The 144,179-nt window shown below is 40.3% G+C and overlaps 4 protein-coding genes, 1 long non-coding RNA gene and 1 pseudogene across 14 annotated transcripts in view; 2 read left to right on the top strand and 4 right to left on the bottom strand.

Moving 5' to 3' along the window:
• The window catches only part of DCAF13 (DDB1 and CUL4 associated factor 13), a 25,061-nt gene extending 12,192 nt beyond the window's left edge, over nucleotides 1-12,869 (bottom strand). Inside the window, exons 1-6 of one of the 2 annotated variants that reach the window (XM_072774134.1) lie at nucleotides 12,570-12,869; nucleotides 8,999-9,198; nucleotides 8,309-8,416; nucleotides 5,804-5,893; nucleotides 4,170-4,325; nucleotides 1-33 (exon numbers count right to left, since the gene is read on the bottom strand). The exon at nucleotides 1-33 is cut by the window's left edge and continues 45 nt beyond it. In XM_072774134.1, coding sequence (XP_072630235.1) covers nucleotides 1-33; nucleotides 4,170-4,325; nucleotides 5,804-5,893; nucleotides 8,309-8,416; nucleotides 8,999-9,198; nucleotides 12,570-12,639 — 657 coding nt within the window. In that variant the 5' untranslated portion in view covers nucleotides 12,640-12,869. Of the gene's footprint in view, nucleotides 34-4,169; nucleotides 4,326-5,803; nucleotides 5,894-8,308; nucleotides 8,417-8,998; nucleotides 9,199-10,223; nucleotides 10,300-12,569 lie in introns of those variants that run through there. The other variant, XM_072774135.1, reaches the window with a different exon arrangement.
• Nucleotides 12,870-12,970: 101 nt separating this feature from the next.
• SLC25A32 (solute carrier family 25 member 32) lies at nucleotides 12,971-29,203 on the top strand. 2 transcript variants are annotated; one of them, XM_072774137.1, is made up of 7 exons: nucleotides 12,971-13,318; nucleotides 19,503-19,653; nucleotides 21,802-21,887; nucleotides 23,033-23,193; nucleotides 23,547-23,660; nucleotides 24,158-24,303; nucleotides 25,436-29,203. In XM_072774137.1, exons 1-7 carry the CDS (start codon nucleotides 13,162-13,164, stop codon nucleotides 25,569-25,571), a joined length of 951 nt encoding a protein of 316 aa, XP_072630238.1. In that variant the 5' UTR covers nucleotides 12,971-13,161; the 3' UTR covers nucleotides 25,572-29,203. The 2 variants fall into 2 exon arrangements, with proteins under 2 accessions (XP_072630238.1, XP_072630239.1); XM_072774138.1 differs by lacking the exon at nucleotides 12,971-13,318 and adding an exon at nucleotides 13,342-13,564.
• A 7,321-nt stretch (nucleotides 29,204-36,524) lies between these two features.
• CTHRC1 (collagen triple helix repeat containing 1) lies at nucleotides 36,525-47,214 on the bottom strand. The gene is made up of 4 exons (XM_072774139.1): nucleotides 47,024-47,214; nucleotides 42,336-42,557; nucleotides 40,161-40,377; nucleotides 36,525-37,060 (listed from the first exon to the last, which is right to left on the bottom strand). Exons 1-4 carry the CDS (start codon nucleotides 47,183-47,185, stop codon nucleotides 36,918-36,920), a joined length of 744 nt encoding a protein of 247 aa, XP_072630240.1. The 5' UTR covers nucleotides 47,186-47,214; the 3' UTR covers nucleotides 36,525-36,917.
• Nucleotides 47,215-75,293: 28,079 nt separating this feature from the next.
• Nucleotides 75,294-115,933, bottom strand: FZD6 (frizzled class receptor 6). Of its 7 annotated transcripts, none has more exons than XM_072774126.1 (7): nucleotides 115,765-115,933; nucleotides 114,546-114,881; nucleotides 85,651-85,847; nucleotides 81,066-82,083; nucleotides 79,608-79,756; nucleotides 78,006-78,434; nucleotides 75,294-76,770 (listed from the first exon to the last, which is right to left on the bottom strand). In XM_072774126.1, the coding sequence occupies exons 2-7, from the start codon at nucleotides 114,720-114,722 to the stop codon at nucleotides 76,602-76,604; spliced, it is 2,139 nt and encodes a 712-aa protein (XP_072630227.1). In that variant the 5' UTR covers nucleotides 114,723-114,881; nucleotides 115,765-115,933; the 3' UTR covers nucleotides 75,294-76,601. The 7 variants fall into 7 exon arrangements, with proteins under 7 accessions (XP_072630227.1, XP_072630232.1, XP_072630228.1 ...); XM_072774131.1 differs by having other exon boundaries at nucleotides 114,546-114,857; nucleotides 115,765-115,895; XM_072774127.1 differs by lacking the exon at nucleotides 115,765-115,933 and adding an exon at nucleotides 115,219-115,534.
• LOC140603664 (uncharacterized) lies at nucleotides 115,152-121,816 on the top strand. 2 transcript variants are annotated; one of them, XR_012006621.1, is made up of 2 exons: nucleotides 115,152-115,201; nucleotides 121,562-121,816. It is a non-coding gene; the product is annotated as an uncharacterized lncRNA (long non-coding RNA). The 2 variants fall into 2 exon arrangements; XR_012006622.1 differs by lacking the exon at nucleotides 115,152-115,201 and adding an exon at nucleotides 116,021-116,252.
• Nucleotides 121,817-141,452: 19,636 nt separating this feature from the next.
• Nucleotides 141,453-142,146, bottom strand: LOC140603353 (large ribosomal subunit protein uL6 pseudogene; annotated as a pseudogene).
• Nucleotides 142,147-144,179: the final 2,033 nt, after the last annotated feature.

Raw genomic sequence — 144,179 nt, 5'->3', positions numbered from 1 at the left:
TCTGTCAGAAGCACAACTTCCCAAGAGAAATGTCTAAAAATAACAATCACCAGTTAAAAGCCAGGCTTGGCAACAAACCATGTCCATTCAAAGAACGAATGATTCAATTATCCTTAATGTTTATGTTTAAGATACAAAGTTATAATATTAAAGTCCTTTTTTTTAAAAAAAAAAGATTTATTTTTTATTTTTATTTTTTTATTCATGAGAGACATAGAGAAAGAAGCAGAGACATAGGCAGAGGGAGAAGCAGGCTCCCTGTGGAAGCGTGATGTAGAACTCTATCCCAGGACCCCAGGATCATGACTTGAGCCACAGGTAGATGCTTAATCACTGAGCCACCCGAGCGTCCCTTAAAGTCTGTTTTTAAGAGAACAATGAATCAGTCATAATCTCAGCAACCCCAGTCAACTATTTGCATTGCTAAATGCCCACAAGTGTATTTTATTTTTATTTTTAAACTTTTTTTTGTTTTAAAGATTTTATTTATTTATTCATGAAGGACACAGAGAGAGAAAGGCACAGAGACAGGCTGAGAGAGAAGCAGGCTCCATGCAGGGAGCCTGATGCAGGACTCGATCCCGGGACCCCAGAATTACGCCCTAGGCCAAAGGCAGGCGCTAAACCCTGGCTGCCCCCCACAAGTGTATTTTACATGACAATGATGGAAGTGTTCAGATAATTGTGTTCTTATTTTTTTTTTTTTATGATAGTCACACAGAGAGAGAGAGAGAGAGAGAGAGAGGCAGAGACACAGGCAGAGGGAGAAACAGGCTCCATGCACCGGGAGCCCGATGTGGGATTTGATCCCGGGTCTCCAGGATCACGCCCTGGGCCAAAGGCAGGCGCCAAACCGCTGCGCCACCCAGGGATCCCGATAATTGTGTTCTTAAACCTATTCCCTATTTTTCAGTATTACCAATAACACTTCAATAAACATTTTCATAAATTCAACTCTTTTTCTTTTTAATATTTTATTTATTTATTCATGAGAGACACAGAGAGAGAGAGGCAGAGACACAGGCAGAGGGAGAAGCAGGCTCCATGCATGGAGCCCGACATGGGACTTGATCCTGGGTCTCCAGGATCACACCCTGGGCTGAAGGCAGCGCTAAAACGCTGAGCCACCCGGGCTGCCCAACTCTCTTTTTCTATGGATAAAATTTCAGTAGTGGATTACTGAGTCAAAAGTATGAACAATTTTATGGCTTTTGATATTTAGGAGTAATGGTTTTCCAAAGAGCTGAATCGATATACACTAGTGGAAATATGTCAATTTTACTGCAACTGGGAAGCATTAAGTTGTGGCATAAAGAGTTCTTATCGATATAGCAATATTTCCTACACATATAAACTATTGCTTTGTAGTAAACATTTCCTCATGTTCATTAACTCTGTATAAACTAAGCCTATTCTTTGCCCACCTTTTTAATTGCTGCATGTATAAACTAATCTTCAAAGTTACCATGAGATCATCATGTTAGATGGTATAACATCCTGGAACGTAAGCTTTACGCTCTCAGAGACCCAAGTTGATAAAAGGGGTAAAAGGTTAAGTCAAAGTAGCAGGGTATAAAATTGTTTGTATGGAACATGGGGTGCAGTAGTTTGATGGGAGTTGGCCCTGTGCTGCTAAGGCAAATGGCCAGAGAACATCCTTTCTGCCCCCAACATAAGTATTTAATTTACTTATAAGTCAGTTATAGTGTCCAAGAGGTTGATATTACTAACCCTTGGCTTCACATGAGAACAAGCCCTCTACCTACCAGCAGAGCCTGAGTTCCACCATGCCTCCTCACTCATGGTTCCTGACACACACAACTCCTGGCTTCGGCCTATCTCCTGCAAGTGCAGGAAGAAGAGTTCTCTACTACAGAGCTGTATGGCCAGCTAACTCCTACAGTCAGTGTGTACGCAGTTCAAATAAAACATCATAAAGCTAATGCTACATTCATGAGCTCTTCTCAGTCCTTTCCAAAACCTTGTTTAAATCACTTCCTCTGAGACTGTCCCCTAGTTAGTGACTCCTCTCAATATTTCTTGGTTTTTCATTATGCCACCGCAAGGTCTGACTAGATTCCATTTCTAAAAATAGACTTTAATCTGAGCAAAGCAAAAAATTCTACCTAGACTGAAAAGCCAATTTTTACACTACAAAATGTGGCGATGCTCAGCATAAAACTTTTGGCTTTATCAAAATTCTATGCTTCAATATTTTATCAGAAAATTAATTATTAATGATTAGAGGAGACAAATATACTCCATTTATTCACAGCAGCATGCCCTTCCCATTAAGTTTAATATAGGATAAGGGACACACACACCACTTGCTTTCACCACTCAGTTCATAAGGGTAATTAAAAAAAAAAAAACCCACACAGATGAATAAATATAATTGTTATACAGGCAGGTTTGAAAAACATGGTCACTAGGTCATCACTAATAACTAATTATGATTTTGGAGTTAACCATCAACTCTTCTCACAGAGGTGTTCACCAAAATAGAGAAGCAAGACACTGTTTATCCCTCAGAAAAGTAGATATCAATATCTCTCTGTTCTGTTTAATTTTTTAATAGTAATAACATCCTACTAAATTTGGATAGCATCTTTAAAAAATATTCACATAATTTATCATGTTTTACCTCATGACAAACCTACAAAAGTACACAGGAAGAGAAAATTACTCTCATTTTAAAAATAAAGATGCAAACACAGAGAACTGTGACTTGTATAAGGTCAATGCCAAGGTATACTGGCAGAAAGTACAGTTCCAGTTTAGCTCCACACCAAGTAGGACACAAAATGTTCCTACAAATTGCCTGTGTTTGTAGCCTGCTTCTGCCTACGGTCACCTTGGCCTGGCTCTGCAAAGCTGGCTTGCCCCCTCATGCCATATCTCACTTCTACAACCAAAAGGCGATGGAGGAGGGAGTGAGGAAGATACAGTACAGAGAGATACTCTAGATCAGGGGTCAGCAAACATTTTCTGTGAAGGACCAAAGAGTAAATATTTTAGACTTTGTGAGCCATTCTGCTATCATAGTACAAAGACAGCTACAAACAATATATCAACAAAAGGGCACGGCTGTGATCTCGTAAAAATTTATACGAACAGGCAATGGGCTCACAAACCACAATTTGCCACCTCCTGCTCTAAACTTGTAACCCCTCCCACAAGTGTGCAGGTGGTTATATGCTGGGGGTAGGAAGAGTGTCCTTGGACCATGTGACTTCTCAGTAGCACTACAACTACAAGGCCAAAGTCACATCAAACTATTACACCCCATGTTCCAATACTGCATGCAAACAATTTTATACCCTGCTACTTTGACTTATCCTTTTTGTCCCTTTTACCAGCTTAGGTCTCTGAGAGTATAAAACTTACATTCCAGGATATTCTCTTATACTATCTAACATGATAATCTATTGATAACTTTGAGGATTATACATGCAGCAATTTCCTTTTCTTCCTTCTGGAAAAAGCATCTCTACTGAGTCTTTTGGACAGTGAATTCACCTATTGTTATGTATTCAGAAATAGCTCAGGGAAAGGTCTTAAGTTCAAGGGCTAGCTTAGCCTTTAGGGCAGCCTCCTTTCCTAAATTCAGAATAAAGAGTTTAACCTCCAACTCTTCCCTTAGACCTGGAAGGTCTTAGAAATCACCATATCAGACTTCTGAGCAAAGAAAAATATAATTATCGTTATGCAGTATAGTAGCAAACATACATATTATAAATCATTATGCCTTTATCACTTACAAATAATTAGAGAAAACAATGCTCAATGCCTCTTCTGACCTTGAAGAGTTAAGAAATGAGTATTTTCCAAAAAATACCATGATGTACTCTATGGAACATGAGCATTGAAGGGATGAGTAAAACTGAAGTTTCACAGTACACTATTTGCTTGAATTCTACTCCTATGAGCACATGCACACACCTTCCTCTAATGGTGCATAACACTAGTATCTGGAACTAAACATGGGCAAATACAATGAGATCTGACCAAAGGTGTAACAACTCAGATATAATCTGGAAAACTAACCAGATGCCAAAAGCTCATTAACATTTAAATGAAATTCTTTATCATACGCTTAAAAGTTTCCTAAGCAGAGCTGAAATTATTAAATAAACAGTAAACAGAAGTATTTCAAAAAGCAGCATTACCTCAATTGGATTAAATTTAACACTACTTATACTGTCGAATCCCCAGGTCATTGAACATATAGGACTTGTTCTTTGCTCATCCCAAATGTCTACTTGCTGTCCACATGTGGCAAAAACAGCTTCTTTCCAGTGATGATCAATTCCTGTATACACTGTCTTTAAGAGCAAAAATGTTGTTATAAATGAGTCTATCATTAATATTTCAAATTTACATATGTTAAATATATTTATCCACACTCATTTTTTATTTATTCTTTTTAAAAAAAATATTTTAATTATTTATGCATGGGAGACACAGAGAGAGAGAGAGAGGCAGAGACACAGGCAGAGGGAGAAGCAGGCTCCATGCAGGGAGCCCAACGTGGGACTCGATCCCAGGTCTCCAGGATGAGGCTCTGGGCTAAAGGTGGCGCTAAACCGCTGAGCCACCCGGGGATCCCTCATTGGCTGTATTTAATTAAGTTTGAATACATCACTGAAGTAATTCCTAAATCATCACTGGGTATTGAAGGATCTTGCAACCAATTAATGAAATGCAAAGGTAAGGTCTAAAACACTTAGTTCCATATTTAACATATAAGGTACTGATTCCCAGGACAGAAACACAGAAACCAAAAACTGCATTAAAATTAAGAGGGAGAAATAAACCTGGCAATGGTGGATGCTAATACTGTTAAAATCAATAAAATCTGATACATTTGGTATTATCCACTTAAAAGATGTGATTGATCTATTCAAGGCCAGATTAAAATCTGTCTTTAACCATGTGGTAAAAAAATGTTTGCAAAGCAAATTAAAGGGAAATATTTAGCCAATAATTTCGGCTTTTAAGAGCATCTGCAGGCTTCCAATTATTTTCTATTCATGAAGGCAAGTCTGACAAATTTTTCCACAGCAAGAATTAATTCCTATTACCGCAGATACAGGGGTAAGATGAAATATTGCAGTAACATTTGGAGTTCCTAGAGAAAAGACATTGTTTTTAAAGATTTTATAAAACGTGGGTAGGATGTATGATCTTAAGCTATAACTAAACCATATCATCTGATTTGCAGAATAATGTTCTAAGAAATGTAAATGAGATTTATACAAAAAACATCATAATACCTCTTTATTCCTCAGGGGTCCTTTCAAGTAAGAAATTCTGAGTTTTGTGTAAGATCTATGATAATATATATATATTTGTAAAGATTTTACTTATTTATTTATTCATGTGAAACAGAGAGGGAGAGAGCAAGGCAGAGACAGAGGGTGAAATAGGCTCCCAGGACCCTGGGATCACGACCTGATCAGAAGGCGGATGCTTAACTGACTGAGCCATACAGGCTCTCCATCTATGATAATATAAATCAGAGAGAAGTTGAAGCATTATTTTTCTTATAGATTTCCTCCCATGGACTTGCCACAGGAAATGTTTCATTGCATCCTCCAGCTAAACACAGAAACTGAACCCAATACAATGAACACCATAGACCCCTTCAAATTCTTTAACTGCAAAAGACCTTAAATGCATTAAATATTGCTTAAAATAGGTCAATTACTGCAGCCTGAGGTCTCACTTCTTCTTCTTCTTCTTCTTTTTAAATTAAATTCTGGAAGAATTTTAACAAAGTATAGGTCAATTTATTTTGTACCTTTCCTAGTATTGTATGCAATGGTTCCTCCTCTTCTCCATAGCCTGGTCCATCCATTTTCCACTGCTTCACAGTTTTGTCATCACCAACCTCAAAACATTTATTATTAAAATGATAATGAACTGTTATAAACTATAAATCTGCTAACATATACATCAAACTATAAACTTCTCTAGTTTAAAAAATACACATCCCATATCCTCCTAGTACTGTGTTTATTGATGCATTTATGTCCCACCATGTTATAGTAAATATTTGTGACAAATACACCAAGTACATAAAATTTAAAGTAAGACAGTGTGAGTAGAGAAAAAGAAGAGTAGAAACAAAGTTAGGTTATAAATATGGCAAAAAATTGCATACTCTAGTAAGGATGGCATTTCAAATTAGGGAGAAAAATGGATAATAATAAAATGGTATTATGATACCAAGTTAGTCATTTAAAAAGTTTGAGCCAATTTGATACCTGACATAAATATAAAATTCTGTATAATTTTAAATGTAAAAAATTAAAGGGAAGTCATTTTTATAATCTTGGCATGGGTAAAGTCCTTCTTCACATTGATGTAAGACTCCAAAAACTATTAAATCAGTGGTTTTCAAATTGTGAAATGCAGACCTCTGAAGGATCCTGAGAATTTTTCAGGGATCCATGAAGTCAAAACTATTTTCATAATGTTGTAAAGACATCATTTGCCTTTTCACTTTGTTGACAGTTGCACAGATGGTGATAAGGCCATGGTGGGGAGGACTGTTGGGACTTGAGCCCAAATCAAGGCAAGGTAACAAACAGTGGTAATTTAGACTTAGGCACGTGGTAGATCCATTCAAGATATCGCTGAAATAAGGTGCAAAACAGAATGCACAATATAACTTAATTTGGGGCCAAAAACATGAAATAATCATAATCGGGGTGTGAACAATTGTGTATCTACACCAAACCACTAGTTTTAACTGAAAGTAGAAATACAGGATACATTAACTTTCTAGTTTTTTTACATTTATGTTATATATGATCTACATCCATTTTCTAAATAAAAATATTAACAAAGCTATATATTTATCTACGAGAGGAGTATAAATTCAGCTTTCCTTATAGCAAATTCAAAAATGAAACCCTTCTTGCAAAACAAGTCATAGTGCCCATGATATTAGAACAGGTAAGTAATTAGGAGAAAGGTTTTGGTATCAAGGTCAGACAGGAATTTTTTTTGTTGAGAATATTAACAGAATCCTTAAAAACATCCTTCTAATAGGAAAAAGGTATTTAACAGGGCTATATTTTATTAACAACCTGAATCTGAACTACTGGCAACATACCAAAAACTCAATTTTGGAAATCTATCACTGAGAGTTAGTAAGATGTAATTAGGTACCAAGATCTTTGCTAGCCTTGACCCAATGGAATTTTAGTATTTATAGAAGACAGGATAAATTGTCATTGAGAATGCCCACCCCAAAGACTGCTTTTTCTATCAAGTTTCTTATAGTGTCTGCAAACTCAAGACTGAATTCCCTTATAATTGACTAAGCTCTCCTACACAGTCTATTGAGTCAAGGCAGATCACCAGTCCAGAGAAAAGTTTAATATTTTGTAGAAATGAGAGACCAAGCAATATGTGCCTGGCCAGAATTGCTTATCTTAAAGCTGAGTAAGCTGAATAAAGATATGCTGGTGCCACAAACTGGGATATAGTAGATATTATGAAATTTAGGTAATAAAGATTTATCTTTTGCAACATTCTATATTGAACGTTTTTTGAAACTGAAATTCTGCCAACAAGTATTTTCATGTGTCTTATCCGAAGAAAAGTGAATACGAAATATTTTTCAGTCTTTATTCATTTTAAGCATTAAAAAAAAAAAAAAAAAAAAAACAGCCAGTAATCCTCTGGCTGGGATAGTAAACTAATTAATATATCCAAAAGAATAACCAGTTGAAAGTGTAGTTATCATCAGTCTGCTCCAAATTCCTCTCCAATTCCTTCTTCAACCTACTGGATACAGGATCATGAAGCCTGTATAAACCCCATTAGTGAAAAACACCTGAAATCTCTGCAAAGTAGCCTATTTTGGATTTTGACAGCAGAAGGAAATAAGGAGTTATTTTTTAATGGGCACAGAGTTTCAGTTTGGAAAGATGAAAAAGTGGTGATAGTCACAAAATAATGTGAAAGTACTTAATGCCATTGAAACATACACTTAAAAATCTTCCAGAGTAAACCAAACTACCTTTCTAGCCTTGCTTTGCATTAATCCACTTCTCAATGTCTTATAAAATATTAGTTTGATAACATGTTAAGCAATTATTTCTTTAAAAAAAATCAAGAACTATGAAGAAGACTGGAGTATATAAAGAAAACTAGGACTTTTCAAGGCTTTAAGAAGGTATTCAGGGTTGTGAAACTCTAAAAGGCTCTTGGAACAAATAAATGAATTCAGAAAACATTAGTTCAGCCTCATATAGGCTGGAAGGAGTTAATGACTTAATTGCATTATACTTACAGTAAAAAAAGAAGTCCCACAAAATCGAGTACATATTCCTCGTACAAAACCTTCATGTGCTTGTATTGTGCGGATACATTTTCGTTTAGTCAAATTCCAAATTCTAACCTATGATAAAGCATGTCAGGAAATTTTAGTAAAATATAAACATAAAATGTTCAGGCACAGGAGTACTACATTCCAAGAAAAATAAATTCACACTGAAAAAGCTATGAGTCACCCTACCAGACTGCTAAAAACAAAATCCTCTAGTTTAAAATACTGCAGTGCATATGGATAAGTATATCAACAAGCAGAAAATACAATCTGTTAAGTACTCTGTTGATTCTAGTTTAAAGTGTTTTAAAGCTTTCTTTTCTTGCCAGAGTGGAAATAAGTGTTGAATCATTAATAACATCCTTTGTGTGTGGGGGGGGGAGGGGGAATAAAAAAAACCCAACCTCACAAATACCTTTACTACTGTAAACAACATGCTTGAGCCTTCAGCTGCTACGTTTCTAATTTCTGAGGCTCAGATGAGAAACTACTGTAGTTTGTAATTCAAACAGAATTCATTCTTGAGAATTAATAGAAAACAGGACTTAGAAAAATGAAATCAAACAAATTAAAATCCACATAACACAAAACTAAAGAATACTTGTAACACAACTTTTTTTATTCTAAAATAGCAATGTTTAGAATGACACTTGCCTCTCCATCACATGCCCCAGAAAGGACAGTAGCCAGGCTCTTTGGATGCTTTGCCAAGCAATTGACTCCATCTCGGTGACCATCCAGGGAAGCAAGAAATGGTTTTGCAAATACCCGTTCCAGTTTGGTAGCATTTAAAGCTCTTACATACTCTCGTGGGACCTCAAAAGGATGTAAGGTAGGATCGTAGTTTCTTGGAACTGAAATAAAAATGACTTCTCTTAATGAAATAATTCATTTTTAGTATTTCTTGTTTTTCCCCAGCTTAATTATTCAATTGGTTATTTAATAGGCCTTTGTTATATGCCTAGCACTGAAAAATACAAAAGTATTGTTTACTCAGAAACCTGTCCAGGGACGCCTGGGTGGCTCAGCAGTTGAGCATCTGCCTTCGGCTCAGGGCATGATCCTGGGATCCGGGATCAAGTCTCACATCAGGCTCCTTGCCTGCTTCTCCCTCTGTCTCTGCCTCTCTCTCTCTCTCTCTCTCTCATGAAAAAAAATAAAATAAAATCTTAAAAAAAAAAAAAAAAAAGAAAAGAAAGAAACCGTTCCAAAACTTCCAGAAAAATCATGGAATGCATACATCTTGCAAAATCAGATCCTATACATAACCTTCGGCTTCTCCCTTTACATGTCTTACTACGTTCTTTAACTGGGTTGAAAAGCTTTCATAGGCAGGGCTTCCACTATATTCCTCACTTTACTCCTTAGGCCTAGCACAGTGCCTGATACAAAACAAATATGTATAACAAATGTTTGCCCAGCTGAACTCTAAGCTCTTTCTGGGGCAGGGAACACTCTCAATCTCCAGTGCTAATCACTGTACTGACAGGCATACAGTGTTGTGATTATGATTATAGTTACTATTTATTGAGCATTTCACACATTTGTTTGCTTATTTAAAAAACAGCTTACCATGTGCCAGACACTGTTCCAAATACTGAATATTAACTCATTTAATCTCCACAGCACCCTATGGGGTAAATTCTATTACTATTTCTCATTTTATAGATAGGGAAAATGAGGCACAGGAAGGTAACTTGCCTATAAAGTTATGAAGTCACAATTCAAACCAAAGCAGTCTGACTTCAGAATCCATGTTCTTCGCTATTATGCTATGCTGCCAAACATATTGGCTCAGTTAATAGTTGTGCTTAGAAATAATTCTAAGTCCACAGGTCTAAAAAACACTTAATACTTAAAAGCAAATGCATTTTTTTACCCACATCTTCACTTGCTGTCTTTTTTCTGTGACTCCCTGTTAATGGTACTATATCCAACATTCAATCAAAATTTATAAGGAAATAACACCTGAACAAGGATCAAAGAATCAAAAAAGGTAATAAATGCGGTGCCTGGATGGCTCAGTTGGTTAAACAGCTGACTCTTGATTTTGCCTCAGGTCTTGATCTTGGGGTCCTGGCACTGAATCCCACAATGTGCTCTGGGCTCAGAGGGGAGTCTGCTTGAGATTCTCTCTCTCTCTCAAATAAATAAATCTTAAAAAAAAAAAGATAACAAATGTCTACCTTGATTTATGTTTTACGGAGCTACCATACTTGTTTTTGATTTTGCTATTAAAACTTCCATCAGGGGCGCCTGGGTGACTTAGTCAGCTAAACATCTGCCTTTAGTGCAGGTCATGATCTAAGGGTCCTGGGATTGAGCCCTGTGGTGGGCTCCCTGCTCCACTGAGAGTCTGCTTCTCCCTCTCCCTCCGCCCCTCCCCCACTCATGTGCCACCCTGCACATACGGGCATTCTCTCTCTCAAAATCCTTTTAAAAAGACCATCAGAAATTGTTATTCTTATTTTTAAAGATTTTATTTATTAATTCATGAGAGACACAGAGAGAGAGAGGCACAGACACAGGCAGAGGGAGAAGCAGGCTCCATGCAGGGAGCCCAATGTGGGACTCCATCCCGGGACCTCAGGATCACGCCCTGAGCCGAAGGCAGATGCTCAACAGCTGAGCCACCCAGGCCTTCCAGAAAGTATAAAGAAATAGGAGGATATAGAAAATAAGATACTCCTTAACATCAGATGGCTAATAATTTCCTAACATGGAAGAGTGTACATCAGCCAGTCACTCATTCACTCCTTTGTTCAGATGTTTATAAAGCAACCACTTTATGTGCCAGGTGGGGTCTAGATACAGTGGATATAGAAATATGATTCTTCCCTTCTATGCAAGCTTAGTCTGATGGAAAAGACTGATAACCAAAATAATCATCATGAGACAACATGCTACTCTTGACGTTAGTACAAAAATGTGATCAGGGGATCCCTGGGTGGCTCACGGTTTAGCGCCTGCCTTCGGCCCAGGGTGTGATCCTGGAGACCCGGGACTGAGTCCCGCGTCGGGCTCCCTGCATGGAGCCTGCTTCTCCCTCTGCCTGTGTCTCTGCCTCTCTGTGTCTCTCATGAATAAGTAAATAAAATCTTTAAAAAAAAATGTGATCAAAGCACAGAAGAAGAGTGCTTTAAATGGGCTGGGGGATAACTACAGGGGATAAGTATGGAAAGATTATTGTTCAGAGGAAGGAGCTAAATTGAATAAGGGTGTGTGCCACAGAACATCTGAAACAGAGATGTCTAAAATGCACTCAGATCTCCAAGGGGAAAGGTAAGCTACTTGCAAGGAGTAGTGACTAGTGAAACTAGAGAGGAAGATGGGACCAGAGGTTCAAGGAGTAGGATGATGTCAAGTCCAAATGAGATAACCTAATTTGCATTTTAGAAACATTGCTATCTTGTTACTTAACCTGTAAACATCTTCAGAGACCACATATTTACCTCTCAGCGTTACTCACACAAACATGGATAACCTCCACTGCTCAAGCACAATACAGAAATATCCACGGAGCCTCGTCTTCTATCCCCCTTACTCAAACTCCGAAGACATGGCCTTTATTTTATGCTTTATCTTTATTCCCGCTTTAAGGCCTCTGTTATTCTCTTCAGACATGATTAGTCCCTTGTCATTTTGACATTATGAGCTATAAACGGTCATAGCAGTCAGGATGTTAATGGGGGAACAGACCAGTAAATAAGACCAATAAATAAGAGTTATTAATTTCATTTTAGCCATTTCCCCATCAGACTTCCTTCCCCACGAGACTTTAGAAAACTGATGACCTTAAGTTTCAACTTTTTCTCTTCCCACAGTTTGAAGTACGTAATTTTGAGAAGTCAAGTGGCCAAACGTTAGCGAGGTTTAAAGATGCCTAAATGTCAAATCCCTGAATTCACGCGCTTGGCTTCCAAGTTCCGCTTCTCAACAGCTGGAATCTAAGCAAAGGCGGAGAGCAGTGGCTGAAAGGGGGGAGGCAGAAGTATTCCAAATATAACCCGCTTTCCCACTTACCGCTAGGAAACAGCTCTTCAAAAAGGGCCTTGAAGAGAAGTCATCTGCTACCAGTCCCGCAACGTCCTTACCTGCACAAAGTCTGCCTTGGTTAAAGGAACAGGGAAAGAACGAGACCGGGGCACCAGCGTTCCCTCAGCCTTGCTCCGTGGAAGCCGGGGCCAGACCCCGGGCTGGCGGACTCCCTAATAACTTGTCTCACCTCGTTGTAAGTCCAGCTTGGTTTCGCGGACATAGTTGTCCGGGTTCCGGCTCAGCATCTTCACCTTCATTTTGGCTGCTGGGCGTCCCCGACTCCCCAAACTTTACCTCCGCGATCGGGCGCCCCCGCCACCGCAGGCACACGCCGCTTCCGCCTCTTCTGGACGACTTCCTGTCATGTGACTTCCGCGGTGTGGAAGTCGCCGCCTCTGCGGGACCGCGCCGCGCTCCGTAGTTCTGCCGACGAAGGTTGGCCCGAGGCGGTTCTCCAGCGGAGCGCTCGGGTCCGCCGCCCTCGGCCCGAAACGGCGGCAGCTGGGGGCGGGGCGGGGCGGGCGGGGCGGGGCCTCGGCGGAGGCCGGCGCCCCGCCTCTCTCGCGCTCTCCTCCGGCGTGACGTGCTGCCCTGCCCCTCTCACGCCCGCGCGGCGCCGCGGTCTCTCCGCTTGGTTACCGCGTCCTGGCGCTGGCCCCGGAAGTAGGGTCGCCCCGCACGGTTCCCGCTCCCGGGCGGCGACGGTCGCCACGGTGGCGGCCGCTGCATCTCGTACCGCCTCCGCGGCCCTGGGCGTGGTAGCAGCGGGCCCTGGGACTATGACGGGCCAGGGCCAGTCGGCGGCGTCAGGGTCGTCGGCGTGGAGCTCGATATTCCGCCACGTCCGGTACGAGAACCTGGTGGCGGGCGTGAGCGGCGGGGTGCTGTCCAACCTCGCGCTGCACCCGCTCGACCTCGTGAAGATCCGCTTCGCCGGTAAGAGCCCGCCCCGACCCGACGCCCCTGCCCCTTGCCGGTGCCGCGAACCGGGTCATCAAGACGCCGGAGGAGGCCTGGCTCTCCGCTCGCCTCGCATACTAGGAGGCGAGCGTTGAAGAAAATGCTGCTTATCCGGCCTCACCTGGAACTAGATTCGAGGAAGGGGGAGCCTGGGAAAGGGATCTGGCCGCCCTCGTCCCGGTTCCCCAAGATAGAGAAGAGGGATAGAGAAGGCTGAGAAAAGTTCGTATTGGCGTGGGATGCGGGGCTCAACGCTGGATTTGTAAAGGGAGAAGGGCATTGGCACCTTTTCGGGGTTAGCCGTCGCACGTGCTAATCATTCACCCTTGGAGGTACTTTGAGACTTAGGTAGCCACGTGCTTGGCAGCGGAGCTGAGGAAAAGTGCTTGGGGTAGGGGTAGGGCATAATCCTCAGCGGGTGGTCGGGAATAGGGGTGCGGTAGGATTCAGAGTGTGATACAGGGCCCTATGAAGGAATAGGGAGTATTTGGGTTCTAACCCAAATACTATTTTTTAGAATTTACGTTTATTAAGTGTAGTGAGTTAAGTGAAATTTACAAAGCACTTTAGAAGACGAATTCAACAGTAAATTCTGGAAAAGATAGTTTCAAAGAAGGTCTTGATAACTTTGCTGGGAAACTATTTTCTGGCATTCAGTTTTCCTTTTATATATATATATATATATATATATATATATATATATATATATATAAAGATTTTATTTATTTAATTGGCGGAGAGAGCCCAAGCAGGGGGAACAGCAGGAAGGGGGGTGAGGGGGAAGCAGTCTTCTTGGATGCGGGGCTCCTCTGGGATTATGACTCCACGGGAAGGCAGGGGCTTGACCAGCCGAGCCACCCAGGCGCCCCTGACATTTGGTTTTCTTGCTACCACGAGTTCTGCCTTGAGAGTTAGATCTGCAGAAGTGGTTCATCTTCAAGAGTCAGATTGATTCTACATACCTAATATATATCGTTCTCTAATATTTGTAGCCTGCTTGTATAGGATACAGAAGCTCCTAAACAAAGTTCTGTCCTCGAGGGACTTATGGTCTAATTGTAGACTTGAATATTAGTCACATAAAATCTAGACAACATAAAATCAAGGGCAAAATGGAATAAATCCAAATATCAAAATATGAGTAGAGATAGACTATCAAGAAAATTCTAGGTTGCTGATGGCTGTATGTATGTTTATCTGTAAGGTTCCATTAGATCTTGAGGTTCCCCAAAGAAGGACTGATATTTTGACAGCTGGAAGGAAGACAAGAAGCTATTCTATGGAAGAAAATCAGTGAAAACTATGTAGGATATACCTAGAAGAAAACCTAAAAAGGCATATAGTTTCCGTGGAGTTTGTGACACATGCACAAATAAAAAGTATGACAAGTAACATTGAACATTTACTAAGAGCAAGGCAATGAACTAAGAGTTTTACATGCATTATCTATCTCATTTACTACTCTGAACAACCCTGTGAATTTGTTATCTCCATCATACAAACGACAATAATAGAAGTTGACCAACTTGCTCTTGTCGCAATTTATAACAGCACAGATGTGGGATTTGAACCCAGGCAGTCTAATTCTGGAACCCTTTGGCTCTTAACCACTCATCATTCTAGGAATCCCTAGTATACAGTGGTTTGAACATGAAGAAAGGAATTTTGGATTTGGCTGCAGACACAGGCCTGTATGACTTGGTGCCTCTAATATTTTGTTTAGGAGAAGAGGTGACAGTTGAGATGATCATTGAGAAATAGTATTGGTTTGGTGACTTTAAGACAGTGCTGTGAAGCAGATTGTGCCTGAAGAAAGGAAATTTTTGGTTCCTGAGAAGGTTGGTAATCTTGATGAAATGGGGGAGAGTCTTAGGAGACCAGTGCAGCCAAAGTAATAGGTAAGATGTTTGAGACTGGATAGGAAGACAAAATTAAAAGATCTAGGAATCAAAGCAGGACTTAGTAATAAGAAAGTGTGGCTGTGAAATGGTGATAGAGGAAAATTTAGGAAGATAAATAACTGAAATCAAAATAGTTGGCCATCAGCATTAATGCTATAGTTTCTATGCCTTCATAAACCTTAGGCCCTAGTGATGAAGTTGTAATTATCTAGCGGCAGGGGTATTATTAGTCTTGGATGTACCATTAAACTAAACCTGGAATATTTCAGTGAGTTAGGTGCAAATTGGAACTCAGAAGTGTCCAGAATGGGAGAAAGATTAGAAATCACTTGTGAGAAATGACTGGAAGAACTAGTTTGACTTGAGGTGGATAGAGGGCAGGGACAGATAACTTAAGATACTTGAAGAACTGCCATGTGTGAAAGGGAGCTATCTTATTATGGGTTGATCTAAAGACCAGGTAGAGGCTGGATGGAAATGACAGGGAAGCAGATTGTGGCCTGTCCCAAGTGGTGGTGCTCAGAAATGAAACTGGGGCTATGTGGAAGTGGTTCAGGGCTGCATGACACAAGTTAGAAGATATTCCTGCATTGAATGGAAAGGTTGGTCAGATGAGGTGATTGTTGAGGACCCTTCTAACTTTAAGATACAATTTTAAATCATCCAAGAATGATGAGAGAGAGAGGCACCTGGCTGGCTCAGTTGGAGGAGCAGGTGACTCTTGATCTTGGGGCCATGAGACTGATGAGAGAGAGAGACCCTCAACAAAGAATGAGGTGTAAACAGTAATTTTCTAAAATAATCTGGAAGCCTCGTAATCTGTAACTTGAAGAACCAAAATGTAGACTCAAGTAACAAGAATAGCACATAGTCCAGTTTTGTGTATGTAGTGTAGTATTGCAAGACCCTGTAGTTTAAATAAACTAATACTTATTGAATGCTTGCTGTGTGCCATACATGATTTTAAGGACTGGGTATGTATTCATTCATTTAGTCCTTGGTAATTTTTAGAGTTAGGTTCTGGCTTTTTTTTTTCACATTTTGTGGATGAGATAACTCAGCCACAGAGTAATCAAGTAACTGACTCAGGGTCACGTAATTAAGTGTTGGAGTGAAGGGGGGCTGCAAAGGAAATTTAATAGCCAGAGAAGAAAGGGGAAAATGAAGAGAGTATGGTGTAAAATTAGCCCAAAGAAGAGTGTTTAGGGGCGTCTGGGTGCCTCAGTCAGGTAAGCGTCTGCCTTCAGCTCAGGCCATGATCCAGTCCGGGGTCCTGGGATCCAGCCCTACATTGGGCTGCCTGCTCAGTGGGGAACCTGCTTCTCCCTTTTCCTCTGCACCCCCCCCCCCTGCTTGTGCACTCTGTGTCAAATAAATAAAATTTTTCTTTTTTTTTTTATTTTTCTTTTTTTTTTTTTTAAGAGTGTTTAGGAAGTAGATAGTCTTAGGTGCTGCTAAATGGTTGGTGAGAAAGAGGGGATTCCCAGAGTGCACTGCAAGATCTTCAGAGCATTTGCAGTAATGGGTGGAGACTCCAATCACATTGCAGTGGATTGGAAGGGAGGGACACACTGCACACCATCACAGGCTTTTGCCCTACATTCTAGCCTAATTTCCTACCATCCCTTCCTCCATCAGCTATATGCTTTATACTAAATCCCTAATGTTCTCCCAAATGGGGCCCGACATTGTGACGTTTGCATGTTTTTTATACCAGCTGTTGTACTTGTCTAGAGACAGACCTTTCTTTCCTTTCCCAAAAGGCAAATTTCTTTCTTTTTTTTTAAAGATTTTATTTATTCATTCATGAAAGACACACAGAGAGAGGCAGAGACATAGGCAGAGGGAGAAGCAGGCTCCCTGCAGGGAGCCGGATGCGGGGATTTGATCCTGGGATGCTAGGATCACCAAAGGCAGACGCTCAACCACTGAGCCACCCAGGTGTCCCGCCAACCCAGGTGTCCCGCCAAAGACAAATTTCTAATCAATAGTCAAGGCTCTACCCTAGCATCTTCTCTGTCCCGTTCCCTGTTACTCTATTGCATCTCCCCATTTCCTTCTATGCAGAACATTTGTTTCTTTTGTAATCCTTTTAGCACTTCATTTACCATAGTGCTCATAACTTTGCAACATGATTGCTGGTGTTTTGTCTTGAAGATTATAGCTTTCTCAGGGTCAGGATTTGTGTCCTACTTATGTTTATAGTCTCCCTTTGCCTGGCAATGACAAGGAGTAAATAAATAGTTTTTAAATTTTTTTAATAAAATAATGTGTACAAATGAATATTTTTCAGATTTAAAGATTTGATCTTAACTATATAGTGTAGACAAGATTATAGTATAAGGGAAGTAGAGGGTATAGAATATTGTTGCCTGTTACTGAGATAATACTCTACTTCTATAATTAAGTGACTTGTCAAAACAATTTAAAAAAATCATTGGAAAAAAAAAATCATTGGTTCATACCCATGAAAAGTAAAGATGGTGTTTCTGTAGTTTTGTTTTTTACCTCGAGAGAAATTGTGTTGTGAGCTTACTATTGAAAGGAAAACCGAAGGGTATTTAGAAAAAATCTATTAGGAGAATAAAAGACTTGAAATTCAAGGGAAGCATCAGAAAGATTATGAAATACACAGCAAAATATTTCTTGAGAGCCAGTTCCTCTGTTACTTGCTTTTAAACTTGTTATGTTGTATAAACTCCACAATAACCTGTAAGGTAGGTGACATATATCCCCATTTTAAAATGAGAATGCTAAAGCTCAAAATCTATCTTACAGGTTGTTGACATTTATCCCCATTTTAAAATGAGGATGCTAAAGCTCAGAAAAGTTAAGATCATGTAGCTAATTAGGGAAATTAGATCTCAAACCCAGGTCTTCTGACAAAGCCTCACGTACTTTAATCTCATTTCCTGATTGTTAGGTTAATGATGAAAGACATTGACTTTTCTCCCTTTTCCTGGCAATGGTAAACAGTGATTTTTTTGCCAGGCTCCATTAGGTACAGTGAAGTAGTGACAAACGGGACAATGACCTGGACATGTGTTTATATGGCTAGAGGATTATAATTTGTGTACACTTTTCTAGAGGGCAGTTTCAGTGTGTATTATAACCTTTGACCCATACTAATCCCCATTCTAATAGTTAATTCTAAGAATATAGAAATTTGTATGTTGTACAGAATATTCTTTAGAGACTTTAATAATAGCAAAAAAGATGAGAACAACTTATCGACTAGGGGGATGATTGTACAAATGATGAGATCTATGAAAGGGAAACCATATTTTTAAAAATTGTTTGGAAGTCTACTTAACAAATAACAAGTCTATAATAAAGAGGAATTTTCACAATATACTTTTGAGTGAAGAAAAAAGCAGTATACAACACTATATGTAGTAAAATACCAATAAAAAAAAACTAGATTATAAATTTGACATTCTTTCATTCCATTTCCCTGTAAGAAATAAGGCACATTCAAAATAAGATAATTTGGGGCATGAGGAGATGCTTAAAAGGACTGATTACAAAGATAAGTGATTATAGCAAAACCACAAGGAAAATTGCAGTATTCTACTGCTAGAAGCAGTTTGGGCTGTTGCCACCTGCAGGGCCAGATGTCAAGACGTGAAGGTCATTAAGAGAGCGCCACCTTGAGAGGAGCTGGACTGTCCGTAGTAAAAAAAGTTCAGCTTGCCTGAGGCATCCCCATAGGAAGGCAGGTGAAAGTAAATACCTGCTTCCACTCTCTTCCATCCCTCCGACCTCTTGCCACACCTCCCCACTAGCCCAACTCAACTAGAAACTAGAAGACAAGGACAGGCTGCTAGGCAGAACACGGTAGAGAGGGATGGACAGTGGATCTGGAAAGGAAACACAGTATTCAGCAAATATATATTGAGAGCCTACAGTGTACAAAGCACTAAGAGGAGGGCAGCCCGGGTGGCTCAGTGGTTTAGCACCGCCTTTGGCCCAGGGCATGATCCTGGAGACCCGGGATCGAGTCCCGCGTTGGGCTGCCTGCATGGAGCCTGCTTCTCCCTCTGCCTGTGTCTCTGCCTCTCTCTCTCTCTCTCTCTGTCTCTCATGAATAAATAAATAAAATCTTAGAAAAAAAAGCACTAAGAGGAATAGAAATATTGCAGTGAAGTAGTAGTAGTTTCTGCCTTCCCAGAGTCTTAATATAATTATGTGGTGTCTATGTTTATATGTGATTCAGAGCTACAACATTCCTCTCACCTAATTTTGTGCCTTTACTGCAGTGAGTGACGGATTGGAACTGAGACCAAAATATAAAGGAATTCTGCATTGCTTAACTACCATTTGGAAACTTGATGGACTGCGGGGACTTTACCAAGGAGTAACCCCAAATGTGTGGGGTGCAGGTTTATCCTGGGGACTCTACTTTTTCTTGTGAGTAGATCTGGGAAATTTTACAGTATTATTTTAAAGGAGTTTTTAATTTTAGTGATTTTTACATTTCAGTTGATGAGGCAAGAGGAATCATTTAATCAGTTTCTATGAATAGGAAGGGTCAGAAAGAGTACTTTCATTCTCTATCAACTGTTATCAGAGGCATTTGGTCTGGAAGAAAGTTCTTAATAGGAAGAAAGTGAAAGGATGAGTTGGAGAAATGCTCTTACAGAAGCCACTTCTCTGAGGTGAATCCAGGAAGATGCCTTACTAAAATACTTCTAACTTGTAATGAAGTTGGAAAGCCAACAAGGACAGGTTCTGGAGTCCTCATAAGAACACACACCATGGGAGCTCCCTCTTGGGAACAATGAAAGGCAGTGCATGGCTAAAAGAGCTTGAGGCACATCCCTTCTTGCCTCTTATTTGACCTGCCCCATCATCTTCCTAGCTCATTTGTTTCCTTCCTCCCTCACCTGTGAGGTATCCTCACTGTGTGAAATAACTGCTATTGCATGTCCATTGAAGAAGCACAGAAAGCGCCTGTGACAGACTGTGCATGAGTGTGCATGAGCAAAGCACTGCCGTGGAGGAACATATGCTGCCCTGGTATTTGAAACTGAATTCAGGAATGGGGAGGCTTGTCCTTGTCTTAATAGATGGTGTTTTTAGAAGAACATCAACACCTGCTGTATTTGCCTTTTTCTCTTTTGTGAAAAGATTTCACTTTATCTCCCATAATTTTTTTTAAAGATTTTATTTATTTATTCATTCATGAGAAACAGAGAGAGAGGCAGAGACATAGGCAGAGGGAGAAGCAGGCTCCATGCAGGGAGCCTGACGTGGGATTCGACCCTGGGTCTCCAGGATCACGGCCTGGGCTGAAGGCGGCGCTAAACCGCTGAGCCACCCGGGCTGCCCTGTCTCCCATAATTTTATGGCAGTATCCAAACCACAGTCTTTTCTCATTTTTGGTGGGAGGTGGGGGACAGAGGGAGAGGGAGAATCTTAAACAGGTTCCACATGCAGTGCAGAGCCTGACTTGCAACATGGCGGCTCTATCTCATGACCCTGAGATCATGATCTGAGCCAAAACCAAGAATTAGACACTGAGCCACCCAGGCACCCCCAAACCACAATCTTCAAATATTTTTTAAGTGAATGCAAAACAAACTCAACCTTAATATTGTTAAAAAATGTATTTTTCCTCTTTTTAGTTCTAAGACCCACTTAGATTGGTGAAACTATAGGTATAAAGTTTATTCTATTACAGATTTTGAGTTGTGTAGGTTCTCTAAAGAGAATTTCTAAGAACATCCATATGAATGTAAGGTTTATGTGATGAGACTTTCTTGTAAAATAATAGTATTGGTAAAGTTTAGAAGGATTTATGTAGCTGAACTCTTCTTCCAAGAGGAAAATGGAAATTGGAGTTAGAGAAAATAGATTGATCCGACTCATCTGCTGAGAAACGTTGAGTAGCTGATTTTCTGCCAAATAAAGCTGAAACGTCAGTCTGCCACTCAAGTGTGGCTCAGTTTTTCCTGTCTTTCCCCACCACCCTTATTATAACCTTTGCTCATGCGCATCTGTTTCCTCACTGAAACTGTACCACCAGTGCCACCTCCCACACAAGCCTTCTGTGATCTCTGCCATAGCTTCTCAATCTCTTATGACACCATCTGTTTTGTTTTTATTAAGCTTACATGTGTGCTGCCCATGGTCCTTGTGAGTCTGCTGGGAAGGACCCACTGAGTGTTTTATCTAGCAGGATTGCCAAACACACTACTGAACATGGTGTTCAGCACTTCTTTGTTAGGGGCCCTCTTTTGTCCTTTTGCCTTGTCTGCCCAATTGCTGCACCACTGCTATAGCCCTCCCCCTCCCCGTTTTCCTGTTGTTTTTATTAACTGATTAAAATATTCTGCATATGTAGCGGTAGCCATATACATTTGGGGGGAGGGATGGTAAACTCTTACAGTAACCATTTCCAGCAAATCCATTTTTGAAATTTCCTGAGGTTGCTGTATGCATGGACTTTTACTTTTGGGGTACTGCTGTTAAGTCACGCACATTTTAAAACAGACTTTACTGCTTTATGACACCTATTCAAATATTTATCAAACTGTTTATGTTTAATTCTTTCAGTTACAATGCCATCAAATCATATAAGACAGAAGGAAGAACAGAACGTTTAGAGGCAACAGAATACCTCATCTCTGCTGCTGAAGCTGGTAAGGCAGTATGTGACATTTAAAATAGCAACTTCCAACTTGATTTTCACTTTTTTGTTTTTTGTTTCCTACCCCCCACCCCCCATTGAACAGTAGCGTTTATGGCAATAAGTATGCTTATGTAACCAGTTACCACATGGAACTTCTTAGAAAGCAACTATTATTATTGGTTACTCTGGACAGGTTTCAAGAATTTTAATTATCATGAAGTAAAATTTAGAAAAGTTATGAATTCCTGCTAGTTGAAGATGATTTGGTATGGTGTTTTCTTGAATTAAAGTGTAATTTTAGTTTTCACATTAGCTTAGTAGCCTTGTTTAATTGCCTCATGTATGTATAATATTCCAAAGAGAAAAGCAGAGCAGGACCCATAAATATTTATAACTCTTACTTTGACACTTTGTTTACTGATAGTTTTTGTCTTTAAAGAACCTGATCATTTTTGAATACCTAGCTGCTAGCACAGAGCTGAATTACAGTAGGACTTAACAAATGTTTGTTGAATAAAGGACTACTTCGGAAATTCAGCAAATGAGAAACTTAACCAGATTAAATTTTTTATATCTAAAATTATTATTCTCAAAAAATAAAATAAAATTATTTTCTGTAAAGAATATAAAATATTATTATGTAGTTCTTTAATTTTTGAGATGTATTGACTACTTTGAATGGATTTGAGAATTGGGGTAGATACATACATGCACAGGTAGAAATTATTGAGGTGTTGGATTCCTGATCCTTTTCCACTGATTTTCAACCCCTCTGGGCTATACTCTTTCCCACTCCTGAATATTTATGTCTCCTAATCAGAGTCAGCTTCCTAGGACTTCCATGTGTTCTCTACACCAAGCCTTATTGTTTAGGAGCCAGGACATCCTTGCTGTCCTCATGCCTCAAGGGAAGTGTTTCACATGTCCATCCCCCTTTTAATTTACCTGCCACTAACCAAGGGAGGAACTTTTTATGTCCACCAAAGACTGTGGCTACTTTTTAAACTAAGACTTCCTCAGAGACTATATCTCACTGTTGTAGGTACAGCCGCTGAGCAACCCCATAGTTTATATTAATGGACTGTTCTTAATCTGGATTGTCATAAGTGACAAAGTACCTATATGCTGAGTAATCTTATTTAAATTTGATTTTAGGAGCCATGACCCTCTGCATTACAAACCCATTATGGGTAACAAAAACTCGCCTTATGTTACAGTATAATGGTGTTGTTAACTCCTCACAACGACAATATAAAGGAATGTTTGATACACTTCTGAAAATATATAAGTATGAAGGTGTGCGTGGATTGTATAAGGTAATGAATTATCAATATATTTTGAATAACCATTGTAACTTCCCTTGGCTCTATTGTCTGAATTCTGAATGACCTGTAGTTGGTCCTAAAAAACCAGACTCAGGCAAGAAGCAAGTTTATGAAAACTGAAGTCCTGGTTTATAATATGGAAATTGTGCTTTAATCTGTGTATCCTCATTACCTTAAGGTACATCATCATGACACTGGTGGGTGTGAGAAGGCCTAAAATTTTGTAACTGTTTCTCTAAGTCACACATCGAGGTCACCCATTCCTTACTCCCCTCCCTGGAAACTGTGGTCCTTCAGGAATTGGCTTAGTTTTTTTTTTTTTTTTTTTAATTGTTCCCCTTTAGGGATTTATTCCTGGACTATTTGGAACATCACATGGTGCCCTTCAATTTATGGCGTATGAATTGTTGAAGTTGAAATACAACCAACATATCAACAGATTACCAGAAGCCCAGTTGGTAAGATGGTTCTTTAAAAAAAAAAAAAAAAAGGGGCAGCCCGGGTGGCTCAGCGGTTTAGCACCTGCCTTCGGCCCGGGGCGTGACCCTGGAGTCCCGGGATCAAGTCCCACATCGGGCTTCCTGGATGGAGCCTGCTTCTCCCTCTGCCTGTGTCTCTGCCTCTTTCTGTGTCTCTCCTGAATAAGTAGGTAAAATATCAAAAAAAAAAAAAAAAAAAAAGATATCATTTACATTTATGGGCATTTAATAGATGGAAATTTTGTCACATTTACTTTGGTAATGTTGCTATGATGATGACTGCCACTAATTTAATTTAGAGTTAAATATTTTATAGGCAAATGACGTATATGTTAAGAATAAAACCCCTTAATTGCACATAGCTTATGTTAATTTTTCACTTACAGCTCCACTTAAATGTTTTTCCTCTACAATGTTTACTTCTATAATTTTAAGGAAATCTTGTCTAAAGAAAAATGTTTGTGTTGTCATTTTAGAGCACAATTGAATATATATCTGTTGCAGCACTATCCAAAATATTTGCTGTAGCAGCAACGTACCCATATCAAGTTGTGAGAGCTCGTCTTCAGGATCAACACATGTTTTACGAGGGCGTATTGGATGTAATCACAAAGACATGGAGGTGAGAAAATGTGTTATACCAAAATGGCTCTTAGGAGGTACCTTCCATATCTCAAACTGTGCAGTTGCCATTAGTTGTATAGCAAAGGCCAGAATGCTGTGGTGAAAACATGGCTGGTGGCCCCTGCTTTTCCATTTCTCATTTACTACATATAGAACTACAGACTTAATCTCTGAGGCTTGATTCCTTCATTTATAAAATTAGAAAATCTAGGCTAACAAGGTTGTCATAAAAATCAAATGAGATTAGGGTGCCTGGGTGGCTCAGGCAGTTAAACATCTGACTCTTGGTTTTGGCTCAGGTCGTCATGATCCCCAGGTTGTGAGATCAAGCCCTGCATCAGGCGCTACACTGGGCGTGGAGCCTGCTTGCAGTTCTCTCTCTCTCCTTCTCTCCTACCCCCGCCACTTGCTCGTACTGTCTCAAAAAAAAACAAAAACAAAAAAACCTCTGTTTCAACAAATTAATATTCCAAAATTTAGGTGTCACAAGATAGTTGAATGGGATTGAATATACGAAGTCATAAAAACTCTAGTATAATTAAACTGCTACTTGCACAATCACTTGTTGCCATGTATGGAAGAGATGCTCCCTCTTCAACTACCTATAACTTACAGACTGTTATAGATAGACATCCTTAATTTCTCTGTAATTCTAAAAGGGTAAAGCAGAATGTTTAGGATGTTTACATTGAGTACAGTAATTATTTATTGTGAACCCAGGTGACAAGTTCCAAGGCCATATTCCCATTTTGGGCATTAAGGAAATAAAATTATTTTTGTGTGTGCTAGATTTAGTATCTTCTGGCATTTATGTAAGCTGTAAGATTTTTAATGCCTACATTAGATCAGTTCATGCTCCTATACGTTTGTACATTTAGAGACATTTGAAAGATGTCATCACAGCACTCTTCAGTTCTGGAGTGCCCCTGCCCTCTCTTCTCTAGTCAGTCACAGAAGGAATGTGAGCTCCTACAAATGGCTCGTAAACTACATTTCAGCATGTCAAAAACATGGATGCAAATCACAGGGAGGCTTGAATGCTGGTTCCATGCCCTATGCCAATTAAAACTTTTGTATCTTCAGGCTAGCTATGTAGGAAATTAAACATATATCTATTTTTCCCTCTAAAGGAAAGAAGGCATCGGTGGATTTTACAAAGGAATTGCTCCCAATTTGATTAGAGTGACACCAGCTTGCTGTATTACTTTTGTGGTATATGAGAACGTCTCACATTTTCTACTAGACCTTAGAGAAAAAAAAAAGTAAGCTAAAAGAAGTTAATTCCAATACATCTGCTTAAGCAGCAACTCTTCCTTTGTGTCTGAGATGTAAACATCAGAAGAAGACAGCGCAGCAACATGGCTCACAATGAAAATTGATCTACAATCATTAGTAGTCAGAGAACTGCTAAGAACTTGCAATGTTTTTCTGCTTTTTGCCTTCCCTGTATGTGTGGGACTTGGCTACCTCTGCCAGAAATGGCTCCCATCAACACAATAGTAAAACTGACATCAAGTGGAGAGTTTCACAAATTTCTGTACTTCACTCTTCAAGTAGGAGCTGATAACAGCATTTGCTAAATGGATTAGCTGAATATGCTGCTTTTTTCTAAACTCATTTGCCTGGATTGGGTTTAGAATCAGTCTCGTGCAAAATAGCAAGTAATGGCTTCTGAAAAGAATTTTATCATTGCTGTTTCAAGGATAAATTAAACTTTAAGGATTTTCTGGGCAAAGTGTTGCTTAAATCCAGACCATTTTTGAATTGGGAAATTTTGGTGAGAAAAAAGCCCTATATATAAATGTGCTTTAGTTTCAATTCAATTGGAATGTGCTCACTAGGGAAATTTGAAAAGTGATATGCTTCTCTTAATTTGAAAAGTAACTGATATTTGTTGTTATTCTGCAATTAATCTTTTCCCCTGGGGGCTCTTCCATAATTTAAAATATAATTGTGGATTCAGTGACTATTTTTTGACATAGATACTTAGTGTCTCTTAAACTTATAAAATCTGAATTGGGATCCAGCTGTATCAGTCTTGGTTAACATATTTGGCTACAATCACTAACTGGCTATAAATCAGTAATAGATCACTTCATACAAATACTGTAATGATTGGGATCTGTTAGTTGAGAAACTGGGGGGAAATGAGTAACTTCCTAAGTCAGCCATCAGATATATGGGTCCAGATCTCAAATAAATGATTAATATACATTGGTTGCTCATATTCAGATGGAATTCTATTAATGGACGTTATTGATTTTTACTTGAGTCATATAAATACCTATAAAAGACTGCCCCAAAAGGACATCAGAATTATATTTTTATTTATCATAAGCCTTTATGAATGCTGTTGCACTTCCATCTGTCTGTTGTAAATAAAAAACATTGTGGTTTTCAAAACCATTTTTAAATGGTTCTTTGAAAATAGGTCTATTTTTTATATTTTGCAAATGGCATTTTAAAAATATGAAACAAGTATCTAATTGTATTTAATTTGTTGTAACATGCACAGGAATACTTTATAAATTAAATGTGATGTATTTTTTCATACTTCTGGATTTACTATAATTCATATGAAATCCTGATGTTAGTCCCTATATGGAAGACTGGCTACAGCTGCTGTTTCGAGTTTTAGAGGTAGTGCCATTGTTTGAATGCCTCCTGTGTACCCCCAAATTAATAAAACATAATTCCTGTCTTCTAAGAGCATACAAACTTGCAGAATTAAATAAATAAGCATTAAAGAGTAACAGTTCTAGACTAACAGGCAAGCAGATTTCTACAAAGCTCTGTAAGAGTCCTGAGAAAAGAGAACTCATTCCACTAAGTCAACAACAAATTCTGATGAGCTCTTGCTCTGTGCCATCACTGAAGATAGAGCAGGAAATAAGCCAGACAACATTCCTGCCCTCGGGGGATTTTCATTTTAGTGGGAGTGACAGAAAACAAATTGTGCATAATACATTCTCAGATATTAAATGCTATAAATAGAACTAAAGCAGAATTGGAAATAGTGTTACTATCTTAGGATGCTTAGGATCAGGAAAGATCTCTTTGAAGAGGTAGTATTTGAAACATTTTGAAAGAAGTGAGGAACAAGCTGCAATGAGATAGAGGAAACACATTCTAGGCAGAGAATATGAAGTACAAAGGCACTGAGGCCGGAATTAATTTAGAGGAGATGGGTAAGGACAGAGTGGCCAGGGAGAGGAGGTTGGAGAAATAGCCCTTTAGTATGGTAGGAAAGAATGCAGGATTCACTTCAAATTTCAGCTTTCCTGTTTACTGCCTGGCCTCCAGCCAAATTTTCTCATATGTAAAATGTCTTAGATTTATTCCTTTGTGGATGAGGATGCTTGGACAAGTGATTATTGAGGGAGTGCTCTTAGGAGCATCTGTAACGGAGTTAAGAAAATGGGAAGAAGTTTTAGATGTTCACCTGCAGCCTGACCCTACAGGACACTCTGCAGTATGAATTGGACCACAGAGATTGTCCTGCCCTGAGGTGAGTGGCTGGGTTACTGTATTCTCACGTCAAGTGGTCACTGACCACCTGTTGTGGTTGGAAGGAGGGAAGGCTAGGTGGAGGTGACTGCTGTTAGCAGCTGGGTTATGGGTGTACCAGCCTTGTAAAAAGGGATTTGGTGGGTTACCAACAGCATCTGCAAATGAGGATATTAAAAGTATGTAGTTCATAAGACTGTTGATGAGATTAAATGGATCGATCCATCTAAAGTGCTTAGCACTGTCCCTGGGCCAGGTCTTACAGGCCATGGTCAGGGGTTTAGATTGCAGGAGAGATCATTCTAGTGATTGTATGAAGAAGCAGGATACAACAGGGTTACTAGTTAGGAAGCTTCCACAGATATCTAATCAAGAGCTGATGGTAGCATGGACCTGATTGATAGAGCTGGAGATGGTTTATAGCTTGGGGGGAACTAGAAGAGAGTTCATGGAAGGGAAACTTGAAGCTTGGCCTTGATGGTAGAGATTTCAAAGGGAACCATGAAAAAAAGCACAGGTGACATGTCTTGAACAATGTGTTGTCCATGTGGTAATGAAGAAATAGAAGAGAAGGCTGAAAGATTGGGACCAGAACATGAGAATGCTGAGTCTTACTAAATGTATTTGGGTTTTATTTGATGAGTAAAAGAGAAGTGAGAGTCATTAACAGAACCGAGAGACACGGTTACATCTTGGGGGTGGGTGACGGAAGCAGACCAATCAGATAAGGCGAGCAAACTCAAAGGGACGGGGTTATCAACTGTGTAAATATTTCAGTAAGATGAAGATGGATGTCACTGATAAGTTTAAGCAGATTCAAATTCTAGAGGCCAAAGACAGATTGCAAGCAGCTAAGCAGGTGGGGCAAACGACAAGTATTCATTTCAGTCTAGGCTCTTCTTGGATTTCAGCAGATAAAGGAAAGGCAGAGAGAGAACTTTAGCTTGAAAAAAAGTACTAGGATCTGGGAAGGGGTGCAAGTTGGGGAGGCTGTCCGAGGGAAAACCAGAACACGATTGTAAAAATGCTCAAAGATTAAGATCTAGGCCAAAACAAAACTTGCCGGAGCTTAGCCTCAGAACATATGTATGGTATAACGTGAACCAAAATGATGTTGAGTACCATGCCTTGTGAAAAGAAGGTTATTCTGTTTCAGTATGTGCTTTTGTCCCAAGGGAGTTTTAAAAAGCCATGTTGTTTAAAGGCCATACTAGAAAAGGATTAGTGACTAAAAAGTATGAGTCCAGGAGTCCTCAGAGTAAGGTCTCTCTTTTAAATATGGACAGGTTACTGAACAAAAAACCTCCAGACAGAGTATTATTACCACTTTAATAACAAGGCCTCTTTAGTGATTGTAAAATTACAGAAATAAAATACCTTGAAATGATTTATTTCACCTTTATTCCTTTCTAAACATGTATTATTTAACATGCAGGAGGTATGTGAAATTTTGGGTTACTTTGAGTGAAGTCTTCCAATTTCTTTCCAAGTGAGGGAATAAGAAATAGACTCTGGAAGTACTTACTCATAGTGAATACCCGTTACTGGCTGCTTGGCATCTATTTCTCTTCTGAGATTAGTAGCTGGAATTTCTTTTCAGAACCTCCCTCCTTCCTCCAGTCTCACACTTGTGGTTTAGATGGAATTGGCCTCACCTGCCCCAGAAGGGGGCCCTACTTAACAGAGCCGATGTAAATGTGCCATCTCTGTTAGTAATGAATGTTTGGAATTGACACAGTTGCCTAAGCTGACCCAGTCAGAGTGACTCTTAAAAAGACTTTTTTTTCTGTGTATCCTGATATAGATCCTCTCCTCGCTGTTTCACCAATTAGGATTTGTGTAATTCACAGAGCTCCTCAAAACCAACCTAAATCATGTTATATGAGATTCTGGATCAATTCTGACCCCCAGCTCTATGTACCTCTATAGTTTTCAATTGAGTGAACCAATAACTTTATTTTTTAATCCACTCTCAGTTGGATCTTTCTGTTACTCGATACAACTGAAAGCTTCCCCGATGACACAGAATCTGTGATACAGACCCTAAAGTCCATGTGTCATTTTCCTATCAACTGTCATGATGTTGAACTCTTGTTGGTTTGGAAATTGATGTTTACCTTTAGGAAAAAGGAGCACTTTGTGACCCTTCCGTATGTTGTATGGGTTCTTGAAAATGTTTTTACCTTTGCTGAAAAACATTAAGTTATTTAATATTTACCAAAAAATTAAAGAGCTTATTCAACTCACCATGAAAAGCATCAAAGAGAAAAACTGACCAGTACACTCAGAAAAATAACTAAAATCTGCTGTGGGAGAAGTGTTGGATAATTTGAAAGTTGTCCCCAAAATATTTTCTGACATCAAATATCACAAAATTGTGTGTTTATATTAAATTTCAGTTAGGTTGGGACGCCTGGGTGGCTCAGTGTTTGAGCATCTGCCTTTGGCTCAGGTGGTGATCCCGGAGTCCTGGGATCGAGTCCTGCATCCGGCTCCCTACAGGGAGCCTGCTTCTCCCTCTGCCTGTGTCTCTGCCTCTCTTTGTCTCTCATAAATAAATAGATAAAATATTTAAAATTAACTTCAGTATATGTTAATTGTGATGTTAGGCATGTTCTACTCAAGGCTAGCAAGTGATAAAACCAGTTTACACTCAACATGTCAAAAAGCACCAAGATGCTTTTTGTTAAGAGATTCACATTAACTTCTTTCTCACCCAGGCTTTAAACTATTTTATAAATAGGGGGGTGCTTAGGTGGCTCAGTCATTTGAACATCTGACTCTTGATTTCAGCCCAGGTCATGCTCTTAGGGTCCTGGGATTGAGCCAGTGGTAGGCTCCCAGCTTAGCGGGGAGTCTGCTTGTCTTCTTCTGTCCCTTCCCCTGTTAGCAAGCTCACTCTCTCTCAAATAAATAAATCCTTTAAAAAAAACCTAACTCATTAACTGACAAGTGAAGCATGAAATATTCTTCGTATAATAGTAAGGCTGAAATTATATCTGTGTAAAAGAGGGCTTCCTTCCAAGCCTCAGAGTCATACAGAAATACCCATCCAGCCACAGAGAGCACTGGACCAAGACTCTTGGAGCCTGTCCCTGTAAAACACAGCAAGGAGATATGGGACTGAACTCATGCTGTGAGCAGCTTGTTCCCAAAGAGAGAGAGAGAGCACCACTCACGCTCACTTCCTTGTCCAATCAACTAATCACACATCAATCTAAGTCCAACCAGGGCATAGAACGCACAGCAGATTTAACCAGGAGAAGATTAAGGAATTGCTAAGCTATGATAAATATATTACGCGAACTAAACAGTACCCTGAAGCTGAGAAAGAGTAGCCAAGGATGAATGAGCTTGGAAGAGTGTCCCCGTCTGGCATTCAGACCTCTTGGGACCATTGCAGATCACCGGATGATGAGAAAGGCTGCTGGGTTTCCTAGTCCAGAGTTGGTATAGAATTAGGTGAAAAACAGGAACAGATCCTTTAGGACACCAGCAAGCCAAAGCTAGTTGAGCAGCTTGCTGAGGATGATGGGACATTTTTGCAGTTGCAAAGGCAGGGTAGACTTGGCCCACACTGGAAAGGTGCAAGCAAGCCAAGACCTGTGGGTGGGCATACTGGGGAATCGGGTGCTCTAGACAGTAGAGGCCGGGACTATGTGGCATCCCTCTCCCCTGCAGAAAGAAACAGACCTCCCGGGCTGGAGCTGCAAGTTCTAGGTAAAGGACTGCATTTTGGGTGTGCAACTGGAGCACAGTACCACCAAATACACACACACACAGACACACACACACCACTGGTAGGAGCAAGAGAAACCACCCTGAAACCAGGAAGACCAGCTCCTTCTGCAATATCCCTCCAGTATTCTCTAGTTAATAGGCTATTCTAAAGGAGAAGTACTTAGAGTGCAGTTCATGACCACAGTGTAGGTACTGAAGAATGAATTTAGAGTTCAGAAACAAACTGATGAGTAGTTTAATTGACCATCTGGAGTACTTAGCTTCATTTGCAACCTTCTATGCACATTCCAGTTCCAGCACAACAAAGCAAAATAACATACATAATCTGTATGTTAGCCTAGTTTGATACAGCTATCCTGATAAGGAAAGTGCCTGCCCTTCACCCAAATGAGAAAACACAAAGCCCAACGGTCATTGAATCCATTGCTGGCTATATTAATTACTCCTCCAATTCAGTCATGGTCTCAGTATTTTGTTAACTAAAAACCTGTAAAGTTTACCTCCGCTAACTTTCATATAACATTAAAATGGGAAGGAGAGAAAGGAAGAAAAGGGTTACCATGTATAAACGGGCATATAACAAAATATCCAAGGCCACCAAGGTCCTGGTTTTCTGTCATTGTTCACAAGTTCATAGGTGATATCTACAGCTTCCCATTCCACATTTAACTACCCATTCCACATTTTCCTTGCCCACAGCCAAAACCCACAGTTCTGGGTTCTTTACCTGGTGAAGCAGATCCAAATCCTTCTTCCCAAAAGGTTGGGATCCTTAATCACTCTTCCTTCTCTGGTTCAAGTAGTTCTCCGTTCATCTTTGGCATGGAAGTACTAACAAGAACCTCAGAAATTTTTCTGGGTTCCAAACATGGTCTTCCTTGCTTCCATCATAGCAGCAACCAATTGCCCTTGGTAATTAGGATCCGTCAGTAAAACCAATAGATGAACCTCCTGTTTTTCACCTGTTGGTTCAGTGGTATAAAGAGTGCAAAATGGCCAGGGGGCAGTCTACAGTAGGTTGGCTTCTAACACAGATTCCATGATCCCTGCCTCCTGATGTAAATAATCTAGTTTTGTTTGAGCAATGTTGGGGCCTGTAAATAAGTTGGTTATCAATTCCATGATTATGTTATATGACAGATGGAATTTTGCAAGTGTAATTAAGGTCCCTTATCAGTTTGGCTATAATCCAAAAGGAGAGATTATCCTGAGTGAGCCCAACCTACCTAATCAGGTAAGCCTTACCTTTCTTTTTTCTTTGAAAGATCTTATTTACTTATTCATGAGAGACACAGAGAGAGGCAGAGACACAGGCAGAGGGAGAAGCAGGCCCCATGCAGGGAGGGCCCCATGCAGGGATGAAGACATGGGACTTCATCTTGGGTCTCCAGGATCACGCCCTGGGCTGAAGGCGGCACTAAACTGCTGAGCCACCCGGGCTGCCCTCAGGCAAGCCTTAAAAGCAGAAGAATTCTCTTGCTGGTCTGGAAAAAAAACAGCCATGTTGTAAGAGGAGGAGCCACATAACAAGCACCTGGGAGTGACCTCTGGGAGGTAAAAGCAGTCCTCAGCTGACAGCAAGAAAACAAGGTTTTGTTTGTTTGTTTAAGATTTTATTTACATATTCATGAGAAACACAGAGAGAAGAGAAAGAGAGAGAGAGGGAGGCAGAGAGACAGGCAGAGGAAGAAGCAGGCTCCATGCAGGGAGCCCGATGTGGGACTTGATCCCAGGTCTCCAGGATCACACCCTGGGCCAAAGGCGGTGCTAAACCACTGAGCCACCCAGCTGCTGGAAAAGAAGGTTTTTAACACAGCTGCTAGGAATTGTATTCTGCTAACAATCATATAAATTGAGAAGAAAATCCTGAATGTTAGATAATTGAGCCAATACTTTGATTTCAGCCTGGTGAAAACCTGAGCAGAAGACTCAACTAACCTGTACCTAGACCCTTGACCCATAGAAGCCATGAGATTAATAAATGTGTGTTGTCTTAATCTATTAAATTAGTTATGCAGTTTTCAGTAGAAAACGAATAGTCTCATATTCTAATTCAGTGGAACTATTTTTGTGTCTCCTGGTGGAAGCATTCCCCTCTTGGATACCAAGATCTCCAAACCAGCAGTTCAAAGTTGCCAGGATAAGAAGCAAAAAGTCTATAAATGAGTTATTAGGAATAATAGTAAGAGAAGCGACTCACTTCCACTGCTTGTATTCTGGCTACAAGAGAGGTAACAGCATATCATGCTTTCTGATCCAAGCACATACTACTCCCCATAGGACCAAACCCTGTTCTAGGATGTTGTCTACCAACTGGTGTAAGACCACATATGCGTCCCGAGTAAGCCATTTCACCTTTCACTTAGACCAGCCAGTCTCAGGTGATAGGGTATATTGCAAGACCAATTAAGTCCATAGGGTGAGCCCCATTGCTGCATTTCTCCGTTGTAAAATGAGGTTTCTGGATCTGAAGCACTGGTGAGTAGAATGCCAGGACACTGGATAAGGCATTGTGTGAGTCCGTGGATGGTAGTGCTGGCAGAAGTATTATGGGCATGGAGGGCAAATCTATATCCAGAATATATGTCTGTTTCCGTGAGAATGAATCTCTACCCCTCCATGGTAGAAGAGGTCCACTGCGTGTCTGGCTAGTCCTCTCAGGGAATGGTACCAATGTTACATACTCAAAGCTGGTCTCTATACTCAGCAGTAACTCTAGCCAGGCCAGCCTTTTAAGGGAAATCCCATGTTGTTGAACAGCCTCCTGTGCATTGTCACCATGGCCTCTTTGCTCATGGGTCCATTGAACTATCACTGGCGTGGCTGAGGAAAGAAGCTGACAGCAACAGTGTGTTATTTTGTTCATCTCAATTTTAAGAGCTGCCTTTGCAATGGATGTTCTTCGGTAGGCATTAATATGGAACACAAATATCTTCACATTCTGTGCCCATTCAAAGAGGTCTGAACTAATGTTCTCATCCCCACCCAAAATCTCAATTTTTACCCATCTTGGTTAACTTCTCAACATTATTTCATCTAGATTCCTTCTCACCCACTTTTCTTTTCCACATTATTCTGAAGCAAATTCCAGACATCATATCACTTTACTTTAAATATTGCAGTACCTCTAAAAGATAAGCATTATTTAAAAATAACCACACTATGGGGTGCCTGGCTGGCTCAGTCAGTGGACCATGTGACTCTTCATCTCAGGTTTGTGAATTTGAGCCCAATGTTGAGTGTAGAGATTACTTAAAAATAAAATCTTTATTTTTTTAAAAAGATTTTATTTATTTGAAATAGTGAGTGAGTGAGAGAGCATGAGCAGGGCATGAGGGGCAGAGGGAGAGGGAGAATCAAGCACCATGCTGAGCAGAGAGCCCTACATGGGGCTTGATCCTAGAATCCCAGGATTATGACCTGAGCTGAAAGCAGACACTTAACTGACTGAGCCACCCGGGTGTCCCTTGAAAATAAAATCTTCCCAAAAAAAGAGTTAAAAAAATAACAATACCATTATCAAAAACCTAAAAAATAAGTGATTATTTGATACTAAATATCCAGTTAATGTTCAAATGTCAACTATTTCAAGCATCCAAATAAAGTTCAAGTTCTTTTAATCCATGGTTTTTTCTTTTCTTGCAATTTATTTGTGGAAGAAACCAAGTTGTCTTTCAACTTTCCCAGTCTAGATTTGCTGATTATGATTCGTCCATGTCAATTAACATGTTCTTCTATCCCCTGTATTTCCTGAAATTTAAGGGTTATATCTGGAAGCTATATCAAATCCAAGTGTGATGGTTTCTTGACAAAAGTACTTCTTGGGTGGTGTTATGTACTTTTATTAAGACATACAGTCTACTCCCTCCCTGATGATTATTGCTAGATCTCTTAATTTGTGAGGGGTTGAAAATTTGATATTCTATCACTCTTCATTTGTTATCTATACCAATACACACTAAAAAACACATTTCTATAAGGAGAAATTTCCCTTCATCAACAATTTGGTCACCCAGAAATATGGTTCATATTGAGAAAGCAGAATAAATGCTTGTTTTTTTCTATTTACCAAGTTTCAAAGTAACAAGTTGGTTTGCTGGCATCCTCCAAGTTGACCAATGAATTTTATGTTAGTATCATTATGAATTCCTGCATTGAAACACATTTGATGTGTTGCAAACTGTTGCGGTTATTATTTTTATTGATGCTTACATTGTACCATCTTTGCCAGTGGGAAGCAATTCAAGTTGGCTCTTGGATCCTTTTCAGTTGTCTTTCATAGCTGCCTTGTTTTCCAGTATGCCAAGATGTTCCAGACTCCTACTGTACATTTCCTGCCCCAGAACTGAAATCACCCATTTCTTCAAGGAGGCTTAGTTCCTTTTAGGGGGAAATGGAATGTGGAGATCACAATCAGGATGTTACTCAACTGGTCATCATTTCTAGGTCATTGTTCACAAGCCCAAAACGAGGAGATTTTGTTGTTATTGTTTCACAGCCTTATTTAAGATAAAGTACTTCATACTGATACTTCCAATTCAAGTCCAGGATTCACTTAACTTTATCAGTCTGAGACCTGTACTTCCTTCATCCTGAATTCTTTCTGATCCCTTCAGCCAGAAGTAACGGAACACTCTTTCGATTATACCACCACTTCAACAACTGTCACGTCAATTAACATATGATCTTTGATTTATTGTTATTTTTGTATATATTGTATCCTCTCTACCAAATGGTAAGCAATTGAGGACAGAATTCACATCTTTTTATTCTTTAAGATAAAAATCCTAAACTGCTAATGTAATTCCTGACATGGAAATACCCCTTTTTCTTTATATTCCTCAAAGTATGGAACAAACAGTACTATACACTCACTAAAATTCAATATATGATTATTAAATGAACCCAACTTTTCAGATATGAAGTACTAGGAACTCTAATTTTAGTGGCAATTAGGTTAGCATACTGAGGTTGTTTGAAATTAAGTTTTATTTCACAGATATAAAACCGTTCCAAACATTTACAACTTGTACAAAGGCTGGTAGCCTTTATGTTTTAAAAGTCCTATCCTAAGAGAATAGGAAAAGTTCAAGACCACACAAAGACATTCCGAATTATAGGTTCAGGGAATGGGGAATACAAAGAAGGTGTTCTAATCAACTACAAAATCCTGAAATCATTTTTTTGACTGAAGGAAAATGAAAAATACTGGATTTTCAAACAGTGTGAAATCACACTTTGGTCTGAAACACATTTAGCTTTGTTTTTTATTCAGATGTATACATAAAAATTATATAAAATGCCACTACGATGAACCATTCAAAGGCTTAATAAAAAAGAGGTAGGGAATGAAAATGAAAGAATTTATTTTGGTAGTTCTTCAATAATGATGCGAGATACTGAATTCCATCCAGTAGAGGCGTCTCCCTTCGGATAATCGGAACAAGTCCCAACCCAGATAGCAACATCCACTAAGCCGGCTCCAATGCCTTCACAAAGTCCTTCCACTGCAGAAGAGAGATGAAAGTTACACCTTTCTTTAGAACAAAAAAACAAAAATCCTCATCTAAATTTTATGACTTAAGCAAGTTAGGTAACAAATCTATTTAATGCACAGTGAATTAAAAATCCTAATACTTACTAAGGACTTCATAAAGAGAAGTTCTCTTTTTCTTACCACAGAAATATTTTTAAAAAATGTATATTATCCATCCGATGATAAAAGCTGAACAGGCGGTTTTCTTACAGGTTTCAGCCATAAAACCTGAATCTGTTTAGTTACCCAAAGTTACTGTTTAGGTGACTGGAAAAAAAAAGCAATTTATTTGACTAAACAAAGGAAGCCCACACTTTTCAAAGCCAAGACTTTCTTTGATATGCAGATCTTTTTTTTTTAAAAAAAAAAAAAAGCTTTTCCAACACTTACCTATACACCTGATGGGTAGAAGAAAGGGCCTTTGTAACAGTAAAAGACGTTCTAGAATAATTATACCAGTCCTTCAATCTGGGAATCTCATTTTACACGGAATTTCCTCACAGTGAAAAAGAAACGACCTTGCTTTTCCTCTGTGTTCTTATGCTTTATAAATATACAACTTTTCTCAGGTTCTCTGGACATTCACCTACTAATATACAACTTGCATTCCATCTTACCAAGGTCCTTCTATAGTAATACTTTTTAAAATTCCCCTAATGGTCATTTTAACAGACAAAAAGATACATGTCTGTTTAAGGGTGCCAGATTCTTTCAGAAAATGAGTCCTGACCTATAAAGCAGTATAGGGATGCCATCATGTGACTGGTCAAGTTTCCCATTTGGTAGGTTGGTACATTCCAGCTGAGCCTCACAGACGTAGATCTGAAGCAATCTTCTTCAGAATCCAGGGACTTGACTATGGTTCAGGCCCCTTTCACACATGGGAGAATGAAGTAGTGTGGCCACAATCCCATAATCTAGGGCCATGCTGAGAGAAAATGCCCAGAAATACTCATGTTCTCCCAAGTTCTGCATATCCATGGTCTAGAAGCTTGTTCAACTCACACTACAGGACAGAAGACAAATTTGGGTCCTCAGTCTCACAGGAGAGTCAAATGGTCACTTCATGGTCATGAACCATATATAACCAATATAACGTTTTTTGAATGAATGAACATTTTTGCTATAATAATATAGTATCACAACTTATGAAGCACCTAAAACATGTGGGATGAGGGGTTTCTAGACCTGTTTTCCTCATAGACCCAGGTAACAAGGTGAAATTCAAATGTTTTTTGAACTCCCATGGGCATTGTCCGAGGCTTTAAGTCCTCTCGATGTGCTAAGTATGAGTGTGTCTCCTTTCTCTCAAGAAAGAGTATCAGTGTGCAAGGGAAAGTGATTTTATTACAGAAGTAACCTTCTACCACCTTACTACAAAAACTGTCATAATTAACAAATTACTTCTGACATTCCACCCAAGTGGTCATACCAAATGAGTCTCTACACCACGGGAAATGACAGGTTAAATAATTTATTAAGTATATACATGTATAGGTCACAGTTCCTGGGCTCATATTATATGATATTAGCACAAACACCTTAAAGGTAGGTAATACAATAGAAGGTAAGTTGCTTATACCAACTATATCTATCACACATACACCATATAGTATATGGTGTTCAGTATGTACCTATATATACCAAACATACATCACTTCCTGGTAGAATTTTCATTTTATGTCTAGGTTTACTTTACTAGAAAGACTGCTTCTTAGGTGGAAAACCTATCATCCTTTCCAGTACAAGTATCCCAGGACCTAGTGATCAAGCTTTTTAACCTGATCAAAGAGAGGGTTGGGGAGAGAAGAGGGAAGACAAGGAGTGGTTTCTGTCCTGAACACTGATTCTACTCTCCAGCACAACTCACTTGATTTCCCTGGACCTTCTCTATGCGCTGAGAGAGGGGGTTACAACATCTTTTTTGTATCTCAAGGATCCTCTGGGGATTTGAGGAAGAATGAAGAAGAGATGCTCTTGACTTCTCAGGAATAAATGTGCTATATTAGTTTTGGGGCTCAGTAATCTATCTGACTTGGATCCCCAAGCATGCTGAAATATAATTTCCTCTGGTTAACAGTGGAGGGATCTCTTCTCTTCTCTCTGCCATTTTTAAGTACGAGGTTAGTGAGAAATCCCTGCAAGAAATCAGGGAAACGAAGCTAGTGATATATATGTCTTGTGATTCTTCCAGCATAGATGATCATGGTGTGTTACCTGCTGTGACTCAAGAAGCCAAAATGGTTGGCAGCCAAGTACTGACAGTGGTGTCTCTGGGTGATGACATTAACTGATATCCCTTTTCCTTTTTTTTTTTTGGGGGGGGGGTAGACTTCCAAACTTTCTTTAATGAATCTTAGAGTGAAACAAACCAATAATTTATTTTCCACAGCTTAAGTGACCACTGGTTTAAATGTCTTTTCTCTTATACTAGAAACAGAGAATGCAACATAGAAATGTTCCCTTTTACAAATTCAGCAGACAATATCTATCCTTTTAAAGGACAAGGCAGAGAAATAATCTCCTTATCAATAATAGCTAGTGGATCTCAACCTTGGCTGAGCATTAGACTAACTAGAAGCAATTCTGAAATCCCACTGCCTTGGCTGTATCTAGACCCATTAAGTTCTACTCCCTGGAAAGGGGTACCCAGGTACGGGGATTTTTTTTAAGTTTCCTAGTTGAGCCTCATGTGTAGCCAGGGTTGAAAACCTGCTTTTTAAAAAAAAAGAAAAGAAAGAAAAGAAAACCTGCTCTATGGCATAATGGGCTGTTTTGCTGTTTCATCTAACTCAGTGATTTCCAACCTTGGGGATCTTTTAAAAAATATGGTCTTATCCCCAGAGATTCCGATTCATTTGGTCAGAGATGGGACCCTGGCATCTGCGTATTTTTTTAAAGATCCATCTCAGGGAATTCTGAAATGCAACCAGGATGAAGATTAAGATACTGAAAACTTGCTCTAGGTCTCTTTTTGTCACAGGCTGGTGAGCCAACATGATAGTGGGTTCAAAACCAACTTTTGGTCTCTAAAGACATAAGGCACATCCTGCAGTCATTGTTCTACATACCAGAAGAAGTGCGATGAATATTAATTGTTGAATTGAGTTCAGGGCTTCCTTGGTCCAAATAAATTATGGCTTCAATGGGAAGAGGTCCTGAACATTCAGCTCCATTGAACGTGAAATACCAACGCTGACAGCATGCATTTCTGCATTTTAACCGAAGTGAGCCACTGAACAAAACTCTCAGGGCACTGTTTGAGCGCATCTTGGTAAATGTACACTCCTATCACAAACACAGAAATAGGATTAGCTTTTCACTTTTCATTTAAAAGATGCTTTCAAGTTGTATTGTGAATTTTTTTAACTTTCCTTTTCTTCAAACTACATTTTAAAAAGCTTAACTTTTACAGAAGGAGAGAGATTCTCTGCAAGGTAGATAAGAGACTCTGATATTAGGAACGCTAAGAAAATCAAATTATGGCATTCTTGGAATTCTTCACACCATGGACTAATGGTATATTTTAGTTTTACTCAAAACAGCTAGTCTTCTTCAATCTTTTAAACCAAATCAATATCTCTATTTTTTTTTTCATTCCAAAAATATTTCCTGAGCCCTATGTACTGGATGCTACAGTTACAACAGTAAATGAAACAGAATCTCTGCCCTCATGGAACTTATATTCTAGACTAGCACTGTCTCTATATATTTATTCTTGACCCATTTCTTCATGAGCAACAGCAAACAGTACCAGGGGTAAAGCATAGGTGGAGGTTTTTGTCTTTACCTATATGAAACAATTAGAAGGCCCTAGTTTTTTTCTCTCATTTCTCTTGGCAAAACTTCTGTCTACTGGCTCACAGTCTACTATCTTTTACTTTCAGAAAGCTCTCAAACTCATTCTGACTGCTTCTAAAAGAAACCTAAAAACATAATAATTCAGTCCATAGGGATAGTTTTAGAGACAACTCAGCAACTTTTGATTAGCTATATAAATAAGTAACCAGTCTATCAATGTCAGATGTGTAAAGAATCAGGCAACATTCTAACAAAATGCTTTCTAAGAAATCACATATGAAAATAAAAATGGTCACAGTCATCAAAACTCTGGAAGCTCTATGGAAATCCTAGCACACAAAATTCAAACAAGACAGTCTCAAACATTTATATATATATTTAAAGATTTATTCATGAGACACATGGGAAGAGAAAGAGGCAGAGACACAGGCAGAGGGAGAAGCAGGCTCCATGTAGGGAGCCCGACATGGGACTCGATCCCGGGTCTCCAGGATCACGCCCCGGGCCGAAGGCAGGTGCCCAACCGCTGAGCCACCCGGGCATCCCTCAAATATTTTTATAGATAATTGAGCAGACAGTAAAGAGCTGAGATGAGGGCATCTCGGAGTTTTGTGAAAATAAAATCTCTTGTACTTGCATTTGCCTGGTGGTGGGAGTGCTTAATATCAAGGAATAACATTGAATAATGATAATATATACACAGAACCATGTACAAAGTTGGTTGTCAAAAAAAAAAAAAAAGAAAGAAAGAAGAAAGAAAGAAAAAGAAAGTGGCTTAGGAATAGCACCAGCTTCTTAAACTCTGTGCCATCCCAGTAGCCAGTTACTTTTGAAGTAAACACTCAAGTGACTGAACCATTAACCAAAATTTATTGCTAGACAGGCTCTTTTGAGGACTTTCTCCCCTTAAATGTTGCAGAAAAATTTTAAATGCTCACTGTAGTACAACTCTGGTCCATTCCACTTCTCTCAAACTTAGCATTTTTAAGCATGAACTTCTCACTTCGAGGCAATTCCTATCACATTGTTAGTTTCTTGGAAATTTCTTCCCATCCTTATGTTTAGAGCCATAGCAGAATTTCTTATACTAATTTAAATTTAAGTTCACTTTAGAACAAGATTGGAAAGTTGTTTACTGTCCAACACAGACACTTACACTCTCCCTTTTTATTTGCATTTTTAAAAAAGGAGTAAGTTATTTTAGATATTATTAGTGGTGATTTGTCTTAGAAATACCTTCTTAAAATTAACTCTGAAATATTATCTTTTTAATTCATTAATTCTAACTTAGCCACGGCATCCCTACTCCTTAATTTTGTAAAAAGTTTTCTAGCAAAAATAAAATAAAATCTTTTTTTTAAATAAAATAAAATCTTAAACTCACTCTCAACTATGAAAACTCTTAAGTTTTGCTTCAACTTTAAAATAATTCAAACTTTACTTACCGCAATTTTTCCAAGATCTATGCCATAATTGAGTGAACTCCATGAACACTGCTTGTAGTTAGGTGTCCAGGACTCTTCAAAACTTTCCCTCAAGCATTCCCCCTTTTCTCCTTTGAATCCATCTCGACCTGGGATCCCAGGGGTACCAGGAATGCCATTGGCCCCAGGGCTTCCATCTCTCCCAGGCACCCCTGCAGGTCCTTGTAAGCACATTCCATTATACTAGAGCAGAAAAAAGGAAAAGGGACAAACCCTCACCACTCAAGATTCAAAGACTCATTCTGATTAGAACTGCATTCTTTTTTAAAGATTTATCTTATTTATTTGAGAGCAGGGGGAGGGCAGAGAGAGGGGGAGACAAGCAGACTCCCTCCTAATTGTGGAGCCCAATGTGGGCATTCCATTGAGGTCAACAGGCTCAACCAGGGGCTTAATGAGGGGCTCGATCTTAGGACCCTAAGATCATGACCTGAGCCCAAACTAAGAGTTCATTGCTTAACCAGGTGAGCCACCCAGGGGCCCATAGAATTGTATTTATTTTGAGTCGTTGGAGTCAAGAATCTCTTCATACCCCTGGTTTATACTCTAGATGAGTTATTATAGAGAATTGATTTTTTTTTAGAGAATTGATTTTAAAGTTATTTCTAAAATATTGAGATTTCTTTCCATTCTTTTTATTGCAGACTGCACACACACACACACAGAAATCAAAGAAGACAAAAAATTTTCATTTGCCTGCTTTTTTCTGCTGCTTATTTAAAAGCATACATAATTTTTAAATTGCTATATTCCAGGGTGAACATAATTAGATATACTATTTTTTTCTTCTAACCCTATATGCTGTAAAGGACTGGGATTTCAGAATGATAATTTAAAAATTTTATGCCAGCATTGCACTATTTTGGGATACTTAGGTTATTTCTATTTTTTTCTATCATTAGTACTATTGTAATGAAAATTGTCATCCATATGGCTTTTTTCTTCTTTTGAGTCATTTCCCTCAGACATAGTCCTAGAAATACAATTATTTTAAAAATCTTGGTTGGGGATCCCTGGGTGGCTCAGTGGTTTAGCGCCTGCCTCTGGCCCACGGCGTGATCCTGGAGTCCCGGGATCAAGTCCCACATCAGGCTCCCTGCATGGAGCCTGCTTCTCCCTCTGCCTGTGTCTCTGCCTCTCTCTCTGTGTCTCTCATGAATAAATAAATAAAAATCTTAAAAAAATAAAAATAAAAATATTGGTTAATAATTATCTTATACCAGCAGTATCTTTGATTCAGATTGCACATCTCCTGCTTCTTTCTATTTTTATGTGAAGGAAGGGTCCCTAGGGTAAAATTTCTTTTTTTTTTTAAGATTTATTTATTTATTTATTTATTTATTTGTTTATTTATTTATGAGAGAGAGAGAGAGAGGCAAAGACACAGGAGGAGGGAGAAGCAGGCTCCATGCCGGGAGCCCGACGTAGGACTCGATCCCGGGACTCCAGGATCACGTCCTGGGCCAAAGGCAGGCGCTAAACTGCTGAGCCACTCAGGGATCCCCTAGGGTAAAATTTCTGACCTCCAACCTCACTTCTCAAGAGTGAGTGGCCTGCTGCAGGTGACCACTGGTCTTTCATAGTGTGGCAGTAATCTAGCAAACCTCTTAAGTGCCCGGATTCTGCCCCCCTACCCCCACCCCGCCCAGTTTGCTTGGTGGGTAGGCAGCAAGAATATCAGGCAGAAATTAAGAGTGTGGATTCTTGAGCCAGAGTCTCTGGATTTTAATCCTGGCTCCCCTGTTTATTAGCTATGCAAGATAGGGCAACTTACTCAACATTTCACTACTTGTCTCCTTCCCTGTAAAATAGGGCAAATAATAAAGATTCTTACCTTGTAGGGTTCATGTGAGACTTAACTGAGACAATGTATAAAAATGTGCTTAGAGCAGTGTGGGGCACACAGTAGACACTGCATATGTCAGCTATGATGATTCTTACTATTCCCCAAGACCATGTGAGGCAGTGACACTGGGCAAGTGTGTCCACTCCCTTGGGTGGACCTAGACCCGGGAAAGATAGCATTAGCAAACCTGCCAGCCAGCACACATAAGCCACATGCACCAATATAGCTGGGTAAGTGGTAAAGGTAATATTTTATCTCCATCTGTCTAATTCCCATGTCTCTTCTGGAATTGATCCATTTATTAGGACTCCCAAACCCCAAATGTAATCCACTTAAATTTTTACTTTAACTTTCCCTTATTTGTGTAAATTGTACTATCATTCTGTATAAAGATACTGTCCACTGAGAACAACAAAAAAAACCCCAAGATTCCTTATATATTAAAATAACTTCTGGAATTAGACATGTTCATATTATAAAGTCCAGTAATGCCACTGCCTAGGAAGGATCCTCATGTATATAGTGTTTCCCAATCAGTTTCTTCTCACATCACCAATCTCATCTTTGTTTTGATAAATGATCTTTGTCATGACTTTGGCCACTGCCATTTTCCTGATGTAAGAAAAGGCACTATTTATCTATTGCCAAAGAAATTGTAAGGAAAGTATTTTAACAAAAATTTTAAGATATACTGAAATATAAAATATTCTAAAACAGCTTGGTTTATTTTATACTTACTCTTAATAGCAGACACATGTAATATGTGAACATAGATTTCAAGTGGGAAGGGAAAAACAATAAGACTTCTTCTGATATTTTTTTTTTCACTATTATTCCTGTTGGGGCAAGATGCTACACAAAGTTTTATTTTCTTACATATCAGCTCTCAATCAGGGACAGTTTTGTCCTCTAGGGTACACTTAGCAAATGTCTGGAGGCATTTTTGGTTGTCACAAGCTGAGGGGAGAGGTTACTGCCAGCATCTCATGGGTATGGGTATAGGTGCTGCTAAACATCCTACAATGCACAGGACAGTTCCCATAACAAAAAATTATCTAGCCCCAAATGTCATAGTGCCGAGACTGAGAATTCTTATTCAGTTTTTTTATCTAAAGACTGCATTTCAGTGGCCATATAATTTTATTGAATTTGGGTCCATGGGTATTACATCTGTCTTCTTTCGCTTTAAAATGCTACCCCAGCATGCGCTTAGCGCTGGGCAGGGGTTCTAGAAAGGTCTGTAGAATGAACCCCCTGTTTCTTCCATTGGCCACCAGGGGGCAGAGCTCGCTGGAAGCTTGAAAGGAACGCTTTGAAAGAACCTGTACAAAGAAGGTGCTTTATAGAATCTGTTGAGACCTTCTCAATGACCGCATGAACATTTTTTTTTCCTCCAGCAAAACCAAATCCAATCTACAGGATGCACCTGAGCTTGGCAGCACACTAAGCTTTTCCAAGTTGGGCAAGAGTTGTGGGAAACCGCAGGTACTGTAAATCCATGGAGGAAAAGAAAAAATTGCTAGCTTTATGGAGAAAAGGGGTATTTTGTGTATCATAATTACAAATTCATAAAATGCAAACTGCACATGAACCACAGACATTTGGTGCAGTTTTAAATAATCTAGACACTTAAAATAGAACTGTAGCCCTAAATACATTGTCTGCTTTGTGGGGCAGAATTACATAGCACATCACCAAAAAGTGAGTGTGCAATGGCAGGAATTTTTTTCCAGAGCTTTTGAATCTGGCATAGAACTAGCTGCCAGGGAATTTGGTTTATTTGCTTAGTTTATAGTGGCAGCTTGACAAATTTGAAACCGTTTTTATCAAAACAATGCCCCCCCTTATGTACTGCAATGTCTGCAAACCATATTTGTCTGCAAGTAAGATTGATTTAAAGACTGAAATTTATTATGTGCAAGGAATATGGTAGCTGTGAAAGGACAGCTCTTGACACAGGGCGGAGGACTGCTCTGCCCTCCACTGGGTTTGTTGACTTTTGAAGGGTAAGAGCTTTAAGCAAAAAGACTTTCGCGTGGATTAGCCCCTCAGAAAGCACTTGGGCTATTTATTTGTTCTCCTGAAAACTGTCTTCCTCCTTAGCTCCACTGTGATGCTCTTGCTTGGTGGCCACAGGCTGAGGACCCAGGGTATCTGGGAGAGCTGACTGCCCGCCCGTCTGCCTAAACGGACAATGGAACGGGTCCTTCGAGGGTTGGTGCCGGGTCCCTTCACTTTTCCCTTCTGGCCTTAATCCCTCTGAACCATCCCTGTCCTGAGCTGTGGTCGTCCAACAAAGTAAATTGCAGCCCACACTTCCTAGGAGGATGACCCAACATGACTCAGAGTCTTCAAGTTACAAAGAGCTGGACGGATGCTTCCTGAGGGTTGTTATTCGCTCCCGCAGCAGACGTGGCCACCAGCGCCAACCCGGGACACGTCGCCGGGCTCTGGCCCGGGCCCAGGCCCACCCAGGACCGCATCGGCGAGGCCGGGTGTCCCAGCCGCTCCCAGGCCCACCCTCTCACCTCCCGGAGCTTCTCGGTCGACCCCCGCTGCCTCGGGAGCCCTCGGCATCCTCCTGGGGTGGGGGAGGCCCTCAGAGGCCAGAACTTACCGGGCGGCTCCCTGCATTTTGGGGCGTCGCGCCCCCGCCCCGCCACGGCCCCGCCGCTCGCACTCCCGGGCCCCACGGCGCACGCGGCCCCGGACCGAGCGGGGCACCCCGGGCCCGCGCACCCACCCACACTCGCGGCCGTGCCGACCGCCCCCACCCCGACAGCTGGAGCCCCGCCGGACTCACCAGGTCCACCACCTCCCTCTGCCGCAGCAGCGCCTTTTGCTTCCCCTTGGGGGTCTCGGAGGCGCTCGACGGCGCGCGCAGCTGCAGCAGCAGGAGCAGCAGGAGCAGCAGGAGGCCTTGGAGCCGCGGCGGGGAGGCGGCGGCGGGGCCCTGGGGGCGCATGGCGCGGGGCCCTGGGGGCGCGGGGGGCCCTGGGGGCGCGGGGCGCGGGGGGCGCGGGGGGCGCGGGGCGCGGGGGGCGCGGGGGGCGCGGGGCGGGCGAGCGGCCGCGGAGCCGCGACGCGGTCAGAGCCGGGCCCCGGCGCGCTGCGAGGCCGCCGCAGGCTGCACCAATGCCCCTTTCGCCGCGCGCCCGCCCCTCTGGACACCGGAGTTTCCATCCCGTAAGAGGCGGGACCCCCCCCCCCCCCGCCCGGGCCCACACTGGGCGGGCCGACAGCCGGGCCCGCCCTCGGGCGCCGCGGGGACCCTGGCGGAGAGCGGCCCGCGGAGGGGGAGGGGAGGGGAGGGGAGGGGGCCGGGGTGGCGGCCGCAGGAGGCCGCAGGAGGCCGCAGGTGGAGGCCGGGGCGGGGTGGGGGCTGGAGACAGCACCGCCCCTGAGCGGTGGGGGGCACGAGCCCCTCTGGGGGCCCAGGAGCGCTCGCAGGCCTCAGCGGGCCCTGCAGGCGAGCTCTTTTTCGGAGATGACCCTGGGGGGGGGAGGCGGGGGGAGGCACCCTAGGAACCCTGCAAGTTCTCCCAGGGGCCCATGACCCGAATGATTCAGAACCCATGCTTCATAGGCCAAAAAACCAGACTGTTAAATACAGAGAACAAACCGGTGGTTGCCGACGAGGAGGTGAGCGGGGGACGGGTGAGAGACGACGGCGACCCGGAGAGTCACAGTCACAGAAGGAGTCCGCGAGGTGCAAAGTACATCGTAGGGAACGCATCGGTCACACTATTGTAATAACGAAGTTGTATGGTGACAGATGGTGATTATCCTTATTGTCCTGAGCACTGATTCATGTACAGTTGTTGATTCACTATGTTGCGCACCTAAACTCATATAACATTGTATGTTAACTATACTTCAATAAACATTTTTAAAAATACACTAAAAATTTAAAAAGAACTGATGTTTCATAAGCCCCACGCTCACTAAGCATCAGGAGCCCTATGAAGTCTTTTATACAAACTCTCGGTCTTCTGGGCAATCCTCTGGGAATTGATACCTCCCCTGGTTGCCCCATTCACAGATGAGGAAACTGAGGTTCAGGGAGATTCAGCGACATTCAATGGTAGAAATTCACTGTTGAGTAGTCATTCTTGTCTTCTGACCAATATTATCTTTTTCTAACCTCCTCTGTCCCCCTCTGTCTGTTCTGGAAAAAAATGTCCTCTGGGGACCCAGGCCACTCACCAGGTAGGGTCCTTTTTACAACACCGGCTGGAATTTGGCAGGAGAGCTGTTTGCCACACCTGTAACAAGGTGGAGGTTGTTGACAGAATGGCAATGCTGCTGAGGTCAAATTCACCTCAGCAAGGTTCTCTTTAGAGACCCGTCCGGTTTCCTGGAAGTTGTGGTAGACCCAACTGATGGATATTAGAGAAAAGGAAGAGTCTGGGAGGGGAGCCTGTCAGGGCATTGGAGGAGTGCTCACTCCTGGGCCATTGTCTAACCACAAGTAAATTTCATTCCTGTTGGTCAGAAGAAGATAATCCCATGGGTTCTAAAGTCAGGACTGGCTACATGATTTGCAGGGCTCAGTGCAAAATGTAAATGCAGGGTCCTTTGTTAAAAAAAAAAAAAATTATTGAACGCCAAGACAGTGTTAACAGAACTCTATACCAAGTGTGGGGCTCTTTTCAGCATAGCTACACAGGTCACTCACCCCTGACACCGCCCTGTGTAGAGCCAAAGAAGGTCCCAGCTGGTGCCTTTGGGTGAACAAACCACTGTGGTGGCAGCAGTCAACAGGCTGGAGAGGAGAGGAGGGCTCGGCCTGAGAGGACCAATGGCAGCTTCTGCTGTTGTTTCTGCCCAGGGACTTCAAATGGTCCTTCTCTGTGTAAATTTGGGGTCCAGGTTGGAGTTTTGGCAAACAGCTAATCTCGTATTAACATCCATGTGCTTTTATTTTTCATATCTTTTGCTTCAAAAAAATTTTTTAATTGGTATAATTTGCACACAATGTTACATTAATTTCAGGGGGATGACATAGTGGTTCAAGGACTCTATACGTTTTGCTGCCCTCGCCACAAGTGTAGCTACTGTCTGTCACCATAACATCAATACATTTTTAAACTACACATTCCCAGAACTAATCAAATTATACTGTAAGTTAACAGACACTATCTATATTTCAAAGATAATCTATAATAATGTATAAGCGCCTTACACATACCCTGTCTCTCAGCTCTTAAAATTATCACACATCTATTCCCACTAAGGGTTTTGATTAACTTCACTGTTTCTGTGCTTACTTCTATGCCTCTGTGGGTTTGCAAAGTTATTTTTCTACCTCTCTAGAACTTATTATTTCCAGAATGACCTTTCCCAAAGCTTTCCAAATGTTCTGCATAATTTGTGTTCAAATATTTTACTTTTTCTTCCTATTGGACTATTCATGCATTTCTTTTCTTTTTTTTTTTTTGGCCATCTTTTTAAATTAACTTTTTTTTTTTTTTCAGAGTGTGTGCATGTGTGCACTGGGAAAGAGGGAGAGACAGAGGGAGAGGGAGAGAAAGAATCTTTTTTTTAGCTTTCCTCACATCTTCCCTGTTTTTTGCATTTAAAAAATTTTTATTTAAATTCTTATTTAAATTCAATTGATTAACATATAATGTATTATTGGTTTCAGAGATAGAGGTGAATGATTCATCAGTCTTATATAACACCCAGTGCTCCTTACATCACATGCCCTCCTTAATGCCCATCACCCAGTTTTCCCATCCCCCCCACTCCCCTCCCCTCCAATGACCTTCAGTTTGTTTCCTATGATTAGGATTCTCTTGGGATGCCTGGGAGGCTCAGAGGTTGAGCCTCTGCCTTTGGCTCAGGGTGTGATCCCAGAGTTCCAGGATCGAGTTCCACATCGGGCTCCCTGCACGGAGTCTGCTTCTCCCTCTACCTGTATCTCTGCCTTCTCTCTGTGTCTCTCATGAATAAATAAATAAAATCTTTAAAAAAAAAAAAAGAGTCTCTTAGGGTTTGTCCTCCTGATTTCCTGTTGTTTTATTTTTTCCTCTCTTTTTCCTATGATCTTGTTTTGTTTCTTAAATTCCTCATATGAGTAGATCCTATGATAATTGTCTTTCTCTGATTGATTGATTTCGCTTAGCATAATATCCTCATAATATCCTCACCCATGTCATTGCAAATGGCAAGATTTCATTTTTTGATGGCTGAGTAGTATTCCATCATATATATATATATATATCACATCTTCTTTATCCATTCGTCTGTCCATGGACATTTGGGCTCTTTCCATAGTTTGGCAATTGTGGACATTGCTGCTATAAACAGTGGGTGCCCCTTCAGGTCACTACATTCGTATCTTTGGTGCAATTGCTGGGTCGTCGGGTAGCTCTATTTTTAATTTTTTGAGGAACCTCCATACTGTTTTCCAGAGTGGCTGCACCAGCTTGTATTCCCATCAACAGTATACAAGGATTCCTCCTTCTCCACATCCTCACCAACACCTGTTGTTTCCTGTCTTGTTAATTTTCCCCATTCTCACTGGTGTGAGGTGGTATCTCATTGTGATTTCGATTTGTATTTCCCTGACAGCAAGTGATGCAGAGCATTTTCTCATGTGCTTGTTGGCCATGTCTATGTCTTCTTCGGAGAAATGTTTGTCCATGTCTTCTGCCCATTTCTTGACTGGATTATTTGTTCTTTGACTGTTGAGTTTGATAAGTTCTTTATAGATTTTGGATACTACCTAAGGTCTACATCCTTAAAACATTTGATCTTCCCGTTAGGGACATAATATATCTCCCCAGTTTTCCAAATTCTCTTTTATGATTTATATTTTACAATTTTCTTTATGTATTTCTTATTGTGTCTATGATGTATTTTGCTGCTATTGCAAATGGAATCTGCACACACACCCCATTGACTATATTACTTTTCTATTACTGTGTAACAAATTACCACAAACTTAGTGACATAATACAACACGAATTTATTACCTCCCAGTTTTGTGGGTCAGGAGTCCAGCTCAGATTAGTGTCACATGAAGCTGAAGTCAAAGAGTCAACCAGGTGAATCCTCCTCAGGAAGCTTGACTAGGGAAAGATGCACTTCCAATCTTCCTTAGGTTGTTGGCAGAATTAATTTCCTTGTGGTTGTAGGATTAAGGTCCTTGCTTTTTTGCTGTTTGTTGCCTGAGGACTGTTCTCAGCTACCAGAGGCCTCTCTCCTGTCTTTACTCTCATGTGGCCCCTTCTGTAGGTCCTCCCTGTAACCCTTTGAATCTGTTGTGGGAAGGGTATTGTACCTTTCAAGGTCAGATATGATTAAGTTAAGCCCATCCAGGGTAAGTAAAAGTCAACTGATTAGGGGACCTAATTACACCTGTAAAATCCCTTCTGCCATATAATATAACATAATTATGGGGGTGACAGCTACCATCTTCACAGTTCTCATATTCAAGGTGAAGCGATTATAAATCACAGGGCAGAAATCTTAGGGGGCTGTCTTAGAAATCTGTCAACCCCATGTATCAATGGCCAAGGCTGGGAGCTTTTGATCATCATCACTTATTTCCTTATAGCATAAAAAATGATGTTTTATAACATAAAAAGTTCTTGCAGGTAGCAAAAATACCAAGATGGTTAATAAAAATATTGTAATCACACTAGTGGCAGGAGTCAGCCAACAGAATTCTGCATTTCCCTTGCAGGAAAGCAAGATGGGAAGTCCTCAACTTTTCAATTGTTAGGCGATGCTTTATCTATCAGTCACCCTTTGTTTGCCACATGATTCTTCCATACATATTGACAATGAACATTTCAAAGTATCACATAATCACAGCCTTCTGGTCAAAATTCCCTTTCAGCAGCATCTCTATCTTAGTAAACAGTATTTGTGTAATTATTTGACAGCTTGTGCTTGTTAGACTCCACACTCAGCATGGAGCCCAACATGGGGCTTGAACTCATGACCCTGAGATCAAGACCTGAGCTGAGACCATGAGTCAGATGCTTAACTGACCGAGCCACCCAAGTGCCCCTGTTATTATTATTTTCTAAAAAAAGAAGAGAGAGAGAGCAAAATAGGGGGGGAAAGCTAGCAATATAAATAAGAACTCATAAATGTAGTACAGTTGAAATAAATATAGAAATAAATGGGCTCAAAAAATAAAAAATAAAAATAAATTTAAAAAAAGAAATAAATGGGCTGAGAGTACCATTTTTTAAAGAATCGAAGGGCCAGGACACCTGGGTGGCTCCGCAGTTGAGCATCTATCTGCCTTTGGCTCGAGGCGTGATCCTGGGATCCAGGATCCAGTCCCACATCAGACTCCTTGCAAGGAGCCTGCTTTTCCCTCTGCCTGTGTCTCTGCCTCTCTCTCTCTCTCTCTCTCTCGAATAAATAAATAAAATCTTTAAAAAAAATAATTGAGGGGCCACTTATTGGAATTAAGGTAGAAGAGCCGACGTATCAGTCAAGGTCCAGTTAGAGTAACATAAACTGTGCTGAATATTTCAACCAGAAGGGATTTATCAGCTGCTACTAGAAGCTGGAGGTAGAAGCCATAGCTATTCTCTGTGTAGGAACTTACTAAGTGCTTTAAACTTGTAGTTATAGAGTGCTCTCCATGTGTTAGCTATTATTATTCTTATTATAAAAGTTGGGGATTCCATTTAAAATTAAAGGAAGCCATGGTTCAATAGAAGACATTTAACCCATACATCAGTTGTATCATTCAGGATCCAGTTAGGAAGCAGAAACCACTCTGAATACGTAAAACAAAAGGAATTTAACGCAAGAAATTGACTACAAAGGCTAGAACAGGGGACAGTGAAGGAACTCAAAATTGGTCATGGCCATAAGCTGCTACCACCCTTAAGTGGAGAGACCTAAGGTGAATGGCCACCATCCTTAAGTGGACAGACCTAAGGTGAGCGGTCAAAGCTGGACTCAGGTTGGGTTTATCCATAGGAAGCTGGAAATCATGAAAGAGATGGAGCCACTGCCAGAGAAGGAAGATGAACAAAACTCTGCCATTACCTTCTTCCTCCTCTCCAATCTCTGATTGATTGAACCTGGCTGGAGGGCCCCAGAAACAGGAGCCTGCAGAGGCCAGCCTCCTGAGATACAGAGCTGAGCTGGGGAAGTTTGAAGAGTGATCTTAGGGCAAACAATGTGGACCGGTCCTGGAGGAGGTACTGAATTCCTCCCTCCACTGGTTCATGCTTACGTGTATACACAGAGGCAGCTCTAAAACCCAACACTGCGGGGTTTCATCTGCAATCCGAAATACCTAGATTACTAGACTGTTTGGATTGGTATTAAACCGTTAATCCATCCACATCTGGCACTAATAAACAGTAAGTACATAGCACTTTTACCAGCGCATGAGAGATTGGGATTTTTATAGTTGATGGAAAATTGAAGAACCTAAATTGTTCATGAAAGATAAGTGTAAGTCCCTTGCCTGTGATTATGGTAAGTACATTCCTCATGTATCCTTTTTCATTTGTGCACATTTATACAACTGGAAGCTGGCTTGCTTTGCAGTGCTTGAGGGCAAGCCCTGGTGGTCTGTGTGAAACCTGGAAGAGTTACATTTCATTTATTCTGAATCATCGCATGCGACATGCTTTCAACTTGGGTAGTCTTTCATTTCCTGTTGAATTTTCTTCCTTTTCTTAAGTTACCCGAAGCTGTTCACTTTCTGCCTCTCTTCATTATGCCCTGTGTACAGAGGTTTTGAAATCAGCATCCTCTGAACAGACTCTGCATTGTAAGAATTCCTTAGAAAATGGTTCACCATGGAGATCTGTGTTTGAGAATGGTCAAGATTAAAGACATCTCTGGGCAGTTCAGATGACTCTTTGCAGCCTGTGTGTCTCTTTCAAGGCACAAAGAGTCGCCTGTTTTATGATAAAAGAAAGCCAAAGTAAGCAGGATATTCGGAATTACATCTTAAAACATTTAGGTTTACAAAATGCATCCAGGTCTCCCATTTCGCTGCATGGATCTCCAACTCCATCAGCTAAACCACGGTTTCTGGTTATTGCTCTGTTGATATAAAATCAGACCTTTGGAATGGAAATGGAAACAAGCGCACAATATTTATCCTCTCCCTCACCTATCAGAGCTTTTAGCAAATGACAAACAAGCTGAATACAGTTTTACTTCTTCCCAAACTGTCCAATAGGGAGTGCTAAACAGTGACAACATGGGAATTGACCGGTGTCAGGAGGAGAAGATCAAGAGGTTTGGATATAAAACAAGAAATGGGTAACTGCCCAAAGAAAAAATAAGGGTGAATGGAATAATTCAGTATTTATTATGGCATGGAAGTTACCATTGTACCGTTTGCTAACCACCATATGTAGAAAATTAAAACTAATTTTAAGTTAAAATTGGTTTAGGCAAATTCCCATCTCATGTTCCTTACCATGATTTGAAAATAGCCCTTTAACAATATTATCAGATACTTTGGCATTGTTATCAGACTTATCAGTCTTACAAATTTATCAACATTAACAGAAATGTCCTGTCACCCCTTTTCCTTCTAACTCTGGCTAATTAAATGATTCCTATCTTTATGGACTGTTGACCTCCTCATTTATTTATGGATTCTGTAGAAAGTATGCTTTGCTATTTATAGATGACCCAAAGCTGAAAGAGATAGTCAAGCTTCTTGCACCAATGCCAGATGGGAAAGATCTGCTTGGCTTCAGTTTCTGAGGAAAAGATCAGGGTGGATAGGCCTCGGGGGTGGGGGGACAATAAGGAAAATTGCATTAGCCACTTGCTAAATGGAAACCAAAGAATTATTATACAGAAGAAAGTCACCTGAAATTGAATGAGTGACCATAAAAATTCTCCCTTATCCATTAGACAGATATAAACATCCACTGACCACCAACCATATGCAAATTTTCTTTCCGGATCTTAAATTCACCAGTTAAATGTGGCACAATGTAGTTGGATGCGACTCCCACACCAGGGGTGATAAGAGATAACCTAGAACTTGATTCCCTCATGGTTTTGTTGTGAAATCTCATCAGCTAACTGGAGTCCTTGCCATGGGCCCTCATTTTTTGTTACTGAGGTTATATTAACAAATAACATTAAATCAGTGTGAGATGTGCAACAAAATGATCCCATGCTTGTATATATTGCAAAATCATCACCACAATGAAGCTAGTTAGCATCCATCATCACACATAGTTACAAATTCTTCTCCTATAATCACAACTTTTTAGGTCTACTCTCTTAGAAGGTTTCGAATATGCAATACATTATTATTAACTATAGTCATCATGCTGTACATTACATCCCCAGTACTTACTAATTTTTAAGGTGATTACTCCCTTGGGCATGAGAGGAAATTTGCATTCATGCCCCCTTTTATTTAGGTAGAAATCTTCTAAAAGCCAGGCCACATCCTCAGCATCTGCTTACAATGCCCCCAGGACTTCTGCTTCTTGGTAACTCATAACTGTCTGATGACATGTCAAGGTACCATTGCAATAGTACATTCTGGAGCTATCTCTAGTCACACACCTTCCTGCCCATATTCATGCACGTGGACAAAGGCAAAGTCCTGCATTTCTTCTTTGACGATAATTATATTGCTTCGTATTTACCACGAAAAAAACCAAGATAATCTTAGTGATATCGTAGCCACGTTAAGAAATAAAAGCACTGACAGACATAAACTGTCCTGCAAGGTTTAAGAACCCTGCTGGAGTGTGGTGCTCTGTACCAGGCAGCATGTTTGTTTGTTTTAAACATTTATTCATTAGAGAGAGAGAGAGAAAGAGAACATACAGGATCCCTGGGTGGCGCAGCGATTTGGCGCCTGCCTTTGGCCCGGGGCGCGATCCTGGAGACCCGGGATCGAATCCCGCGTCAGGCTCCCGGTGCATGGAGCCTGCTTCTCCCTCTGCCTGTGTCTCTGCCTCTCTCTCTCTCTCTCTGTGTGTGTGTGTGTGTGACTATCATAAATAAATAAAAAAATTTTTAAAATTTAAAAAAAAAAGAAAGAAAGAGAACATACAGGTGATGGGGGGAGAGGCAGAGAGAGAGAGAGAGAATCTCAAGCAGACTCTCTGCTGAGCACAGAGCCTGACTCAGGGGCTCCATCTCAGGATCCTGAGATCGTGACCTGAGCCAAAATCAAGAGTCATATGCTTAAATGACTGAGCCACACAGGCCCCCAGGTTTTAAGAGAAATGTGGACAAATACAGCACAGGGATGTTTCCTGGCAGAGTGAGCCTGCTTGGGAGGGAGCTCAGAAGTCATCTCAGAGAAGGAACAGTTGGGAAGTTGGAGCAGGGTGGCGAGGAGGAAACAAGGGCTGTCACAAAGGGGAGAGAGGAGCCTTGGTCTACTGTGCTCCGGAGGACGATATAAACTTCTGGGAGGTTATCTGTGGCATCCCAGGAAGGGCAGGGTGGAGGCGATCACTGAGGAGAATGTTTGCTCTGTAATAACAGACCAGTCGCCCCAGCAGCAAGCGGGTAGGGGCAGGGGTGCTGCTGGAATGGGCGGTGGAACCTCCCCAAGCCTTCTACTTGAGGGGAGTTTGCACGGCCGTTGGCTGATTCTAGAAGACAATGATTACTACATCCAGAAATAGGATATGAATTGGCAATGTCTAACTCCCTGAGCTGATTTTAATAGGCAGTGTCTTGGTGACGGAAATTGGATACTTACTCCCCGTCTTGAGGCACAGCCAGTAAGAGTGACACTGCTGGAGGTGGGGGGGCGGGGGAGACAGACCCCAAGCTTTATAAAGCAAGGCTCAGGCACAGCATTTTCCTCTCAACTTTATCTCTGGACTTTTAATTTCAAAGAGAGTCCACCCAGACCCTGCCTTGCCCTGCAACTGTGGCAACTCCCTCCTTCACTTTGGGTCAACTCTGCTGCTTGAGTTAGCTCCATAATTCCTGGAAGTCATTCATTCACTTATGTAACATTTATGGAGCACCTACTATGAATTAGGATCCTGTGCTAGACACTGGGAATAAAAATAAGAAAAAAAGAGCTCTGAGTCTGATGAGAAAGACAGATTTCTAAAAACAGATTTCTAAACATACGAATGCAGAACAAGATGGTGAACACCATAGTAGGCCCGAGTACAGGTTGCTTGAGATAGAGCGAGGGAAGAGGAAAAGGCACTGCCATCTAAGGCTTCCTGGGGGAGGTGATTGATATCTGGCTATTTGAGAGTAAGGCATGGAGGGTAATGAAAGAAAGAGCTTTTGGTCAGGGTGGCAGGATGAGGACTGGCACAGAGGTAAGGAATAGCCCCCAATTCAGGAAACTACAGACTTGGGGTTGCCAGAGCTTATGGTTTAAGGCAGGGAATGTCCAGGGATGAGCCAGGGAGGCCAGCAGGGCTTAGAGCATGGTGAGCTCTGTAGTCCTTTGCAAAGGTGATTGGGCTTTGTTCTGTAGCTGGTAAGAAGCCTCAGATGGTTTGTAATCAGGACTGGCCTGGTCAGGTTGTTAGGCAGACTCTGGGCAGCATGTAGGGGCTGGACCTGAAGGAGCCGGGTGGTATCAGGAAGATCAGTCAGGCCAGTAGCTGTCACCTACGGTACTGTGTCCTGATCAAGCTGAGAACCAGCTCTGTGAGGGTCCATGAAATCATCCAGATCTGAAGCCCGTTTTGTCTATACTGCATGCCCATAGCCATAGGAGCATCCTGAGCAGATCCGCTGTGACTATGCATGAGTGTATTTTTCTCAGAAGAAAAAAGCTGATGCCCACTGGTGTAGGTGAGAGATAGCTGGGTTGGTGAGGAGGCGATAATGACAATGAGAGAAATCTAGAAGATGCAATCAGAGAATTTAGTGATTGATCAGTTCTGGGGAGTGGTTTGAGAGAGTGAGAAGACCACAGTGATCTCCTTCCTTGCCAGGATCTCTAGCTTGGGTGACAATTCACAGATTGGGATGCCGCCAAGTGCAATGTAAGTGCAGCCAAAGAAACCATTTTCAGGTCACTCAGAAGAAAGACCATGTGCACCCACAGAGAGAAGGCCATTTTCGAGCCAAGGAGAGAGAGCTCAGAAGAAACCAAACCTGCTGACACCTCCATCTCAGACTTTTATCCTTCAGGACTGTGAGAAAATAAATGTGTGTTGTTTAAGCCCCCCAGCCCGGATACCTTGTTATGGTAGCCCTCACAGACTAACACAGGTCCATAATCTAGAAGTGAAGCCACCACCTCTCAACCCTTGCATTCTGAAGGTTCAAGCACATGCTTCTACGAACTTTGGAGGGATGGTGGCGGGTAGATGTATTAGGGCAGTGGCTCTCAAGCTTCAGTGATCATGAACATCACCTAGAGCTTGTCAAACCCTAGTTGCTGAACCTACCTCCACACCTTCTGAGTCTGGGGAGGGGCCTGAGTATCTGAATTTCTAACAAGCTCAGCAGTGGCTGCTGGTCCAGGTGGCATGCATTAAAAATTGAAATGGAGGGGCACCTGAGTGGCTCAGTGGTTAAGAGTCTGCCTTTGGTTCAGGGCGTGATCCTGGGGTCCTGGGATCAAGTCTCATATCAAGCTCCCCACAAGGAGCCTGCTTCTCCCCCTGCCTATGTCTCTGCCTGTCTCTCTGTGTCTCTCATGAATAAATAAATAAATATTTAAAAAAATTGAAAGGGAAATCCAAAAAAATGTTTTTACAAATTCATTTTAAAAGAGCTATAATAAGCCTCCTTATATGTTAGAATAAATAACATTTTAATGAAAAATAGCTATATTTTCTGAAACAAAAAATTAACAAGGAGAAGGGCATTATTTTTCATTTTTTGTAAATCTTTTTTGCACCTAGATGCTCATATTTACTTCTGTATTCAATTTCTGGCCATATCACACATCACGTGGTCTTTGGAAAAATCCTCTGTGCCCACATGACAGACAGAATGAGAGTGAAAAATAACATCTTATTATTATGAAAATAGTTTCAATGTCACGTTTTCACTGAAAGTGTCTCAAGCACCCCCAAGAGTCCCAGGACCACACTTTGAGAACACATGATTTATGGGATGGGCAGAAGGAAAGAGCCCCAAAGAAGCAGCTAGAGAAATAGGAGGAAATCCAAGTGAGGCCCTGCAATGAGCAGAACCATGGTCTGTGCTATAATCAGAGTCCAGCCAGCTGGGTTGGATTCAATCCTCCTCTGACTACATGCACACGGATGAACGCACATGTGCCTGTGCAATGGGGAAATTAAAATCATGGCAGAGAGCAAACACCCTTAGTATAAGATTAGAAGTTTCATCCTGTTCGAGCATGCATTGGGCTTCCAGATTCTGGGCTGTGGGTTCTACTCTTCAGCCCAGGACTTTGGCACTATATCCTCTTATGACTCTTTGGGGGTCTCTTGGGCTTTGGAGTTTGTTAATTTTCTTGGAATCCTGGTACTGTTCTTCTCCTTTCTATCTCCTTGCCTTTAACCTTTGCCCATAGCAAGCGTTTCCTTCTCCCTGGCCTCTCCGTGAAGCTAGGCCGTCAGAACTGCTTAGCTGGAAAACTAGCCCTTAGTTCTTCTGGTTTGCTAATCCCCTTACATTTACACTCTATTTTTTAAATGCAGGACTTTATTGGAATATGCCTTTGAGGGACACCTGGATGGCTCAGTGGTTTAGCGCCACCTTCGGCCCAGGGCGTGATCCTGGAGACCAGGGATCAAGTCCCACATTGGGCTCCCTGCGTGGAGCCTGCTTCTCTCTCTGCCTGTGTCTCTGCCTCTCTGTCTGTGGGTCTCTCATGAATAAGTAAATAAAATATTTGGAAAAAAGAAAGAAAGGGATATACCTTTGAAACTTGCCTATCAACTTATTTTATTTATTTATTTATTTATTTATTTATTTATTTATTTATTTATTGAGACTCACCTATAATTTTAAAGCCATCCCTTTCCTGTTCAAGTACAGGTAGACTTTGCATTTCAGGACACATGCTGGGCAATAAATAACCACTAAATGAATAAAAAGATAAGTATATATTAGCATTCTTCCAGAGGCAGAGACATGAAATGACCCTATGGTGTGTCCCTTTTCAAGAGTGAGAAAATTCTTTCCAGAGTCCTTCTGGCATGTTTCCCTCCTGCCTCATTGGCCAGGATTGTTGCAGATGCCTGTTGCCTAAAACAAATCACTTGGCAAGAGACATTTGCCTCACGAGGCTAGGACTAGGCTATGCCTTCCCTGAAAGACGTGGCTGCTTGGAGGACGGTGAACAACATTTGGGTTCTATTAGCAAAGAAGGGCGAGTGGCAGGCGTAGTGACTAACTCTTGGGTAGACAGCTGAGAGCATCTGCCAGAATAGTCTTCCTCATACTGATAATCTTACTAACATTTCCCCACCCTTGCCCCCCACAAGAAAGCCCTTAGTTTGTTTATGCACCCTACCGTCAGTTATTTCAGCTCTGGGTACTTTCTGGAAATGGAAATGGGAGACCTCCAGGAAACAGGCTTAGGACAAAGCACTGGGGAAAGTAAGCCTCTAAGTTCAAAGGACATGTCAAAAATTTCCATTTATAGATTTTAACCACTCTCTTATTGCACCAGTAGTTTTTCTAGTACACAAGGCTAATCAGAGAACCTGTGGGAAACAAAGGCAGAAGAGAAATTATTATATTCCCTTACTACCTACAGCCCATTGACAAGTCCTTGAAATAGTCAATGACATTCCTCTAGGGACTTAGCTGCCTCGATGTTAGTATTTTGCTAAGGGCAAAAGGCAACCTTAGTCCGACCCCCAGGAATCCTGGAAGTCTACTCTAACATATAAAAATTCCTTTAGAAATTTCCTTTATCTCTACCCGCCCCCCAAGATACATGTTGGCAATCATCCTTTGAGCACACATACGACCCACTGATACACCTCTAAAGAGTCTCAAGACTTTTTGTACTAAACAGTAAAAAATGACCTTTCCCCAACAATGGCTAGCCCCCTTAGGGTCCTGGAAACCTTGTTTCCAAAATACCTGAGAGGTTTAGGCTCTCCCTAACCCCTTCCCAACTTGAAAGTACATAATGGGCCACTCCTCATGCCCCCAGTGCTGCTTTTTCTGACCATGGGTCCTGTCCCCGTGTTTTAATAAACCTCCTTTTTGCACCAAAGACGTCTCAAGAATTCTTTCTTGGCCCTCAACTTTGAACCCTAATGTCTTTCCTACGTCAGAACCCAGCTCTATTTTTTAGGGAAGTAGCCCCATCACAGTGTGGTTACAGCAGAATGTCCCTGAGAGGATCCATTTTCATGAGTGTTTTATACAGACCAAGGAGTTTACACAGATTACTGGCTCACTCAGAGTCTTGCCTGTAATGTTTGCTTCCTACCTCCCCAGGCATCTAATCTCATGGAATGTGCCTTTTTTTTTTCCCCCTTCCTGGTGTGATCATCCATAGGGCCCCATTTACTGAGGAGCCTTGTGTAAGTCTGGGAGCTCTCAAGAAGCCAGGTTTTCTGGTCAGTCATTTTGCCATAGGCCTTGTGTTATCTCTTGATAATGTCTCATATGAAATGTAGGCTCTCTCATAATGCTTCTCTTCTTTCCTAGAGTCGTTAGAGTCTTCAGGTTCCTGAAGGATCGGTCCATTGGCAGAAACTGAATTATAAGGCATCTGTTCCCAACTTGCTATTAATGATTGCTCCCATATCTCTGTTATGATGATTGTTACTGCACTTCAGCACACTGATTGGTTGTTTCCACACCGGCTTTATTTCTACTGGTGTGGTCTTTATTTCCACGCTAAAGAAAAAAGTCAGAATGCTTGTGATAAATTTCTTCATTTGATTTATTTCACCAATTGATTTATTTAAAAGAAGTATAAGATGATTATTCCATTCCCTCTTCTATTCTGCCTGCTGTACTTTAGTGCGCCAGTAAAAGTAAAATATATATGGAGTTTATAAGCTTATGGATTAATGGTTCTCAGTAAAATACCTGCCCAATTGATTGCCACCTTTCATAAAATAACTTTTAAATACATGTATTTACAAAATTTGGATTTTAATTAGATAAAAGAGTTTCTCCAGAGGTATTTGGAGAGGAGACTACCCATTTAGCAATTCATTTGTTTTCATTGCCATATTTTTGGTTTCTCCAAAGAGTGCCAAGATGGCAGGGACTGTATTTGACATTTCTTTGTATCTTCCATAATACTTAAAACAATGTGTGGGCACATAACATAATGATGTTAAATAATGCACATTGCATTGAACTGAAATTCCAGGCTTGCCTTCCTATGAGCTTCAGAGAACAGATGGATAGAATCCGGTTGGGAAAGGTACCAATCTCTTTTAAATCTGCCACAAAAATGAAGTTAAAATTTGGCTCAACAATTAGAAAACAACTAGATTAAAAAATGGGCCAAAGGGACGCCTGGGTGGTTCAGTGGTTAAGTGTCTGCCTTCGGGTGAGGGCGTGATCCTGGAGTCTGGGGATCGAGTCCCACATCAAGTTCCCTGCATGGAGCCTGCTTCTCCCTCTGCCTATGTCTCTGCCTCTCTCTGTGTCTCACGAATAAATAAATAAAATCTTTAAAAAAAAAAATAAGCCAAAGACCTGAAGATATACAGATAGCAAATAAGCATATGAAAAGGTGCTCCAGATCATATGTATTAGAGAATTACAAATTAAAACAACACTGAAATGCCACAGCACACTGATTAGAATGGCCAAAATCCAGAATACTGACACCACCAAATGCTGATGAGGATGTAGAGCAACAGGGACTCTCATTCATTGTTGGTGGGAGGGCCAATGGTACAGATACTTTGGAAGATAGTTGGCCATTTCTTAAAAAAACTAAACATACTTTTATCATATGATCCAGGTAGTATATACTCTTTGGTATTTACATGAGTTGAAAATTTATGTCCACAAAAAACCTGTTTATAGCATCTTTATTCAAAATTGACAAAACTTGGAAGTAACCAAGTAACACCCTTTAGTAGGTGGATGGATAGATAAGTTGTGGTTCGTCAAGATAATGGGATATTATTCAGTGTTAAAAAGAAATGAGCTCAAGCCATGGAAAGACACAGATGAAAATTAAAGGCATATTACTAAGTGAAAGAAGCCAATCATAAAGGCCACATATTATAGTATGATTCTAGCTATATGACATTCTGGAAAAGGCAAAACTATGGAGACAGTAAGAAGATCACTGGTTGCCACGGGCAGTGGATGGGGGGGGCGGTGAATGGGCAAAACACAGTTTTCAGGGCCGCAAAACTATTCTGTATGAAACTAATGGTGGATACATGTCATTATACATTTGTCAATCCATAGAATGTACAACACCAAGAATAAACCATAATATGAAATATAGACTTTGGGTGACAATGATATGTCAATGTAGTTCATCAACTGTAACACTTGTACCACTCTAGTGAGTGACAGCAATACTGGGAGGGGGCGCTGTGCATGTGTAGGATATGAGGTATATGGAAAAGCTCTGTACCTTCCATTCAGTTTTGCTATGAACTTAAAACTGCTCTAAAAATAAAGTCTTTAAAAAGATGAGTATGAAAAAAAAAAAAAGATGAGTATGTTTGGGTGGAATAGTCCAGTGTTGATGAAGGTCCCCATAAAGTCATGGCTCTGTTTCATTGTTTGAACAAAGTCTCCCTAGAATTGCTATTATCCCCATTGTGAAAAGCATTTTGGCTGTGGCAATATGCACAGCAGATCTGCAGGTGACATTTCTCAAGTACAAAAGAGTACAGGAACTCAGGGCATAACTTTAAGCCTTTTGTTCTAGAGGCTCAGTATCTATTCCATTTGTCTTTATCAGACCTCAGGTTGGGAAAAGCTTTCAGCTTATCACTTATTACCCTGTGCTGCCATCATTCCCCTATATTTATAGCAGAATTTTCAAGGATTTTGTACTGAAGGTTGAAGTCCCTGTAGGCATAAATCACATTTTTCCAGCCAGATGGTTACTGCTGTATTCCCTGCTAACTCTTGACCAGTAGTGATTCCCAGATGTACTCTCTCCACATGCATCCTACAATGTTCTCTTACTTTGCTATTCATCTTGCAGTATAAAGAAGCCCAAATTTGGGGCACCTGAGTGGCTCAGCAGTTGAACATCTGTCTTTGGCTCAGGTCGTGATCCCCAGGTCCTCAGATCGAGTCTCTTATCGGGCTCCCTGAGAGGAGCCTGCTTCTTCCTCTGCCTGTGTCTCTGCCTCTCTCTGTGTGTCTCTCATGAATAAATAAATAAAAATCTTTAAAAAAAAAAAAGAAGCTCAAATTTAGGCTCGTTTGGATGGAATAATGCAACTCGAGGTCATTGAAGGGTCTGAGATACACATTTCAATATTATTTCAACAACCATTTACTGGGTGTCTTCTATGTGACACACACTCTGTACTGGTGGCTATGTATCACCCCCAAGGAGTTGACTATTGTACAGTTAAGATGCTTTCAGCAGCAAGTAACAGAAAATTCAACTCGGTGTGGTTTAAATAAGGAAATTTATTTTCTCATTTAACATGAAATCCAGAGGGAGGGCTGCTCCAGAGTTGGTGAATTCAGTGACTCAACCACATCATCAAGGATTCAGATGTCTTCAATGTTTATGTTCTGCTAGTCTTAGGATTTGGGCTTTATCCCTATGTAATCATCTCCCCTGGGGAGACAATTGGTCCAGGTGTCCCTTGCTGGTTGCAGCAATGTCTAGTAAAGAAGAGGACCAGCTCTTGTGATATCTCCTTGTTAAGAGGAAGAGAATCGTTCCCTGTAGCCCCCCTGCCCTCTCACATCCCAATAGTCAGAAGGGGGTCAGGTACCCAATCCTAAAATACTTCTTAATCAGGAGGAGAGAACCATAATAGCAAATTAAGAAGAAATTCCATGTAGGAGAGAATTGCTACTTGAGTAAATTGGGGTTCTGTAATGAAAAAGGATGGGGAAATGAATGTCAAGTTGGTCACCATCAGCTTCTGGTTGAGGACATAGAGATGTAGAACAGGATGGCTTTTTTAAATGATTTTATTTATTTATTCATGAGAGAAAAACAGAGAGACAGAGACACAGGTAGAAGGAGAAGCAGAATCCCTGTGGGGAGCCTGATGCGGGACTCATTCCCAGGACCCAGGGATCACACCCTGAGCCAAAAGTAGAGGCTCAACCACTGAGCCACCCAGGTGCCCCTGTAGAACAGGATGTTAAAGATGGTTGGTTGGTTCTTTTTCCTTAGAGCTTTGGATGAAGTTGAGCAGCTGACAAACACCCACATCTTCTATGGAGAAATGCTAGACGTGTCTATACAGCCTTCTGACCCCTGAGTAAACCTAGCCTCATCACCCACTTCAAGACTATGCGCTCTTTAGGTACTTATTTGTGTCTGGCTTCCTTTGCTGAGCTTGCTTTTGGATCCATTAGTTATTACAAGTATCACTAGTTTGTTTCTTTTTATCACTGAACAAAATTTGTTTACCCATTTATCTGGGAAGATTATGCCCCATCAGCATTTACAGTTTAGCGTGAGCAAATAAATCAGCTCCTTTCTAGACAGCAGGGTTTGGCCGAGAGGGCCTGGCGCTCTGAGGTGTTCCCCCGCAGAGGGATGACCCCCAGGCCAGGAATGTGCTGAGCGAAGATGACAGTGTGCCAGTGAGCACTCCCTGCTGTTTCCACAGGTGGAGGGGACCCAAACTCCAGTGGGATTACCCTGAGATTCCTGGGGATTACCTCAGAAGGCAAGAAAGTGCAGATTCCCCTCCCCTTTTAACTTGTCACCAGACTCCTGTTTTTCTTGAACTTTGCATCAGAAGCAAGAATTCAAGTTATCCCATGGGCAACTACAAAGATATTTTTCCCCTCCCGCCTGACAGAGTCCTGGAAAACAGAAGGCAGAAGGAGAGGGAGGTCCCCCCCGCCCCCACCTCTCTAAGCCCAACAGGCATTATTAGCAAACTTTTGGCTTTGAAGTTAGGAGTCAAGTCCAGTATATCTAATTCAATTTCAATTTTCTGTTAGAGTTATGGTAATCCTAGACCTCAGCTCATCCAGAACTATGAGCTAAACATTTAATTTCTCAGTATATTTAACTCATGTGGTTATGAGTCATTGTTAATATGTTCTACAGATATGCTGGTTTCCAAGCTGCATATCCAAAGTAAGGGTTTTAATTGTTTTTCTTAGTGATTTGCTCATGTCTGCATACCAGCAGTCAGGCTTGGCTGACCAAAGCCATCTTGAAATATTTAACTTAGAAGTCAGTATGGGACTAAACGTGTTAAATATTTCCAAGATCTTATCCAGAGACACGTATCCTTCATCAAAGCTAAGGTCCAAAACAAGTTACACGGAGGAGGTAAAACCAACTATGTATTTTACGCATTAATATCACTTATGGAATGAATGAAATTTTACATGTCATGTAGATATTTTTATGCATGTAAGAACAAGCATATTATGTCTTTTACAGAATTGAGATAATAGGAAATATTTATCTGGTGAGCAATAATTTAGAAAATTCTAAGATAATATTGGTAATAACAAAATTCATAAAGCTGCTTATCTTCATATTGATGTACATCTTGAACTGCAATATGCCTTTATTTAGCTGAAGTATGATATAAATAATAGAAGTTTGCAAAACAGGTTGTTCTTTCTTACCACTTTGAGCATGCTCATGGCACCCAGTTTTGGAGGCAGGTGGTAGCATATGCTCATTTTGAAATCAAACAATATAGAAGTATATAAACCTGAAAGGTTTCCTTGCTATTAACCCTCACCATGATCTCACTCCTTTAAAAGAACTATTGTCCATAGCTTAGTGCATGTTTCTAGTCATTAAACATATACATGGGCAGCCCGGGTGGCTCAGCGGTTTAGCGCCGCCTTCAGCCCAGGGCATGATCCTGGGGTCCTGGGATCGAGTCCCACGTCGGGCTCCCCGCATGGAGCCTGCTTCTCCCTCTGCCTCTCTCTCTGTGTCTCTCATGAATAAATAAATAAAATCTTAAAAAAAAATAAACAGATACATAAGACAGTATTTGTTTATTTTTATTTTTTTCATAAGACAGTATTTGAATATAAGTTAAATAGGATTATTGCATACATATGTGGTATTATGACATAATAAGAAATATATATTTGGTCTTTGTCCCCATTTCTGGCACAGAGCTTCTAAAACCCTTGGAATTTCTGAAGTGATAAGAGTATTAAATATGTCTTGATATTCATAACAAACCCCTTTCAACCACACCCGAGTTTATGTTCATGAGATGATTTTTGGAAAATACCTAAGGATGGATACTGGTTGCTGGGGAACCAGCCATGTGATTAGAGGGCTGGCCTTTTCAGTTCTATGCTGTGACCTCCAAGGAGAGGAGAGAGGCTGGAGGTTGAATCTGTCACCAATGGCCAATGATTTAATCAATCATTGTAATGAAGCCTCCATAAAAACCCAAAAAAGATGGGATTTGGAGAGCTTCCAGGTTGGTGAACTGGTAGAGGTGCTGAGTGGTTGCTCAGAGACCATGGAAGCTTTATGCCTATTTCCCCAAACCTTGCCCTACGTACATTCTTCATCTGGCTGTTCACCTGTATCCCTTATACTATCCTTTATCATAAACTAGTATAAGGATGTGTTTCTCGGACTTCTGTGAGCACTCTAGCAAATGAATTGAATCCATAGAGATAGTTGTGAGAACCAGCAACTATAGTGATGGGTCAGAAACCCTGATGACAACCTGGACTTGCAATTGGCATCTGAAGTGGGGGACAATCTTCTAGGACTGAACCCCTACAGTGGGATCTCCAGGTAGATAGTGTCAGAATGGAGTCAACTGCTTGATGGCGTTGAAAAAAACATGCACATTGGAATACTTCTTATCATAACTTGCTTTTTTCACTAATGATGCTTCCTGGACATCTTTCACTATGAACATTTATAGTTCCTCCTCTTCCTTCATAACATTTTCACAGCATTTCTAATGAATGGAATGTTATATAACCAGTTGCATATTTATAGATAGAAGTTTCAGTTTTATTTTTTATTTTTTTAGGTTTCATTCATTTATTTGAGAGAGAGAGAGAGAGAGAGAGAAGGGGGAAGGGCACAGGGAGAGGAGAGCAAGAATCTCAAGCAGGCTTTCTGCTGAGTGCAAAGCTTTCCTCTTGGGGCTCGATCTCACCACCCTGAGACCATGACCTGAGCCGAAACCAAGAGCCAGATACTTAACCGATGGCGCCACCCAGGTGCCCACTGAAGTTTCAGTTTTAAATGATGCTTCAATTAATATCATTGAATAATATTCTGGTATAATGCTAATCCCTATCTGAATTTATCTTGTTTGTATATTTACTTACTTGCTCACTGTCTGACATCCCCTGGAATATAAACTCTGCGAATGCAGGGGGCTTGTCCCTTGTTCCCCACTTAGCAGCCGGGACAGAACCTGACAGATATCAGTTGTTGTTATTACTGGGAACACGTAGATATCTCTAGGTCTTTTCAACGATCCAAGGGCAACCAGGGGTGAGCTGGCTACTTCTGGCCCTTTCCCCACCTAGTCCCCCGGCTTAGCCAGTTACAACTCCTTTGTCCCTAAACAATGCCCTTGTGGAGATTCTGCTTCTCTAAAACCTTGAAATATTCACAGTTTAGATCTCAGGAATTCCAGCCCCCACTGTGGTTCCTTTCCTCTTGGGACTGCTCCGAGAGATGGGGTAGTCTCCCAGGACAAGGCTGGGCCTTATCTTGGGTTGATGTAGACAGTATTTTATCCTCTAGATTAAAGATCATGGATCTCTGGCTTAGGTATCAAGTGGGTAGGAACCTTATTTTTGCTCTGGCAAACACATTAAGAGGAAAAGTTGACTCACTTGCTCTGGAGGGAAAGGACTAGGGCATTCTCTAAAAGCAGGAGCTAATCTTTCAGGCAGCAGGCAGGTACAGACAAGACACTAATCCCCTCACAGTTCTGCCCGAGTCTGGACTACCAGCCAGTTGGGAGCTGCTGAGGGCCATGGTGGTCCCGCGGACACCTCGGCGCCTCACGGTGGCTATGGGCCAGCTGCATCGCGCCCAGGGACGTGTGTGAGTCGCCAGGGAAGGACAGGGGCCCGCCTTCTGCCCAAAGCCACCCACGCCGTAGCCTTCGATTCTCCGGAGCTTCAGACCTCAGAACTTGCATTTACTTTTGAGGTTGGTGAGTATGGAGACTGCAGTGCTGAGTCACCCCTGCTGGGGGCACTCGTGGCGGTGGTGGTCTGTGGGTGCTGGGGGAGCCGAGGGCTGGCGTGGCGGGGCGGGGTGGGGGGCAGAATTTGCCATCGTGGGTTTTCTGCTGTCTTCGGCCTTCCCTCGTGTCCCCCGCCCAGTATCACATCCTGGGGGGCTGGTCCTCCGGCCTCCTGTGTCTCCCAGGGCTGGGATCAAGCAAGCAGGTCTCAGCTTTATTTGTGGGGAGAGGAGTAGAGTCTGGGGAAGAGATGCAAGAGACAGAAGGAGGCACAGAGGTTCTCAAAACACTTGTGGGATTGCCAACCGAAGAAAAAGTGGTTTGGGGGACCGCGAGAAGCACAGCAGGGAGGAACCAGAGGAAGCTGGAACTAGAAGAACTGGTGGCCTTCCCCAGGGCTCAGTGGGGTAGGCGGCCCCTCCCAGCTCTGGGGGGCAGGCTCACAGCAGGGAGGGGGCCTCGACCACCTGCAGGCTCAGACCCCTGCAGGCAGATGGGCTGGACCCCCTGAGTCACCATTAGCTTGACTCGTGCTCAGTAAATTTTCTTAGAAAGACCAATTATATTTACACCACATATTAATAGGTTCTCTTTATAAAAATTTAAACACTACAGACCAGGTTCAAGTCTGCTTTGATTATTGTCTACAATGCTGATCCCTTCCCCAGACATCATGCATGTTACCACATTTTCTGGAGCCTTCTCATGCACTTACACATGCATATTTGTAATGTATATGGGGTATTCTGTGGTGAAAGATGACTTACATGCATGGTATCATTATGCATTGAGACACATCGATATGTAACGATAGAAAACATGGTGTGCTGTTCTACGGGGTGAGGTTTTTTTTATATACACAGTATTAGTAAGTATAGTTTTGCAATTCGCTTTTTGGTGCATAACAACACCTTGGAAGGCTTCCACATCCGCGCATTTGTTTATAAGATTTTATTTATTTATTCATAGAGACACACAGAGAGAGGCTGAGACACAGGCTGAGGGAGAAGCAGGCTCCACGCAGGGAGCCCAATGCAGAACTCGATCCCGGGTCCCCAGGGTCACGCCCTGGGCTGAAGGCCGGCGCTAAACCACTGAGCCACCCAGGTGCCCCATGTCCGTGCATTTAGAGTTCTTCCTCTTAACTGCTAATTCTTATGTGTTCTTGCCTCTTTCACACCTGGGTTCATTCTCCTCCTCATAGATTCATTCTCCCCCATTGCTCTGCACCCTTGGAGAGTGGAGAGAACAGGTGTTTATACTGTTCAGATCTCTTCAGGGTGTCCAGGGTAGCCAGACCGTGCCCTGCCTCTGAAGTCCTCGAGGCTCCCTCCCCCGATTTTGGACGTGTCGGACGCCCCTCTCTCCTGGTCTTTGCTTCATCAAGAAAGCAGTTGAAATTCTCAGTGTCTGCACAGCAGGCCTGGAAAGCCCTGCTCGGAGTCTGAGGACTGGTGACAAAGAGGCAGTGATGACTGTCAGTCGAGGAAACACAGTCCTCCTGTTGTTTGACTGTACTTATTTGCCCACAGCCTGCCAACAAGGTCAGCTCTCGAAACACAGCATGCCATTCTCCTTTGCTTAGAGCCTGCGCTGAGAGACGGCCTGGAGGAGCCAGCAAGGGTTTTGCCAGTGGTTAACTTTGTTTACCGGCTCTGAAGGTTTCTGTTTTATGAAAGTTTTCATGGGGGCTCCTGGACCCGCTGTCAGAAGGACAAAAACCACTAGGGGAGTTTATGACTTTTTACTGGTGAATTTTTCCAGATAAAGTCTAAAATCTATATATTCAGACTTAATACATTTTCTAATTAGATCCTGTAACAGGGCCCCAAGAAAATAAACCCACAAACTTGTCAGTTTTACTTTCATTGGCATCTTGGAAAGTGAGATGGAGAGAATACTAAGGTATTTTATTTTTGGGGGGTTTAGGAAAAACTTCTTAATCCTTGTTGATTTTGTGCCTCTTCTCTCACCATTTTCTAAATGTAATCATACATAGATTTATAAACCCAGGTACTAAATGTTGACTTTAACAGACTCTTTGCACTTCAGGATGTCAAAACCCAGTATATGTGAACCCAATAAGTAGGAAATATTTGTAACACTGTTAATAAAGATGAACTATGGCATGAGTTTGGAGAAAATGGTTTATTCAAAAAACTTTAAGGTGTTTCTGTGGAAACTTAAGTAGATTCTCCCTCTCTCTCTCTCTCTCTCTCTCTCACCCCACCTTTTGTGGTGGAAATCCTTCGAAGTTTCTTCTGGTTTTCTCATTTTCCTTCTAGGGATGGAAAATAAAAGCCTTGGATTTGGCTGGTAAAATCTATTCATTTTAGCATCCTTTTTTTTCATTTCTAACTAGTGTTTACCACTCCCAGCCTGTCCTTCTTGTCCTTTTCTCTATTTCTTTCCATATGGCTCCCTTTTGCTTTCCCTCCCGGAGCAGTGTCCACAGCAGACTTTCCTAGGTGACTTTCCCCCGCTGTCCAGCTCTGGGTGCCAATGTCTTTGGAGAAGTCTAAATTAGACTCTTAATCTTTCCTTGCTTGCTCTCTGTGTTGCTGCAAAGGAGTTAATGAAAGTTTGATTCTTCTGCACGTACAGATCACAATGGCCACTGTTAAAAAGCCTTCAGCATCTGGAAAGTCTTTGACTTGTGCTGGGGGCAGTGAGGTGATAAGTGTTATGCTTTCCCTGCAGAAGAGTTGTAGCAAGGCTTCTTCTAGTTATTCAAAATTATATCTTTCCTTTCTTGAGAGTACCAGTGCCTGCTTTGGCAATGCTAAAACTTTCCAGCAGTCGTAACAGGAAGAGCCCACCACTGGCATATTTCTAGGAAGCCAGAAAGCACTAAAGCTGTGATTGTGATGATGAGTGGCAATGACAAGCTGTTTTTGGTCTAGTTTTTTGAGGAAAGTCTAGGAAAGATTCTTTCACTGCTATAAATAGCCTAGCAGATGGATTCTAATGGATGTACTCTTTTTGAAAGACGATATTCCATAAAATTCTATTGAGGATTTGTGGGTGACTTACAAGATGAAATGCTGCTTTATTGAATCTTTTCTGCTTTGCATTTAGCTGCACTTTCCTCATGGCAATATTGTTACTGTACATGTAAATATGTAATTGAGGTCCACTTTCTTGGTCAAAAAATGCTATGTAATTCTTATAAAAATTAATGAAATGGTAGGCTCTTTTTGCATCACAGACTCTGGTCTCATGAAAAAGAGAAACTGCTATTTTCTTTTGAATTAGAGGATAGTTTTGAAGTTTGCTACTAGAAATAGAATATATAAAAAATTTAAGTTTACTGAATACAAATGCTCTGTTCCTGGTTGGCGAATCATTTAGAATACAGGTAGGTATAGATGTACATTTTTACCTTAAATAAATTGCTAACAAATCTAATCCAGCAATATATTAAATGAGACACATGATACATTAATTGTCAAGATAGGATTCGTTACTAACTCATTAAAAAAAGATCTATTTTCTATCAAATGCCAACCTTGTTCTTAATGATGAAATACCATAGAAATTCCCTTTAAACAAGACCAGGACATCTGTTGCTACTGCTCTTAACAATTAAAGGTTCTCAGGTCAAGCTAACAGATGAGAAATAAAATTACCATGATTTGAGACAAAAAGACCATCTACATTGAAAATCCAGGAAAAGTCAACTGTGAAATCATTAGAATGAATAGAAGACCTAAAATAAATATTAAAAATCCATGTTTTCTACATGATCTTTATTTTTTTATTTTTAAAGATTTTATTTATTTATTCATGAGAGACACAGAGAGGCAGGCAGAGACACAGGCAGAGGGAGAAGCAGGCTCCATGCAGGGAGCCTGATGTGGGACTCGATCCCAGGTCTCCAGGATCACACCCTGGGCTGAAGGCAGGCTCTAAACCACTGAGCCACCCAGGGATTCCTCTACATGATCTTTAAAAAGCAAGTTACGTGTCTGCAAATATACGTAAGAGAATCATAAGACAGGAAGATACTATTTAAAATAACAGTGAGAAAAACGCTCTGTGAAATTAAAAATATGACAGCCCAAATAAGGATTCAATAGAAATCTAGAAGATAAGCTTGAGAAATAGTCTTAGAGAACCAAAACTCAAAGAGATGAACCGAAACAGAGGAAAGATGAGAAAACTGGAGGATCTGCCTAGGATGTCCATGATCAGATTAAAAGGAATTCCCGTAAAAAAGAGCAAAGCAGAAGGGAGGAAATTATCACACATACACACCACACACAAAGACCATTTCACTGCATTGAATGTCTAAAGCTCGTACTTTTTTCAGATTCCCTTCATTTTTATCTAATGTACTCTTTCTTTTCTAGGATACTACAATACATTCACCACGGCTCCGTAGGCATCCCTTAGCTGTGACAGTTTCTGACTTTATTTTTGATGATCTTGAGAGCTTTGAGGACTGGTCAGGTATTTGTAAAACGTCCATCTGCTGAGATTTGTCTGCTTTTTTCACAACTAGACTGAGGTTATGGATTTGGGGGAGGAAGATCACAGAGGTCAGGTGCCACCTTCATCACATCATATGAAGGGCACCTACTCCCCACAAGTGCTCTACTGATGACCGATGTCACCTGACCTAGGTGGTGTTTTGTCAAGTTTCTCTACCGTGAAAGTTATTCTTCCCCAGCCCCGTTCCCTACTGTGTTCTTTGGAAGGAAGCCACTAACCATGTTGGAGTGAAGAGTTCCACTGCACCTCAAGGATGAAGTAGCTACATAAATCACTTCCAAGAAATACTTTAGGAGCGTGACTGTTGGATGGTGGTAAGACCAAGTTGGGCTGTGTTGAGAAACTGCCTGTTTTCCAAAGTGGCTGCAACATTTTGCATTCCCATTAGTAATGAACAAGAGTTCCTGTTGCTGCTCTGCATCCTTACCAGAAATTGATACTGTCAGTTATTTTTTAAATTGTAACCATTCTAATAGATGTAGTGGTGTCTCCTTGTTTGTCCTTGCTGATGTTTTTAAGTTACAGGAGTTTAACAAATCCATGCCTCATAATTCAGGAGTACCTCTGGATCTTTTCCTATTGGTCTGATGTGTGTGCCAATTCTTATTCATGTGTTGTTTTTGCGTGTCTGCCTACATTTGATTATATGATGAATATTGTATTTGAAAAAGTATTTGTAGAATACAGAGAATGACATTTTCTTCCTCTAGACAAGATTTCCATATGCTTCTGCCTACTACTAACCCAGAACTACCTTATTCTAATTCCAAAGTAAGAGATTTTTCTAGTCCACCCAGGTAACTTGAAGCAGGGCTGCTTTCCTTATACTTCACCCTTGCTCCTAGGATGCATCCCTTTGGAGGTCACAATTCTAAGTGCAGGGTGGTGTGTGGATACTCCTTCTCTTGAACCCCAGCCCTCTGAGGCTAATTCAACCTCTCAACCACTTTTTCCCAACCATTAAATGCTCCTTGAGCAAAAGAAGCTCCAATTGTTGGGCCTGGCAGAGTGAATTTCTTTCTTCTCCCAGATCTTACCCTGGCAATTCCTCACTATCTTATTTGTTTTTTAGAATGTTTTAATTTGATATCATTTTATTTCCCACTGCCAAGAGTGAAAGCAGCGTCCTGGGCTCCCTTTGCTTTACCCCATCCTTCAGGTCTCCCGCTGGCTTTAATAAGTATGGTAAATATGGCTGTATAAGATATATAGTCTGGGAAGAAATTGTAACAAATGAAAAATAAGAGTCTTGTCTTCTCCTTTTCCAGTTTAAAAAAGAAAAAAGCTTCTGACTTATTAGTCACGGAGCCACTGATCTGAAAAATCCTACCACCTCCTGGGTCAGGACCACTAAGCACAGAATTCTCCACAATCTCTTACACAGTGAGAATTTTATTACTGGAAAGCTCATACAATGTTTTTGTATACAAAGTTCAAAAATGCCGAAAACTTAGTATTTACATTTTCCATACAGTACATGATAATCTTCTTCTTATGCTAAATAGAGGAAAAAAACCCAAAGCATTAGAAACCATTCTTCAAGGTATAACACTTAATTGGAAATAAAATTAAGAAAATTCTTTAATATTTTAAAGTATGTTATATAAAATACATTTTGTTTATCAGGACTACATTTTTTCCCCATTTGGCTGGCACTAATATTGCTAACATATTTTTTAACACACTTTTAAATGTTCAGCAAACCCTATTTAAGTGCAGAAATGAATTCCACATAATGTCTGAGAAAGAGACTGTATAAATTTTAGTATTCTAAATGTTAAAAAAATAGTTAAAGGGATAGCAACTATAAATCTTACAAATACAATCTTGAGTGGTCATAAAACAAGTTTTTTTTTTTTAAGGAAATCAATTGCACTTGGCTTAAAAGAGTAACATTTCATCTAATCCTTCAGGACATATTATTTAAAAATGTAGAACGATCAATGAGCAGCATAATACAATCAACACTGGACATCAAGCACCTTATTTTAGTGGCATAACAGATGTATAAAATTCCTAAAACAAGACTTTACAAAATTCACACAAGGAAGATGATGAAGTGGAATAAATGGATTTTTAAAGTTGAATTTCTGTTATAACACTTTCCAGTGTGTCAGGTGCCAGTTATTTTTTATACTATAAAAGAATACTATTTTTCAATTTTCTTAGAAACTCAGTGTAAAAGCTACCAAAGTAGTGCTAAAATATCAGAATAACATAAAAATATTTGAATAGCTTTTCCAGGAATTCTAAAAAAAAAGTTCAAATACATATAAACTTATTTTCAAATATATAAAAAAGATACAAAGATAAGTTTTAAATACTTTAGCAAGGAAATATCTTGATTTTATGCCATAAAAGTGAAATAACATATAGTACATCTTAAAATACTTTTAACAAGAATAGAATCTTCATAAATAGAAAAGGAAGATTCCTCTAATCCCTTCTCCCACGCAACTTAAAAAAATATTAACCTGCATATTTCTGCTTTCTGGGTATACTGTCATCATTGACCTCTGAGTGAAATTAATTCTATTATTTTCGGAATCTATTGTGTCCAGCGTAACAGTAGGCAATGCAGCTGTCAGTGCAGAAGAATACAACAGTGACATGGACAAGACAGCGTACTGTCACCTCCAGTGTAACATGAACCCACTCCTCAGCATCGGGACAACCTGCTTCTCACGTATCAGAGTGACTTCCAGTGCCATGCTCTTTTCTACCTCCTGAAGCTGAGTGAACGAGCAGTGATGTGGAGCCTTTCAGGCTGCCGGGCTCTGAAGAGCCTGGGACCTGCAAGCTGCTGCTCTGCATTGGGCCGGTTTCAGTGACATCACTTTTTGGAGTTACCCTAGGTAAAAAGATGAAAGTCAACATACATACAGACCAAAGCACAAATGTGATGCCAAATGTCCTTACAAATGCTATCTACTTCTCATGAGTTTTACTCCCAACCAGTTTCCACTTTTATCAGAGCATGATTAACTAAAACTCCTTATGTGTACCCTAACACTTCAAAATGCAAATACTTATTTTAATTTTTAAAAGATTTTATTTATTTATTTGAGAGACAGAGACAAAGAGAGCACATGAGTGGGGGCAGAGGGAGAAACAAGCTCCCAGCTGAGCAGTGAGCCCAATGCAGGGCTCTATCTCAGGACCCCAGAGATCATGACCTGAGCTGAAGGCAGCCGCCTAACTGACTGAGCCACCCAAGTGCCCTCAAATACTTTATTTTCAAATACAATGCTAACTTCAGAAACTGCATTAAGCACCCTCCATGCATGGGCTGAACATGGTGTGGCATGGGGAAAACAATTAATAAGACAGGATTCCTGCCCTTGGTTTAGTAAATATTTTATTCATTTCCCACCAAGGATGCGATGTTGTGTAATTCCAACACAAAGATGGAAATACAAAGATGCATCAGACCACAGCTCTGCAAATTTAGTGGAGGTTTAAAGGCACGTGTCTAATTAGAATCTGGTCTGCAAAAACTGTTATGGGAACACAAAGAAGGAGCATTTGGTCTAGTTTGGGAGGACAGAGGTGAGACAACCTAGAGACCTAAAAGTACTTCACTATCAGCATTCTGGCTCATTCGATGTTTACCTGTGTTTGGATCACTTATGACCATTTGGAAAAATTTCATTAAAGATAATGTCAATATCCTTTCATGTTCAGAAAATAAGAAACATTTTATAATCATCTTCATATAAAATGACAAATGCCTTTTAGCACTACGACACAGTACTAAAACTTAATAGCCTGTATTTCAGAAGGATCTCAAATATTTACCCAAATATACATGCAACCTTGAACAATTACCATAGGAATGACTGTTACTTTCCTACTTGAACAACATTCATGAAGGCTCTTTTCAAAGCTAAGAATTAAACTACCAAATAGCACATTTATAGGCTGAAGCCAAACTTCCTAAACCCAAACTTCCTTGGACTAAGTGTATGGACATGTCATCTAGAACATTTTCTTTCCAGGTATGCTATGCTTTAATAATAATTAAAAAAAAGTATAATGCAGAATTCAAAGGAGTCCTGATTTAAGATAACAAAAATCAAAGCTCACCTTCCTTCACTCCGTGTACTTTCAGATATGCTGATCTTATCAGTCCCATTGCCTGCCCGGCCTTTCCTGTCAGCCTGTTCCTCACAGAGTCGGGAGCTGGATGCTGCTGGGGAGGCTGGCTCCCCACAGTCCTGTTCTCTTGATCTGGGGGTGCTCGCTCCATCTGCTCTCACCTCTCTCACTGATGTTTCAGGGGAGGTTTGTATTTCTGTCAAAGTTTCTTGTCCTAAGTAATCGTGGTTAGTGATTGCCACTGCAGAAGTGCCATGATTGGCTGTAGCACCTGTGCTGGTTCCCATGGATTTGGAAATGACCTTCAGCTTGTGCGAACTTGGTTTGTAGTGCTTCTTTTTGTGCTTAACTTTAGAATTGTGCTTTAAGAAGAACTCACATGACTCCTGTAGTACTCTTCTACTTTCACTGATTGGACTGTAAGAGAAACCAAAGAGAGGGTTTACTTGGCAAATGTTAAGTGTTATGAAGAAGCCAAAAAGCACATAATATATCTTATGCCAAAAATCCTTAGTCAATAAAGTTAAAAATTTGAAATGACTTATGGTTATGAAATCTGGGATTATAAATACTATGAGATATAAGTAGACTGTCATGAAGTGAAATCTTTTTTTGCAGACACCATTAGTTGCCTTTGTCAACATAAACAAGTTGGTGAGAAATTTAAGAAGTGAAACCAAAGGATGAGGAAACTCAAAGCGGCATAAAGTAGGGGACTATCTGCAAATTATATGTAAATACATCAAATATAAAAGTAAACCTGAAGAAAAAGGACAGAGAGTGGCTGGTTGTTAAATTTAATTATTTGCTAACATTAAAGTTAGCAAGTTATACTGAAGTGAATATATAAATATGGGATAGATATATAATAATAGTGCAAAAAAATCAAAGTCCAGTTAAATGCAATTCTTCAGACTTCAAAAACTTAGAAAAGATCTATACTTCTGAGATTTTTACCACAAAAGAGTTTATTAATCAAACTAATGGGGAATAGTTAAAACAACTATACTACACTGTTGACCGTATAGAGCATACAATGTATATAAATAACCAAAATGAACTATTTACTTGTAAATCTACTATATTGTTATAACATGCTATGTAAGTTTAAAATGTTACCATCTTAAGCAAGGCAAATAAGTGACATTTTAAGTCAGCACTATGTATAATAAAATTTCAAGGTATTAAACAATGATCATACAATATATTTGAATCCTACTTTATAGATTCCCTTACATATATTTGATCCCATTTATTCTCTTATCACTGATAAGAAAAATTTAAATTTAAAATGCTGCACCAAATAATGAATCCAGTGACAACAGTAATAATCTTGAATATAAGCTGTGGAAAGAAAATGCACACTTTACAAATCTTTCATTCATATTTCAATAGAATAGTGTAGGTCAAAGACTATTTTAATGAGTGCCAAACAAAATAAAGTATGTTTCTCCAGGCTCCAGGAAAAAGAATTCCAAATTTGACATAATAGCTGACATAATGAAACTCCACTGAGTGAGGACTTAAATAGTTCCTTGGTATTTGTTCTACTTAATTAAAACAACATCAGATAATTAAATAGATTCTTACTCTCTCTTACGATTTCGTTTAAAAAACCCAGCCCATTCTGTGCATGTCTTTTTGCTTCCAACCCAGAAGACAGCAGAGATGCCAACAATTAATGTCATCAGATATTTTATCATAAATAAAGCCAATTCTGGTCGAGTTTCTGTTTTAGCCTACAAAAAAAAAAAAAGTGAATAAAAATTTCAGTGGTGCATTTAAAGTGGAGAGAAATCTATATAGTCAATGTAAAACTCATACAAAAAGTATAAATCTCCAGTCTGTTTTATTATAAAATGTTTGACATAACGTAATATAATGAATGGTGCTGCTTTAAGTGCATTTTTTTTTTTTTTAATTTATGGTAGGCACACAGTGAGAGAGAGGCAGAGACATAGGCAGAGGGAGAAACAGGCTCCATGCACTGGGAGCCCGACGTGGGATTCGATCCCGGGTCTCCAGGATCGTGCCCTGTGCCAAAGGCAGGCGCTAAACCGCTGCGCCACCCAGGGATCCACCCCCCCTTTTTTTTTCTTTTCTTTTTTTTTTAAGTGCATTCTTTATTAAAGTTCTGAATGAAGAACTTTTATCTGTTTATCAAAATATATAATTAGAAAGGGGAAATATATTTAGGAAGAACATCCTAAATCTTGGCTTGATTTCCCAGCATTTTTTCCTGTAAGTATAGCAGCCTCTTATAATTGCCAAAATATTTGGCTCTAAGAATTCATCTACTTTCCCTCATTATAATCAACCAAAAAATCACACTTAAACTCATTGGAACAACATACTATTTTAGAGTCTTTACACATTGTTGTTTATGTTATAAAAAATTTGGTTGGTTAGGGTGAAATAAGTATCAATACAATACAGTAAAATAAGTTCTGCTTTTATAAGCATATACAAAACCAAAAATTATAAGATAATATGATCAAATTAAATATACCCAAATAAGGTCTCTTCCTACTACGGAAGAAGAATGAAAAACAACTCCCAATTCAGCAGAAGTTGACAGACCTGTTCTTCTGTTTCTGTTCCTCATTATTATCTGCCTTTGAAACTGAATTTAATTTTAAAAGAAGAGCTACAGGAGGCACTCCAACCTGTAACCAAAGCCAAAACTTGAGGACAGAGCAGCTCTGGAGGCATGGATCCCAGTTTCATCTAATGCATGAAGAATCATTTCCTCTATCTGCTGGACTTTCTTACAGGAGATCAAATGTTATGGTCATGACTAGTTCAAGTGTACTTCCAGGGAACATTCTCCAGATTAAAGCTAAATAGTGAACTAATACAGGGGTACCTGGGGGGCTCAGTTAACTATCTGCCTTTGGCTCAGGTCATGCCCTCAGGGTCCTGGGATCTAGTTCAGCGAGAAGCCTGCTTCTCCTTCTGCACTCCCCACCCCCCGCTTGTGAGCTCTCTCAAATAAATAAAATCTTTAAAAAAGAAATAGTGTAATGAACTAATACAAACGCTCTTTACCTGATAAGGACACGGGATATGGTACTGACGACAGTGGTCAGAGACCCAGGTTATTTCCCAGGTGATCCTATTCACCTGCTCATAGACGTAACATCCCAGAAGTGTCACCAGTGGCACAAGATACAGGCCACTAAAGACTCCAATTCGAATCATAAATTTCTTTAGTTTCTCTTGGTTCCGGCCATCATGTTGTATAACTTGTCGAACATGATTTAAGGAAATAATGCCAGCTAAAAGAAGAGACAGCCCGACAAACACACAAAGGCACAGTGGCAAGAGTACAAAGTAGCGAGAAGCATCCAGGTCATAAAGGCCAACAAAGCAAACGCCACTAATGTTGTCTCCTTCAACTTTGTTCATAGCAAGAAGCATAACAGTCAGAAAACCTGGTATTCCCCATGCAACAGCATGAAACCACACTGCTTTTTGTTCAATGGCTTCACAACTCCATTTTCTTCCTGCAGCTAAGAACCACGTAATGGTAAGAATCACCCACCACACGGTGCCAGCCATTGTGAAAAAATACAGAAACATAAACAGAACAGTGCAAGCCTTATTCTGAGAACCCAGAACTACTGTGTCACCTAGTTCTAGCTTCTCATCTGCCTTGTTGCAGGCTGTGCGATCGCCTAACAAGAATCCGATAAAGTACATCAGAGACACAATGCTGTAGCAGACGGAGTAATATATAATTGGTCTCTCTGGGTATCTGAATCTTTTAACATCAATTAAGAAAGTAAGGAATGTGAAAAGAGTTGCACAGAGACAAAATATTGAAACTATTCCAATAAAACTTTTTGCAAACTCTAGCTCATCGCTTTTAAAATACATGTTAGGGCATGGAGGCGCGCACTGGTCAATCCCCAGAAACTTATAGCCTTGTCCCCCAGAAGTCTTAAGATGCCTTGGACACCAAAATCCAATGTCTCTCTGGACTTGCTCTGTGTTCTTCTGAGGACCAAGAAACTGTGTGTGTGGATCAAAAGTTACAGGAACAGTCTCATCACAGTACTGCAATCTGTAAAAATGATAAAAACTGAAGTCAACATTTTTATTGATTCACTATTTTAATGTATGCTTTCCAGCTATAAAGTGCTACCTTATGCATTCATAATTGATGGGAGGACACACAACCTGATAGATTATAGGTTAGAGCTTTGAAGTTAACTAAAAACTTGTAGTTATTAGTGAGGCCCCAACACGCTAACATATGTTTAATACAAGGCAAGTGAATATGAAAATTTCCTTACTCAGAAAATTATCAATTTAATAATTTTTATTTTGTAAACTTTTTTTCAAGTAGGCTCTACACCCTAGGTGGGGCTTAAACTCACAACCTCGAGATCAAAGAGTTGCATGCTCCACTGACTGAGCCAGTCAAGTGCCCCAATTAATAACTTTTAAATAATTTCTGTTTCCAAGACTAAATATCTAAGAAAGAATTCATCCTAAAAAAAAAAGAAAGAAAGAAAAAATTTATCTTAATTAGTAGTCTCCAGACAAATAAGTGCTGGCTTGTCTGTTTACAGTATTAGAAATATAAGCCATGGGGAAATTCACTTGTTTTCTAATGCCCCCAAGTAAAGCGGCTCAATCATATGACTAAGGTGTTAACAGCTAAAATTGACTGAAATGAGACCCTTCCCTTTCCTGGATTGGGTTAGGTGATCTCTACAGAAGATCACCAAGAGGTAGACTCAGACCAGCTTAATTCACATCACTATTCTGTTTGTTTGGCTGTTTTTTTTAATTGAGATATAGTTGGCATACCGTATTATTTGAGTTTTAGGTAGGTGTACAACATAGTGATTTGACATTTATATACATTGAGAAATGGTCCCAGGTAAATCTAATCACCATCTGTCACAAAACTAATATAATGTTATTAACCATACACTATATCCTCATGACATAACTGGAAGTTTGTACTTCTTGCCTCCCTTGTTTACGGCATAGCAGAGTGAAGTATATTTCTATTTTGTGAAAAACTACTACTCAGTTAAATTTTTTTTTTTACAGTTTTAAACTTAAATTAAATTTGCCAACATATAGTATAACACCCAATGGTCACCCCATCAAGTGCCCTTCTCAGTGCCCGTCACCCAGTCACCCCATCCCCCCCTCACCACCTCTTCCACAACCCTTTATCTGTTTTCCAGAGTTAGGAGTCTCTCATGGTTTGTTTCCCTATCTAATTTTTCCAACTCAGTTCCCCTCCTTTCTCTTATAATCCCTTTCACTATTTCTTATATTTCCCTTATGAGTGAAACCATATGATGACTGTTCTTCTCTGATTGACTTATTTCACTCAGCGTAATACCATGTTGAAGTAAATGGTGGGTATTTGTCTTTTCTGATGGCTGAGTAATATCCCATTGTATATATAGACCACATCTTCTTCATCCATTCATCTGTCTACTCAGTTAAATTTCTACACACCAATATTAATTTGGAGGATCTGTATGGTTTAAAAATTAGTGGGAGCTTTAGGGCACCTGGGTGGCTCAGTCGGTTAAGTGTCTGACTTCAGCTCAGGTCATGATCTCGTTGTCCTGGGACTGCAACCTACACTGGGCTCCCTACTCACCAGGAAGTCTGCTTCTCTCTCTTCCTCTGTCCCTCCCCACACTGTGCTCTCTCGCTCTCTCTCTAAAATAAATAAAATCTTTAAAAAAATTTAAATAAATTAGTGGGAGTTTTTAACAAGAAAACATTTATTTTACTTAAATATTTATTTATTTAAATTTTTAAAAATTTATTTAATTTTTTAAAAGATTTTATTTTTAAGTAATCTCTACACCCAATGTGGGATTCAAACTCATAACCCCAGCATCAAGAGTCGCATGCTACACCAGCTGAGCCAGCCAGGTGCAGCAAAAAGAAAACGTTTAAAACATGCGAGGAAAAAAAAAATAAAAATAAAAAAAAAATAAAACATGCGAGGGATCCCTGGGTGGCGCAGCGGTTTGGCGCCTGCCTTTGGCCCAGGGCGCGATCCTGGAAACCCGGGATTGAATCCCACATCGGGCTTCCGGTGCATGGAGCCTGCTTCTCCCTCTGCCTATGTCTCTGCTTCTCTCTCTCTCTCTCTCTGTGACTATCATAAAAAATAAAATAAAATAAAATAAAAAAATAAAAAAAAAACATGCTTTAGATATAGATAAGAGTAGCAAATAATAAAATACATGCCCAGATAAAGAACATTATGTATCTACCAACATTTTAAAAACTTAATATTATGTCAGTTTTGCTTTATATCTTTTAAAATAAAACAATATAACATTAGATCTCAGGTGGGACCCCTTTCTGGTTTTACTCTCTTTTTCTCTCTCCCCAGAAATACTCATTACCATACGTTCAGTTTTTATTCTCCTTATGCATTTAAAAAAAATCTTTCTTATGTGATTTTCTAACCATAATATTATATAGTATTGTTTCACAGGTTTTGAATTTTATATAAATGACACCGTACTATATATATCATCCTATAGCATCCTATTTTTACTTAATTTTTAGATTTATCCATGCTTATAGATGTGGATCAACTACATTAATTTTATCAACTATATGGTAGTATTCTAGTGTATAAGTACATCACAATTTACTAGTCATTCTTCTACAATGGACTTTCAGTTTTTCCATTTTTAAAAAAAATTACGAATAATTAGCAATCAGTATTTTTTTTTTAATTTTTATTTATTTATGATAGTCACAGAGAGAGAGAGAGGCGCAGAGACACAGGCAGAGGGAGAAGCAGGCTCCATGCACCGGGAGCCCGATGTGGGATTCGATCCTGGGTCTCCAGGATCACGCCCTGGGCCAAAGGCAGGCGCCAAACCGCTGCGCCACCCAGGGATCCCAACAATCAGTATTCTTATGTATGATCCACTGTTTGTGTAAAAGTTTCTATAGAGGGGGATTGCCTAGAATGTAAGGTATGAGTATGCTCAACTTTACTATATATTACCAATTGTTCCTAAAAACAAGTATGTGTTCACCAGAAGTGTATGACTTCCACAAAGCATCTATATACTTCCTTTAGTCTATATATAAAGAAACAGAAAGGTAGACACAGCTTCTTTCCCAGGTTTATCGTGTAAAGTCTCATTATATCAGCAGAATAACTCAAATTACAATCCCCTAATGTCTAGAGAATAGGAGACAAAAGTTATTAATCAAGGTCAATGTGCAAAAAGGTCAGTGAATTGATAAGTTCATTTCCCCCCAGTTTGGGTCAAAGGCACCATTACATGTTCTCAGAGAACTGTGTACTTCTCTTTTGTTGTATCTAGCATGGTTAAAATTTTACATTTATTATTATAATTATTTGATTACTATTTGTTCTTCCCCATATCACTGCAAAGTTCTCACTGCAAATCTGTTTTTGCTCACCATTATGTCCAAAAGCTTATCACCCCAGTGGCTGGCATATGTTAAGTGTACAATAAACATTTGTTGAATGAAATAATGAAACCCTGTCACAAATGTTCTGGAAAACTAACACCAGCATTAAAAGATTATTGGTAAAAAAAAATAAAAAAAAATAAAAGATTATTGGTAGCTTTTAGTTGAAAACATAATTTACCTGTCACATTCAAGTTCCTCAGGCCATCGCATACCAAAAGTGTCGATTAGTTTTTTGCAATCAGAATATACTTTCTCACAAAACTTACGACAAGGTGGAACCACATTAATTTGGTCTGTGCACGCTGGTACGAAAGCTTTGCAAAGGAAAGTTTCAATGTTTGGTGAACATTCCAAATTTGCAAGGGGAAGAAAGGGCTATTAAGAAAAACAGCAAGATAAGTAAGGTTAGAAAACATTTTAATAACAAATGAATGAAATTAATTTACTATTCATACGCCTTTTCACTTACACTCCAAAAGAATCTTTATCTCTCTCAATACAGTCAATTTTTTTCACTTTTATGTATTTCTAAACTGATCTCTCTTTTTTTTAATTTTTATTTATTTATGATAGTCACAGAGAGAGAGAGAGAGGCAGAGACACAGGCAGAGGGAGAAGCAGGCTCCATGCACCTGGAGCCCGATGTGGGATTCGATCCCGGGTCTCCAGGATCGCGCCCTGGGCCAAAGGCAGGCGCTAAACCGCTGCGCCACCCAGGGATCCCCTCTAAACTAATCTCTATGCCCAATGTGGAATTGAGTCATGTACTCTACTGACTGTGCCAGCCAGGTGCCCCTCAATATAGTCAAATTTTAAGGAGATAATTTCAGTTGGTCTGTTAGACTTATGAACACTTCATACGCAATGGAATATTATAGTTCTATTAAATTATACATTTTTTAAGAAGATGAGCTAAGTCAAATCAAAAGCAAAGCATGAATTGATTGCTAGGTAAAATAAATTATGCAAATATCCCATTTATAAGTATATACTGGAACACCCAAACACTGTACTAAGCATTCTAGAGAGTGAAGGAATGTTTGGGGCAGAGGAACAGCACAGAAAAGGCATGAGTATCACTAGAATGTGTATATGCAGGGCAAGCTCAGAGTGGCTAGAATATAAGGTCAAAGAGGTGGTGTTAGGGTCCAAGTAAGAGAGGTGAGATTGGAGGTATGCTGGGCCTGATCCTGGAGACCAGGAATGACAATGGTAAATTGCCTGGATTTTCAAATCAAGGAATGAAATACTATTGGAGAGTTTTAAGCAGGGAGTATCTCTAGAGTCTGACAGCTGAGCTGGTATGCTGGACCCCATTCATTGGCTTTGTGTGACTTTGTCAAATTAACTTTTCTGTGCATTAATTTTTTCATCTGTAACATGGCAATAATAGTAGTACCTGTTCCGTAAGACTGTCATGAGAATGGAATTAATAAGTGTAGTACACTTCAAATAGTGTTTGGCATTTAGTAAGCACTCAATAAACATCAGATTGTGATGATTACACTTTAGAGAATACAGATGACTTCTGGATAAACCTGGCACACTAATCACAGATGTTGACCCCCTTTCCCTCCTCATGCTTCCTCACTAAAATTATAATAAAGAGAAAAAAAAGGTACTAACCCATTGGTAAGTGAACAGAAGAGACCACATGAGCATATCTGACTTTTCTGGAGAACAAAAACAACAAGCCCCAACCTTTCCAAGACAGGAAACTATTAGAGGAATGGAAAGTGAGAGGCAGCCCGGGTGGCTCAGCGGTTTAGTGCCACCTTCAGTCCAAGGCATGATCCTGGAGACCCGGCATCGAGTCCCATGTCGGGCCTCCTGCATGGAGCCTGCTTCTCCCTCTGCCTGTGTCTCTGCCTCTCTCTCTCTCTCTCTCTCTGTGTCTCTCATTAATAAATAAATAAAATCTTTAAAAAAAAAAAAAGGAATGGAAAGTGACATAATGGAACACAGGACAGACTAAGAACTAGGAGTGGAGGGATTCAGGTGACAAGGAGCTGACGTGCCCTAAATACTCTGAAAATCTAAGTTCTTTGAGATACCAAGTAACACAAGAGGCTACCCTCACACTTACCCCAGTAGCCAGAGGACTACTGCATTCTACCGGGGTTGTTTCCAGGAAAAAGGCAGCTAGTGATGGTGTGCACTTGGGGCATCAGGCACAGGGCAAGAATACAGCACAAAGTGAAAAGAGGGTGACTGAATAACAGTCTACCTACAGAAACGTGAAGCCCTTATCTTCCTGTTCCTGTTCTGCTCAGGCATATACCCACCATCCTCATTCTATGAAAAAATTCAACAGTCTTGAAGAGCTCTACATTCTGACAATGAAAAAGACAGTTGACCTTGAATTCACCCTACTATGAAGTCCATTACTAACAACCCCCATTCTTGCAAATGGAGCTTTTTAGTGCCCCACACAAATATAAATGGGCAGCCAAGGATCATCAGGCATTTGAACAAAGCCTCCCACATCAAATAGAGACCAAAACAAACAAGTAGATAATTGAATATTTGGAGGAAACAGAGATATAGGGAACAGAAGAAAACAAATCACAGAATAAACAAAAACCTTAATATCTTAAATGAGAAGTTACTGCAGTCATTTAAAATGGATGGAGTGCTAGAGAAAATTAAAATAAGATAGCACGAATAAAAAATAAAACAAACTACAGAAGGATAGAAGATAAAACTGAGGGAAGAGATGGACAATCAGAGAGAAAATCCTCCCAATCAGAGGATCAGTCCAAGTGTCCAACACATGACTAAAGGAGTTTCAGAAAGAACAGGGAAAATGGGGGTGTATGGATGGATGATAATCAAAGAACATAAGAACATTTTTCACAACAGAAGGGTACTAGTTTACCAAATGAAAAAGCTGGCATCACACTGCAACCTTACTAGTAAAACATTTCTGGGCTTTAACTACAATTTATTTTTAAGATTTATATATTTATTTGAGAGAGAGCATGAGCAGGGGGAAGGGCAAAGGGATAGGGAGAGAGAGAGACTCTTAGGCAGATTCCTTGCTTCTGAATATCTAATATCAGATACTAGGAGACAGTGCAAAAATAACTCTAATATTCTCAAAGAATATTACTTTTAACCTGGAATTCTATACCCAACCAAACATTTAGGTAACAGTAAAATAATGACCTTTTTGGCTCTGTAAGGAATAAAAAATGTTAACTTTGAAGCAACTAGAAGACACAGGATTCCTAAAACCAACTGAAGGAATATGAATAAACCATGAAGAAAAATGACATAGGACTCAGGAATTAGTTGATCCAAAACTGGAGAATGGCAAGAGGAAGCCTTAGCATGGCAGCTATGTATCTATTGCAGAAAGCAATCAGGGCAAGGAGGAATGTCTTAGGGAATGGGAATGGGGGACTGGAATTGACAGGTTATATGATATTTTGAGCATCTGGAAAAACTGCTGTTACATGTCTAAAAATCTGCTGGGACATCAGAAAAAAAAATTAGCTGTAGGTACATAAAAACAAAGTAAATGGGGAAAAAAATGCAGTTACTACATTAAAAAAGAGGAAGGGTACTAAAGAAATAAAGGGGCAGCCCGAGTGGCTCAGCGGTTTAGTGCCGCCTTTGGCCCAGGGTGTGATTCTGGAGACCCAGTATGGAGTCCGACGTTGGCTCCCTGCATGGAGCCTGCTTCTCCCTCTGCCTCTCTCTCTCTCTCTCTCTCTCTGTTGTCTCTCATGAATAAATTTTTAAAAATCTTAAAAAAAAAAGAAATACAAGCAATCAAAGCATAGTACTTGACTCAGTAATGTACAATATTTAATGTTCCTAGTAATGCTAGCACTCACGATTGATTTAATCAAGAGCTGTGTTAGAAGGTTGGGCGGATAAGTAAAAAAGGTAGAGTAAGACAAATTATCAACTGCCATAATAAGAGAGAATAAATAGAGACTGCCTGAAGTTCTAAATGAAAGAATCACTAAGTAACAGAGTAAGCATATTAGAACATGGCCCAAGTATCAGAAGATCCCTGAAAAAGTTCAAAGTCGCTGCCTTTGGGGAAGAGGACTGGGATGGGGAAAAAGAAGAGTGGGCAGGAACTGCTGTTTTTCTATTAAAAGCCTTTAATATTGAGAATTTTCTTCCAGCTTTATTTGGGTATAACTGGCATACAATAAAGTGAACATGTATAAAGTGTAAACTTTTCTGGGTGTTTTTTTTTTTTTTTTTCTGGGTTTTGAAACCATTATCACGGTCAAAGAAATAAATGTATCTATCACACAATGAAATCCTTCCAATCCCTCCTTCCTATCTCCCCTCTTACCCTATCCCCCTACCCCAAGACAGTAATCTCCCCTGGTTAATCACTGATATGCTATCATTATAGAGTGGTATTTCCTAGAGTTTTAGATAAATGGAATAATACAATATATATTCTTTTTTGTCTGGCTTCTTTCACTTGGCATCATTTTAAGATTCAATCATGTTGTTCTGTGTATCAACAGTTCATTCTTTTTAATTGCTAAGTAGTACTGCATTGTGTGTTTACACCATAATTTGTTTATCCATTCACCTGTTGATGGGACAGTTTGAAGTGCCATGGGACATGAGGGTGGATATCCACTAGCTGACAATTAAATAGAGCTCTGTAGGTAAGAGACTTTAGGTAGGACATAGATTTGGAACCCATCATTATAAAAATGGTAAATGAAATATGTGAATGATATTACCTAGAGAACATGTAGAGTAAGAGAAGATGAAAATTCAGATTCAAGAAGAATGGGCTGAACTTACATATTAATATTCTCTTCTCCAAATGCCACTGAAATGGGAAAAGGCTTAAGGATAAAAAAAAGAAAATCTATAGCTCTACAAAAAAAAAAAAAACAGGAAAAGTTCTTATCAATGAACTATAAACACTGAGACATTTCTGAAAGATAAAAGGGAATGGAGGTGTAGCATCTGGTAAGACGGTGGAATGGGAGGACCCTAAGCTCACCTCAGCCCACAGATACAATTAGGTTAACGCTCATATCAGTGTAAATAACACATCTTGTCCCAGAAAAGAGGGACACCTGAGTGGCAGTGGCTGAGCATCTGCCTTTAGCTCAAGTTGTGATCCGGGGGGTCCTGGGATCAAGTCCTGAATCAGGCTCCCCACAGGGAGCTTGCTTCTCCATCTGCCTTTCCCTTTGTGTCTCTTATGAATAAATAAATAAAATCTTTAAAAAAAAAAACCGCGCGCACACACACACACACACACCCAGAAAAGAACTAAAAGACTGGCAGAACAAACTCCACACTAAAGGTGGAAAAGAGGCCACAGTGAAGAGGGTAGGAAGGGTGGATATGTGTTCAGAGCTAAACAAACCCTGGAGTCCTTAGAAAGGAGGGAGCCATGGACAGAGAGAGGGGAGAGAAAGACTGTCATATAGGAGAGTCTGCATGGGAAAGATGATAATTTAATAATTAGAGGGGCTTTGATAATTAGAGGGTCTGAATTTTTTGAGTTCTCACAATCAGTGGGACTTAAAGCCTGGGATTTAAAAAAATCAGCACGCTGCTTTCTGGGAGAGCCAACTGAGTCCCCACTCTTAAAGAGGCAGCACTACAAACAATCCGTAGAGATACAGTATATACGCAGCAGCCTGGGGCATCGGGGAGGGTTATTTGCTAATTTCAATGTGTGTCTCCAAGCGATAGAGATCCCTGGGTGACTCCCTCAGGAACAAAGGAGCTAGGTGGAACCACTTCCCTTCCCCACCTCCCAGAATGAACACATGGCTACTTCTGGGAACTAGCCCAGAGCCAACACTCATTACCTACCTTGCTTGTACCACCATCTGCCCACTTAGGGGATCTGCCCCCTCTTGCCAAGAATGCCTCAGTCCCAGCACTGAGGGTCCCCTCCCCAGAATACTGATATACCTTGCCAACACCTTGTCTCCCAATCTCTGTGCTTTGAGAAGCCTCAATCCTCCAGTGGCAGTGAGTCCAACTGAAGAGCAGCATGCCTCCTTAAAACTGCAGGCCCCTTGCCTTTGGCCCAGGGCACGATCCTGGGGTCCCGGGATCAAGTCCCGCATCCGGCTCCCTGATGCTCCCTGCGTGGAGCCTGCTCCTCCCTCTGCCTGTGTCTCTGCCTCTCTCTCTCTCTCTCTCTCTCTCTCTGTGTGTCTATCATGAATAAATAAATAAATCTTTAAAAAAAACCAAACAAACAAAACTGCAGGCCCCATACCAGCAGCCACATCAGCCACACACCGCATTAGCAGCAATTCCCCTCTGCTAGCACAAACCAGGCAGTGTGCAAGCAACCATGACAGGGGCCAACACCACTCCAAAGTGATTCCTGCCCTTGGGTGAAGGGAAGATAACCACACACACCAGTCAAGTGGTACCAACAGTGGGCTGGAGGCAGACAGTTGGTCTGACTACAGGTCCTGCCAACTAATAAAAGCTTCTCAGGGGAAAACACCCTTTAGTTTGGTGCTACATCATCTCAGGCAAATGCCTGGTCTGACTAAACTCAACCCCAAGGTGATCCTACACTGGCCCACTAACAACACAGGCCACAACACTGCCCACAACAGGCAAAGAGAGCCACTGCAGAAGACTGGACTAAAGGCAAACATGGCCAACACATAGCAGTAGGGCGCATGCAACACCCACAGGAGGCACCTTGAGGGACCAGATTCTGGTGAACAGGGAACACTGTACTGCAGGGCACTACAGGACATCTTCTTCATAAGGCCATTACTTTCAAGATGTAGCTGACTTTCCTAACACAGAGAAACAGACACAGAGAGTTAGATCAAATGAGGAGACAGAGGGATATGTACCAAATAAAAGAACAAGACAAAACCATAGCAAGACACCTAAGTAAAACAAATATAAGTAATAATGTCTGATAGAGAATTTAAAGTAATGATCATAAAGACAGTCACTGGCCTTGAGTAAAGAGTGGAGGACATCAGTGAGACCTAAAAAAGAGATTAAGAGAACCAATCGGGCAGCCCCGGTGGCTCAGCGGTTTAGTGCCGCCTTCAGTCCAGGGCATGATCCTGGAGACTCGGGATCAAGTCCCACATCGGGCTCCCTGCATGGAGCCTGCTCCTCCCTCTGCCTGTGTCTCTGCCTCTCTCTCCCTCTCTCTGTGTGTCTCTCATGAATGAATGAATTAAATCTTAAAAAAAAAAAAAGAACCAATCAAAGATGAAGAACACAATATATGAAATTAAAAATACACTAGAGGTAGGGGCACCTGAGTGGCTCAGTCGGTTTACTGTCCAACTCTTGATTTCAGCTCAGGTCTCCATCTTAGGATCATGAGTTCAAGCCACACATTGGGCTTTTGGCTGGGTATGGAACCTACTTAAAAATATATATACTAGATGGGATACAAAGTAAGCTAGAGGAAGCAAAATATGAATTAACTACGTGGAGGGCAGACTAATTTAAAGTAATCAAGCTGGGCAGGTGAGAGGAAAAAATACACAAAATGAGAAGAGACTTATGGGAACTCAGCAACTTCATCAAGCACAACATTCTCATTACAGGAATCCCAGAAGAAGAGAGGGAAGACAGGGAAGAAAACTTATGTGAATAAATAACAGCTGAAAATTTCCTTAATCTGTGGAAGGAATTAGGTAACCAGAGCCCCCAACAAGAACAACCCTAGGAGGTCCAAACCAAGACACACAGTAATTAAAATTGCAAAAAAGTAGTGATAAAAATTTTAAAAGCATCAAAGGAAAAGACGAAAGTTACATACAAGCAGAAACCCCATACGTCTATTGGTAGACTTTTCAGCAGAAACTCTGCAGTCAAAAGAAAGTGGCATAATATATTCAAAGTGCGGAAAGGAAAAAAAGTTTGCAGCCAAGAATAATCTATCCAGCAAGGCTATCATTCAGAATAGAAGGAGAGAGAAAAAGTTTTCCAGACAACAAAAGTTAAAGTAATTCATGACCACTACGCCAGTTCAACAAGAAATGGTAAAGGGGACTCTGAGTAGAAAGAAAAGACCATAAGTTATGAGTAAGAAAAGTACGAAGCACAAAAGCAGTAAAATTAAGTATACCTGTAAAAATCAGTAAAGAGACTCACGAATTAAAAGAATATAAAGTGTGACTCCATTTACCTAAATGCAGCAGGGGAGAGAGTAAGTAACAGGTTCAAATTTAAGTTATCACCTTAATATAGACTGATATATATATATCCAAGTATTTCACTAAATAAAGCCAGAAAACCATGAGAGAAGAGAGCGAGAGAAGAAAGGACACAGGAAAACTACAAAAATAACTACAAAACAAGTTACAAAATAGCAATAAATACATGTCTATCAAGAATTACTTTGAATGTAAATGGATTAAATACTCCAATCACAAGACATAGGGTGATGGAATGGATTAAAAGACTAGACCCATCTATACACTGCTTATAAGAGACTCATTTCTGACCTAGGCAGATTGAAAGTGAAGGGATGGAAAAGCATTTATCTTGCAATATATGTGAAAATAAAATTGTGGTACAACATACTTACATTGGATAAAACAGATTTTATTTTATTTTATTTTTTAATATTTTTATTTATTTATTCATGAGAGACACAAAGAGAGAGAGAGAGAGAGGGGCAGAGACACGGGCAGAGGGAGAAGCAGGCTCCATGCAAGGGAGCCCGATGTGGAACTCGATCCCAAGACTCCAGGATCACGCCCTGAGCTGAAGGCAGGCGCTTAACCGCTGAGCCACCCAGGCATCCCATAAAACAGATTTTAAAATAAAGACTATAACAAGAGACAAAGAAAGACACTATGTTATCATAAAGGGGACATTCCAACAAGAAGATGTAACAATTGTAAATATTTATGCACCCAACATCAGAGCATTCAAATACATAAAACAATTTGTAACAAACATAATGGAACTAACTGATAGTAATACAATAACAGGATTACTTTAACACTCCACATACATCAACGGATGGATCATGCAAACAGAAAATCAACAAGGAAACAGTGACTTTGAATAACAGATATATTCAGATCATTCCGTCCTGAAACAGAAGACTATATATTCTTTTCAAGTGCACATGGAACATTCTCCAGAACAGATGACATATCAGGTCACAAAACAAGTCTCAACCAATTCAAAAAGATCAAAGTCATACAATGCATCTTTTCTGACCACAATGCTATGAAACTAGAAATCAACCACAAGAAAAAATATGGGAAGAACACATTGAGGTTAAATAACATGCTACTAAGCAATAAACAGATCAATCAAGAAATCAAAGAAGAAATAAAAAATTACATGGACAGAAATGGAAATATAAATACAATGGTCCAAAATCTTTGAGATGCAGCAAAAGTGGTTCTAAGAGGGAAGTTTATAGCAATACAGGTCTACCTCAAGAAGCAAGAAAAATCTCAAACAACCTAACCTTACATCCAAAGGAACCAGAAGAAGAACAACAAACAAAACCCAAAACCAACAGAAGAAAATAATAAAGAGCAGGGCAGAAATATATGATATAGAAACAAGAAAACCCAATAGAACAGATCAATGAAACCAGAAGCTGGTTCTTTGAAAAGATCAACAGAGATAAGAATTAGAGACCACGGAGAGGTAGAGGGCAAAAGGCAAGGAGCCTGCTTCCTGAATCGGCCTGCAGAAATCTTCCTGCTGAATGCTCACAGCTGACTGTGTGGACACAAAGTATTTTGTGGAGTCTTTGAGGGTTCAGGGGTTCAGGATTTATCTCTTACAGTAATTAATGCTTTTAATCTATTGGAGTGAACAGATGAAAATTAAATGACTCCACAAATTATTCAGGTAGAATTAAAATGCCCTGCTCAGTCAGAGAATACTAGGGCAAACCTAAATAAATTAGAGTCACTTCTGAATAGCTGAAATTTGAGAACTGTGATCTGATATGACTTTATTATGGAAGGAGGCTGTATAATAATGGGGATAATATTTGGTCCTGTATCATAGGGTTATTCTGAGGACTGAATATTGTATTGTAAATAAGCTAATAATTACACACATAAATTAATAAAACATAATTAAACATTGCCTAAATCATAGTGAACAAACAGGATTCATAAAGAGAAAGAAAAGACTCAAATAACCAAATCAGAAACGAAAGAAAAGAAGTAACAACCAACACCATAGAAATACAAAGGATTGTAAGAGAATGCAAAAAATTATATGCCAACAAATTGGACAACCTAGAAGAAATGGATAACCTCCCAAAATTGAATCAGGAAGGAATATAGAAAATTTGAACAGACCAATTACTAGCAATGCAATTGAACAGATCATCAAAAAAACTCCCAACAAACAAAAATTCAGAGCCAGACAGCTTCACAGGTGAATTCTAACCACATTTAAAGAAGAGTTAAAACCTACTCTTCTCAAATTTTTCTAAAAAATAAAGGAGGAAGGAAAACTTCCAAGTTTGTTCTATAAGGCCAGCATTACTCTGGTACCAAAACCAGATAAAGGCACCACAAAAAAAGGGAAAACTACAGGTCAATATTTTTGATGAACATAGACACAAAAATCCTCAATAAAATATTAGCAAATCGAACCCAACAATACTTTAAAAAGATCATTCACCATGAGCAAGTGGAATTTATTCCTAGAGCAAGGGTGGTTCAATATTCACAAATCAATCAACATAATGCATTATATCAATAAGAGAATTGATAAAAACTGTGTGATCATTTCAAAAGATGCAGAAAAAGCATCTGACAAAGTACAAAATCCATTTGTGATAAAAAACCTTCAAAAAAATAGGTTTAGGGGGAATATACATCAACATAATAAATGTCTCATATCAAAAACTCACAGCTAACATCATACTCAATGGGGAAAAACTGAGAACTTTTCTCCTAACGTCAGGAACAAGACAAGGATGTCCACTCCTAGCACCTGATTATTCAACATAGTACTGGAAGTCCTAGCCATAGTAATCAGACAACAAAAAGAAATGGAAGGCATTCAAACTGGTAAGAAGATGTAAAACTTTCACTATTTGCAGATGACATAGTATTATATATAGGAAACCCTAAAGACTCCACCAAAAAACTACTGGAACTGATAAATGAATTCAGCAAGGTCGCAGGATACAAAATCAATGTACAGAAATCCACTGCATTTCTATACACTAATAATAAAGCAGTAGAAATAGAAATTAAGAAAACAATCCCATTTAAAATTTCATGAAAAAGGGCAGCCCGGGTGGCTCAGGGGTTTAACGCTGCCTTCAGCCCAGGGCGTGATCCTGGAGTCCTGAGGATAGAGTCCCACATCGGGCTCCCTGCGTGGAGCCTGCTTCTCCCTCTGCCTGTGTCTCTGCCTCTCTCTCTCTCTCTGTGTCTCTCATGAATAAATAAATAAAATCTAAAAAAAAAAAAAAAAAAAGTTCATGAAAAATAAGAAAATACCTAGGAATAAACTTAACCAAAGAAATGAAAGACCTGTACTTTGAAAACTGTAACACTGATGAAAGAAACTGAAGAGATATTCAAACAAATGGAAAGATATTCCCTTGTTCATGGATCGGAAAAACAAATATTGTTAAAATGTTTATATTACCCAAAGCAATCTACATATTTAATGCAATTCCTATCAAAATACCAAGAGCATTTTTCACAGAACTAAACAATTCTAAAATTTGTATGGAATCACAGAAGACCCTGAATAGCTAAAGCAATCTTGAAAAAAAAAAACAAAACTGGAGGTATCATAATTCCAGACTTTAAGCTATATTACAAAGCTGTAGTAATCAAAACAGTATGGTACTGGTACAATAGAGGACACCTAGATCAAGAACAGAAAAGAAAGCCCAGAAATAAAACTGTAATTATATGGTCTGTTAATCTTTAACAAAGGAGGCAAGAATACACAATAGGGAAAAGACGGTCTCTTCGACAAATGGTGTTAGCAAAACTGGACAGCTACATGCAAAAGAATGAAACTGAACCACTTTCTTATATCAAACACAAAAATAAAGTCAAAATTGATTAAAGGCCTAAATGTGGGGGCAGCCTGGATGGCTCAGCGGTTTAGCGCCGCCTTCATTCAGCCCAGGGCCTGATCCTGGAGACCCAGGATCGAGTCATGTTGGGCTCCCTGCATGGAGCCTGCTTCTCCCTCTGCCTGTGTCTCTGCGCCTCTCTGTCTCTCATAAATAAATAAAACCTTTAAAAAAAATAAAGACCTAAATGTGAGACCTGAAATCATAAAAATCCTAGAAGAGAGTACGGACAGTAATTTCTCTGATATCAGCATAAAAACATCTTTCTAGATAGGTCTCCTGAGGCAAAAGAAATAAAAGCAAAGATATACTATTGGGAGTATATCAAAATAAAAAGCTTCTGGGGCGCCTGGGTGGCTCAGTCATTAAGTGTCTGCCTTCAGCTCAGGTCATGATCTCAGGGTCCTGGGATCAAGCCCCACGTAAGCCTCCCTGCTCAGCAGAAAGCCTGCTTCTCTCTTTGTCAGCTGCTCCCCCTGCTCATGCTTTCTCTCTCTGTGTCAAATAAATAAATAAAAAGCTTAAAAAAAAAAAAAAGCTTCTACACAGCAAAGGAAATAATCAACAAAACTAAAAGATAACCTACTGAGTGGGAGAACATGTTTGCAAGTGATATATCCAATAAGGATTAGTATCCAAATATACAAAAGAACTGATACAATTGAACACAAGAGAACAATCCAAGTAAGAAATGGGAAGAGGACGTGAACAGACATTTCTCCAAAGAAGACATCCAGATGGCCAACAGACACATGAAAAGATGCTCAACATCATTCATCATTAGGGAAATGCAAATCAAAACCATAATGAGACATCAACTCGTATTTGTCAGAATGACTAAAATAAAAAAACTCAAGAAAGAACAAGTGAAGAAAACAGAATCCTTTTGCACTGTTGGTGGGAATGCAAACTGGTCCAGTGACAGTGGAAGACAGTATAGAGGTTCCTCAAAAAATAAAAAACAGAACCACCCTATGATCCAGTAATTGTACTACTGGGTATTTACTCAAAGAATACAAAAACACTAATTTGAATACACACTGCTTTGTTTACTGCAGCATTATTTACGATAGCCAAATTATGGAAGCAGCCAAAGTCTCCACTGATTGATGAATGGATAAAGAAGATGTGGTATACGTGTGTATACATATGCACACACACATATATATTTACATATATAATGGATAGTATTTAGCCATAAAAAATAAATGAAATCTTGCCATTTGTAACAACATGGATGGATCTAGAGAGCATAATGCTAAATGAAATAAGAGAGTCAGTGAAAGACAAATACTATATGATTTTCCTCATATGTGGAATTTAAAAGACAAGACAAAGGGTAGCTCTTTTTGAGGAACCTCCACACTGTTTTCCAGAGTGGCTGCACCAGCTTGTATTCCCACCAACAATGTAGGAGGGTTCCTCTTTCTCCATATCCTCACAAACATCCCTATAACCCAGCAATTGGACTACTAGGGATTTACCCTAAGGATTCAAATGTAGTGATCTGGGGGGCACCTACACCCCAATGTTTATAGTAGCAAAGTCCACAACAGCCACTATGGAAAGAGCCAGATGTCCATTGACAGATGAATAGATAAAAATGTGGTACATATATACAATGGAATGTTACTCAGCCATCAAAAAAAAAAAAAAATGAAATCTTGCTATTTGTAATGACATGGATGAAACTAGAGGATATTATGCTAAGTGAAATAAGTCAATCAGAGACAGACAATTATTACATGATCTCACTCATAGGTAGAACTTAAGAAACAAAACAGGATCATGGGGAAGAGAAGAAAAAATAAAACAAGAAATTAGAGATGGAGACAAACCATAAGAGACCCTTAATCATTTGAAACAAACTGAGAATCGATGGAGGGGAGGTGGGTAGAGGGATGGGGTAACTTGGTGATGGGAATTAAGAAGGACATGTGATGTAATGACCACTGGGTATTATATAAGACTGATGAATCACTGACCTCTACTTCTGAAACCAATAATTCATTACATGTTAATTGAATTTTAAGAAAGAAACAAAGAACAAAGAAAAAAAAGACAATCCTCCCCCCAAAAACACAGACTCTTAACTATAGAGAACAAAGAGATAGTTATTAGAAGGGAGGTGGGTTGGGGATAGGTAAAATAGGTGATGGGGATTAAAAAGTGCACTTAGCTTGATGAGCACTGAGTGGCATATGGAATTGCTGAATCAGTGTATTGTATACCTGAAGCCAATATAACACTATAGGATAACTACACTGGAATTAAAATTTTAAAAATAGAATAAAAATGTGACATGATACTGAGCAACTAAGGGAATGTAAGAAATTAAAAAAAATAACAAAAGAATGAGGACTTCTACTTTCCAGCAGTGTGACCTACTAAGTATCTCCTACCAAAAACCATTCAGATATCTGGATAAATTACCAACAGATAGACTTTAAAATGCATTGCTGAACATTGTATACACTTAATAAAATAGCATAAAATATATAAAGTAAAAAGCAACTAAACTACAAAGAAAATGGAAAATTCCATGATCTTAATGAGATATGTCAATGCATTATTTCCTCTTAAATGAAAGGACAAACAGAAAAAATTAATAAGTAAATATGAGATGTGATTACAACACTACAATTAACAAGTCTGATTGAAAGGGCACATACAGAACCCACACCCAGCAATTAAAGAACAAGAGCTTTAGAGAATGTTGGATCAGGGGAGTGTTCACCCTGTCCTGACGGGGCCAAGTGACTGAGCAAAGACGGCCTCCACAGGTGGTGTACCATATCTCCCTTATACGAATGATGTTGAGACTAATCCTTTGCTGCCTAACAGGGCTTGTTAGAGAACAAACAGAATGCTTTTTTCAACTTTCTCTATCCCAAGGGGGAGAATGTCTAGACTATGAGTATCCATTCTGGAGCTAAGGTGGAAGAAGGAGAAGCATGGGCAACTAGCAGCATTTACTTCCCTATATACTGCCCCACATAAGCCTATTCCTAAAATTTTTGAGTACCTATTAATTAGATCCTAGAGTAGAAAGAATTAAAATACATTGTGTTAAATTCTAACTCAGGAGTCATTCTCTATTAGCTAGGATAAATTGATGGTCAGCATTTAGGAACTATTCACTGTCCAGTTTAAGGGCAGGCAGAATGAAAGTGACACATGTACTTCTGCTACATTAAAGTAAATTCCTTACTGGGCAAATATGGCAAGTCCCATCCTTTGTTTAATTATTCTAGAATGCCAACGCTGGTTAATCCAATAATGGTGTTCATGCCATGAGCAGACAAGAAGTCAGATGTTGAACACTCAAATACCTTCAGAGACTACGCAGGTAAATTCAGAGAGCAAAAGACAGTAGGAGCAACTGGGAGCAGCTGCCATTCGACTCTGGCAGACTGCTATTTGAAAATGGGGGCACACACTTGTCAGAACAATTTTTCACAAGAAAACAGGATCTAGATTTTTATGTAAAATCTCCAAATTTTAAATTTTGGCACTTTAATATGAACATTTAAAACACCATACAGGACAAATAAAACATCTTCAGGGCAGATCCAGTGTGGACCACTTTCAAGTTCTGTTGCAAACTAACAGACATAAAGAATTTTAGATTTGGGGGATACCTGGGTGGCTCAGTTGGTTAAACATCTGCCTTCAGCTCAGGTCATGATCCCAGGGTCCTGGGATCAATCCCCTCCCCATATCGGGTTCCCTGCCCAGTGGGGAATCTGCTTCTCCCTCTCCCTCTGCCCCTCCTCCTGCTTGTGTGATCGCTCTGTCAAATAAATACACTCTTTTTTTAAAAAAATCAATTTTAGATTTGGAAGGGACTTTTGAGTGGACTTTCAAGTCTATTATTTTCAAAATGTGTGTGTGTATGTGTGTATTTTACCAAGGAAGATTTTCTTTAAAAAAGAGATTACAAAGAAGCCCAATATATTAAATAAATAAAAGCACAGCTGCTCCAGCTGAAAAGGAAGCCCTCCCTCTGAGATACCTCTCACTCCTCCCCTTCCCTGCCATTGACCTCAAAGCACTTCCAGAGATCAGAGTTTGAAAACCACTGACCTAATCAAGACGTTCAGGTTAAAAGTGAGGAAACAGAATCCAACTGCTTACTGAAGTTATTACTGAAATCCCCAAATCTAACCTGAATTAGAACTTAAGTGTCTTGTCTAATGCTATCTAATGTTACTTTTACCAATACTATAGGTACTGATAATAAATCAGAGTTGCACTTGACACAAACTAGACATCGTGGTTTTTCATATGCCAATTCTTTTACAACAATCCTGTGTGAGATGTTCTTACCTCCACTCTGCTGATAAGGAAACCAAGGCTCTAAGAGCAGCTTTCATCGAGTGCCCTAAGCAGCAACTGACAACCAGGATGTGAACCTAGGTCCATACGACTCCAGAGTATGTCCTCTTTAACCCTGATACTATACTTTCATCCAACTACCTTCCCCAAACTACAAGAAGGTTGGCAAGAAGGCTAATAAAGGGGGAATCCCAGGGTGGCTCAGCGGTTTAGCTGCCATTGGCTCAGGGCATGATCCTGGGGTTCTGGGATCGAGTCCCGCATCGGGCTCCCTGCATGGAGCCTGCTTCTCCCTCTGCCTGTCTCTGTCTCTCTCTCTGTGTCTCTCATGAATAAATAAATAAATAAAATCTTAAAAAAAAGAAGGCTAATAAGGATGAAGGGGAAAACATATCAAAAGAGGGCTGGTAATCTACATGAAACAAAAGTCTTCAGTTTGAAAAATAAATGTTCACAGGACATATAATCAAAGCATATAAAACCTCAAATTATGTTTATCACATATCAGATGGTGCATGTACCTCCTGAGGCAGGTAGTTTTTTTTAAACAAATAAGAACACTTTATTTTTTTTTAACTTTTATTTATTTATGATAGTCACAGAGAGAGAGAGAGAGAGAGAGAGAGAGGCAGAGAGAGAAGCAGGCTCCATGCACGAGAGCTCGACGTGGGATTCGATCCCGGGTCTCCAGGATCGCGCCCTGGGCCAAAGGCAGGCACCAAACCGCTGCGCCATCCAGGGATCCCCAAATAAGAACACTTTAAATAATGGGTAGTTAGCCTGTTACTGAACTCATCCCAACTGGGTGAAAACAGACAAATAGAATGAGCAGATTTCCCCAAATCATTTGAACTCAAAAACTTGAATCATTTATGGTTTTCCATAAAATGTCCTGGGTTTCTCAGAAACCAAACCCCAAGATGGAAAAATTACTAACTTGGCTCACTGTGACATTTCTTATGCCTATCATCTTACACTCTGAATTCCATCATATTATTAAACTAGTATTTATATTTAGCAGGACAAGTGCTATGTAAATAGGTGAATTGAGCACCAATTCAAACTTCTAGTCTGATCAGTCCCCTCCCTTTCTCCCCCCTTAGTGACAGAGCTCTTTCAAGTGTGTCAGTAAGTAAACCAGAGCCCTCATGGTCTCACTCATGAATTTCTTCTTTTCAAATTTCATTCTCAAAGAAGACTCAGAAATTCATCCAGTAACTAACCACAACATAAAATATCAATGCTTTTGAGATTCTACTATTCAATAGTAACTAAACAGTCCAGTTGATTATAGTCTTAACATTCAGAAAAATAAAAGGTAGCCTCCTTAAAGGAAATGGTTAGCCCTTCATAGAAATCCTGTGGTAGCTACTATCAGTACCAGCAGAGATGAGGAAGAAGAGGGTAATTAAGAAGGCAATCGATGCCTCTGTTCTAAAATACAACCAAAGTCAAATTATGATAAAAAAAGATAAGAACCAAAATATGCAAAGTATTTTATATAATCCTTTGTTGGAAAAAAAAATGTCAGCATTCTAATTCTAGTTCTAGCTCTGCCATTAACTACTAGTGCTACCTTAGCAGAGCATTTTCTGTGTTGGAGGCTTAAGCCATTTGACAGTACAATGAGAGTGATGAACCAGTGGATAATCTCTAAGGACATTTTTATGACTCAAAAAGTTTATGAAGAAGATAACAAAGACTTCAGTAACAGAGTTGGACATAAATTTCAAAACAACTGTAGGTACAATGAAATTTTCTCGTTGATAGATAATCCTGTCTCACACTGAGCTCTGGAGTGAATGCTTATCATTTCCATCTGCTCAGCAGCCCTATGTGGGGAATCCTAAAGTAGGTGAGATGCTACAGAAGCTTAAGAAGAGATGCAGGGATGCAACCTGGCATGTAATCTAAGAGTGGCCATTTGGATGCTCCAAGTGTTGTGATTCTTGGGGATAGGGCTATGCAAAAGAACAGATAAAGTCATATTATTTCATCAATAATGCCCAGAGTGTCAAAATAAGTATCCAGAGACAATGATCTAGAAGCATCCAATGGCGCTGGCACTGGTGACAGACTGATCCTATGGCATGATCTTAGCTGTGTCCCGGTTCCCTTTGCTCCCCTCTCTATTCTGAATCTGGTTCTCTGGTCTCCCCAGTGACTCAAGAAGCTATCCAATATCCGTCCATTTTCTGTTTAAGTTAGTACAGGTTGGTTTCTACTGGTTGCAACCAAGAAGACTGACTGGTATGGCAATTATATAAAAAATGGGTTGTAAGTGACCTCAGTGAAACAGGAGGAATCCCAGAACTGGTTTTCTGGCCTAAGTGAGGCAAAAGCAGTGAACACTCTGCCAGCATTTGGAGATAGAAATCTGGCAACCCATGGTATACCAGTTAATTGCATTATCCTTGAAATCACTTAGATTCCCAGAACGCCTTAGAATTATGTGCCCAGTAAAGGTAAACTGAGTGGCTACTGCCAGAGAAGCCAAAAGTACGGAAAGTGTGGAAAATGTGAGGAATTCATGGACTGTGGGCTGAGGTGAGTGCTCCTAGGGGTACTGTTTACCTTAGGAAAAGAGTGAAAACTGGCATCCATCAATTCTTGGTTAGAAGAGTGGAATGAAATACAAGGATTAAAAGGATTTAAAGTTTAAGAAGTTGAAAGCCAAATGCACAGTTTTATCTTGCAGGTTGCCAAATTATATCAGTTAAATTTCCTTCCCTTTTACATATGAGATGGAGAAATATTGTGATCTGGAAGCAGTGGAACCCCCAGATCTGAAGCGAGGATACAAGACAAGGTTCAGAGTACTCACACAGGCTCTCTGAACCTGAAGACCTCAGCACACCCCCATCCCTTGTCTGTTGGGACAGATGCTCCTCATCTGAAAGATTTACATTGTAAGAGAAAATAAATGGCTTCATACCACATGCCAATCACCCTTCAATGTCTCAACCTATAAGTAGAGTTCTACCCCAGCAAGCCCTGGGAAGGTCAAGTCAAAATCAAATCTGGAAAAGAGGAGTATACATTATTTGTAAGACACTGTTCACTTAAATTTGGGTTTCTGAGTATGTTGGATTGAGGAGGAAAGAACAGAATATTAGACAGGGCTAAGATACGCTGATACTGGTGTATTCATTCTAGATTCAATGTGCTAGTTTCAGAAATTGGGCTTCTGGAGGTCAGCTGATAAATGGACTTATGACAGGGGCTTTGTTGGACCCCAAACCCAATCCATTGTAATTTCCCAAGTCCATGCATGCATGCTTCAAAGAGCCGTATTTAGCAACAGCATGATCATCATACTGGATTCGTGGATAAACAATATCATGGTAGAAGGGGCCAAATAAAAACCACTAGAAGTCTCCCTCTACCATGAAAGAAAATCAAAAGTAAAACTATAAAGGGGGTGGGGGGCAGGGGAAGGCACTTTCAGAGACTAGCAACAGCACTGAAAACATATTTAGGGGTGTACTTCTTAGCACCTGTCCATTTTGACTCTCCAGCACAACTGAATGTGTTATTAACAGATTGTCTTAAGCAACCTTAAACAGATGGCTAAGAAGCTTTTTCCAGATATGATCTCTATTGTAGCAAATTAGTACAGCCTAGGCACCTCATATGCAGGCCAATGCTAATCTGGTCAATACTTTTTGCCTCCAAAGCCATTTACTTTCATCTAGGAAGAACAGCAACACATCTTTACCAACTTGCCTTAGAACAGTAGTTCTCAAAGAATGTTCCCTGAATAAGCAGCAGCAGCCAGGGGACCTCTTAGAAATTCAAATTCTCCATCCCAGACCTACAGATTCAAGGATTCTGGGGGTGGAAGCAGTGATCTGTATTTTCACAAACTCTTCAAATGGTTCTCATGCACATTTCAAAGTTTGAGCAGCACCACCTCAGAGTAACATTAGCTCTGGGCCTTAAGTTCATCATCAGAGACTCTGACCATATCCCTGCTTCATAGGACATCACGTTGGCCCACCATATTTAAGACATAAAGCTGCTAAGGCCATAGATATATTCCAATGAGGAGATTAACCCTAAATAAATAAAAGGTGCTTCCATTTTGGTTTTGCTAATAGTTTCTGGTAAGGACTAGACACAACTATGGGACATCTAGAGATAACCACAGAAGCTACCTCTCACAAGCTGGGTATTCTCTAATTCACCCACTCATGATACCAGGTATACCCAATAGCATTCCATCTTTAAGTGGCCTGAGCAGCTATTAAAGACATGGGAAAGTAGCATGAGTAAATGCTTATACTCTCAGAACACCTGCTTCTTCCATATTACTGTCTTTTTCCTTAAAACATACCAGCTAAAAAAAAAAAAAAATACCAGCTAGCTTCCCATGCTATGACATACCAGCTATGACATGACGATGGAAGGAACCATAATATAAGCCTGGAATTGGTGGCACTGTAAAGATCCTGAAGAGAAAGTTAGGTTTAGAATTTTACTAGAGAACAATCAAAAGAAGAAAGATATTGTGATTTTTTAAAAAACACATAAAGCTACCACCCCTAAGCAGAGTGGACCTGTGCCAGTATCTTAGCTATACTTTGACTCCTGTACTACTAAGCTAAAAGTAAGTGGATACATATAAGCAATTGTCACTTTGCTGAAACATGAATCCCCCATGGAAGCAAGGAAGCCAGCTACTTTATTACTGAACAAGACCAAGTGCCATAAAATACCTGATTCTCAGCTCAGGATCTGTGCTTTCTACTCATGATAAAATACACAGTAATTCTCAAGAAGTGATAAAAGCTTTACTCCTTATTTTAAAATAGCACCAAACCAAAGCTAACTTCTAGTGATGGTAATGAGAATTGGAGGAAAGTGAAGTGTAAAAAATGATTAAAAAAAAAAAAAAGTGATAGGCCTTACCTAGACAACAGAGTCACTAAAGATCTAAAGAGATCTTTCAATATTTACACCTCAGAGAGTAAATACTGATAAAGTAGCTACAGAGATCTCAAGTAAATTCTATGAGAATGTTAATGGACTACAATAAAATAAAGTGATGCGGGATCCCTGGGTGGCGCAGCGGTTTGGCGCCTGCCTTTGGCCCAGGGCGCGATCCTGGAGACCCAGGATCGAGTCCCACATCGGGCTCCCGGTGCATGGAGCCTGCTTCTCCCTCTGCCTGTGTCTCTGCCTCTCTCTCTCTCTCTGTGTGTGTGACTATCATAAATAAATTTTAAAAAAAAATTTAAAAAAAAATTAAAATAAAGTGATGCAAACTTCGTCACTTATTTTCATGAATGTGACCAGTATTAGGCAAGTGAGCTTCTTTAAATAATACAAAGTAGAGCCTGGAACATAAGAGAATAAAAAGCGGGAATTTACATTATTTCCACAATGGAATGCTTGTTATTATTTTTTTTTTTTTGCTTGTTATTTTTAAAGTAGTTCTTAGCATTATAACTTTTTAATTATTTCTCCAAAAGAGTGTTTATTTTGGAAATTAGACAATAACTGGTTGACACTACAAAAGAATCTGTCCAGTAAAGAGTCCATTTTTTTTAAAGATTTATTTATTTGACAAAGAGAGAGGATGAACACATAAGCAGAGGGAGCAGCAGAGGGAGAGGGAGAAGCAGACTCCCTCCCCACTGAGCAGGGAGACAGACAAGGGGCTCCATCAAGGGCCTGAGCCAAAGGCAGATGCTTAACTGACTGAGCCATCCAGGCACCCCAAGAGTCAATTTTTTAATTTAAAACTTGTAGCTTAGAAAAACTCTAACTCCAGGGAAACTACACATTCAGGTACACATTCAACAAATATTAATGACAAATATACAAACCAGAGTACTAAGGCTTCATCATCTATATGTCACATTAAGGTTTCACTACGTCACATTCTCAAGGAAAGGAAATAACCACAACGCTACAGTCTTCTCATGTCTCCTTGTGGACAGGCTCTCCTGCAGGCAGAACTAGTAATATCCTAGACCGTGGAATATCAAGGAATAGCCTGCAGGAACCTTGTGCCTCCCAGCAGCGCCTCCCAGGAGAAGTACTGTTCTCTCTTCACATACCGGCCTAGCCCTGAATCTGCAGATGCAGAAACACTCAGTACTTTCCTACTACTGAGTGGGAAACAAAGGCAGAAGAGAAATTATTAAATTCCCTTACTACCTATAGCTCACTGATAAGTCCTTAAAATAGTCAATGACATTCCTCTAGGGACTTAGCTGCCTCAATGTTAATATTTTGCTAAGGGCAAAAGGCAACCTTAGTCCGACCCCCAGGAATCCTGTAAGTCTACTCTAACATATAAAAATTCCTTTAGAAATTTCCTTTATCTCTACCCGCCCCCCAAGATACATGTTGGCAATCATCCTTTGAGCACACATAGGACCCACTGATACACCTCTAAAGAGTCTCATGACTGAGTTTGTATTAAACAGTAAAAAATGACCTTTCCCCAACAATAGCTAGCCCCCTTAGGGTCCTGGAAACCTTGTTTCCAAAATACCTGGGAGGCTTAGGCTCTCCCTAACCCATTCCCAACTTGAAAGTACATAATGGGCCACTCCTCAAGCCCCCTCCCATCCCCCCGCCCCCCCCCCCCCAGCTCTTTCTGACCACAGCTCCTGTCCCCATATTTTAATAAAACCACCTTTTTGCACCAAAGTTGTCTCAGGAATTCTTTCTTGGCTTTTCAGCTTTGAACCCTAACATCTTTCCTACATTATTACTGCAACACTACATCACAAAGGAAGGTAAGTTTGTGAGTTCTACATTTACACAACAAACAAAACACAACAGCAGCCTCCATACACACACTGACTTGGAACACTTTTGAATATGTCTCGTTTTTAATAACTCGACTTATTTTCAGAATAGTTACAGCTATTTTGAGAAAGTCTTTCCTGAAAAACAAAAGTTAGTCAACTAAACATTTTCTTCCCTTGCATATGGGGATATAAGAGGAGAGAATAAAGAGGAAATGAAAGGGTTGCTGGACTCTTCTACAAGCAGGAAAGTGAAAATGTTTAAAAACCACTGCCCAGCAGAAATAGTCTTTTTTTTTTCCTTAGAAGTTTGTTTATATAGTTTTTCTCCATCCCTTTATTTTTAATTGGATAGAGAGACATTTTAGTGCTCCATATTAACAGGTGGAAAGGAAAGCATTTTTTGTTTTTTTTTTTGTTGTTGTTTTTTTGGCTTACTTCCCTTTAGACGGTTCAAAAGTAGAATGAGACCACATGCTGTTCCAAACACAATACATAACTTTGCTTTTGCGTAGACCTCAATGAAGGCAATTCAAAAAGAAAAATACAATATTCCTGTTTCCATTTTCCCTAGATCAGTCTCAGCTCTTTCTGGATGAAATCACTCTCTCATGGGACATCAACCTCACAATTTGGGAAACAATGGTCTAGATATGAAACAAAAAGGAGCACAATGGAAAACCAGCAGCCATTTGTTTTTCTACTTGGGAGAGTTAGGCTGTACAACATCCTTTTCATTACCGAGCCAAGTTACTATTCAGAATTATAAATTAACTCTTTGAAATACAAGTGACTTCAGCTTCAGATAATAAAAGAAAAATCTGAAGTCCCTCATTTCAAGCAACCTCTGAAACAAAACCAAAGAACCAGAATATCACAGTCAGTGCTCTGTGATAAATCTGGCCTAAGAAAAATTTATGTGGGAAGTAAATAACATATAGCTCAGGTAATATATTAACAAGAATGCCCAATAATGTTTACTTATTACAATACTCTGTGTGTACAATCCTTAAGAACACTTTCAAATACTTTAAACCATACTTTGTCCAAACCTGGGGAAAAATGGCCCATTGCCTGTTTTTGTGAATAAAATTTTACTGAAAACACATCCACCTTCACTTGTTTACATACTGTTCATGGCTGCTTTTTTGCTACAATTGCAGAGTTGAATAGCTGTGACAGCCTGTATGGTCTGCAAAGCTAAAACTATTCATTATTTGGTCCTTTACAGAAAGTTTACATTCCTTGCTCTAAACCAATGGGTCTCAAACTTTAATGTTCATAAGAAATACTTAGCTTGTTAAAACAGCTACCTAGGCTCTAACTTCCCAGATCATGATTCATTAGGTTGGGATGGGGTCCATAAACTTGCATTTCTAACAAGCTCAGAGGTGCTGGTCTATGAACTGAACTTTGAGAATCACTACTCTAAACCATCTCATATAATCACAGATGAGCAATGACAACAGATGCTATGAACTCTAGTAGTATAAGACAGGATAGCCACAAAATAAAAACTAAGGTGTAAAAGAGGAGGGAGATCTGTTGATGTATGGAATTCTTGGCAGCTAAGAAAGCACAATTGGTTGCCATGATCAGCTGATAATTCTTCAATCCCTCTTCCTAACATTAATTCATAGTGAACACTGGAAACGCAACATGGACCAGCAGGAACTGAAAGCAATGGGGTTGGAGGTGTAAAACCCAGTCTGTAGTTTAGAGAAGTTATAAAATGCTTTTTTGTTTTTAAGAAAAAGCCAGGCTATATGCAGGTATGATTTAGTATTTGACTATAGTACAACGTTTGAAAAAAAAAAATCTGAGACATATGGTTTATAATACAATGTGCCAATCAAAAGATGAATTCTTTCATTCCATATAAACATAAATGGTTGGGTGCCTGAGTGGCTCAATCGGTTAAGCATCTGCCTTCAGAGCTCAGGTCGTGAACCTGAGGTCCTGGGATCAGGCCCCCCACCATTGGGCTCCCTGCTCATCTGGGAGCCTGCTTCTCCCTATTCCTCTACCTGCCACTCCCTCTGCTTGTATGCTCTCTTACTCTCTCTGTCAAATAAATAAAATCTTTAAAAATAAATAAATAAATAAATAAGGTTAAAGAGAAAAATCTTTTTTTTTAAAAGATTTATTTATTTATTTTAGAGGGAGAGAGAGATTGTGTGAGCAGGAGAAGGAGCAGAAAGAGAGACAAGGAGACTCCCCGATGAGCTATGTGGGGCTCGATCCCCTGGTCCTGAGATCAGGACCTGAGCCAAAACCAAGTCGGATACTCAACTGACTGAGTCACCCAGGTGCCCCAAAAATAAAGTTTAAGTTAATTCTAAGAAACATGCGTCATGCCAATATCAGAAAGAACACAGAGGATGTCAACTAACACACTTTATTAGAACTAGGCTCAGGTAGAACAAGAGTGGGTGATACGTAAACCACCTAAAACTATCAGTTTCCTTCTCTTGGATACTGCAGATGATAGAGGTAGAAGATAAAGATTTGGAGGTAAAATTCTCTTTGCTGATTTATTAGAACAGGAAACACCACCTTTTTTCTTTATTCAGTTTTTACTGTGCATCTACCACGCTCTGAGGCACTATACTAGGAATTAGGGGGAAAAAAATGAATAGGGGCACCTGGGTGGCTCAGTGGTTGAGCATCTGCCTTCGGTTCAGGGCATGATCCTACAGGGAGCCTGCTTCTCCCTCTGCCTGTGACTTTGCCTCTCTGTCTCTCTCATGAATAATTTTTTTAAAATTGAAAAAAAAAATAAACACCATCCTTCCTCTCAACATACTTGCAATCTAGTGAGAGCCACATAACTAACTGCAATACTGACTAATATGTATAAGGACCATTGTATATTTTAAGTACCATCAGAGTGTAGGAAGTGAGATTACCTATGTTTCGGAGGAAGGTGAAAAAAGGCTTCACTGGGCACTGCTGCAGAAACTGAGCAGGTGAAGGAGAGGTAGAGAGCCGAGGAAGCAGTGGATACTATGTGTACAAAGGTACAGAAGTGAGAGAGTACTATTGATGTGACTTCTACAAACAGGTCAGTTTGGCTGAAGCAGAGAGTAACAGCTGAAGGGACAAGATGGGAAGCTGGACAGGAAGGCAGGGTTGCATATGAAGAGCCTTGAGTGCCACACTAAAGTTAGGTTTATTCTTCTAGCTCTAGGGAAATGGTCAAGAATGCCACCCCCAACATGGACCATGTGGATTTGCATTTTAATAAAATCACCAGAGAAGAGCAATTGGTGAAAACTGTGAGGAGACTCTGCATTCATGGCACAGATGAGAAGAAGAAAGAGAAGTAGGTCTGAATAGAGGTTAAAAAAAAAAAATTCCCAGCTTAATTTTTGTAGAAACGAAATTTGCAAAGAAGCAGCAAAGACCGAAATTAACACATCACATTCTGAATTTAGGAAATATTTTCTTTTTTTATCCAATAAGGCCAAAGGCTAAAAAACACTTAAAGAAGACATCTGGTCTATGTTGACAGAGAAGACTTTGTCAGATTCTAGTCTCAGACCTTGAACAAATTATAACTTCTCTGAGCTTCAGTTCCTTTACCTATATGATGAAGGGTTCAGGGTTCTTGATCTGGGCTATAAACAGAAGTATATCTCGATATAATTGGTTTCCTTTGTAATGCTACTCATCTAAATTAAATTTTAAATCATTCTCTTATTCTGAGAAGAGGTCAATGGTACAAAAAAAGATTAAGCAGCTCTGCATGATATTTAATGTCACAACTCTCAAATTATAGGATTTTGGACATTCATTATAGGAACTAAAAGAGAATGTCTCTGGCTAAGGACAAATATGGATGGGGCACTAGCAAAAGCACAACACCATGGACAAAAAATAAAATAAAAGAATACACAGGGATTTACAGTCTGACAAAGGTTTATATTCTTTGCTTTTCCGTGTCCTTTTCCTGTTTTGTAGTTTAATGCTGTATTAAACAACTGCTTGATGGCTTCCTTCTCTTATGTCCTTAAACTTACTGAAGCATGATTTTATAGAATAAAACTTAACAGTAAAGTCTATGAAAACGCTTAGCATATGGGGAAGATTATATAATGAGGTTGCTAATGTTAGCAATCAAATAAAGGTGGTAAGAACAAAAATGCCTTCATAATGTTCAGACACAAAACTACCTGGGGGAAAAAAAGAAGCTAGGTAAATAAAAAACAACTTTTTCTTTTTCTTTTCTTTTTTCTAAGATTTTATTTATTCATGAGAGACATGGAGAGAGAGAGAGAGAGAGCGAGAGAAAGAGGCAGAGACACAGGCAGAGGGAGAAGCAGGCCCCATGCAGGGAGCCTGACGTGGGACTCGATCCTGGTCTCCAGGATCACATCTTGGGCTGAAGGTGGCACTAAACCACTGAGCCACCCAGGCTGCCCAACAACTTTTTCTTTTAATCAGAAACAATTGTTTTTTAAAAGACATGTGGGACAACATGTAGTTCTTCTCATCCTGAAATTACAGGATTTAATAGCAAGGATGCATCTCTCCCCTCTCTCTACAATGGTACTGATAATGAACTCCAAATGACGTAAATTTATAAGGCCACTGTTATAATTTAAACACTGTAGCTACTATACAGAAAGGAAATCAGATTTAAAAACAAAAATATTTTAAAGAACTCTATAAGACATGAATTATAAAACATATTATCAGAGAAAAGATGAATGATATAATTATTCTTTGAAGGTACTCCTATTCCTTGAAGGTACTCATTACATACTTTATTTTGCTCAGATTAAACTATCAAAATGGTTCTGATTAATCAATGAAAGTATCGCTGCATTATTTGCTCAGTGCTCAAATGATTTCTTGCATTGGTTTGAAAAACCACTGGAAGATTACCATAATGTAATTCATAGTATCCTTTTAAAGTACATGTACTTAGTATTTAAATGCTCAGCTCTTTTTGACCTGAATCCAATGGGGTAGTTGAAAAACTATTCAACTAAACAACAGTAGAAGACTTTTGAATGCACAAAGTTAAATCTACTCACCTTTTAAATTATTATCTATATTAAAATTGTAGGAGTTTCATCTCTTAGCAACATTCTGAGGGAAAATGAGGGAAAAAAGCCTTTACCACCGCTGGACCCTGCTTCTGAAGAAAAACTACAATATTTGTATTCTTTCCTTCATGACACTTATCAACCTAACAGATCTGTGCAGTAGGGCAGGTTCCTGTCTCTACAGGTAACTTTCTTCCCACACATCCCTGGCAATCTGCATATCTCTAAACCAGAGGCAGGTAACAGAAATACCTAAGGCAGTCTTTAGTGTCACTCTGCTCCTCCCCAGATGTGGTTTCTTTTAATTGAATGCAAATCAAACACTTTAATTAAGCTACAGGTATCCTAAAAAGAGTACTTAAGTGCTATGCTTTTACAAAAGTCACTTTTTAGCAAAAAAAACACTATAGCTCCCGAGTCTTCCGGTAATTGATTTGTTTCAGAAAAACTGTGCCAGGTAAACATTATAACTACTTATGAAAATATACGTATGTAGTTCAAGCACTTTTAATCCAGGCAATACAGAACATACGTTCAATGAATTAGGAAAAATTCAGAATTCACATTTCCAGAGGAACCACCACAGTTGATTCAGCAAGGCAAAATATTTGCCAGGAGCAAGATATTGCAAAATCATCGCTACACCTCATGTAAAATAAACCGTATCTTAAGCAAATCCACTAACAAGGGCCACAAATCTACACAAAACATAAGTTAGTAGGGGAAACTAATTAAAGGATGTATTCAAAATATGACTTGTGCACAACCAAAGAAATCCCTTACTGCGTTTAAAAAAAAAAAAAAGTCACATTTATAGTTTATTCCAGGGCATAACATAAACTATTTCTCTACAAATGTACGAAGAAATACTCACCTCCATTTTCACAGCAGCTGTACTCTGGTCATAATGTCTCATCAAATTAGGGAAAAACGTCATGTTGTAGGCCATTTTCATACATCGGGGCACAGTGATTGGTTCACAAGTGAAAAGACTGTGCCCTCTTACGAAGGGTAGAAAAACACACGTCCACAAGAATGTAAACATTTCCATTTTCTTCAACTTCCTGGTTTTAGCACATGGCTTGGATTAATCGCTCGATCTCTTCATTCTCAGATTTCCATCCGAAAATAAAATGTTCAGATTCCTCTTTCATCATTTGGCCATTTTGAAGGAGAAGCTCTTTTCCTGAAATGAGTTCTGGGTCAATCGCTGTAAGAAACAACCAAGAGAAGTGATTCTGCAACCCCGGTCATCAGCTCCCACGTGGACATCGAAGTGCAGAGTTAAGATTTTCACCGTCGGTAACTAACCCTGGAGAAACGACGGAAAAGTCCGTCCCCTCCTGACAGTCTCCCACCTGCTTTCGCGCAGAATGTTTAATTGGTCGAGGAAGCCCCGTCTCTAGGGAACCGGCGGTAGAACGCGGGGCCCGCCCGGAGCGCGCGGAGACCGCGGGGGCGGGGGCGGGGGCGGGGGCGGCGGCGAGCAAAAGGGGGGAGAAGCGCGCGGGGCTCGGGAGTAAGCGGCGGGTACGAGAGGCATCTACCGTGGTCGACTCCGAGGGGCCCTGTCGGGTATCTTCTCGCGCACTAGAAAGCCGAGTCCCCGGGAAATTCCTGAGGACCTAGCGAGTCCCTAAACTCTTCAGGGGCTCCAAGGGGCCCGGCTTCGCGGCGGCCTCGGGCAGTAACGCTGGCGGCTCCACGCGCCCGGCTAGAGCGAGCCGTCTAGGACTCCTCCCGGAGGGACGAAGGTCGCGTTCCCGGGCTGGGGCGAGCAGCGACCCCGCCCAAGGGAAGAGGAACAAAGGGGGGCCGAGAGGGCGACGGGTGCCTGGGGGAGGAAGGGCTGCGGGCCCCCGAGGCCGACCAGCCGCACCCCAACACCCCCCCCCCGGGGCCAAGCTCCGGGCGCGGGAACCCGCCCCACCCCCGCACCTGCCCCGCGTCCCCACGAGCCGCTCCCCGACTTCTGCGCACACTCGGGCCTGCCCCCCGCCCCCGCGCCCGCCCCCGCCGCCCCCGCACCTGCGCCCCGAGGCCCGCCGCGCCCCCGGGGCACCTGCCCCCAGCCCGCGGCCGAGGAGCCTCACCTCCCGCCGTCCGCCACGCGCGCCCACCGCGCCCACCGCGCCCACCGCGCCCGGAGAGCGCTCCGGGAGGCGTCGCGACTCCGGCTGCCTCGGAGCGGCCCGCGGAGCGAGGGCTGAGCGATCCCGCGAGACTGCGCCGCCAGGTCGGGCGGGCAGGTCTGGGCTCGCGGCGGCGGCGGCGGCGGCGGCCCCGGCCCTCCCCCGGCCCTCCCCCGGCCCCGCCTGCGCTGCGGCCGGGCGGCGCCCCATGAGGGACCGTGTGCGGCCGCGGGCCCCGCTGTGCGCCCCGCGCGGCCGCCCCCGCACGGCTGTGCCCCGCGTGTCGCTGTCCCGGGCCAGAGGGCTTCGGCCTCCAAGGGCCTTTGAGAGATCCCTGAAGAGAACCCACTCCCTTTCGGATTTCAGGACACAAAAGAATTCTCGAAGGGGGCAGATTTGCTCCGTGAAGTCAGTTGTCCAAGTTGGTTGGAAAGTGGGTGACTTCCTGGGTAACTGTCCCCCCCCCAAAAAAAAATCCCTTTTGTTAATTCTGGGCGTCCAGCCACCCACCTGAGGCACAGGTGCACTTCTAGCTCTGGCAGGTCCCACAAGAACCCTAATAGTTGAACTACTTTAGAAGTCAGTCTAGTGTTTAGTACTAGCTATGCCTCACATCATCTCACCTATTATTAATCCCTCCTTTCTTCCTAAGTAAGACATAAGGAACATAAGGATTTTTTTAGTCTCTATTGTTTTGTCTTTTCTAGAATGTCATATGGTTGGAATTGTAAAATATGTAGTTTTTTCAGATTGGGCCTCTTTCACTTAGTAATATTCTTCAGTGTCTTTTCGTGGCTTCATAGCTCATTTCTCATTAGTGCTGGATAAAATTCCATTGTCTGGATGTACCACCGTTTATTTATCCATTCACCTGCTGAAAGAGGCCTTGGTTGGTTTCAAGTTTTGGTGATTGTGACTAAAACTCCTGTAAACACCTGTGAGTAAGTTATCGTGTTGATGTTAAGTTTTCAACTCTTTTGGGCAAATACCAAGTCAGTTTTATAAGAAACTGTCAAAATGTCTTCCAAAGGGTCCTACCATTTTTCATTCCCAATGGCAAAGTTCGAGAGTTCCTGCTGCTCCACATCCTCAACACCATTTGGTGATGTCAATGTTCTATATTTCAGCCATTCTAATAGGAGCACAGTGGAATCGCATTGCTGTTTTAATTTCCACTTCTCTGATGACATACGATGTGAACATCTTTTCACACACTATTTGTGATCTGTGTATCTCCTTTGATGAGGTTTCTGTTAAGGTCTTTGGCCAGTTTTTAAAGTGGGCTGTTTGTTTTCTTATGGTTGGAATTTAAGAGTCCTTTGTATATTTTGGAAAACAATCCTTTATCGGATATATCTTTTGCAAATATTTTCTCCCAGTCTGTGGCTTATCTTCAAAATCTCTTCACACTGTCTTTCGTAGAGCAGAAGTTTTAAATTTTAATGAAGTCCAGTCCATCAATTATTTCTTTCATGGATCATGCCTGTGGTGTTGTATAGAAAAAGTCATCATCAAACCCAAGGACTTCTATATTTTCTCCTATGTTATCTTCTAGGAGTTTTATAATTGTTGAGTTTTTTTTTTTTAAGATTTTATTTATTTGACAGAGAGAGAGAGTGCACAAGTAGGGGGAGCAGCAGGCAGAGGGAGAGAGAGAAGCAGACTCTCCACCTAGCACAGAGCCCAATGAGAGCCACCTAGGCACCTGCAGTTTTATAGTTTTGTTTTTCACATTTTGGTCTATAATCTCTTCTGAGTTAATTTTTTTGTGAAGATTTTGTGTAAGATTTGTGACCAGATTTATTGTTTGACATGTGAATGTCCAGTTGTTCCAGGACTATTTGTTGAAAAGATGATCTTTGCTCCATGTATTGTCTTTTCTCCTTTGTCAAAGATATATATCCATATATATGGATATATTTCTGGACTCTCTATTCTGTTCATAGTGAACAAAGCAGGACAAGGACGGTGACAGAATGTCTGGGCGAGGGAGACTGTGGGCCCCGGATCAAAAGTAACTGCACCCTCCAACATACACACCTTGTACAGGCTTCCAGCCCTGGACTTGCCCCATACCCCAGCACCTGTCTCTGTTTTGAGCACGTCTGTTGGTACTATTTTTCCAAAAGCATTTGCTCACTTCATGTCTCTGTGCCATATTTTGGTAATTCTCCATTTATTTCAAGCTTTTTCATTATTATTATATTTCTTGTGGTGATCTATGATACATGATTATGACTCACTGAAAGCTCAGACCAGGTTAGCATTTTTTAGCAGTAGAGTATTTTTTAATTAAGGTATGTACATTGTTTCTTGAGACATAATGCTATTGCGCATTTACTGGACTACAGCATAGTGTAAACATAACTTTTATATGCACCAGGAAACCAAAACATTCATTTGACTTGCTTTATTGCAGTGGTCTGGAACCCAACCCACAGTGTCTCTGAGGTGTGCCTGTATCTGCTTACATTACCCATCTGTTTTTACATGCTATTTTTTCCCTTAGAGCCCTTTGCATATTAATCGTAGTTATTTTAGATTTCTGGTCTGATAATTCCAACATTTCTGTATATCTGAGTCTGGTTCTGAGGCTTGCTCTGGTTCTTCAGATTGAGTCTTCCTGCATTGTACTACCCCCTGTAACTTTTTGTTGAAAGCCAGACACAATGTACCAGGAAAAAGAATAGTGGTAAATGAGGCTTCAGTGATGTGGTGTTGGGCGGGAGTGGAGTAGGGAAACATTCTATAGATCTATGATTAGGTCTCAGTCTTTTAGGGAGCCTGTGAATTTTACAAGAGCTCATCAGTTTATATTCCTCTCAGGTGGGACAATATCCCCGGAGTGGGCTGAGAGGGGTCAGGTATTTTTCTTCTCTCAGGTCAGTTAAGCTCTGATAGAAAGAATCCCAATAGGTTAAGCTTTGGCAAGATAATTTCTCAAGTCTTATTAAGAAGAACAGAATGCTCAGGCATATTTCAATATGATATTTTTCCTCCTTCCCCTGGTAGGAATGTGAGGGGATTTTTCTCCACCAGTTATTGTCAGAACCTGGTAGACCTTCAGGAAGTAAAGCTCAAGGTGTGGGAGTTCCCTGAAGACTGGGTCCCCGTGCGGTTTTTCACTCTTAGACGTGTCCATAACGAGTCTCCAGAAATTCTGCAATTAAGAGTTCAGGCTTTCCCATCCCCAGACCAGAAACTCTATTTCTTCATTTTCTAAAATAAGTATTGCTTTAAGACTTTGATGAATATTTCAGTTGCTACTGCCTTAGCAGGACAAAGTTTCTCTGAATTAAGTTCAAAAGTTCCAAGGGCTATAACAACTCAGAAAAGTTATATAATTTAGCATTGTTGTTAATAGAACACTGATTATATGAAAACCATGATTCTAATAACAAAATTAGGTGATGTTACTAAAATGAAGAGAAGAATATAAATTTTATAGAGTAAATATACCATTGGTAAATTGCATTAAGTTTTTATTTTATTACTTATCCAAACATCTCTGGCCCATCACCAGGCTAAGCAGATGCACATAATAATAATTACATTTCTTGAACTTGGTAATTTGCCTACTCATTAAAATATAGCTTTATACATTAAAATTGTTTTAATTTTGTGATAAAGGTAGGGAGGCAGAACATATTTTATTTAACACTTTGTTAGCTTTCTTTAGGGCTTTTTGGTATGTAGACATGGATTACGGTGTCCTTTGTACTCTTGCCTGGAGTCTGCCCACATCATGTAGGTAGACCTACTTGTAATCCTTGACCTGATGCCTAGGCATTAGGAGTGGAGAGAGCAAACAGCAGTAGGGGGACCCCAGCAGGAGGAGGCTGGGTGAGCTCGAGCAAAGAAAGCAACAGAAGGAGAAAGGAACTTAGGTTCTCAGGGTTCCTTCCCTCCTGAAATTCCCTCCCAAACTCTTGTTTGCCTAACCCTTGAACGCTCTGCCTGTGGCTGCAGTCCCTCCAAGTAACACGTGTGAATTCGATGGCTTACTGACTTAATTTGGAGGAGTCTATGAACACAAAGTAGAGGATAGCCTTTATTTAAAAACTTTCACTTGAAGTGCATGGCCTGTCACTCCCTGCTCTAAAAGCTAATTGCTGCAGCATCTGTAGGCAGAGCCATTAACCTTTTGCTGTGATTGAATCCATTATGGTTGGCTAGAAATAATGCACCTTCTAATGACTACCTTCGATATTACTGGGAAATAAAAATTTCAGTAGTAACATGACACTGCAGGAAAGAGCTACATATTTTTAATAACAGTTTGATGTGTAAGATTGTGTCTTTGGAGCTCTGGTATTGTCATTTGCAAATAAAAAGATTCATAATGCCAAAGAAAAACAGCTTCAGCTCTACTAACACTTTGAATTATATTTTGTACCTATGAGTTTACTGTGATTGATTTTACTTTTAGAGACTTCAATACCTACCATCTGGTCACCTTTAATATTGAATATCTTATCCTTTTTTTCTAGCAAAGCAGTTGTATTAAGTCCAATATTAGAAATGATTATTTTCCTCTAAAGCTTGTAGCATCTAGGAGAAAGGACTTCCGTCTCAAATTTAGTAATATAAATAATAGCTAAATTCATTTCCTTTGATATGCAAAACTAACTTTACCCCTAATTGTGCATTATCTGCTGTTAATGACTTAATATATCTTTTTAACTGTCTTAAAAACAAATGGGATAAGTATGTGTTACTGGGAGACAAAGGAAAATATAAATTAAATTTTACAGAAAGTGGAATTAAAGAAACATTATTTTTGCAGCTCAATAGAAAAATGTTATATAAGAGGTGGACTTTGAGGAGCAACATGAATATAACATTATAAAGAGATTTGACGTACCAAATATGGCATGTGAATGTTTAGAGGGAGCTACGGGATAATTTAATACAATAGATCTTGTGTATTTTTGCTTGAAGGCAGAGGCAGAGATTTGCCCTGAAGCTAATGAAGCTTAAACTTGAGGGACCTTTCTACAGCTTTAATTCTATATTTTAAATCTTATGTTTTTTTTTAAAGAACCTCTAAAATTGTACTTTTCCTGAAAGGAGGAAAATAGTATAGTGGAGACCAGGGAAATGGAATAACTCAGAATTTGAGGCAGTTAATAACAACCGCAAGAGCTGATTTCAACTAAGAAAGGGGGAACAGTGGAAGGGGAGGCTGCCGACTTGTGTTCTTATTAATAATACACTTTGTAGAACTAGTTAACTTTTGTTTGTATAACTTTAACAAAACTCAAGACATTTATGTGTGTAGGTGTAGATGTATGTAGGTGTGTATTTGAGGGGCAATAGAGCTGGGCAGTATGGATACGCAAGTTCCTTACTGCACACATCTTCAAGCCAGTATAAGCTCTCCCCATCTCTGTCCCTTGCTTTTCTCCAACCTGGAGGCTCCTTCTGCCTCCTTCTGGAGGCAGAAGGGGGGAGGTGGGAAGTGGGGAGTCCCCGGGAAGAAGAAATGCTTCTCCCATAGTACTTGGCCTGCCCCTTCTCCATTTATATATATATATTTTTTTAATTTTTATTTATTTATGATAGTCACAGAGAGAGAGAGAGAGAGAGGCAGAGACACAGGCAGAGGGAGAAGCAGGCTCCATGCACCGGGAGCCTGACGTGGGATTCGATCCCGGGTCTCCAGGATCGCGCCCTGGGCCAAAGGCAGGCGCTAAACCACTGCGCCACCCAGGGATCCCTCCTTCTCCATTTATGATGAGGAATTTCTTTCCATCAGGAAGTCTTCTTCATTATCTTCTCCCATGGGCTGGATTTTTTCTCTCACTGCTATATCCAAAAGTGAAAATCCACACTCAAGGTGAATTCAGCCTCCAAATGAAGCTGCTAATGGACAACTAAAGCCACGATTACAATATTGTATACCTGAAACTCATGTTGTATACCAATTTTGCCTCAAAACAAACAACAAATGTGGGTCAATTTTGGTCTCTTTGTAAATAAGATTCTGGATGGTCACTCATTTTAATGCTAAGACATGCCTTTTGCTTAAATGACTCTACTTTTGCTCAAATTGAATGGATTATAACCTTAAGGATGGTATTTTATTAAAAAGAGAGAAAGATGATTTAAACAGGAACTTCATGAGTAGAATATTTTCATTTCAGTAAAAACCTTGGATAAAAGAAACTTGCATTTTAATTTGATTAACAAATCTATTTTAGCAAAAATGACACTAAGAATTATGTGGACAGTTGAACAACCATAGACACTTGAGATTATAAAAGCAGTTCTCAGGGCTTATTATAGTTACAAGACAAATATGAAAGTTATAGAATGTTTTCCTAAATAAATTTCAATTGGTTTTAACCAAAGACACAATTGGCAGGTCTATATTTAAGTTGGGTGAGATCAGCATGGGGTGGTGGGGAGGAATGTCAGAGATGGAGCAGAGAGATAACAAGATATATTTCCAAGGAGCTATAAGAAACTATTGACATTGGGTCCCTTGTGACTGATCGGAATAAATAGAGTCTAAGGCAGAGGCTGATGTGCAAAGGCTACTCTTACTGAATATATATTACTTTTATAAAAATATTCTGAAGAAAAATTTCACAATGTAGTATATATAAAACAGCAAAGGACAAAAATGAAATAAAAATGGTAAAAGCAACAATTTACCACCATACACCTATTAGGAAGGCCAACATCCACAACATCCACTTGTTACCAAAGTTGGACATGGATAGACATAGGGCTGGACCCAAATATCAAAGGCACAGGCAAGGCTTTATTAGGGCTACAGCTCAAGATGAAGGGAGACAGCACTAATAAAACTAGTCAAGCTGGCTTCCACCAATTGAGGGGGGTCCTGTCTATACAGAGAAAGCTGCAGCGCAGGTTCTCACCATCTGATATTACTAACAATAGGAAGGGGAAGAGCACCTGGGTGGCTGGGTGGTTCAGCAGCTGCCTTCTCCTGCTCAGGTCCTGATCCCAGGGTCCTGGGATGGAGTCTGGCATCGAGCTCCCTGCAGGGAGCCTGCTTCTCCCTCTGCTTGTCTCTGCCTCTCTGTGTGTGTCTTCCATGAATAAACAAATAAATAATCTTTAAAAAGGGGGGGGGGGTGCCTCATTCTGATTGGCTGGAAGGGCCTCCTCCTAATTGGTCAAAATTGGCAGGCAGCTCAGGCAGCTTACTGGTGGGTTTTGGATCGTGATCTGTATTAAGTCTTGCTGGTAAGTAGGGCCACATCCTGCTTCTGCTCTGTAAGAAAAGTGGTTTAAGAGGAACAGCCAGCAGGGCAGCCCCAGTGGTGCAGTGGTTTAGCGCCACCTGAAGCCCAGGGTGTGATCCTGGAGACGGGGGATTGAGTCCCACGTCGGGCTCCCTGCATGGAGCCTGCTTCTCCCTCTGCCTCTCTCTCTGTGTATCTCTATGAATAAATAAATAAAATCTTTAAAAAAAAAAGGGGGGGAGGAACAGCCAACAGAAAGTGCCCCAGGTACACAATGTTTTTCACTTGAGTCTTGTTCCCATGGTCCCTGTCTCACACTGACAACATCAGATTCTAGCAAGGACATGGAATAACTGCACCACTCATTCATTGCTGGTGATACCCTGTTGTGGAAAGCAAAGTGACAATTTCTTACAAAACTAAACATACTCTTACCATACTACCATATAATCCAGCAATCATATTCTTTGGTATTTACCCAAAAAGAATTGAAAACCTACGTTCATGAAGAAACTTGCACACTGATGTTTATGGTAACTTTATTCATAATTGTCAAAATCTGGAAGCAGCCAAGATCTCTCTCAGTAGGTGTTATGGACTGAATGTTTATACTCCCAAATTAGTATATTGAAGCCCTAACCACCAATATGATGTATTAGGAGGTGGGGGTCTTTTAGGGCGAATTAGGTTTTTGTTTTTGTTTTTTTAAGATTTTATTTATTCATGAGGGCACACACACACACACACACACACACAAAGAGGCAGAGACACAGGCAGAGGAGGAGCAGGCTCCATGCAGGGAGCCTGATGTGGGACTCGATCCCAGGACTCCAGGATCACGCCCTGGGCTGAAGGCAGGCACCAAACCGCTGAGCCACCCAGGGATCCCAGGTAATAAGGTTTTGATGAGGTCATGAGAGTAGAGTCCCCATACTGGGATTAGTATCTTTCTAAGAGGAAGAGACACCAGAGCTTCCTTTTTCCATCATGTGCAGATACAGCCAGAAGGTGAGCATCTGCAAGCCAAGAAGGAGGCCCTCACAAAGTACAAAGAACCAGATATGCTGAGACCTTGATTTTAGACTTCTCAGCCTCCAGAGCTGTTTTTTTGCTTAAGCCACTCAATCTATGGTATTTTGTTGCAGCACCATAAGCTGACTGAGACAGTAGGTGATGGAATAAATAAAGCATGGTACATCCAGACAATGGAATGATAATTATTTAGCACTAAAAAGAAATGAGCTATCAAGCCATGAAAAGACATGAAGAAACCTTAAAAGCATATTACTAACTAAAGGAGCCAATGTGGAAAAGCTAAGTATTATAGTATGGTCCAACCATATCATACTTAGGAAAAGGCAAAACCATGAAAACAGTAAAAAAGATCAGTGGTCACCAGGGATGGAAGGGAGAGGGGGATGAATAGGTGGAGCATAGAGGACTTTCAGAACAATGAAACTATTCAGTATGATACTTTAACTGTGGACACATGCCGTTTTACAGCTGTCAAAACCCATAGAATATACAGCACAAGAGTGAACCTTAACTTAAAGTATGGATTCTGAATGGTGCACCTGGGTGGCTCAGTTGGTTAAGTGTCTGCCTTCGGCTCAGGTCATGATCCCAGAGTCCTGGGATCAAGCCCTGTATTGCTTCCTGCTCTGCGGGGAGTCTGCTTCTCCCTCTCCCTCTGCCTCCTACCCCCAGTTCTGGTGCACACTCTATCAAATAAATGAATATAATCTTTTTTTTAAAAAAAAGTGGGATGCCTGGGTGGCTCAGCGGTTGAGTGTCTGCCTTTGGCTCAGGGCATGATCCTGGCTGAAGTCCCAGGATCGAGTCCCACATCGGGCTTCCTGCATGGAGCCTGCTTCTCCCTCTACCTGTGTCTGCCTCTGTGTGTGTGTGTGTGTGTCTCTCATGAATGAATGAATGAATGAATGAATAAATAAATAAATCTTTTTTAAAAAGTATGTATTCTGGGTGATAATGACATCTCAATGTAGATTCATCAGTTGCAATAAATGTACCACTCTAGTATGGGATGTCATTAGTGAGGGAAGCTGCATGTGATGGCTGATAGTATCTGGGAGCTCTCTGTACTTCCCAATTCAATTTTGCTGTGAACGTAAAGTGTTCTGAAATACAAAGTTCATTAAAAAAGAAAAAGAAAGAGTTCCATGAAAACTTCCCTGAACAAGACTAGCATCTTGGGTTTGAGAGTCTGGTGGTTAATTTCAAGAGATGGGAGAAGTGAGGGTCCCTATCAGGGCCTTAAAAAGTTATAGACAAGATGAGATTATAAGAATGCTCTAAAACAATTACTTAGACAAATGGGGAGGAAAAAAAAGAAGATCTATAAGCAGATAGACCACTATTTCTACTACTCTGCCTAGAGGCAGCAGTCAAATCCCTAGCAGTGGGATGGAGGTGAAGGGTAATAGAGGATTCCCACTGCCCTGCAACAAGTCAGGAATGACTAAGTCCTACTGTGTGTATCTGTGGGATGCGGGGGGAGGGGGTGTTGTACCAGGGTCCCAAGAAATGTCAGAAAAAAACACTAGTAGGGAAATGAATGATACTGCCAGATCTTAGGGAGAAATTAAATAGAGAAATTTTTAGAAAAGTATATATGTCTTGGTCATGTTTCAAACAGTTTGGCAACTGGAATTCTCATTTAAGAAATCTTACAGTAGAGAGCTATATGCTACCAAACTGCAGAAAATGTTGGAATGGATACACACACTCCTTGGCTTTTTACTGCTGGACTAGTTTAACCATGATTGAAGTGTTGGCAGCCCATTGTATTCAACAAGAAAAATAGTGATTTGAGACATTTTGTAACTATCATGAGCTGCAGAGAAACCACATCAAGGAGGAAAAAACTGGATACATCTCGGACATTAGGGATGATTATTAGATCTGCTTTTATCATTTTATTTAGCATTTGATTCCCTGGTAAAGCCTTTTGCATAAGCCTATCTCCTACACTTTTCTAAACCTAATTTATGCACATTTCCATTTCTGGGTAAGATGGAAAATCTCACAATGGAAAACTGATTCTCTTTTGGGAAAGGAGTGTTTTTTCTAATTGCTCCCATACTTTTGGTAATGAGCCTTTTTAAACATTTCTCCTGATCACGGTTCTAAGCTTCAAATATAACAGTGAAATTCCTTAAAAACAAGAAATAAGAAAAACGACTTTGAGTTGGGAGAAGCCTGGAAAACGAATGAGGCATTTGGTCTGGTGTTCTGTAGAGAGCCTGGTGAAAGGCATGGTGGGGGTGGGGGTGGGGAATACGCACAACCACCAGGTTTTGTGAAGGTAAGTATAGTCCCTGCAAACAGTCTTCCCTTTATATTTTACATTGGATAGCAAGAGGCACTGTAGGGCGTCTAATGCCAAGGGCTGTAGCTTTAGGCTCCCTGGGTTGGAAACCTGTGCTAGACATTTACTAACTCTGTACCCCAGGTAAGTGTCTTCAGTTCTCTGTCATAGCTTCTCTATCTGTCAAATCAGTGAAACAATAATAATGTATTTCTCACTGGTTGCTGTGAGACTTAAGAATTAGTTTATATAAAGCATTGCAACTATTACCTGGCAAGTAGTAAGATGTCCAATTAATGTTGGCTACTAAGTCCATTGAAGAGGCCTTCTGGGATACAGGCATTTGATGGCAACATGACCTAGTCTGATTGGGACATCAGGCATTCCCTGTCTCTTCCCGTCTCAGGAGGTGCTTTCGAGAATCACACAGCAACCACTTGCTATTGCCCATGAGTTTACAGGTTAACTGCGGGGCGGGGGGTGCATCTTCTGGTCTCAGCTAAGCTTCATGCATCTGTGGTCCTCCACAAGCCAGCAAGGTGCGAATGCTTCCAGAGGTCGGCTGGCTATTGGCTGTGCCGCTTCTCTTCCCCATATTGCCCTGTATTCTCCAGCAGCCTTTTCCAGCTAGGGTTCATCCACAGGGTTCTCAGGGTTTCCAGAAGGACAGCAAAAATACGCAAGGCCATTTGAGACCTAGACTCACAACTGGCGAATATTGCTTCTGTTGGATTCTGAGCTAAGGAATCAGAAGTGAGCTACAAGGGGAAGTGAGCTACAAGGCCAGCCCAGACTCAAGGGGTGGGTGAATGCCATCTCTCCATGGGAGGAGCTTTAACATCATCTTGCAAAGGGAAGTGGGTAAAGGGGAGAGAGTAAAGTGTAGCCACTTTTGCAAACAGTCTTCTGCACTACCCAGTTTAATAATTTCTTCTACAGCATTTCTGGCAGGTGGTCACATGGATCACCTTGAAAGACGGGCAAATCGCTGTTTTATAAGGCAGCTCTATGTTGGAAAGTTATTCATTATTATGCCCCTGTAAAGACACTGACTCTCATAGAATCTTTGAATCATAGGATTGAAGGTCATCCAGGCAACGAACATGTTGAAGCCGGATTCCTGTACAGGAAGCCACAGGAAGTCTGCAATTTCCCCGGATTTGTCCCGGTTCTATCTTTTGGAGAAAAACAAAACATTATGTTTTTAAGAGATTCTTACCAAGGCCTACTTGGCCATTACATAACAGGTACATATTCCATTACAGTCCCTATTCATTTTTTTCATTCATTTATTCATACATTCAGTATCTATTAAACTGATTCCTAAGCCAGGCACTCATCTTAAAATGAGGAAGAGCGTGACATTTCAAATCACTTAGATTTACCTATCAGTCCCATTTTGCCACTTGCCAACAATGTAACTTAAGAAGTTACTTGATTTCTCTAATTCTCAGGTTCCTCATCTGAAAAATGAGTATGTAATTACCCTTACCTCACAGGGTGGTTGTGATAAATTAAATAACAAATACAAAGTGTCTGGCCTTTAGTAGACACTCAGTTAATGATAGCTATTGTCGTTATTATTTCTCTTAGGGGACTATCCTTGCCCTGGATGTTTCCTGGGATCTCACAGTCTCCTGTGGTCCTTGATTACTCCTCATGTCTTGGCAATAAGTAATATTTTACATCAACAGCATAGCATAGCATAGCATAGCGGTTTGAATAAATGGCCCTTGCATTCAGACATATGTGGGTTTGAAACCTGGCTCAGCCATTCACTAATCTGTGACTTAGACTCTTAAAGTTTTAGTTTAAGAATCTGAAAAATTAGAATAATAATAATTCATAGATTTGGTATGAGGATTATATGAGAGATAATCCTTATACCATAAATAATATATGGGTTTTATGTACCCTTATATTATTTAACTATCATGAGCTGCAGAGACTCTATATCAAGGAGGGAAAAACTGGATACATCTTGGACATTAGGGATGATGTATCCCTAATCTGCCTTATATTACTTAAGGGTACATAAAACCCATAGCATGGTGCCTGACATTTTGTAAGTCCCTCCACTGCCCGCTCTCCACCTAATGGAAGCTATGAATTTAATCCAGTGCATTGTCATATGTGCAGCATGGTGTCGTGGGAAGACTAGAAGAAAACTTGAGTTAAGTTGCTCCAGCTCTCAGAGTCTTCACCTCAATGTGTAAGGAAGGGGATGGATCCTGATGTCCCCAGGACAGCTTACAGTTCCAGTAGCCCATGATTCACTTCTTCTGGTTCTCTTATTCCTTTCATCAGAAACAGAATTAGGTAGGAGTGTCAGGGTGACCATAGAGAGCCCAAGAAAGTGGAAATTCACAGCCCTTCCAAGATTAAGTAATCTCTTACTGTGAGCATCTCTTCTCTGCTTCCCAAGAATATGCTAGGCCACCCTCTCATTGACAATCATGTACTGTGGTCTGGAAGGCCAAAGTTAGGGAGAAATTGCCCTCTTTCGTCCAGAGTTTATGCCAGGAATTTAATAAAGTGCTAGATAGAATACAGGGTGTCACAGCAGCTGCAGGCAACTAGACAAAGACTGTTCTAGAAAGTAGAAATGCCACTGTCAAGTGTTACAGTAAATGTTTAATAAACTTTATTGTTTTCTTACATTTCCCCTAATATGTCCTCAAAAGTGTAGAAAAACAACCTTTTGCCTCTTCCTCTACACCTTCTCATGTATGCTTTTTGTGATTTTCTTTTGAATGACGTCTTATATACATAACAGGTGTGGAAATAACCTAAAATTGAAAGACAGCGATAACTAACGGCCAGGGATTAATTTCCTGTCACTGGCTTAACTATTGTTCAGAGGTTAGAAAGGAAGATTGTAGCAAATTATTTCCTTCCATGCTGAGAAGGAAGTGCCTTATGCTGAGGCTAAGCATGCGCTTTGAAAAAAAATTGATCTGTCTTGGCAAATGATGTCCTTAAGGATAAGTCTCCCAGACCTGAGGACTGGATCTAAGATGAGACGGAGAAGTTTGCACAACAATGGTGGGTCCTGTGTTTGCCTGTTTGTTTTTCCTTAATGCCAAGAGCTCCCACTAGTGTTAAAACATATCCACAGGAAATACTCAGAGCAACCCATGATTCTGACTAGCTTAAGTGAAAGATCTGGTGTGCCTGTGCTCTGGTCATCACATAATACTTAGAGCAACCTATCCAGGCTAACAAGCTACATGCAGGCTAATCTTGTTATTGTTGGCTTAGGTTCCATATAGGGCTTAACATTCCTTTTATGTTTATCCTTTCCTCAAAGGCTCCCTTGTAAGTTATCTAAAAAATCTACCATATTTAACAATGTAGTTGAGCAAAGAAAAATATATATATAGTGATAATATATATAATGAAATATAATCTGGGGATCCCTGGATGGCTCAGCCGTTTAGTGCCTGCCTTCAGCCCAGGGCAAGGTCCTGGAGGCCCCGGATCGAGTCCCACATCGGGCTCCCTGCATGGAGCCTGCTTCTCCCTCTGCCTGTGTCTCTGCCTCTTTCTCTGTGTCTCTCATGAATAAATAAATAAAATATTTTTTAAAAAGAGATATAATCTACACTTTTATATTATATATTATTTATCTATATAGTGAAATATTATATATATATATATTTTTTTTTTCAACCCTCATGATAGAATGTTCCACTCCTTCAACACCACTGCAAGGACAGTCATGTCTTGTCAAATTCCTGTCAATCTCAACTGGAATGTTGTTCTCTAAGCAGCTAACAATATAGAGACATATCTATGTTATTTGTACAAAAAATAAGTATCCAGATACTAGTCTGTTCTCTTAAACCACTGAAAGAGAGAGATTGTGGGAGATAGTGCTAGTTTAGGCACAAAATAGTAGAGTTTGTAATAAATCAAGCCCCATAATGTATTAGAGCTATTATAAAACTTTTGTGAACATTTATAAATCTTTCTTATCTCTAAGAATGTAATAAAGAGGGGTGACTGGGTGGCTGACTCGATTGCATCTAACTCTTGATTTCAGCTTAGGTCATGATCTCAGGGTCATGAGATCTAGCCCTGCGACTGGCTCCACACTCAGCTCAGAGTCTGCTTGTCCTTCACCCTCCTCCTTCTCCTCTGACCCTCCTCCTATGCACTGTCTCTCTTTCTCTCAAATAAATAAATAAAATCTTGAAAAAAAAATTTAATAAGGAAAAATCAGTCAGACATAAACATACCTTGCAGTGTATTATGGGTAAAGCCTTGTGGCCTGTCATAGTGGTGTCAGAAAAATCACCCCTGAGAACAAAATAGTTATTAACAAGAAAACTTATCACTGTGGCAGGTCCATCAAAAATTATTTGGACATAATTGCAAACTTCTATAGCATACGATAATTAGTCAGTTTTCTGTAACATGGCTTTAATAGTATGATAATTAAGTCAGGTAAAAAACAAAACAAAACAAACCAGTCCATACTATAGGAAGAATAGAAAGACTGAAATCACTAGACAAGAGACAAAGAATAACATGGGAGAGAAAGAAACCATTCAGCAAAGACATCCACGGAACTACAGATCTAGAAGTGTTGGGAGCCAAGTCAGCCTACCATCACTCCATGGACCTCCTGCATATTGCCCTGCCCCCCATGATAAAGTTTTGGAAATATTTTAGATGATAATTATAATGAACATTTATTGAGTACTTACCATGAGTCAGACATTTGCTGAATGGTTGCATCATCTTGCTTGGTTCTGCCAGTAACCGCCCTCCTAAAAGGTAGGTACTATTATCATTGCCATTTTACAGCTGGCTCCTAGAGACTGAGTAACTTGCCTAAGGTAACACAGCGAGGAAGTGAGAGGGCCAGAAAGGGAATGATCCCACATCTCTCTGGCTTGGACCCTCTACCCACCATTTGCCTGTTGCTCAGCTGTGATCCCCTGTGCATCCCAGGGGTCTAGGTCTGCGCTATCGTATAGGGAAACCACTAACTGCACGTGGTGCCTCAAATTAATTTAAAATTAAATAAAGTTTAAAATTCAGTTCCTCAGGGTGCCTAGGTGGCGTGGTCAGTTAAGCGTCTGACTCCTGGTTTTGGCTCAAGACATGATCTCAGAGTCGTGAGACCGATTCCCGCCTCTGGCTCCATACTCAGGGCGGAATCTGCTTCTTTCCCTCTGTCCCTCCCTTCCTCTCTCTCTCTCAAATAAATAAATAAATAAAATCTTTTAAAAAATAAAATAAGCTTATTCGTCATGGAGACCACTTGATACCTGTTTCCTGTGATTGGAGGTAGTGTAAAAAAAAAAAAAATTCCTACCTCCATTTGCCTAATAGCTTCACTTTCTCAAGTTTGGTTTTTCTTCTGTAATTCTTCCTTCTTTCCTCTACCCCTGAAAAGGTGGGAGATTTCAATATTTTGTGGAAAAGACCATCACCTCCTGGATTGGGAAAGTCCCTCCTCACTTTCCCACATGAGGTCTTTGCTTACCCCGTCGTGTCACATTTAGTTGTTCATGGATCTGTCATCTCCCTCACTAGCTGGACGACACTGACCACTTGCAAGCAGAGATAGTTATACCTCCTTGCATCCTTAATTCTTTTTTTAAAAAAATATTTTATTTAAAAAATGTATTTATTTATTCATGAGAGACACAGAGAGAGAGGAAGAGACATAGGCAGAAGGAGAAGCAGGTTCCCTTCGGGGAGACCAAAGCGGGACTCGATCCCAGGACCCTGGGATCACCACTTGACCCGAAGGCAGATGCTCAACCACTGAGACACCCAGGTACCCTGCATCCCTAATTCTTATCCCAGGGCCTGGCAGACCTAAAGAGCTCCAAATAGAGCACTGGAATGAATGAATATTACAGTTTATGAAACATATTCATTTATTCATCATCAAAATATTTTACATAGAAAATTTGAATATAAGAAACGCATGCCAGAAACTTTACTGATATTAATTTTAATATATAAGGAATACATGTACTTAAAATACCATGAACTGTGCTCTTTATCATGTGGTTTATCTTAATCCCATCGATTTTTCAGCAATTTCCAGCAGATGGCACCAATAAATATTGTCATAGGACTGAACTGGAAATTGGTTGGTATTTTTTGACATGTACCTAAAAAAAAAAAAAGCAAAATGAATAACACTTACTTAGTTCAAATGATAATAATAACTAGCATTTATTTAGCATTTTCCAGTTAACAAAGTGCTTTTATACCCTTGTCTTAATTGTCTTTCAAATTCTGTCAAAGTACTGAGAAAATTTTATTATGCATTTTAGATTTTTGTTGACATCTCATGTAGTCACAGTAACAGGATAATTTATGCCAGTTAATGACTGTATTGTTAGTTTATATTTATGACACACCAATCTTTCAAAGACCAAAACTTTCTATGAAAAATTTGGGCATGATCCTACACATGAGAACTGAACAGTCACTCAGACACTAATAATTTAGTGAACTATTCTTCTGGCTCATTAAACAGTAATGATTCCTTTCATTTATATAGTGTGCTGTGGATGCAAAGTGCTTGCACAGACACAGCACACTATATAAATGAAAGGAATCATTACTTGCAACAGCTTTATAATGCGGGTAAGAAACTAGCTCTCTTCCTGTCCTTTCCCATTCTTCATTCCTCCTCTTGGGCCCTGTTGCTGCCTTTTCCAGCTTCACTAGCTCAGCCTTAATATGTCATAAATTTTGGCAAAACTCCAGAGACACATGAATGGCAATTAATATTGGTTTCATTTTAAAAATTACAGGGAAATACTCAAGTTAAAACTCATGTCTCAGGGCACAGAGTTATCTGACACCAGGGTCCCAAACAGGAATGTCTACCTTTCCTCTCCCTTCCCAGCTAGACGGAGTCATGTTTCCTCCCCACAGCTTCTAGAAACCACTACCATAATTTCTATCTCTATGGATGTGCCTATTCTGAAACAGTTTCTATAAATGGGATCATTCAATGTGTGTGCTTTGTGGCTAACATTCTCCTAGCACAGTATTTTCAAGATTCGTTCATGTCTGTTGGGTTTGGTTGGTGTATAGTATAGTTTAATTCTATTTCCTTACTGATTTTCTGCCGGGGTGTTCTATTATTAAACGTGGGGTAAAAAATGATTCTACCCTTTTGTTCTTACCCTGTAACTTAAAGTATTGTATATAAAGTGCCTTCCGAAAAATAGATGAAATAATTACAATAAATTATAATAAATTAATATATTTACAATTTCATTGTAAGTGTAACAGGAGAGAAAAACAGAAGTAAAAATGTAAAAACTGCAACATATGGGCAGCCTGGGTGGCTCAGGGGTTTAGTGCCGCCTTCAGCCCAGGGCATGATCCTGGAGACCCGGGATCCAGTCCCAGGTCAGGCTCCCTGCAGGGAGCCTGCTTCTCCCTCTGCCTGTGTCTCTGCCCTCCCACCCTTCCACCCCCCTATGTCTTTCATGAATAAATAAATAAAATCTTTAAAAAAAAACCAACCTGCAACATATGATGATCTTACACCTTTTAAATGGCCCAATGGGTAAAGAGTTTCTATTGGGATAAGAAGCCAAAATTTGAGGGGGTCAAAAAAAGGATTATGTTGATTCTTTTGTCTTGTTAAAATGGGACTTTACAGAATAGTAATCAAGTTTACACAAAAATGTCTGTTGCAAAGTGTCTTTTGCAAGTCAGAAAAGGATTTTCTGATAAATGAGTCAAAGATGGCAGCATAAGTTACTTGCAAAGGCATAAGAGAATCAGGCTGATGCAATGTGTGTTACTTTCAGGATCAAATATACAGCATGGTGACCAGAGTCACCAGTATTGTATTATATACTTGAAATTTGCTAAAAGAGTAGTTCTTAAATGTTCTCAACACACACACACACAAATGGTAATTATGTGAGGTGTTGGAGGTGTTAACTAACCTTATTAAGGTAATCACGTTGCAGTACACATGTGTATCGAATCACCATATTGCACACCTTAAAATTTACACAATGTTATATATCAATTATATCTCAATAAGGCTGGAAAATAAAACAGAAAAAAGGTGCAGTATTTTCCTGCATTTGTCAATGCCACTTCTGCTGGATGGGCTATCAGTGCATGCAGAGCAACTCGCCAAGTCTTGGCAGAAGTGCTGCTTCAGGGGATCCCTGGGTGGCTCAGCGGTTTGGCGCCTGCCTTTGGCCCAGGGCGCGATCCTGGAGTCCCGGGATGGAGTCCCGCGTCGGGCTCCAGGCATGGGGCATGCAGCCTGCTTCTCCTTCTGCCTGTGTCTCTGCCTCTCTCTGTGTGTCTATCATAAGTAAATAAATAAAGAAGTGCTGCTTCATCAGGAGAAGTATTAACTTTAATATCTAGCCCTGAGTCCTGACACATGCATAACCTGATTTCGAGAATTTAATTGGCATGCTTGACTTAATATTAAGGACTGTCTACATTGAGTTGATGAGGATGTGGAGAGAGGGGAACCTTCTTGCACTGCTGGTGGAAATGCAAACTGGTGCAGCCACTCTGGAAAACAGTGTGGAGTTTCCTCAGAAAGTTAAAAATAGAACTACCCTATGATCCATCAATCACAAAAATACAGATTCAAAGGAGTACGTGTACCCCTATGTTTATAACAGCACTATCAACAATAGCTAAACTATGGAAAGAGCCCAAATGTCCACCAACTGATGAACGGATAAAGAAGTGGTACATATATACAATGGAATATTACTCAGCCATCAAAAAGAATGAAATCTTGCCATTTGCAATGACATGGATGGAACTAGAGTGTATTATGCTAAGTGAAATAAAAGAAAGACCAGTACCATATGGTCTCACTCATATGAGGAATTTAGGAAACAAGATAGATGGGGAGGGCGGGAAGAGAGAGGGATACAAACCATAAGAGACTCTTAATAATAGAGAACAAACAGGGTTGATGGAGGGGGGTGGGGAGGGGTAGTGGGCTAATGGGTAATGGGGATTAAGGAGGGCACCTGTCGTGATGACTGCTGGGTGCCGTATGTAAGATAAACCACTGAATTCTACATTTGAAACCAATATTGCACTGTATGTTAATTAAAATTTAAATAAAAATTTGAAAAGGAAAGAATTGTCTACCTTGAGATTTCATAATGTACTTTGTTCTTCACCATGCTTGATTCAGCAACTTAGTGACCTTGTAGTTGCAGGCATGTTTGCCATCTCTTTTTCCTTTCTACCTTACATAATGAATGAATTTTTTAAGGCTTAAGTAAAGAACCAAAAGGAATGACTGTGGAGTTGATCCCCTGAGAGATGTTTGAAAATTTGGGACTCCTTTCTTCTAGACTGTGCTTCCTCCTCTTAGCACGGCAGGACCTGGGGTCTCTGGTTCCAGCAGTCTTCACTGGGCTCAGGTGATTTTATGATGTCTAGTTGCGTTCAGATTTGTGATCTTCTAGAGTAAGACACTGTACTGGGGGAGGCTGGTTAGACCACAGAGGGATCACCATGACCTTCAAGCCTGTTCATTTTCATCTGTCAGACAAATAGATTTTGCTTTTGTTGTATACAGAGTTAGGGCAAGGATATTGTTCTGACTGAGAGGAAGGATGATGTCATTTCTTTGCTAACTGTAGTCATTGTTCAGGAACATATTGATATGGTTCTATAGCTGGGTTTATAAGTGTTTTGCTTGTAAATGGCCAAGGTATGCATGGACATCTTTGTCTAGACAGGCTTTGGCACTCACAGGAAATCTCTGTTTTTCCTTTTCCCTAGGTCCCTGAAATGTGCACAAAGTCCTTTCCCTTGTTCTTTACCACTCCTCAGACTATGTTCTAGGGTCCTCTGATTTATCCATCAGGATTCAGTAATAGATAATAGAACACTCTTTTGCTTGTTTTAGCAAGAAGGGATTCAATATAAAAAATTAGGTGCTTATAGAACTTCAAGAGGGGCTGGAGGGACAGGTTCTAGGCTAAACTCCTGGGGATGAGCTCTAATTCAGCTCCACATAACTGACCTGGCAAAGGAATTGCTAGAAAAGAAGAGGAGAGAAACTTAGGATCTTGGTCAAAGTTTTTGCCACAACGGTGTCATTGATTAGATATACGGATCAACATTGTTTTATTATGTTAAGACTGGGGAAAAACTGGGGCACCTGGGTGGCTCAGTGGTTGAGTGTCTGCCTTTGGCTCAGGTTGTGATCCTGGGGTCCTGGGATCGAGTCCCACATCAGATTCCCCACAGGGAGCCTGCTTCTCCCTCTGCCTATGTCTCTGCCTCTCTCTGTGTGTCTCTCATGAATAAATAGAATCTTGAAGAAAAAAAAAAAAGGATTGGGAAAAAACTGACCTGTCTCTTGGGCCCATCCAATATAGTCCACAGACCTGCAACATCAAATCCCCCAAGAGCTTGTATACAAATGCAGAATCTTGGGCTTCCACCGCTACCCTGATGAATTCAAAGCATTGAGGGAGGGCAGAGCCTGGGAATTTGTACTAACCAAGTCCTCTAGGTGATAGACACAGCAAGGGTGACCAACCGTCCTGGTTTGCCAGGAACTGTTGAAGAGATCTGTGGGGCTTGGGGCTTGCATTGCTAAAACTTGAAAAACCCTGGGGAGGACAGGACCAAGTGGTCAGCTCAGATGCAACACTAGTTTGGGAAATACATCTTTGGCCATCTGTGTAGACGCTTGTTGGTGGGGAGTGGAGGGGAGATTTGTGACTCATAGATAGAAGGGACAATATTATCGGAGCAAAGTGACAGTGAAATTCTGCTCACTGAAAATAACTTTAGTCAAAATAGCAAAATGCTCATTTGTCACTACTTGTCATATACCACAGAAAGAAGGTGCCAAAATTCCCAGCTGAATGACTTGAGAGTGAGATGACAAATTGAGAAAGCACGTGTTGCAGAGGAATGTCCACATGCCATACACATTCAGTTGTACAACGTTTTTTTCCGATAACTGAATTTAATTTTAATCTCAAGCCCCCCCTTCCCCTCCACCCCGCCCCAGTATGGTAGCATAACTTAATCCCAGCCATTTTAGAGAAAACCCAGTCAAATCAGAGTGTTTTAATTCCAATTCAGGGTTTGTTTGTTTTTTTTCATTCGATTCAAGATTTTCACCACCCTCCCCACCCCATTCCCTGGATTATGGCTAAATTCCAGGAGCTCTCACAGAGCCACAGGGTTGGAGGTCAGGGAGGTGGATGTCCCCTTCTTATATTTCTGGAGATGTGCATCACCCCACTGGAAATTTGTAGGACATCTGGGTTCTCCATCTGATCTGTAGTGGGTCCAAGAAGGTCACTTCCCCTCCCTCTTTTCTCCATCTCAAAGTATCTTCAGGCCCGCTGACCTTCCTTAGCTACATTTGAGCCCCTCATTATGGAGTGGGAAGGGCTTACAAACATACATTCTGGATGTCCTCCCACACTACCCCAGGGTTGTAGGCGATCTATTATGGTTGTCTCAGGCTCTATCTGCCTAGACATATCAGTTGCCATTTCTATTACGGATAACTCACCACATAGGCCTGGAGCGATTGCAGGAGGCTTGTCACCTGGATTTTCACCTGGGAGCAAGGCACAGAACCTCTGCTCTTGAATCCCCCAATCTGTCTGAATTTTCTTTGGAGGATTCAGTTGTGAATCTTCTGGCACAGGAACCTGCTCAGGACCCACAATGTCCTTCTCCTCACTGACTTTCAGTTCCTCCCTTCATCCCCCAGTCCAAAGAATTGTTATCTCAACCCAAGTGGGAAAATTTGCATAATCAAGGACTACTCTCAATTTGTATTTATGGCATCAATTTTATACCTTGAGTTCTTCAGGATTGGAGCAGAAACTGCTATTTGCAACCCTATAGCCACTCTCTTTCTACTTCTGATTTTATTTTAGAGCATATACCCTATAAAAGATTACAATTTCTAGGCTCTTTTGCAGCTAAGCATAGCCACGTGACTAAGTTCTGGCAAATGAAATACAAGCATGAGTGTTCATGGGACCTCTGTGCTGCCTAGGTAAGTGATCTGACTCCACAGGAAGGAATACTTTTTGCCTTTCCCTAGTTCCTATTGCCTAGATATCCCTAGATGTAAATATAATGATGGGAGCTCTAACAACCATTTTGTACCAGGAGGTAATTCTAAGGCTGTAAGTCAGTATTAGGAGGGAACTAAAATACAGGTGGAAACTGAGTATCTGGTGACAATGTCAGATCTACACACCAGCCTTCTTTTAAAAGAAAGAGAAACTTTATTTAAGCCTTTGCACTTCATTCTATCTCTTACAAGGTTAACAGAGGTTTTCCTGAAAATCCTTTTTTCTTAAGCCATTTTTTCTGCCATTTGTTTACAAGATCTATGTTGAAACTCAAAAGCTAAAATTGAGCTCTTTCTGTTTCCTTGAGTTTATGTTCTTTTCTGAGAACCATGAGGAGGACATCTTCTTGCTGTCTGAAAGAATCGAGAGAAAGAAGCAAATATTAAGGGTTCCCTGGGTGGCGCAGTGGTTTGGAGCCTGCCTTTGGCCCAGGGTGCGATCCTGGAGACCCGGGATCGAATCCCACGTCGGGCTCCCGGTGCATGGAGCCTGCTTCTCCCTCTGCCTGTGTCTCTGCCTCTCTCTCTCTCTCTCTCTCTCTCTGTGACTATCATAAATAAATAAAAAAAATTAAAAAAAAGAAGCAAACATTAATATTTAAAAATGTTATATCTTCACACATGAAATTTATCCATGTAGTCACTAGGCCTTGGATTAAAGCCTAGAATTTAGAGCTTTAAAAATCTAAGAGAAGCTTTATAGAGAAATAAAAAGTTGTCAATAAGTTTAATGATGTCTGCAAGCAGCTCTACAGGAGTTTGAAAACTGGCCACCAATAATATATTCTGAACTCTCTCTCCCAGCTCCTACTCAACACCCAAGTATTTTCCCCTCAACAATTGAAGAGTCAACGTCAGTATCATATTTCTTTGTATCGCCTACTGAATTTCACAGTATGCCCTTAGTTAGCATTTGCTTCCTGCTGTGGGGCTTGTTGGGTTGCCCCTTTAATGAATAGTACAAGCAATCAACCTCATGAATAACTTACTCTCCTCTGTTGATAATTACAGCAAATTCTATTCCTTCCTAAGGAAGTAACGCTTAGTCAATCGTGGTTAACTAAATTAAAAATTAAGTTTCCTCAAATAGATATATATCACAGGGCATGTCTGCCTTTCTTGATTTTATTTTTCTGCAAGGTTGTAAATGGAAGCACAACATCCCACCCAAAAATATGCCACTTTGGCACATTATTTTATTTTATTTTTTTTAAATAAATTTATTTTTTATTGGTGTTCAATTTGCCAACATACAGAATAACACCCAGTGCTCATCCCGTCAAGTGTCCCCCCCAGTGCCTGTCACCCACTCACCCCCACCCCCCTCCCTCCTCCCCTTCCACCACCCCTAGTTCGATTCCCAGAGTTAACTCTGGCACATTATTTTAAACAAAAGTTATTCAAGAAAAAGCTGGTTACAAGGACACTCTGATCGCCCTTCATCTCCCTGTAAGCAGGAAGTAAACCTCCCATGTGAAGGTATCCCCCCTAGTCCAGGAAGCTAGAAGTCATCCTTTAAAAAAAGGGAGGGGGCGGCCCGGGGCGCCCTGGTGGCTCAGCGGTTTAGCGCCACCTTCAGCGGGGGGTGGGTGGGGGTGTCGAGTCCCATGTCGAGTCCCACGTCGAGTCCCACGTCGGGCTCCCTGTATGGAGCCTGCTTCTCCCTCTGCCTGTGTCTCTGCCTCTCTCTCTCATGAATAAATAAAATCTTTAAAAATAAAAAAATAAAAAATAAATTAATTAATCTTAAAAAAAGATTTTATTTATTTATTCATGAGAGACACACAGAGAGAGGCAGAGACACAGGCAGGGGGAGAAGCAGGCTCCATGCAGGGAGCCTGATTTGGGATTCAATCCCGGGTCTCCAGGATCACACCCTGGGCTGAAGGTGACGCTAAACCGTTGAGTCACGCGGGCTGCCCTAGAAGTCATCCTTTGGTCAGAGATAGGAAATACAAAGCCAAGAAAATTGTATACACAAACTTTGTTACTTCATTAATTTACTACCCAAGCCCAAACCCCACTGTTTTGCCAATTCTTCACAAATTTGTTGTTTCTCTGTCTAAAAAGCATGCAAGTTGCCTGCTTTGGTCACTTTTTTGAGTCTCATATCTTTAAGGCTCCCATATGTATGAACCTAAATGTGTTTTTCTCCTGTTAATCTCTCATGTCAACTTAATTATTAGACCAGTCAAAGGCCCTAGCAGGGAAGAAGGAAAAAGCTTTTCTCCCCAACAGCTGTGACTAATTTGGTTACCTAATTTGCTGGTATGGATGTTGAGTTAGCTCAGCAATCTAGAGAAGTAGAATTAATTCAATAATTTATATTTATATTAGAATATAATAAAATAAAAGGTATTTATGTTTCATCTCTAAGAATATAGTCCTCCTTTGAAGATTTACTTCCTTCCTTTTATTAGATATTCATGACATAATTTCAAGTTTTATAGCATCAATTTAAATTAATTAACTTGATTCTTTGATAAGCATTGTAGCCCTGACCATGTTGACAAGGAGACCATGTGACTCATATTTTTTTCATGACAGTCTTGATTTTCGACTGTTTATACTCCACCTCATTCCACAAAGAACGAACTGTCATAAGAATGTACGCAATAATACCAATAAAATTCAAATACAGAATCATGACCAAGGAAAATAAAGAGGAAATTGAGATCAGATAAAAGAAAACATAAATATGTAAAACCCAGGAATCTGTGCCAGCAATTGTTTCCCATTTGTCTCTGAGCTTCCGGAAAGCCAAAGCAAAAGAGAAGACACAGTAAGTCACATAATTCTCATTATTAGAAAAAAGGAAGCGGACAATTTCCTCAGGAGGTGCTTATTTTGTCCTGGCAGCAAATTCTCCCAGAAATTATTTGGGATTACCTAGGATGCCCTGAGTTGTGTAGGGGACGAAATCCTCAAGAATATTCACAAAGTAGCAAATTGTGACTCACTTTCTTTTTCTTTTTCTTTTTCTTTTATTCCCAAATCAGTATAGTTTTTATTGCATTCTTAAGGTATCACAAATAAGTCTGAAAAATCATCTGGCATCTTGCTGTTTCTGTTGCTGGACAACTCAGATCTTATTCATCAGCCTGCTGAACTGTTCCTTTTTCAGAAACATAGATACCATCCCCAAATTTTCTGATATCCTTGTCTTTAACAGTTATCGCTTGCTGAATCAAAGCAGCTGAGTTCGAAACAAGCTCAATGTCATTTCCTTCAAGAATTAACTCATCTTTTTGGGCTTGAGATACAGAACAAGCAACACCTGGCCTCATCCAAACCCCACGAATATATTTTTCACCTAAGAAATTTCTGATTTCAACAAGAGAACCATTCTCCTGAATAACAACGTTGATGCGGAAGTGAGCATACACAGATGTCATCTTGTAACAGAAGCCCTGTGTGACACCCTTGATCATGTTCTGTATGTGACTACACATCGTGCAAACAGTAGTCAGTTCTTTTGTATTTCCCCACCATTTGTCAACTCGGATCCTCTTCTTTTTCTTTCCGAGAAGACTGAGTTCTACATTGATGTGATTGAAGTCCCTTCGCAGGGTTCCTCTGGGGCCCTTCACGATCACAGTGCATCCCTTCAGGGTGTTGTCAACATTTTCTGGAATGTTGACAGTCTGATTGCTGAGAATGATCTTCATTCTAGTAATAGATGCGGCAAAGAGAGCTGTGACTCACTTTCTTTTACTTTAAACCAAAGCTAAGGAAATAACTCTTAATTAAGATTCAGTGAATGACCTCCCAAAGTGGTGTTCCCAGGGAACAATGTTCTGAAGGAAACTCAGAGGATTGTCCTTTTAAAAAAAAATGTGCTCCATATGAAAATAAGTTTAGGAATCTCTGAGTTAACCAGTCAGTTTTTTTTGTTGAAGAATTTTTCAGAAACTTTGATATACTATACATTGTGGTTCTCAAAAGCAAAAACAAAAAAACGGCCATAGGGTGAAGCGTTTTTTATTTTACCAGAGAAGCTTTTTCTTCTGAGGCTCACCTGTGAAAAATCTCCGAATTCTGTGACACACAGTTTGGAAAGGATGAACCATGATTGCCTGCTGGAAATGCAATCATGAGAGGGCAGTGCAGTGGTTTTTGTGGTTAATAGCACGTGTGTTGGTCTTGGGCAGATTTGGGTACTAATCCTCTCTAACGCCTACCAGCTGCATGACTTTGAAAAAGTTACCCAAACTCACTGAGTTAGTTTCCTCATTCATAACATGAAATGCATTAATTAGACAAGTATTTGGCCCAAGGAACAGAAAATTTGTCAGTTACTTCAGGGTTTATTTTTCTATTCTAATAATAAGTCCACATTTGGGCCATTCAGGGCCCTTGTAGCTCTTCATGAACATTGGCTCTTTCTGCTTTGACATCCTCAGCATGGAGGCATCCATCTTCATGCTTGCTGTCCCATGGTTGCAAACCGGCTGCTGCACCCTCATCCTCACATCAGCATTCCAGTCATGAAGAAGAAGGAAAGGGATATAAATGACTTTTGGGTAGCCAAGCCATAGTGCCAGCCATAGGGGGTTGTAAAAGAAACTTCCTCAAATAATTATTTTGAAAATTAAGTGAGATAGTGAATATGCTTGCATAGTGCCTAGTAGTGGTTAGTGGTCAAGAAACATCAGTTATTTTAATATAATGTTGTAATTTTAATATAATATTATTATATATTAATATTAACATATATACCCTATATACCATATATGTGTAATATATAATATAAATATTATTTTTATTTTTTAATAAATATTATTTTAATTTAACATTAACGGATAGTCTTGGGTTCAGTGCGATACAACTAGCATTTAGAGTACTTAGAGGAGAATTGCTAGTTCTTCAGCCAATGACCAGTAAATGTCCATTTTCTCAGTGGGACTCAGTAGAAGTAAAAGATCAGACTTATGCTATCCATTCTTGTAAGTCTCTGGAGTATAGACAGGTATCAGAGGTTCTAGCAAGCAGATAAGCAGGAGGAAAGCTGGCATTCTACTGCGCTAGTGAGGATTCTAGCAGGACTCTTTCTGAGGAGACACCCGTTCCATCTCTAAATGGAGGCATATAATGGGTTCCTACAGCAAAATTTGATTAGAAATGAATTTCAATAACAAAGCTTAGTCAAGTACAATACATTTCTGTACCACCGGAATGTAGTCAGGATGATTTGGGGAAGCTTCAATTCTAAATGTTCTGTCCCACTGTCAGACCATGGGTAGAATGACTGATAGTAGATAGAAATAACATTTTATATATATATTTTAAGATTTTATTTATTTATTCATGAGAGACACAGAGAGAGAGAGAGGCAGAGACACAGGCAGAGGGAGAAGCAGGCTCCATGCCGGGAGCCCGATGTGAGACTCAATCCCGGGACCCCAGGATCACGCCCTAGGCCGAAGGCAGACGCTCAACCACTGAGCCACCCAGGCATCCCTAGAAATAACATTTTAAAATACTAACTAACAAATATGCATGTGGAATACCATGAGCCCAATATTGTCTCATGGTTATGTGGAGCTGATTAACACTTTTGTGAGTCACTTTGGTAAAATTGGGATAAATATCTGTTTTGCACAAAAGATTCACAACAGCTGTGTTTCAGTTTTGAATAGGAAAGAATATTATTATTATTATAGAAACTTAATGGAAACAGAAGAGGGAAAGAATCTACACATAGATGTAGGTAACAGGAGGC

Source organism: Canis lupus, chromosome 14 (assembly GCF_048164855.1).
Source record: "Canis lupus baileyi chromosome 14, mCanLup2.hap1, whole genome shotgun sequence".
Taxonomy (NCBI): Eukaryota; Metazoa; Chordata; class Mammalia; order Carnivora; family Canidae; genus Canis; species Canis lupus.
This window is presented reverse-complemented; position numbering and strand designations above follow the sequence as displayed.

Coding starts and splice junctions, on each gene's coding strand:
- FZD6 (XM_072774126.1), bottom strand. CDS start 114,722: ATGGAAATGTTTACATTCTTGTGGACGTGTGTTTTTCTACCCTTCGTA. Junction 79,757..81,065: donor ATATCCCGTGTCCTTATCAG/GTAAAGAGCGTT, acceptor TTTTTTTTGTAG/GCTAAAACAGAAACTCGACC. Junction 78,435..79,607: donor AAACGAAATCGTAAGAGAGA/GTAAGAATCTAT, acceptor TTTCTCTTACAG/TCCAATCAGTGAAAGTAGAA.
- SLC25A32 (XM_072774137.1), top strand. CDS start 13,162: ATGACGGGCCAGGGCCAGTCGGCGGCGTCAGGGTCGTCGGCGTGGAGC. Junction 19,654..21,801: donor TGGGGACTCTACTTTTTCTT/GTGAGTAGATCT, acceptor TAATTCTTTCAG/TTACAATGCCATCAAATCAT. Junction 23,661..24,157: donor GATTACCAGAAGCCCAGTTG/GTAAGATGGTTC, acceptor TTGTCATTTTAG/AGCACAATTGAATATATATC.
- CTHRC1 (XM_072774139.1), bottom strand. CDS start 47,185: ATGCGCCCCCAGGGCCCCGCCGCCGCCTCCCCGCCGCGGCTCCAAGGC. Junction 42,558..47,023: donor AGAGGGAGGTGGTGGACCTG/GTGAGTCCGGCG, acceptor TTTCTGCTCTAG/TATAATGGAATGTGCTTACA. Junction 40,378..42,335: donor TAGATCTTGGAAAAATTGCG/GTAAGTAAAGTT, acceptor TGTTTGTGATAG/GAGTGTACATTTACCAAGAT.